Source organism: Styela clava, chromosome 8 (genome assembly GCF_964204865.1).
Source record: "Styela clava chromosome 8, kaStyClav1.hap1.2, whole genome shotgun sequence".
NCBI lineage: Eukaryota > Metazoa > Chordata > Ascidiacea > Stolidobranchia > Styelidae > Styela > Styela clava.
This window is the reverse complement of record NC_135257.1, coordinates 11,264,868-11,409,046: the sequence shown is the minus strand read 5'-3', so window position 1 is coordinate 11,409,046 and position 144,179 is coordinate 11,264,868. Positions and strand designations below refer to the sequence as shown.

The following is a 144,179-nucleotide window of genomic DNA, read 5'->3' as shown; positions in this document are numbered from 1 at the left end:
AAAAATCCTACTATCTGCTATAAATTTCCAGAAAGTACAACTTGATTTAGTATCTATTAAAAATATATTTAAAGTATATTAGAAAATCAAAAATGCATATTCATCGCTTTGCTTTATTATAAATTAAATTGTGATCATTTTAATCTGCGGTTGTGTTGACCGAATAAAAGCAGTACTACTCAGAAAATATCATGACAATCTGTGAACACAAAAATGCGTGGTAAAATGCCCGATTATATTTTGTTTTGATTCGTATTTTTGTGAATTCGACAAATCTGAGCTGTTCGCACAACACTAACGGCAGTACTGTACGTACCAATGTGAAGGCAATAAAGAAAATAATCCTAGGGGGAAATGCCCTGGTATGGTAGCACCCGAAATGTTGCGGTTTTCAATGTATGAAAAAGCGTTTTTAATCGGTCGCAGACCATCATAAAACAAAACTTATGGTGTTCTTCATTTTATTTTTAGTATTTTGTATTGCCGCTTTTCAATTTAGAAAATTTGAAAACCTACCAGAAAAAAAAAATTATTCTTCGTTGTTCGAACTCGCTAGAAACACCACTTAGGAATCTATCGAAGCTTGTGCACTCTCGTTTTTTTTTGTCGGAATTCGCAAGTGAGTTGTGAAATCCAATTGTCTGATAAAGCGCAAGTGACCTTTCGCGTCACCTGTTACCAAATTTTCGAATAGTAAATTGCTATTCTGATAGTCGAATATATGCTCAGCCATACTCAGTAACAAGTAATTATTGACTCGATTAATGTTATGTGACTAAACTTGCTTTTTATGTTTTATGTAAATAGTAACGTGGCTGATAGTTAGGTTTCGCAAAAACGTTTGCGGCCCGCAGTGAATTTCTGGCTTGTTGCGGATTCATTCAAACGCTCCGTGGACTCATTTGAGACCGCAAACTCGGGTTGGGAAACACTGGTCTAGGAACTAACCTATTATGGGCAAACGATTTTGCTTGCTACAGGCTGTTTCCTCAATGGTAAACATTTTAACAATTTTTAATTTTTTTAAATCCATATAGATCTAACATCTTGGATTACACAATCCAATCGAAAACATACGGACAAGTTGTACGTTTTGTTTTCGCTTGTTATACGGAAACCCTCAAAACTGCTACCCCTAGCGTCACTGGCTACGCAAATGATATGCAAGAATATGTTTTTATTAACCGAAACCTTTTCTGACAGACGAAAAAATTCGTATCGTTGAGCCCTATACACCACCACAGTGCTTAATACTTCTTAAATGTGATTTGTATCCTACACTCTCTGATGATACAACTATTGTTTCTATTAATTGCATCATGTAATATCACTTACAACAAATTCGTCATAAGGCAGAGGGTTTGACAGTGACACATCGGCTAAATGAGATTTATTCTTTATATGACCCCGGCTTATTCTATTATCCTCTTACATATCTGAACAGGTATATACCACTCTGTGCGAACATGACGTGTGGCAGGCAATTGGCTTCTCCAGTGGACTAAAGTAAATGACTAACCTTGCGGAAGTCGAAACCAGAAGCCAGATTAAAATAATATTTCTCTTACGATGTAACCTGCAAATATTCGTCATCCCACGTAGGCATGACCTTTTTGCAATGGAAACTAAATATGAAGTTACTTGTACGCAATTACACTCTAAGGACTAAAATGTCGATTTGTTTAAAAATCCGAATATATATATACTAAATTACTATATACATTCTTCATTGTATTGGCGGTGTTCGAACAATATGAATTCATATCGGAGACAATGAGAGAGCGGTGACTGAATCAGTCGTGGTAATTTCATAATTTTCGAAGGTGCCATTTTGATAAGCGACTCATTGTATAATACAACTACGATATCTCGCTTGCTCGGCGCTGTGGCACATGGTGCTAGGCGTTGGGAATACGCTTGCCATCGCACCACTGATTAGTAATTACCCTGCGTTGGTTCACATAACAACTGATCGGTTACGGGAAAATATATAAATCCTATTCTATGCTATCGTAATCTTAATCGCATACCTAAGTGGCACCAATTGTGGTGCCACTTTGGAAAGCATTAAATTTTATAAACATGTTCTTATAGCATTCGGTTCCTAACCATAACACCCTAACATCGTTGGGTTTGGGTTGAATCAGTGGTTCCCGACCTTTTTTTTTTTATGTCGCGGCACAATATTAAGCTATTTAAACATTCGCGGCACACCTATAACACAAAACGGGAACATTTCCTACTCTTGAAGCCATTTAGCTATAAAATAATAAAAAACATAGAAGATCAGATAAGGGAAATTCAATTCTTGTTAATACAACATACCCTGTATTTAAAATAGATGGTTAATAGTTACCGATAATATAACTTTTTTCTTATGATGTACACGAGACCCACCTTCGAAGCACCTCACATTATTGTAAAAGATGCGCGTCCGTACGGGTAATACGTGACGCGAATACGCTTGGGTTTTTCTCGCCCTTCCCCGATCCACGTTACACCTTATTATTATCAAAGGTATTCTCACTTTTGCACAACCTAATACATTTTTGTTACAATTTAATATGTTTCTCTCATTGCAAAAATTATTCAATGGTGTAATTCTCGGCACTAGCGAAACAAATGAAAGAGGCAAACACACCGTATTTCATTACAACAATTATTTATTATCGCTAAAAACACTAAATAGGTTAAGTTGTTATAAACAATTTTCACCGATGGACGATTCTTTTCACGTTATGAATTTCGTGCAAGGCCCGAGCATAATTTGATCGTAGCATTTACTATGTCGAAACGCTTATTCGACTTTTCAAGAACGCAGAAACTATTTGAATAATAACCGTTTCTGTGTTCGAGATATGATAGAATATTTTTAACAAATTGTCGAATATCGGGTATTTTTAATACACATACAACGAACATCTAGAATGCTAGGCATTCAATGTTGGTGAGCTTTTTTCACATTTTTTACAAGGACTACCTCTTACGCAACGTTTGATTTTATATTCATGGGAGAACTATGCGTTCAAATGGGCATTTTCTTAAATAGTGAATAAACACCCTGCAAAGTCATCGCGTGACTCCTGAATGTTATTTTGAGTTTAAATGGTAATTCAATAAATCGGCAATAATGGCAATTGTACTAGTCAAATAATAATTCTTTGGACAAATTTGGAAAAAATTTCGCACAAAAATATGTTACTTTGTTTGACATTTGTTTGTTAGCAAAAGGCGTGGGAGCCGTTCTTGTGGAATTCAAGGGATTGGAAATTGGAACCACTTGAATTAAATATAAAAATGAAATCTCTTCGCGGCACATCAATGTTCCACGGCACCCAGGTTGGGAACCACTGGGTTGAATTAATACTAAAAACTGGCAACTTACCGACTTTTCGATGAATGTGAGGTGAAGTTCGAGTGAGCGCTAAAACTCAACAGAAACAGTCACACACGTTACGGTACTTACATAATTGTGTTCTGAATGGCTAGTTCAGAGTTTTGGCACAGGCTCACTTACTAATAATCTTATCGATTGATTGCTGAGGGGAGTCTATGGATAACCTTCAGCGGTCTTGCACACTGACCCGCACCGAACGATTTACAATCACTGTTAAATTATTATCCTCATTGACTTATGTTTATGGTAGTGTTGACACTTTATTTTTGGGATAATAAATATATCATTCTCTCTCTCTCTTAGTTACAAGTTAATGGCTGTACTTAAGACTATAATCCACCCCAAGACAAAATGTGATTCTGAATTAACGGAGTCGTCCTCGTCGGAATGAGGATCGATTAAGAAATTTTCTGATGCTGACTCAGTCACGCAACGTAATTATACCACGTAATTTCTGCGTCATATCTAGAAGTAGAACTTTCGTCATCCAAATTAATTTCGTTTTATTTTAACTGATACAAGTGCCGTGAACATAAAACATTAGTGCTCTCGTTGATTACTCATTAGTCTTCAATTAATACTACGCGAACTGTAGTTGAATAGTGTGTGACTGGAATTCACGAAACTGAAAGTACGTTATAGCTGTAACTCGACACCTCTGCTCAGTTATTTAAAATTTGCATTGGAGTGATTAAACGGTATGAAAAACACTATTCTGTCCTTGAACACCAACTATCCGATGATGACATTAAGAGTGGTACAGAAGGACAAATTACTAGTAATGAAAAATGTTCGGGATTTCATTTTACATGGTATAGCCACGTTAATTGGATAACAATTCAATAGTTCAGGCCTCAATGACGGATGCAATATTTTGTGTAAACAACAATATATGCATGTTTTTGAACCAATACATGTACTATCGGCGTACCGCCAATGATGGGAGTCAGAAGTTTGATTTTTGTATCGAATTCACCAACAGACAGTTTCCTTCATTACAGAAAATATATGTATGTCAATACTTAAGTTACATCAACATGACACGCTATGCATAAATATAATATAACTTTCGAAACGCCAAATATTACAGCTGTAGTGCGTGTTACCTATATGCTGCGGTCAGCTAACGTTCAAAAACAAAAATTGATGTCAAAAACTTTTGGGTTGAAGAATCCCTCTTCCATACTCAACGAGATCCTGGATACGCCGCTATAAACATACACGAAATGACTGGGTTTAATATATTATTACATATTGAGAAGTAGTGTATCGAGATGGCTTTTTATATTCATAATACCATCAACGATTTTAAACAATACTTCAAAGCAACAAGTTAAACTCATTTATTTTACTTTTTACATCAAAATTTTTATTTATAATTTTTACGGATAAAATAAGCAACTAAAAAAAAAAAATTAAGTGATTATGGCAGTTCCTCTGTTTGATTTATCCCTGGTGGGAACGGAGCTAAGATTACCCGCTCGTAATTTTGCGAGTCGCATTTGACTTGATTCCAGTTGTCGCCATCGAGTTGTCTCTTGTTGTTTTCGTTCTCTAAAAAGCAAAATAAAAATGCGGGAGAATGTACCCAACATGTACCAACTTGATCACTTCAACAATCAAGTTTAAAATTGTGTCAATGTCCAAGTGTATTTATTACCCTGGTGATTTGGATCATATAACCATCCCTACAACTAACTGTGATCTAATTTTCCACACTTACTTCAGTAATTTCCTCGTCCTTGTTGCAGATGAAGGTGTAGGTTTTACTTCTAGTTCCCTTGACAACTTCAATCGTTCGGCTTTTTTGTCCTCAAGCTGTTTCTTCAATTTCTGTAAATTTTCATCACTCTCAAGATCTCTCTTCTGTCTGTCTGCTAATTCGCTTTGTTGTTTTGCCCTGAAGCAAAGGGCATATATATAAACATATTCGGTAATTTTAAATAGTTTGCTATTATTGTCAAAACAACCCAATAGTGGCACAGTTTTCATTATCCATATAGTTGGGAGTTCTACACTGAAGTGCGGTGGAGTTATGGTGGCCAATTCTGCACTTTATGACTACCTGTCGATTGCAATGAAATCTCTCATTCAAATGTATGATAATTTATGTTTATGTGCGGGAAGCCTTGGGACCACGAGTATACCAGAATTAATAATAAAAGTACATGGAGACAAAAAATGAGAACTCGCATGATGAAATGAAGAAGTTTATCAATATTGGCGATTTTATCATACCATACTTTCAAATATCTGGATTTTTTGAATAGCATTATGGTATTTTAGAAAATTAGAGTGGTGCTGAGAAATTGGAGTATATACTTTTTTATTAAGGTACAGTGATATACCAAACTTACTTCATTGCTGCTGCTTTTGTCATCTCTCTTCTATGAACTGAGATGCAAGCAAGATTTTCCATTAATCTGTCATTTTTAGCTTGTTTTTCTTGTATATTTGCATCTCTCCTTTGTTCTTCAACAGCCTTTTTCTCTTCTTTCAACAAACTTAGTCGTTCTCTCAATTCAACAATTGACATCTCGGATAGCAGAGCATGACCGGCAGTTGCAGTTAGATCAACAAGTTTATTTCTGTTTTAAAAATAGATTTTATATCGTTGAAAAAGCAATGTTTTTTCATATCGAAAGATATTTTCTTACATGAGGCGTTTCAAGGAAGTGTATTATATATATGTAAACGTGATTTTGATGGACTTTTTCATCCCTGTAAATTCAAGGAATACAGCCAATGAGACTTATAATTGCAATGCAAATATGGTTTGTTATATATTTTGGGTTCAAACAGGTCAGTCCCATTATTCAACTTAATTTGAGACCTCACCTAGGGTGTAAGAGGTTGGGAAAGGTGCCGTATGTTGAACCACAAGTGTTCCAGCTTTGTTCACAGCAAAAACATAAATTACCTGTTAATTGGAATAGATTCCATTGCACGAATTTCTTGGATGAGTTCGATTTTTCTTCTCATTTCTGCCTCTGCATCTTCTAGTGCTTGCTTCATTAGTTCTCTACTTTGTGCATTTACATCTTGAACTAGAATTGGCAACAGAAAATGAATATCAGAAGTATGTCGAAAGATGGATTTCTACTGCGCATTGATAACTAAATCCACAAGGACACAAAGAAGACAAAACATTCTTCAACAAAAACCGCTCATGTTAGTTTGTAAAAGTTTCAAGAGGACGAATAGGCAAGATCATTTCGGTGATGCCTAACCAATATACATTAGTTACATGCATCACTCCCTGGGCGGCGACCAACGAGGATGGGATTTGAACCCAAGATTTTCAACCTGGGATGCCAACGCTTTAACTGCAATGTCATCACACGCTTGCAACATACACATTTGAAGTGAATGCATTTACCTAATTTTCTTTTATATTCCTTCAATCTTTCTTTCACAATTTTAGTATTTTCATGTCCAGCCATGATTTCTTCAACTAAGCTTCTCATTTGATCTTCTTCTTCCATCCTTAAAGTTAGAAACTCTTGCATCATTTCTGCAGTCTCCATCTTCATTTCTGTCACCTGGAAACAGTATAAAAATTTAATAAATTGAAGAAAAGAATGGAAAATAACAAGATTTGATTCTGACAAATTACTTTAACATACATTCAGTTACCAAAAAATTAAATAGTACATCATACCCATAAATTAAACTCATGACCTCAATTCCATATGGTACTGCATAGAGCTGAAAATTTAACTTAGGTTTTTTTTTCAGAACCATCAGCAAAGTACCTGTGGCTGTGATGCTCTAACACAATAAGGTAAGCAAGCCCAAATCACTTCATCTTAAGGCATCTGTATTGTACACTATATTCCCGGGTGATTGTGGAGAGATATTTTTTCAAACCGATACCGAAATAACAGATACATACATATTCAAGTAGCTTTGTAGTAGTATTTGTTCTATTGTACAAAGAACCATTACCTTTTCTTGATTTTCTTTGGCCTTTCGTTGCCTTGCAATGATTGCTTCTTCTCTGCTTAATTTTCCTTGCATTCTTTTACGTTCCAGATCCGTTTCCTTTTGTTTTCTGTCTTTTTCTAATTTTTTCTGTTGCCAAGATTCAAATTCTGAAGCATCTTTTGCACCATCAAGAAGCTTTTCTAGTCTGTTGAATAGAAAATCCAACACTTATGTCTGGTTTAACACACTTGTTTAATACACGTTCACTTTAATCAGTTGTTGAAAATGATATATTCATTTTAAAAACCTACCTGTTTTAAACTTGTTTTCGGAAAAATTGAAATGGCGAAAATTGAATATTTACCTACTGTTACATCATTTATCTAAAGAAGGCTTCAAACCAAAAGGAGGGAACTTGAAAATACGGTTTTAAGAAAATGAAAAAACATATATATATTTTCTTATTTCACTTCAAACTTTACATTGAAATACTTTGTTGAATATTGCTTCAAACTATTGCCAGATACCAGTTTAAGGAGCGTCTACTTCTTTGTAATAATATAAAATAAATTTTTTTTATTAAATTTTAACATTCGCCCTGTTGTCTCAAAACCCTATACAGTTTTGCTATCATGCACCACAAACATAGAAACCACTGGTGATTTGAACATTTACTGTAGTTTTATTCTATTTTTAAAAGAAAATCTAAAGTATTAGACATACTTGACTAACTCTTCGCCTTCTTTTTTTCTAAACAAAGCTCCTTCTCTTAAAATTGCTGCAGCATTCATTTTGATTGGTCGATTCTGCGTCTAAAAATATAGATATAAAATTTCAGAACAAGTGACAATAATTTGGCCATCAGTAATCAGTAATTTATTTTTCCACCAATACTGAAAATACGCAACATACATATACGAGCAGAATAAGATGAGAGTAATAATATTATGCTACCCACCATGCTCTTTGGAATAGGTTGTGAATGTCGTTTATTGAAATTTAATTTTGCTTCTTCTTCTTCTCTTATCCTGTTCATAACCATCTGGAATAATTGAAGGATACAGTGTTTGTAAACTCATATAATGTGAGATTGATTGGCATGCAACTGGTCCAAATCCTTATATTGGTATCACAGTTTAAAAAGCTTGGTTTTTTATCAACCTCTCACTCTACACATTCCGGTGACGGCTTGTATTCAGGCTTGTTTATTGTGAAGGCAAAAACTTTTTTAGTTAGCAAATATTTTCCATCAATATATCCTCAAATTCCTCCATGCTTTAATATAATCAAGGTCCTAGATCTATTTGAAAATTTTTAGAAATTGTCATGGAAATTGTATGGAAATATTTACATTAGCTCTTGTAGACTTTTCTGCATTAGCACACTTGAATTGATCTGATTCTGTTTCCAATAAAAACTCTTCAGCTTTTTGTCGATTTTCTTCTCGGATTCTTGCAAGATTTTCTATTTCTTTTGGTTGCCTGCAATTTGAAATGCACAATTATACATATGACTCCATGTTGTATTCAGGGCTGGGCTGAAAGCCTTCGTGGGTATGCAGCTGGAGACCAGCTCCGATTTAAAAAAATGAAGTTCCGGAGCTGGAGTCACAGTTTGAATATATTGTGTCTCCGGAGGCGAACCTACTGTGATTTTGAATCAGTTCCCCAGTTCTGACCGTATCTACGGTACATCCTTTTTTGTACTTTTTTTAAAATAAGGAATGGAAGTTGAAAAATTTGATCTCAAATATTATAAAAAAATTTAATCTTTATGTATTAGTATATTAGGTTATAATTTATATTAGATATATGAAAATAACTTTATTACAAAAAATTCAAAAGTGTCATAAATATTCATACAATGTTTACTGGTTGAGTAAACCTTACTGGTGATTAAAATTTTTGGAAAATAATAATAGTACCGGTAATAGTCTTCTAATGACAACAACAATCTTCAACCAAGAAAGCAGTAGCGTTTTTTTTCAATTACAACATACGTAAGCGAGAAAAAGAATTCCAACAACAACATAATAATATAAAATAATGGGTCCATTTTGCATCTAATAAGCTGTGCTAAATTATGGTAAATTGAATCACATTTGAAAATAGATTCTCAATTAACAGATTGGAAAAATATCCTTGTGATTTATTATACTTCGGTGGAAGGTTCATTATTAGTGAGAAGGCTTTCCTATAGGTTTAGCTATAATATGTTTACTGTAATTCCAAGTTTAGTATATTGATAAAACAACTTGGTAATCTTTTGGTATTTAGTAATACCCTATCATTGACAGCATGTTCAGAGTTTTATTCAGAGCAGGAAACAATATCCGAATAAAAAATACACTTTATCCTCTAAATGAGTGGGGCCTGTATTCTCTTGTAACAAATTTGCAATTTGTCACTTTAAATCATCGAATATTACCACAATTAATCTTAAAACCTTGACTTTCGACTTAGCACCTGTAAATTTCAAGGAGCATAAAATGATTCATACTCACAAATCATTGCTATTTTTAGACATAAAACTAGGTCATTTCATAACTTTACAAGATAATTGACCTAAATAACCATGCCAAGAAATTATCCGCACCCAAAATTCCTCCTATCAAAAACGAGACAAACTTGAATTTGATTGGTCAAGAAAAACCTTCTTCTCGGAAAAGTAATAAATAAAGATAGACAAATTATCCTCTAAATTGAGAAACCCCCAATTCCATATAAATAGACTTATAGGAACAAAGAAGTTAGAGAGAGAGGAGTGGTGAACGACAGGAGAAAGGTTAGCTGTTCTGGCTAATCCAGCTGTTATCTTATGGACAATACTATTTAAGACAGTCGGAGTACAATATATACCGAAGTAGTAAATCAATCAACTGACGGAGAAGATAACCAAATAGAAGCTTTTGGCGACACTCTCAATACAAATTACCCGAACCGAATTTGTTATCAAGAAAAATCGTATGTAAAATGGATTACAAAAATATCACTCTAATAATACCTGTAAAGATGCTCTGGTACTGGTTTGTGTCTAGTCAATTTTGGAATTTTATCTGGCATGGGTACACCTCGAGGTTTCGGCTTTGTGATATTAAATGGTTGAGGATTAGTCAATGGAACATCTGTTTTTTTCAGTGGAATTCTGTTTTCAACAACAGCTCTGAGATATTCGACATGTTCATCCAACTGAGGCTTCCACCTTATAGAGAGTGAAAAAGTGAATTTTAAATGATAAATTTTAAATAGCTTGAACACTGGAACGTAGTATGTGTACCAGGTTAGGGTTAGGCCATAATTTTATTCTAATTTTCCTTATTTTAGTTCCATTACGAATTCGGGGACTAGCCAAGTGACTCTCGTAGTATTTGTACCTGAAATTATGGCCAAACCCTAACCTGGTACACATACTACATTCTGGTGTCCGCCATCTTGGTTCACATAATTCAGAATTTATTTTATGGGTAAAACTATGAGTATCAACTAAAATTCAATAAAGCCATTAAGATTTTTTTCAGCATGAGCCTATAACGGATACCGTATATCTTAGCTTTCTCATTATGCAAATCCCTAACTATGTCAAATCTTACAAATTTATAATTGGCACTATGAAAAGCCATATTTCACATAATTGAAGATCGAAATATATATTGAAGCATAAAAAACATACCTTATCAGTGGCAGCATAATTTTTTCTTGAACATATTGACTATCATATTCCTTACACCATTCACTGTATATCCAAGTGTCTAAATTTGCCTCAGAGAGAAAAAATCTCAGAAATCTGGAAAATGAAAAAGAAAATATATAAAACTGCATATGAACAAATGAATATTAAAAAAGAAACATGAAATAAAATATTTTACAATATAGCCGATGTATGTACAGTGTTCTACGCAAATTAAACTTAAATATCTATCTGTAAAAGTTTTTCTCATTGAAGCAATATCTTATGAAGCAAAATCCCTCAAAAGTATGGTGAATAGTGGGCACAGTGTCTAGTTCAGTGTTCTTCAAATTTTTTCGTGACCCCCGGGGACAAAAATGAAAATAAAGTAAAATATAATATTTCCGAAGATATTGGGTAAAATAATAAACTTGACCCAACTTTTAATAAGACTGATGTGCTTGCATATTCTCACACAAAAGGTCGAATCTTGGCTGTATTTCATTTATGGTTGGTCTCAGTACTGGTTCGAAATCTTACAAATTTATCAATATTTTGTTTTAACATAAGTTAGTGCCAAAAAAGATGTTACCGCAACCTCCATTTAGCCCTTTCGCGAACCAACAAGAAATCGGGACCCCGAGTTTGAGGACCCCTGGTCTAGTTGATAGTCTTCAATTGAATTCAGGGCTTGATAATTATAATAAATAAATAAATTCTACTAACAATATTTTTCCCTGGCTGTTGCAATTGTAAAATAAAATTATACCGGTATTTCAATTTTTATCAAAGTATACTTATGAAAACTACTTACTTATACATTTTGTTGACATCTTGTGACTGTATAAATTTCTTCATATGTGACATTCCAAGTTCATCCAACCGAAATAAAATCAGATAACAGAGAACATTGAATAAATTTGTATCTGAAGCCAAACTATTTCTCCCTGGAAATAATTCAATCAGAATTAGAAAAAAAAATATATATATTCAAGTGACATAATCGGTGTTGAAAAACATAATCTTCGAATTATCATGCGATATAAAACAGAAAGTATTTATTTTCAATCTAATATATTATAAAATAAGTGAAACCTAGTGATATCATAGATCAAAGTTAGAAAATATTAGAAAACACAGTGTACAAAAGGAAAGATGTTATCATCCAATCATGAATCAATAGAATTATTCAGAAAAAGTTTTTGATAGATAAGATTTATATGATTTTCTTACCATCAAGAACATGGAAGCCATCAACAACAACCTTAATTACTTTGCGGAATTCAAAACATCCAGAAAGTACTTCAACAATGAAAGTATGGTCATCATCATTCAGTCCCTGGAAAGAAGAAAACCATTTATAACAATGAGCGATAATTTCCCGAATATAAAAGGATAGACAATAATAATGAAGCTGGGAATACTAGGATAAAAAACTCTGATGTTCTGCCCAGATTATTCAGTTTGTGACACTATTTTGTCCAACCATCTTGAAACCAGAGGTATAAAAATGCTCGAATATAAGCATTGATATGGATGAATGATAAGATAAAACTAAGTATATAAGCATTGTTAAATCAATACCATACTTAAATCTTGAATTATCTTACCGGCCTGCGTTTGAGAAAGTCTTTGATGAATTCTTCCACACTCTGATCATCGGGACTAAATATGTTAAGTGCTTCAATACATATTCTTAGTAGTTCTTTGTAAGACAACATCTTTGATTGATAAAATTTTCATAAATATTATAAGATTACCAGTTTCTAGAATTAGAAATCTTCAAAATAATACATTGTCTGATTGAACATACACAGCAACAAATAGCAGTTATGAATTCTCAGCTGTTTCATATATGTAAGTTTTACATGTACAAAATTAATGGATGGAACTGTATTGCTTAATTTTGGAATTACACTCCTACAAATATTTCTACACTATGTAAAGCTTTGTTTTCTCACAATGAAACAGCTGAATAGACACTTTTACTATAAGGATAAAGCTATCCTGATCAAGGCTTACTATAATAATTCAACAACAACAAAGAACAAACTAATCAAACAATCGATTCTTTATGCAAAAAATAACCAAAACATAAAATACTTTTTATAGTGGACATATTCCTGTATTCTGATATTGAGCTATTCTAAACAAATTAATGTTTTTATATTTGTGAAATGGACTATATTTTAATCCGGATTTACATGAGTTTGAGCAGGGTTATATATAAAAAACACTAAACCTGTAAACGCTGAAATGGAACCCAATCTCTGGAATTCCAGGTATATTATTGAGATGAATACAGCAATACCAACTACTTCTACTCAATAGATTTCAGGATGCGATATTCTATCGGCTATATTGTCAATAAACATCTATACACTTATAAACAAGTACGGAAATGTATAATTTATATACATAATGGAATAACACAGGAACTTCCTCTGCTAAATAAGCAGAAGGTATTGATCACCATGGTAACAATTGTCAAACAATATCAACCACTTGGTGGCAATCAATTCATTTTATTTTGTCAAATCTTGTAAATTAGATACGATACCATAACACAATATATAAAAGCAACTTTTAATCTTTTTTTTTAGATCATTTTATTCATTTGTAGTCAATACTCCGAAATGTTATTACTTTTCGAGATCATCGCCTATTTCCAAATCATGGGCGACCGCGCGTAAAATTGTAAACATTCTGTTTTTCAATTTCAGCGGGTAGTCGTCTGCTTTGCACTCCGTCTGTCTGTCGTCTAAAGACTATATAAGCGCCGTAGCCTATATATCAGTAATAATAATGTTAGAAATTGGCAAACAATTGTTATTTCTCAATTCTGTTATGTACAATATTTAACCATATACACTATACAGTAATGCGTAATGTGGTATCATCTTTATAAAAATGTAATGCGTAATGTGGTATCATCTTTATAAAAATGTAATTACTTCGCAGTTGTTAGTTTTAACAGGGTTTATGTCCACCGACGTGCGATAGGGATTTTGGATCTGGGAGCATAAGAATAGACGTGGTAGTGATTTTTTCTTGAGATGAGGCAGCAACGAACAGGACGACAGAAGTTCCAAGATCTTCGCCGTTTGACTTTTCAGGTAAATAGGGCATGGATAGTCAATAGAACTATCAAGTTTATTCAATATACAGATATATGTGATGTATGTTGTTACATCTCTTCATTCATGACTTAAGGTGAAATATTTTAAATTTTTTGAAGCTTATGCCATGAAAATTTGGATCTTTTGTACAGAGCATCCGTCAAAAAACACCAAGGCCACTGCTCAAAATGAAAGAAATAGTAATTATTCTTGTACCTAACGTACTTCTAGTGGGAGTAGCATAACAATTTTTTTATATGTCAATCCTAACACTTATCTGACTACACTGTCCAAAAATTATGTCACTACGACATCACAATCACGTCATAGACCTTGCAAAATATACGTACGATCACCCGAAATGGCATCGCCGCCGACGATAAATAACTAACGTCAACATTCTCTCTCATATTGGGATCATCGTAACGAGAAAACGAGTGAAATAGCTGTTCGATTTTGGGTGCTCGTCTTGGATGACAGTTCATATAGTTTGAAAGGCTCTATTACATCACTGTGACGTCGTAGAGACATAATTTTTGGATGGTGTAGTTGGGTGGGGGTTAGGATTGACACATGAAAAAATTATGCTACGCCCACTAGAAGTACGTTAGGTACGAAACTACATGAGACCCTTATTCAGTTAGGGTTAGGTGAGGGCTAGGAATGCAGATTGTGGTGGAAATTTAAATTCTGAAATCATTCCTGACCTGAACCCTAACTGAATATTTACTAATTTGTTGATTTAAAAAATGGTGAGGGTGATTTTCTCAAATCTCACATTTTTGCATTGGCACTTTAGAAAATTTTCAATCACCTATTTATACAGATATGAATAGTTTAGTTTATGTACATCTGTATTATAGTGAAACTTGTATTGCATTCAGTTCCATTGATAGGAAAGTTTGGACAAAAAGTCATTTTTGCAAGAAGTATATTGGCAGCCTCTCTGTCAGTGTTTATAGGTGGGATTTGATATAAGAAATGTTTTCCTGCTGAACATGATTCATGTAGTATACATTTGCATTCAAGTAATTTCAATTTGCATTTGTAACAATACACTTGCAATTGTAATTATATTTCGACACTTGGATATTTGCATATGCACCCGTATCACATATTACAAGTACTGTATAGTGAAGTGTCTTTGTTTAGAGACTGAAAATATTTGAAAATAAAAATTGAGTCCAAGTTTATATTGATATTACAGACATTTCATATAACCCTAAGTAATTGTGCAATGCATGTAAATTTTATACACTCAAGAGTTCAATTATAATTATATTGTTATGAACTGCTCTTCTAACAATGCTAGGTTTTTCAATGTAATTCTGCAATTTCTCTGAGTAAAAACATGCATTTTTAATTGTGTATGTATGTACCTCTGTTATGCAATTTAGAATCCCTTAGTTACTATTTTAATGATTTCAATAGATATGAATCATAACCGAATTTGTTTATCTTTAATGAATTTTATGTTCTGTATTAAATGCTGTTATTTCACAGGATTGGATAATTCCACATTACAACAACAATAACAACAACAATCAAAACAGCATCAAGATGATGAAAAATCATTCATTGCCTGTCTTCAGTTACACAAAAATGGAGACTTGTCCTCCTTTGTCAACAATCAATTCACAGTTTGCATGGTATGACTTTTAGCTATTATTAATGCAATTATAAATTTTTTTGAATAGGATTAATGATGTGTAGTGGTTTACTTTTCCGGTATTTTCATTGAAATTAAGTATTCTGGCTTAGTTATCAAGTTTTCTTTTACATGAATAAATGCCTTCAAGTGTAAATGAATATATAATAAAAAAAGTAACAAATTTTTATGGAGACTGCTTGCAGTGAGCATGAGCCACCTTTCAAAAACTTAAAGGACTCATTAAGCGCCTAAGAGACTTGACTTGATATTCATCGATAATTTTGATTGAGTCTTTGAAAAATAAGAAAAGTATAATGAAAACAATTTTTGGAATAAATTAAATATTTACGAGGAAGTTGCAGCAATAACTTGAAATAGACCGTATTGGTGCCGAACTAAATGCTGTTAAAACATACTAATTCCTTGTTTAATTTTAAAAATAATGATGCTTTAATGCAAGATAAAAGTTTTAGGTGGATCCATTCAAAACAATATATGAAATGAAGTTGATCTCAATTACCTAGATCAGGAGTTCCCAAACCAGGGTTCGCGACCCCAAATTGGGTCGGAGTGATAAGTAGGTAGGATTGCAAACAGGTCATGGGGTCGCTGAGGTATGGTAGAGCAGGGGTTCTCAAACTTTTGGTGTCGCGGAGCCCTTGAAAAGGTTGACTATTATTCACGGAGCCCCAAAATAAACGTTAAAATTGTTAATTTCCGATTTATATTCCTGAGTAAGTTAAACGTACTTTACTCAATTTAAATACTAAACCCTTTCAATAGGGTTAATACAAGTCATAAATAAATCTAAATTTCAAAGATAAATTGTATATATTAAGGCTGTAAATTAGGGGTCGAATCTTTTCTCCTCTTGGCATTTTTGGAAGACTTAAAAGGCCTCTAATAACGTGCGCGATTGCATTTTGTTACAACTGCCGATTGTTTTCGTCAGCATGGCGTGTTTTTAAACCTCAAACATCTTTACGCCGGTGTTTATTCTCCCTAAATCAAAAATTCCCTTCGGCATATACATGTACTGTTCCACAATGACGACGATAAATGCTTTTTCGTTCTCAAAGGGAATTATGAGTTCAATGGGAAAAACATGTTACCATATTATAATCATCGGTGACGAAATGCTAAAAATAATAGTTAATAAAGAGGTAAATCCGCAATTCAAATTTCTTGATTGAAAAACGGCATTTTAAAATATTAGAACTAAAATTTAAAATGGGAGATAACAATATAAGTTTTGTTTCAGCAGACCCACGCCAGAATAAAAACGCTTTTATAGACATTGTAAATCACAAAATTTGGTGTTATGTTGGGTTTTCTTCGGTTATTCATCGTAGTAACTGCGAAATTGAAACACAGTCAATTAATTATGCGCGCGATGTATCATTTTTCCATTCTGAAACTACCGACGGAGCCGCATGCACCAAAATAAATTTTGCCAGGACCTTGTGATTTTTCAAACGGCGATATCTTGCTTTAAAATAATCTCGAGTGCGAAAGAACAAATCAAATTTAACAAATCCCAAGATCGCAAAAATACGACTCCAATTTATTTATAGTTGGCAGTTTATCACGCAGTTTGGTATTTTACAATAGTATTTTTTCATTTTAGTAATCCTAATAGTAGTCTCGAACGTGAGTAACAATGAGCACAATTAAATTATTACGACAAGACACTTTAAATGCTCGCATCGGTCATGAATTGAATTATTTACGCAACAGAAATCTCGTTATCCGTTTTTTTTTTAATCGCAAAGAATGTTGCGCAAAAATTTCCGATTCCAATTGTGAACCTCCTCCCTCTTAGGAATCCTGGATGCGCTCCTGCTTATAAATAATGTCATTTTAATTCCGCCACTTTGCCATATTTCGAGGCTATATTGTTGTCAGATTTTATCAAAGCTGTTATTGCTTCTAGGAAAAGTTTTGAATTAGCCAAGTCAGTATTTTGAAAAGTAATAGAATAGCTTGCGGAGCCCCTGGTTTTCTCTCGCGGAGCCCTTGGGCTCCGTACGGAGCACTTTGAGAACCTATGTGGTAGAGGATGGATGTACAAAACATCCAAGATTTGACAAACCATGTTAAATTTAGCAATTTGTACCATGGCTTATGTAAAACAGGCCCATGGACATCGCTCTATGGACCTTTCCCCGAGCATCGACTTTCTTGTCTACTTCATGACATTGGCCAATCAGCAAGAAGCAAAAAGTGACGTAACAATGCTGCCTCTTCGCATCCGCTCAGACACTTTTCTTGCTCAGACAGATTTTGAGGCGTGGTCGTAAACATTACCTTGTTTTTCGCGTTTTTGAACTCTATTCGTTAGTTTTCAGTTGTGTTTCGGAAATTTAAATATAAATCAGATAATTCAATGATCACTCTGTCTTCTTAAGGAGTTTTAATTTAATTGCAGTAATAAAAAATTAGTGTAGAAATAACTGTAATCGACTAAATTCTTTAACGGTTCTTTTAAAAAACAGATTGTTGTATGCGATAAGTCATAATGATGGTTTGAAACACATACCCCATTTTACAGGCGCCAACTCGCGAAACCACTCTTAAAATAAGCCTCAAAAACTTTGCAATAGTAAAGTGTAGGAAGAATTTCCCGGGGGTCAAAGGTCGGAGAAAGGTTCTTAACCCTTATGCTATAGCAAATGTAGGTGCTTATTATGATAATATCATATATCACTGTTTGGTTTTAGCTCATTTTACTTAATACCACCACATGACCAAACTCAAAAGTCCAGTGAAAGAAGCTCTAAAGTTTCATGAAAAATATATATATTGAGTTGGGGTCGCCCTGGACACTCGAAAGTTGTCTTTGGGGTCGTCCTGAAAAAAGCTTGGGAACCCCTGACCTAGATCCTGCTTAGCAAAAATAGCAAAATGTAACATTGAATATAAAATATGATGTACTCTATTATTTGTTTTTTAAAGCTTCATGATAGCGTAGCTAAGAGTTATTGCTAAGGGAATTGAATTAATCAGAATTATTTGAGATGATAATTCAAATTATGAATGTAATATTATTTCTGTGTTATTGGTATTTGGATACACTTCCAATAAATCTATATATTTTCAAAGCATGTCATTGTTTGAAAATGATGGATTCATACCTTTTTTAAATAACAAAATTTCTGGTTTAAAATTGTATTAAAATCTATTTCTTATGCCTAGAGTGTTCATGTTCAGTATTTGAACTGAGTGAATTTTTTAAAGCTTTGTGAAACAAAATGCTTTCAATCATTAACTCCTCTACACCCTTATAAGTGTTCTTGAAACGATAGGATGAAATCTTGTTATACAGTGTTTTGAAAGAACTCTTGAGGTGCTTCAAAATGAAGTGTTTCCACTTAAATGTGTCTGTGGACTTTCGCTGGTGATGGTAATATTTGAGTCATATTGAAATATACTTGGTTTTAAATTATATATAACACACTTTTCAAGAGTTTTATGATATCAAAGTAAGGAATATCAAGTTCTGAATATTATTTACAAGCTGGCGCCATAGCAAGACTTAATTACTATGATCAAGTACAGATTTGATACACTTAGAATGTTAGCTTTCTTTGGCTGAGATAATCTGCACAAATCTATTCCAGTATTTCATTTTATAGCGCTTCTAGTTTTCAATTTCACTTTTTTTTATTCGGGCATTTTGAATTTTCAAGAACTCTGTTTATTATTACTATTATTTTTGGCTATCACTGTGAGTTATTCCAGCCAAATATTTTCTTTACTTAGTGCAAATAAGTCTCTTGTTGCCTGCTCAGGCATACATGCTAGTTTCCTATTCAAAACAGTATTTTTACTTTTTATTTTATGGATTGTCGCTCTTTGACTAACTATTCAACGTCGCAATTTAAAATTCTTCTCTTTATAATAACATGCTTTTATATTTCTTTAATCAAATTATTCAGGGCTGGACATGTTTTACCAGACCTTGTGCAAGAACAGAGTGATAGACTTCTTCGGCGACTTGAAAGACCAAAAACTGCCGGAAATCGACTATTAAATCTTGGAAACAGTTAGTAGTCTAACATATTTCCTCATGTAGGATAAGTTTTTATATTTATCTGGGGAGAGAGAGAAATTGATAAGATGGCAAACCTAAGCCTCTCGTCCGGTTACCAGTCCATGTCAGGTATGGGATTTGATTTAGATGCCTGGACTAATGGTGGAAGAAGCCATATCTGACCAGTGGTTGTGTGAACCACCCTACGCCAACAAGCAGTTTAGCAATCTTCTTTATAATTATTCCCCAAACTTGAACTTTTGATCATGTTCAGAGTGAGTCTGAAGAAGCCTGTTTTTCATGTACTTAAGCAACAGGTTCAAATTTACACCTAAAAAAAAGGGAAATTTGATTTTTAGTTGTGAGTCCTGCATGTAGGTAAATGAAGTTTGAATACCATTTGATTTTACAGACCGCATGAAAGGCAGGAAACTATCTCGGCCTTCATCTGCAGTTTCTTACGCTAACTCTGTCAATAATTCTTCTGAGACGACTTCTATTTATCGCATGGGTAAATTTTTTACTCAATTTTAGATTGTTTGGCTATACACTCGAGCATATTTTTTATACGGGTGTAGTTCTGGCTACCTTATCATTGTTCCTAATCTACGTAACCACTGGTGAAGCACTCGAATTTGATTAACATGTGAAAAATTTGCATAATTTATCTAATTGTCTGAGTATAGATTTGTCTTTGTATTTATTATGTAAATGATTTGACTTATTCCTGTTATTATGGTTTCATAGGTGATGCTGCTCGATAACCATTACTATTATTCTGTTTGTACAATGGGTATTTTCGGCATGTGTAAAACTGAACTACTGATACTGATGGTTTTGTAAATTTCCTATAATAGGATTTAATGCATAGATTTGCTATCACAAATAAAGTATAAAACAATTCATTCATTTTTGATGGTAGAGAACAAAATTAGATAATATATGAACTGTGATGTGCGTGTTATTCTTCATGTTAATTCTGTTTTTAGATTATACTATGGGAAATAGCCCTATTGCAAATGCTGAGGTGCCCCATGTCACACAAAATATAGACACTGTAAGGAGAATTTCACAGGAAAATTTGGAAAACGATAAAAGGTTGGAAAAAATTTATCAAACTTAATGTGAATCATTTCTTCTTGCTTGGTCCGTGCTTATATACTTATACTTTTCTGCAAGCAAATGAAGTTCTCAAATTAAGGTGGAGGGCATTAATATGATCATCAAGTAATATAAGGAAAAACGTTTCATTAGCACGCCCTTTCTTAGTCATGGTACTGCCTACTAGATAATGTTTTTCTGTTGAAATACAATCTCATTATTACATAATTTCGGTATCGAATTCACTAATTAATAAGTACGGTAATTTTTCCTATTAGTTTATTTTTAATATTCTTTGTGATGCATTTCGCAGTGTTGGTATAACTCAGTTTATGTATTTTTGTATTTCAGCCCAGAGAGTGAGAGGAGTAGTAGCCCAGACTTTATTGCAAATCTTTATAAAGAATATGAGAAAAAACTTTCGACAGATCTTGGAAATGAAGTTATATCACCTCATGATAATAGGAGTCCCCGAACTAAGGTTGTCACTTGGATATAGAGCAATAAATAAGCAAAACTGACCCATTTTGTCATTTTTGATCAAACTGTGGCCGATTTCATTTAATTCGGTTGATTTAGTCAACTCATTGACTTTATTTAGTTGTTTCAACATTTCACATTATATTCAACAATAGTAAATAGGAAGACTGTATCGATTTATTACTGTACTTCTTTTTATAGACATAAACACACACTTTTTATAATAGAAATTCTTTCGAGCGAGACTGTTAAATTATCCCATGCGAATCAATAGATGTTCAACAAATTTTATACATTGTGTTTTGATTTGTTGTGTGATTATTTCTACCTATTGTTTGAGACAATAGAGTAATAAACAAAGGTGACAAAGACAACAGACGTTTTTGTAAATTCAACAAAATGTATTCATTTCTATTGAGTGTAATTGTTTCCTCTCAACACAAATCTAATTGTCTTTTACCACATTGGTTTTTATTAATCTATTCATGTTGATACCAAAATCATTCATTGTTTTCATTGGGAAATAAAGCTGCTTTCGACCCTTGGTTACTGCTATGAGTAAATGATATTTTTTGTGATTTTATCACAATGTCAAACGATTTCTTATGAACACTTTGAAAAAAATATTCAAGTTCATGATAGGTAATTATTCATTATGTTTGACAAATCCTATGGGCCATCACTGTTTTTCAAATGCTAGCAAAAAAGATTCTAAAAGACACAAAATTTTTTTTTGCTTGGAAAATTGAGAAGGACAAATTGTTCAAGGAATATAGTAAACATTTACTTATTTTTGAAATTACCAGTCAAATTGAAATAATCCATATCCAGAATTCTAGAACAACATTCTACGTAAATTCGATCGAAATTTAATATATCTCCTTAATCATGTCATCACCATGCCTAACTTAACCCTTTTGAACACACTATAAAGTAAAACATGACTGCTTACTACTTTCAATATAATATTTATGGCCGACAATAATTGGCAGCTGCATAGGATTTCATTTTGGTAGAACATCATTGCGGCCTGCTGACATCACATAAAATAACATTCCTATGATCAAAAACTCAGTATTCATTGTACAGTACAGCAAATGATATCCATTGATTGGTTAGTTGTTTTTATACTAAGAAGTGAGAACAGTAAAAAAATGATGTAAATGAGCAATTGATCATATTTTCAAAACTTGATTCATCTATATTTCAAGGTTTATATAGAGTTAATATGGGCTCTCATCAATTCCAATATCATAAATATATATATGCGCATCGTGTTATTCAAGGTGTGCTGAATTGCTTGTTTATGTATAACATAGCTTTGTAATTATACTTGAACTTTCTTGTTACAGTTACTAAGAAGACCCAGTGTGCAATTCAAAGTTGAACAAAAGAAAACACAAACTGAAAAATCATCTGAAGTATATTCTCATAAAGGAAAAGAAAGAATCCACTGTGTCGTAAAGCTTCCCTGTGAAGAAAATACTTCATCAAACTTCCAGAAAAATGATCTAAATAAATCAAAAAGGAATTTTGATTTGCGGTCGAAAAGTGAACCACCAAAATCAGATACATGGTTAGACTTGTCGGAACTTTGTCATCCATCCGATGGTGATGATGGTACAGACAGTGATCATGGTGAAATTGAGCTTCGTCGACCTTCTGTTGCTTCAGAAAGTTTTTCAAGTCTGAAGCTATTAGATTTGATTAACGAATGTGATGGTGCACAAGAAAGAGATAATGCTCTACCATCGAAATGTAAAATCTCAAGACCAAGCACTACAAAGTAATATTTTTGCTATTTGCCTTATCTTAGTTATCGTTGCTGTACAGACCATGGTTACTCTCGTGACAGTGTTCGGAGTCGTTAATAATTGATTCTCTTGGTATTGGGCATATCCAGGACATTTCGACGTAAACTTCTTTTATAATCATTGTTTGATTAATGCTATTATCCATTACTTTTAGACTTAAACACGAACATCGCTGCTCGATAACTAGTAGTGGTTTCTCATATGATTAGGCTGTTTTATCAGCTTTCTTCTCCCCCTGGATAAATATGTAAATTCTATCCTACTTCCAGATTATAATTCATCAGTAGCAACACTTTGAGTTATGAATAAAATTTTAAAGGACAGAATAGTCAGGTTCTTTCACAGGCAATCGTGTTAGTCGTTTTCAATATACATCGGCATTGCGTATCTATTCAAAACTCACTATAATCAAACTTGTTTGGTAGATTGACTAGGCATCATCCTTCTTGTAATACTACAAAAAAATTAAATAATTTTCAGAGCAACAGTTATTGGAGCTTGTCTGCATATTGAAACAGTCTTGTTCATTGTTTAAAATTGTCTATCACCCGGTTATATTTTTCAGACATTCTAAGAAGTCTAGACCAAAAAGCAGACACAAGAAACGAAAAACTTCGAGTCAGGCTGAGGAAAGCACTAAAGAGTATTCAAAAGGTATTGAATGGACCTTTATGCATAAATTTTTCTATTATCACTCATTGAACAGTTTCTCACTTTAATTCATCTCAAACAAGGAAAACCTAACTAGTCTGAATGTATTTTAAATCCAGCAGTGTTTAAAAAATGATAATAACTACATCTACAAGAAGATGGTCTTTAAATTGTTGATCACTGATGGGAATAACAATTCTATTCAACATCGTTTGAGCAATTGAAAGCATCATATGTTGTCAACATATTGTTATCGTGAGGCCTACACTGCTTGGTTTCAAATGATACATAAATAATTTTCACATATCAGGAAACAAAAAATTTGACGTAACGTCTCGCCAAGCTCGAGCATCTGACAAACTAAGAGAAGAAATTGAGACTCAAATGTCCAAACTTGATTTTGATGGCAATACTGCGCGCTCAAACCAAAAGAATGAAGAATTGCTTATTGCATCAACTCCGAATAGTCAAAAAACTTTTTCCAATGATGTTATACCCAAAATAAAATCAAGTTCATGGACAGTAACCAGTCAATACTCTAATTACACATTACATTCCAAAAGTTCAATTCCGCTGAAAAAAATACCTATTCAAATATTATCGGACCCTTTCACAACCAATGTTAAAATTTATCATGGCAAGCAGACTGCTTGTTACAATGGTAAGCCTAATCCTTAGTTTTGTCATCTCCTGACTCCACTGGTATATCAAAGTGCAGCAAGCAGTGCATTCGTGCAATCCTGTATTTTATATAGACAAAACTATTACAGTTGTGTAAAGATGAAAAGGTTTATATTTCGAGAGTATTCGCTCAAAGCAAAGTCATATTTTCTCATTCATTTCTGAGTAGAGTTTTCATGACAACGGTCTATTCACTGTATAAAAGAGCATTTGTTTTAACTACAATCTCACTGTGCTGATATTTTCAAATCATGTTTTTTTTACCTAATTTCAAGTTCTAAACTTTTGTAATTTCTTTATTTACATATGTTTACCCATCATGTGTCTGTCTGTAAATGCATGAATTATTTTGAACTGTGAGCTGCTTACCTTTTCATTTTTATAATAAAAGAATCAATGTCAGAAATGAAAGGGTGTAAAGGTTATTTAAGACCGTTTCAGGCATTATCGTCTTTCAACTCCTTAGTCCCCAACCTTATTTCAAGCTAGACAAATCTTGTGACCGAATGATATACTCTTATTATATGCAGCATGTAGTGCTGTTATGGCCACAAAGTTAAATGACTAATATGAAACAGTCATCATTATATAGCGTTTATTTCAACAAAAATTAATTGAAAGGTTTTTGAAATCGTTCAACCCACACATAGTTATTACTGAGCAAGAAACACTTCAATAAAACTTCCTAGAAAATGAAACCGATAACTTTTAATCTTTTGTTGAAAAAACAGGCGACCTAAGAAGATTTTCACATGCCGTTAGGTTTTGAGATACTGCTTTACAGACCTTACTGAATAAAAAAATGTCAGAGCAAAGAAACATATTTATCCCACAATGATTTTTGAATAAATGGTGTAAACCATCTGTAGCTATTTTGAACATTATCTATTCATGCAACCTAGCTACAAACTGTTTTACTTAAAGTGACCAGCTTAGGAGAAGTATGTTGAAGTTTTGGTTCCTCCGATTTTTGCTATGCAAGCTGCGTTCAATCACACACTTGCGGTATAAACTCACCAGAAGTACAAGCACAAATTATTTTTTGTATTACTTTCCAAAACAATTGGAGCAATTATACACGCATAGGAGCAATTATATATCCCAAGTGCAATACAATAAGAAACGCAACAAATATTAATATATTTATTCATTTATGAAAATATTGATGGCAACAATATTCTGAAGTACCATTACAAACGATTACAAAATGAAACTATTCTGAATACTGATATTACCAATCCCAAGCATAATTTGTATTTGATAGTGAATTACTGCAAGGTAAACGGTAGATAGAAACAGGCTGGTTTGAAAACAATGTTAATTCCAATCAGTTGAGTCTGATGGATATTCTTGTTGGCAGTTGTGTGAAGTATATATTTCACTGTTGACCATGCAATTCATGTACAATGGCATAACTGGCCATTTTCCCTATGTGTAGATATGCTAGCTTGGTCCCCTACTACACACAACAAGAGCTATATAGCAATGAAAAAAAGGTAATAACGAAATGCATCCTGAATATTTCTATCTGAAAATAAGCATTTAAAATACTCATCCTGTACTGTACCATAGTCTAAAAGTTTGGTATATAAGACGAAAAACAATTTTTGTATCATAATAACTAAGCATCAAAAATAATGACCATTGCCTGATCAAAATAATTAAAAAAACTGTTTGCAGGCTGGCCACATCGGGCTCGCATGCCAGAGTTTGGACCACCCTGAATAACATAATACTAGCTTTTTTTATTCATTATTTTGGGGAGGAATAAACCCAAACCAGTAGATAAATCTTAATCTGTCCTTATGAAAGCCTTATAAGCATAAAAACCAACGATTCAGTAGGAATCAGTAATTGGCATCGAATTCCTGCCTTAAGAGCCTTTTCTCTTCTTCAACAAACATTTTGTCTCTGTTAGCCATTCCCATAGTTCTCTTTTTTGCTTCCTTGGATCGGAAAGAGGGTGGCTGTTGTTGATCCATTTTCTGCCGTTTGTTACCGTTATATGCGACCTAATGAATAGTAGTCACATTAAATTTTGATTTTTTCAAACATTATTTTACAAATAGAGAGTAATTTTGTGGGCTATTGGCCTAGTGGTTACATTAGACTTAACTAATATGGCATCGCAGGTTCAGGAAGTTTTGGATCTTTTTAAAAAAAGTGGCTGCCTGTACAGAGCCTCGATCAGAGCAAAATGTATGAATTCAAAGTTGAAATTCATTAGCTCTGCAGTATTCACCTTTTCTGCCTCCAGATCAGTAAAGAGAAATCCTTCTAAATCTTCTCCACCTATATCCTGTGGTTTCACCCTTTTGATATTTCCTGATTTATCCATTGTTTGATACATTTTAGACCACTGAACTGCCTGATCAATGTATTCATGTGGGCGACCTTGAGCTGGACCTATAAAATGTAATTTCAATCAAACATAATGAAATATTACTATTTATTTCATTTATGATACGGGCTTGCTTCAGGTATGTTCATTGAAAGTGAAAAACGAGATGCTTAAGGAGTCAAGAGTTATAACAGTTACCTTTGAAACTCTTGCAAATGCTTTCAATTGGCAATGGCGCAAAGTATAAAAAAGTGAAGAGCATTACATCATTTCCAATTCACTCAAATGTCTTCTAATATTTTAAAGAGGTAAAAGCTTTCATGGTAAGATAAATAAAGTTACATACCATCTGCAACATTAGGAGCAGAAGCTCCAGGTACTTGTTGTGCTAAAGTTGATTGCTTTGTTCCATCTTTGGTCTTCACAGATTTTTCAACTGTAGGAAGTCTGTTTTCCCAAGGCTTGTATTCTTTTTCAGGCTAAGAACGAAAAATATATTATACATTGCATTTGCAAACTGTAACAAATAAACTTACGTCCTGATACAGAGATTTGTTGAAAAATCAAAAATGGCAATATGGTTGACCAAATCCAACTTGTCATTCCATAATGATATGAATGCTTTTATATGTTAATTTATCGTATGAAAATAAAATTCACTTGGTCGCAGCTAGGGATGCCACATTTGGATTTCCGAATCGAATCGATTCGAATCGTTGCCTTTTCGAATCGATTCGAATCGCACTCGGGCGATTCGAAAAACGATAACGTGGCTTTACAAAAAATAACGCCGACTCTCGATTTTATTAACGGCGGTTGTCTTCCAGATATGATTTCACTCGAAAGCAAACAAATAAGCGCTCGTCCGGCTATCTCTCTCGAATGAATTTGCGCTTTATAATGGGATACAGTTCTTTGTTTGATGAAATTAGCATTCATTTCAACGACGAAAGATATACTTTAGAGAGTGATTTGCCTTCTTTTTTTCGGCGAAGTGCTCTCGTTTTGCGTTCGTTTTGCAGTGGGGAACACACACCAGCGAGACATCTGCTAGTGGTCTGCAAAACTCTTTGCTCGTTCGCAAAGTCGAATTCACATATCGCCCGGGCTTCTTTGATGCGTAATTTTACGACAACAATTTTCAACAGGTCTGAACATTGGTTTATTTCTTTATTGTATTTGAGAGTGAGTATTGAGCGATGTCGCAATATGTTTGTCTTGCACGCTATTGGCTGCTGCAATCGACCGACGTCGACCCTTGCTCTTTAGTTAGTATCTTGTATTGCTCTCTGTTGTGCGTGAGCGAGACGAGCTGTGATGGCGCAATCGGCAGTCATCTGCTTTGCCGGTCCTTTAGGATTTAGTTGAGTGTGCGTTTTGTGAGTTATTAGATTTCTGCTATTGTTATTATTTAGTTGGGAATCAATAGGTTAGGATAGGATGGGACTTATTGCGTGTTATATTTACTAACTGTTCTGTATTTAGTTATTTAATCCTGGAATCTATCAATATTTGTTACCGGTAACAGTAAAACTCAGCGTGGGGTAGTCTACAAACTCTGTGTGCCATTTGCGAGTGTTATTGCCGTATTGTTCTGTCGTGTTGTCAAGCGGAATATTACAACAAGTTTTTTCAGTGTTCTTCTGCGGTGTTGGGTTCAACAATTCAGTGGTTCAAGACTGAGTGGGGACTGATTGTTACAAGTTTGCATTGCAAATTGTAGGAGAACCGGGACGTGGTACTTGACAGGGTGCCATGCGCTGCTGTTAAACTCATTGGACTGCAAAATGTGCGGCCAGGCATCGGTAGCTTACTAGTATAACTTAATTATATGACTATTTGCAATGCATTTTTATTATTCAGAATGTCTAATATCAGTAGTAGCTTTAAAAAAATAACACCTAGGCGGCAGGGACAGCGCCCCAATTCCTTAGTCTGGGAACATTTTTCTCGCCCGTCAAAAGAGGAGGGATATTCATATGTGATTTGCAACTTCTGTAAAGAGAAGTTGTCATACTGCGAGTCTACCGGCAATCTTTTGAACCACCTCAGAAGAAGACATGCATTCATCAACACTGATTCAGTGCATACATCAAAGTAAGCCAAACCTTTTTTTTAATTAATTCTTCTACAGCCAGAACGCCATATGGGCTTACGTAACTACAGAATTATAGTTCTTAAACTCGGGTACTTAAAACAGTTTCATTTAGGAAATGAAATAAGCAATGGTTTGCTAAACTAACATACTGGCAGGACTGAAAAGATAAATAGAGAAATCAGTAATTAGAAATAATTTTATACTCGTGTAACTTCAAGCTGATACAAAAGTTAGAATTGTATTAGTTGCGATGTTGACAGTTGTGATGCCCAGCCAGGTCAGGCAAATTTATGTCAGAGGCAATTGTCCACCATATTTCATACTGTCTAATCAATAAAGCAGGTCAAGCCAGCAGAAAATTTTACTAAATGTGTACAAGATTATGTAGCTGCTGTTTATATTTTATACATTTTATTTTCAGTTTAACAGCGAGCCAAGTGACAGAAGGCAGTGGAAGTGGAACAAAACAGAAAAAACTTGAAACCTTTTTTAAATCAAAGTCCATTAGCAGACAAAGACAGAATCATATAGACAAATTAATAGTCAATGTTATAATAGGGGACATGAGGCCGATCAATATCGTAGAGGGGGAGCATTTTAGAAATTTAATATCAAATCTTGAGCCGGGATACGAGATGCCTGGAAGAACTTTTTTTGGAAAACAGATTGAAACTACATATTCGCAGTATAAATGCAAACTCATGTCTATTTTAAAAGAACAAAATGTGATATCTATCACAACAGATGCATGGACAAGCATCCGGATGGAAGCTTATATAACTGTTACAGCACATTTTGTCATGGCAGGAGAACTACAGAACTATGTATTGTCCACTACACAAATAGTTGGGGACCAAACTGGTATAAACTTGAAAAGTTACATCCTATATGTACTGAATGATTTTTCTATCCCCCCTTCCTCCATATTTGCTATAGTAACAGACAATGGGGCGAATGTTGTTTCTGCATGTAAAATTTTACAAACTGAACATGGCTGGCATCACATTCGTTGCGCTGCTCACACCCTCCAGCTGTGTATCAAAGATGCCATCAAAAATACAGAAATAGCAAGGGCACTAGGTAAGTGAGGCTGTATGTGATGCTAAATAAGGGGAAAGCCTGATAAATCTATGGAATGCCTACAAATGGATAGTTTGAAATCATATGCTATTTAAATGAAACACTTTTTGTCAGAATATGTTCACTGGATGTATTTATGTATAAAAATTTAAATTTCAGGTGCTGCGCGGCACTTAGTGCAACACTTTAGAAGGTCAGCAAAATGCATGACAGCGTTGCGACGCCATGCTCAGTCGGCAGACACTGAAATAAAAAACATTGAGATGCCGATAGACGTTTCAACCAGGTGGAACTCCACATTTGCTATGATAGCAAATCTTGTGAAAAACCAGTGGATAATTCGTTCGGTACTGGCTGATCCAACAATTGTCCCACGAGCGACAGCAGTCAGTCTTGAACTAAAGGACAACCACTGGAGCTTGCTGAGAGAAATTTCTATCATATTGAAACCATTCAAGGTAACTAATCAAGCTCAGAATTTTATTTCAAAAGGTTACTAACTCTGTGTTTGCTGCATCATAATGATAGTTTATGAGAACTGAATTATATTGACTAGGATTATTTGTCCTTGGGTTTACAATTCAGTGTTCAAAAATTTGCAATAAAATATCTTATTTTTAGACAGCCTCTGATCACCTTGAAGGAAGTAATTATGTGACGATGTCATCTTTGCTACCAATTGCAAAAGGTTTAGTGGGTCAGTGTGAAGAACTCCTTGTCGATGATCTTCAGCTATCGGCATCAAAGACCTTCTGTTCGACCATTCTCAGTTCGTTACACACTAGATTCTCAGATGTCATGTCAACTTCAGTACAAAGCGAAGGAGTAAGCATTTACCACAAGTCCACCTGGTTGAATCCCTTTCACAAGGGCAAATTTTTCAGCAGACAGATGCGAGTCTCGGTAATTTAATTTTTGAATGTTCTAATTTCAAATTAATCTCACTTCGATTTCTGATGCTGATGAAACATTTTTCATAGGTGCGGATAGCTGTTGAAACTGAAGCAGATACTTCTACGGCTCAGGATGAATCACGTCATGGACCCCTGCCACAAATGGATCATAGTCAAGAGCAAATGGAAACCGTGAATTCATCTAGTGAAATTCATGGACTTTTTGAGAGAGGCCTAGAGAACTCTGGCAGTTCTTCAGACTCGGAAAGTTCAAATATTGTGTCAGAGGAAATAGCTTGGTACTTAAAACGAAAGGTTGATGATAAAGAGTCACCACCTGCACCATTGACCTGGTGGGATAACAATGGAGCCCGTGCCCCTTTGCTCAAGAGAATGGCAGTGAAGTATCTGAGTGTACCCGCAACCTCGGCTGCTTCAGAAAGGGCTTTTTCTTCTGCTGGACTGACTGTTTCACAGTTGAGATCACGACTAACGAGTGCCCATGTTAATGAACTCAATTTTCTCTACTGCAATAAGAAATTGTTGGAGTGAAACAATATCTTCTTCAAATTTTGCCTTTTTCGCGAACTTGACACACAGGTTCTGACAGGGGGGGGGTGATGTTTTGCATGTTATTTTGGAATTTGTTTTCAGATAACAGATTATATTTCATTTTCCACTGGCGTTTTGTTTTTGCTGTAATAGTGTATTGTTTGGGTGCCATGTCAGCATTAGAGGTGACGCAGTTTGGGTAATTTTTTAGCGATGAAAAAAAAAAAAAAAAAACATTTCCGGAACCAGATTCGGAAAGATTCGATTCGAAAATTTTCGATTCGAGATTCGATTCGAAAAAAAATGTATCCGGAAGTGGCAACCCTAGTCGCAGCAACAAATTTATACTGTGTTGAAGATATATTGTGCATGTAGTGTTACGAGTGAGGATGTGATATTTGACTATAAACAAAACATCATGTACTGAACAATTTGAGAAATAATGGAAGATGGTCGTCAACTCATTAGTTCATAATATCTATAAATTAGGCTTACTTACACTAGTAATAATGTAACTTAGATCCTCACTACACAAAATAACGGCAGCAGTAATAGGTCAGAAACTTATATTTAAACATTGTATCAAGTCCTAAGTAAGAGACAATGCCTCTGAACATTCCGTAGACTGGTAAGGTATATTTTTACAAACATATGAAAATGATTTACCAGTTCAGGTGCTTTCTTTGTCAGTTTGTCCCAGTCCACATCCTGGCGAAGTGGGTCTATTGTAAACTCTGGCCGTTTAGCTGATGCAAGTACTGTCATAGGTGGTGGCAATTTTTTGTTGCCTGGTTTGACTGTTTGTTGAGCAGGCTTAGTAACAGGTATGCTAGCATCCTCCTTATCAGAATTATCATCTTCAGAATCGGAATCATCAGAATTAGCAGCAAAAAAAGAAAGTGGATCAGACATAGTTTATAAAGTTAAGTTTTGTGCAATTCAAGAATTCAGCTGAGAGTTTCCCCCCTCGTAACTCTAGCTTCAATGTATTCTATGCGCTTTTCAAGTTTTGTTAATTTTTCATTCAGTGTTGCAAGACGTGAACGACAAGACAGATCGAATCCGTTGAGAAAGTCTGCAATTTTTCTTATGCTGCTTGTTATTACTTCAATATATTCCCGATTTGCCCAATCTTGTTGAATCTCTCTTTGTATAACGCTTCCTCCACCACGATTATCCATTTCTAAGCACAAAAACCATGAATAAAATCTATTATAAGATCTGGAAAACAGAAAAAAACGTGATTGGCAGTTTGAGATTGAAATAAAGATACATAGCATGATAAAGAACAGATACATGAAAAATGATCGATTTTAAACCCATAATTAGGCAAAAAAATTTTAACACATACTTAACACATTACAGATCAAATGAGTGATTTTGCATAAACTGACAGACAGTCGCATTAATATAACAATCACTGGCAATGCAGCAATAGTAGTGAGAGCAGAAACAGAATAGGTTATTCAATGCAAAATAATATCCATCCATTTCACTGATTGATAAACTTCAAAAGAACAATGAAATGAATGACCATAAGAAACAGGTGATACTGTTCGACTATGCAGATTGAATGATACAGAATTACTAATCCATTTTCTATTTAAAATTCATCATGCATTGTACGTTTTATTGGTCCTTCCTTCTTATTCCACCATATCATTTGTTTTCGACTCAATATAGTCAAGAGCCTTCTGTTTTACTTCAGCTACAGATTCATCACTCCCATATTTGGTTTCAAAATCAATGTAACGTTTGAAAAAACTTCTCATATTTTTAGTTGATAAATTTAGAGTTGTAACACGCTCAAACACTTCTCTTGCATCTTCCAACTTGTCCACTTTTATCAACATATCGATATAAACAGACCAAATATCAGCCCGTTTCGGATAATTACTGAGAGCATTTTCGAATAGAACTCTGCCTTGTTCAGTGTCTCCGCATTTATATTCCAATTGGGCATACTTTGAAATAATTTCAAGGTGAACATTCTTTTCAAGACTCTGTAAACATCTTTTGAAAACTTCATTTGCCTTTTCTCTCTTTCCTCTTTGCATAAGATGGCTGATATAAAGTATCCAGGCAGATTTATTGCGCTTGAATTTCCTTACTATTTTTGAGCACAACTCTTCTGCATTATCAAACTTGTTCAACCTTTCAAAGGTAGAAACCATATGAAAATTAACTTTCAGAGGGTCATTATGCTGGGTCGCAGTATCTATCACTTTTGTCAGTGATTCACTGCTACCAAATCTAGTTTCGAGGTTAAGAAGAGCTGCCCATACATTCCACTTTTCTTTTTCTTCGTGAAAATCAATCACTTTTAATGCTCTTTCAGCAACTACTCTTGCCTTTTCAACTTCAGTGGCACGAAGATGAAATGCCATGTAGCTGACCCATAGCATTGAATTCTGGGGACTGGCAAGTACAAGCTTGTCCCAATCCAAGGCTGTCTGTGGAGCATTGTCCTCTAACATTTCCTCCTCTTTTGTTCGCAGATCTGCTTCTTCACGATCTTTTTCTGCTTCAATTTCTCTTTTGCTCTTCTTGTTGACAACTTTTTCATCACTCAATTCCGCATTATCGTCATCATCTGAGGAATCCATAGAATCACTTGTTTCCTTTGCCGATGTAGAATTTATTGACTCCCAACTAAAACCTGGGTCTTCAACACTATCTTCATGCTGTGAAACATTACTTAGGTAACGAGGTGGGGTATCCAATGTTGGTGATTCCTCTTCAAGTCCAGAATCAATGTCATCAGTCTTCTTTCTTTTCTCTTCAGTGCCACCAGTTTCTTCTTTTTGTTTTTTGCGCCTTTTCCTTCCCTCAATTTTGTCAACCAACAGACCAACTTCTTTTCTTTTTTGCTCTTTTGGCTTACCATGTCTTTGTGGAAGACCAAGAGCTTCAGGAATAAGATCTGGCAAACCAGTATCCCCTTCTAACAATGACAAACTAACTTTTCCCTCCATTTTAGACACTTCAATTACTTTACATGTAACAAGAGTCCCTTCTTTCAACACTTCTTCTATCAGACTTGTATCTTTTATGAAATATTTTGAAATCTTTGTCATGTCTACTCTTCCAGTGATGGTCCGGGACAAACTAACGAAAACTCCAGAATTTGAGACGATTTTTACAAAACCACGAAGTATTTGGCCAGAATGTATTTCTTTGGCTTCCGAGATCTCTTTATCCTTTATATTACTTTGGTCATACTCCTGTGCGAGTCTAGATTTCCTCAAAGAAAGGGCAAGTGATTTCCTATCTCCACATGACACAATACTACAGCGAACAACCTGGCTAACTTCGAAGTCTTCAAATGGACGAGTAGCAAACACATCTGCAGATTGTGTGATGTGTACTTTTCCAACACCACCTTTAGGTAATTTGATAATCATGTTACTTGGAAAAATTTTGCAAATCTTTCCATTTGTGATGCAATCTTCATTCAGTTCAGTAACATCTTTCTGAGTTTTTCTATCAATCATAGCACCTTTTCCAGCGAGCGTGACAGTATTGTGCATCAGTTTGTGCACGATACAATGCAATACAACAGGCTTCTTGAATTTGTGAGAAGATTTCAATATTTTCATTGGATTATCAGAAAGCAGTAAGGTAGGTAGAAATCCTTTTATAGCAGGAGTAATTTCAACATGAATTTCATCTTTCGAAGGAACATATTGATGAGAAAAAGCTGTAATACATTGACCTATCTTCAAATCCTCAAATTCAATGCCAACTGGAGAATCGAGTAAACTTAACTCAGGAACACATCTCCTAGCATTTCGATTAGTAATTGCAAGATAACGGTGTGTACGTACATCACGAAATCCTATTACATTACATTTTAATTTGTCCCAAGGGCGGTATTTTGTAATCTTCGAAAAAGCACCATGTTCATGTTTATGTTCTATCTCTGATATGTGCAATCTTCCAGTGACTGGTTGTCCACGGTAACCACCTTCCAATTCAGACTCCGTAAACCTGACAAGAATAGTATTCATTCGTACAGAGCGAATGGTACCTTCAACTTTTTGACCCACTTGGAGGTTTCCAAAATTTATATCACCCTGCAAGGACACATCAGAGCATTCCGATTCTTCTCTTTGGCGTTTTACACCATGAGTAAAATGCTTTTTGTTGTGGGAAGTTTGAGTAGCAGAAACGACATTCGCTTGATTTATTGGTTTACATACTGTAACAGTAATGCTGTCATGTTGCTTCCAAGGCCACAAGTTCTCGAATATGGGATGATTGGGATGGGTTCTATTTAAAAGTAAACCAGCATAGGCGTTCTCCAGATCGAAAACAGTCGACACATCTTCATTCATGTATGCCACTGTTGCCTTCAAGACAGTACCATTATTATGCTTCACTGTACTTCCAAGTAATTTGCTATTAGCTGACAATGTTATACATTTTGATACAGGGTTTACATCAAGTAGAGCTGCATTCACATCTGTTGACTCTTCATTGGTATCTATATCTATCACACAACACTTATAATTTTCAGGGAAAAGTGAACTGCTACACATTGCCACACCATTTTCGCTTGGTTTGGAAGTCAAATGTACCTTCATTTGCTTACCAATTGCCACTGATTTTGGCCATGAAGAAGAACAGCTTCGCATTATATCTGTTAGCTCTTTCAAGTAATCCGCTGTGAGTTGTTCTTGTGGACAATCAGAAACTTTCAAACTGACAATAAACCTTCTTTTTTCCATATCCATTTCAACTATTTTAGCAACCACCGACTGCCCTTCTTGGTAATATCCATCAGATGTAAGGAGGTAGCGATCAGCCATCTTTGATTTTGGACACAAGCCTAAAAGACCACCGTAAACTTGAACAAACACTCCATACTCGGCGATATGATGTACAAAACCAGGTGTTATCAAATCTTCTTTCAGGTCAGAAAATGTAAGCGTTTGATTTGCATTATCTTCAGCGTTCTCTTTCATGCTCTTGAATTTACCTACAAAAGAATTTTTCTTGGTAAAGATGGGCTGTTTCTTTTTACCAATGGGTAAACAATCCTCTAAAACAGTATGTGGAGTGATAATTTCATACCATGAATGTGCCAGTGATGGAAAATCAGACAAATGCATCAAGGGCAGAAATCCTTTGGTCCACAAGTCCCTTTGCTTATCATCATCACATACAACAACTTCGAAGCCACCTTCAATTTTATTCACCACCTCTAGATTCACCAAGCTAATATTAGATACGGATGTATGATCTTCTTTTTTGTCTTTTGGCTTAGGTCTCAGAATAAATGAAAATGATGCACGTTCTGCTTCCAAATCACAACTCAAAAGCCGGCACTTCATAACCTGTCCAACAAAAAATATTTTTTCAGGATCTTCCACCAATTCTGCAGACAATTCAGAGTTGCGCACAATGCCATGTACATTGTTATAAAAATTCACAAAAACCCCATATGGTTTGATAGATGCAATGTAACCATGAGCAATGCAACCAGGCTCTAACTGATCATAACTAACGATAGTAGGAAGTCGTGATTTCAAAAGAGTTCTCTTGTGAGTCAGATGTATTCGTCCAGCAGCTTTATCGACGTACAAAACTTTGCATGATATTACATCACCTTTTGAAAACTTTTTCTCAGGATGGTTTAAAATAATGTCAGCCATGTGGATTTTGGGCACAAAGCCTTTTACTGGAGTAAAGGCATCTGTACCTAATGTTACAACAAGTCCACTGTCGAAAATACCTGAAATAGTACAATCCATGACTGTCCCAGGAGTAATGCTGTCATAGGTTAAAAATTCACGTTCAACCATACTTTTCTTCAAACTCAAAATAACAGCACCATCCAGACTTGAACTATGCAGAACCAGTGCTGGGAAAGAATCACCTTTTCTGATTACTTCTGTAAAATTAGTTATCTTCGCATCACTTACATACTTCATAGGGCAAAAAGCGCGAGTTCCATTTGACTCTCCAATCATTAACATAGCTCCCAATCCATTGATGCACTTTGTAACCTTAGCTGAGCATTTGTGTCCCCGAGGAAAATGATTCATGTTAGTTTCTATCATCTTCAGTCTTGTATCATTGGTGAACAAAAAGTGATTGGTACTCAATGAAACATGTTTTGTAATAGGGTTCACATACAAAATACAGCCTTTGATCCGTTTGTCAATTCTCTCTTTTTCAGGTTGATCCTTTCCTTTAGTCGTTTTGCGTTTTTTCTTCTTCCCAAAATTTTTATCAAAGTCATCCTTTTCTAAGCGTATTTTAGACATATCACAATCAAGAGCACAAACTGAAGCATTAAAATCCAAGAATTTTCCAACTACGCCAGGCTTTAGTTTTTTTGTTGGATGGAACATTCCCACCATTCCAGGTTGCAGCGTATCCAGCGAAACTCCATTATCCAGTTTTAAAAGTGATTTTTCAATTTTTTTCTCATCTAAAGACAAAAGTACAATAGTTCCTTCTCCTCGAATACTTGTAATGACAAAACGAATGACAGCACCAAGTTTCAATTTTCGAGCACCAATTTCCCCAGTCGGTATAAATGCATTAACATCATTTTTTCCAATATCAATAGTATAACCATGGTCTTCTTCTGATTTTACAGCACCAGAAATCATCTGTCCAACAAAAAAACTCATTGTGGAGAGATATTTATTTACAACAGATGGTTGAAGAGTGAGATGTAGTGTCGTAATCCCTGTTGGATTAACTACAGAACAAACAACAATATCCCCAACTTGAAACATATCAGATAAAGGCGTAAGCTGCTCAGAATCTTGCTCAAGATGCTTTCGTATTTGCGAAGTATATATATCAGATATATGATTAGCTTGTACTTGACCAGTATTACAATGAGGTATACCAACAACAAGTTGCAGTTCCTGTATCTCACGAATACACCCCAACAGCAGTGTTCCCTCTTGTACTCTTTTGCAATGCAAAAAATCCACATTTATTTCATCCATCCCTTGTAACAATCCATCCACATCTTTAATACCATGACTTTTGATTATTTCATCTTTTTCTTTTGGTTTTTTCTTTTCTTTTGTAAAATGCCCACCCGTAGATGACTTGCTTCCTTCTGAAAACAGAGAATCAACTGCGGCTTGGCGTTTGGCACCCTTCTTCTTAAAAGTCGATGGTTCACGCTTTGCTTTTCCTCTCGGAAATAATATTTCGTCCATAGTCGAAAAATTAGAGTTACGAATGTAATTTAACTTTTACCAAAATTTCTGCTGTATAAAAAAGATAAACGAATAAACATTAGGAAAGAAAAAAAGGTTTCTGTTTTACCAAAAAAAGTCAATTTTTCTCAAAATTCCAACAATGTGTAATTTGCAAAGATAGAGAAACAACAGTAATAGAAAATAATACATACTCACATCACATAATATCATATTAATGAGTTCTCATGTCTTTTCAAATTAGGGTTTTAAACTACAACTCGTAAGTTGTGATACAAGATATTGCAGGAACAATTGACAAACCAAATTACTCAGCATCTATTCAAAATGACCATGGTATGTTTAGTTTTGATAAACAAAATGCATATAAGATTACTCAAAAAATTTACCATTGTCAGGGAAATGTCATGATTGTTTAAAATATGAAACACGTTATTGTAAAAATAGACCATTTAGATTAATTGAATTCTAATTACCGGTATTGATATTTCAACATCCCCATACACGATAGAGGTTGTGTGCATGGGTATGTTTACCACGAGTCCAATTAGATTCAAACCAAACTTATAATCTGTAACTGTGCGTTGAATATAAATCAGTTCAATTGTTCTAACTGTTTGACCAAACTTTCTCGTTCTTTTATAGCTTTCAATGCACTTTCTTTTTCCTTTTTCATCAAATTTCTTTTTTTCTGTCGAGCAGCAAAAACCTTTCTGTAATGTTCAGTAACTTCAATGTTTGTTATTTCAATATTTTTTCTCAATTCTTGTTTTTTCATATCATCTCTGGAAAGTTTCAAAAGTTGTGAAACAATTGTCCTATTTCTATCACCTATTGCCCTCAATTCTTGTTGACATCGTTTCAGTTCCAAAAGAACTTCATCTTCATCTTTATCATTTTCAGAAAAATGATCAATAAGACCTTGTTCATATAGTTCAGCCTTTATTCGGGCCTCCAGTTTTGTGGTATGGGGAGAACTAGATGCCTTGCCATTTTTGGAAGCAACATTTTGGTCATTGTTCGTAAGAGCTTCAAATGCTTTTCCATCATTGGCAAGACCAGAATCCAGTGGCGCTATTATATTTTCTTGCACGAAAGCAGAAACCAATCGCTGGGTAAGTGACCCATATGGGCATGGTTCTGCATCATTCAAATTTTCTGCTGTTTTTTTCATTATCCTCTGAATAGATGACTCAGTATTACTATTATTTTTTCCAATTCTACCCCCTTCTTTTTCCTCCATTGCCAAATCTTCTTCTGCCCAAACTTGACTGAAATGTTTGCCAAGAGGGGGAATTTCAAAATATTCCTCAGAAATTGGTTTTTCCATTTTCTCTAAAAGCGAAATTGTTTCTTGTGGTATGGGCCCACAGTATGTATCAACCATTTGCCAAAACTTATTAGGAACTTCAGCATTCCTTTGTAAAACGGGTAATTCGTCATTTGTTTCTGTTTCAATGCGAGAGCCTTTTGCCTTCGACCTGCCAGCACCACTTGGTGATGACGTTGAACTATTCAAATGAAATAAGGGTTTTATAGCATGAATATGAGATGATGAGTCTGATGTTTTCATCTTTTTGACTGGACGATCTTCAACTATTCGAGAGCGCTTATGCTCAGTATCTTTGCCTCTGGAAACTTTTTTGTCTTTTTTATTGTCTTGTAGGTCTGACAATATGCCAATCTCCGAGTTCAATTGTCTCATCCTTTGTGATGCAGCGGCAAGTAGTTGTTCCAACTCCATTTGTAAAGAATCTAATTCATCCAATGATACTCCATCATCTTTATGCCGATTAACGATATTTGTGTATCTTGGACAATTTTTAGCATGATCCACAGGCTTCACATCAGGAAATTGTAAGAAACAATCTTTCAAGTCCATTGCAATAATGTTACTGTATTATACAAATGCCAATACTATATCAAAAGTATGGTTTGTTAATTAGAGATAAGGTTAGAACTATTAAATATGCACCATTTTATTTAGGATGCATGATTGCCAATCAATGAATAGTAAAAATTAAGGTTGCAATACACCTTGTTTTACTGGACATGTTCTGATTTTCGCCATTCAATTTATTGTGAAATTGAATGTATGTAGGACACAGTGCTTAAATTCCAAGATGTTCCGACATTTGATTCAATAAAAATAACAATATATGTATCTGAATGAGGGTGTTTGACACTACGGCAGGCAGATCACGTCATGCTTGTCTCAATGATAATTTAAATCAATAGCAACGTGCGTGATATTCTGATAAAATTTATTTCCTTTGATAAATCGAACTATTTTTTTCCGGGGTGTCCAATGATGATGTTTTGAGGATTGCACTTCTTTTTAGTTTATTGTGCGGTGCCGGTGTGCTCTTTTGTGCCGATATGAAGGCCCAGATTGTCTCATAAAAGAGGGGGTTGCATTCACTGTTATAATTGATGTCTCTTAATGTGGGGGCTATTCTTGGAATCAGAGAACTGTGCCGTACTGAACGTGTATGAAATAAAAACAATATCTGAGATTTTCTCAGGTCACTTAAAACGTATGAAATATTGCAGAGTCGATTCACTAACAGTATTTCATTGTGACTGTGAATTTGGATATTTTAGAATTCAACCTTTTTCATATAAAATGTCATTTTTGCAACTTGAAATTGTTAGTCAGTAATTTCTGCGCTTTCCAGAGTACAATTTAGACAAATTAGGAATGTCAAGGCCAGGGATTGATAGAGAGCCCTGGCAGTCTTTATTTTATGTGTCTGTATTGAGTTGTCTACTTATGTTGGTGACATCAACAAAGGGTAGGTAGGCTACATCTCTTTTCTCGGTGACTACATGAATTCAGTAGGGCACATATTTCTGATTCCAAGATATCCCGATATTTGGTTCAATAAAATAAAAACCTTATTTATCTCTGAAACGTGGACGTCTGGCACGATGGCAGATCGTGCCCTGCTTGTCTCGAAAATAATCTAAATCAATCGCGGCCATCACATATTCGAAATTGAGTTTTTTGCTAAGACACTTGAACGTTACGCGCACGCTTAAACGATATAATATTTTTTTTTTATTCTGTAATTCGGTTTATTTTTTTTCCAATGGATCCGATGGTGGCGTCTTTAGATCACACTTTCTTTTAGTTTATTGCGCTGTGAATTTTGCCGATATGGAGGCACAGACTGTCCCGTAAAGGAGGGGTTTGCACTCACTGTCATAAGTGATGTATTTTAATGTGAAATCTATTTTTGGAATTGGAGACCTGTGGAATTGCAAAGACTTTATGTTCTCTAGTGCCAGCCTCCATCTACTTTTTGTATGGGCCTCTTTTGTGACTAATCTCAGAATTCAGGCATGTCTGTCAGTAGACACACATTTCTGCATTTACCTACCGGTACCTGTAACAGTAATATGGCTCTATGACGAGATTTTACATTGGCGTAGTAAGGTGGGGTCTAGGATAGGATTTACATATCTTTATCCATATGGCGAACCACAACCTCTCGTCCGGTTACCATTTCCATGTCAGTTAGGGATTAGTGATTTGTTTTTCGGAAGCATGAACTTGGAGGAAGCCGTAACCGACCAGCAGTTACGTGAACCACCCTACGGCGGCGATAGATAATGATTTATTTCCGATACAAGTACATAATACAGTAAGCATAGCAAACAACAATAGGCATAAAAATATATACGGACGAGGATGGACAAGAATTCAAAGGTCAACCGACCCCTAAGGAGAGATTCTACCAGGACAGGACACTCTAAAGCAGGCATCATAATTACAATAAGAGGATAATAAATTTTTGAGTTTTAAGCCCGTTTAGGAGGCCTCAGAAATCAATTCCCCAAAAGTACAGAAATAAGAACAAAAATTACAAGGAACAAGAAACGGGAACATCACATAATTTCGCAGATCATAATGTTTTTTAATAGGAATAAAAAATGTGAAAAAAAAGAGAAAGAATAAGAAGGGCGTAGGGCCAATTATAATTTCCTCAAATTTAATTTTACTTTATGTTAGACAAGAATCAAATCGTGACAATGAGGCAATTTCTGAATGGGTGAAAAATTTAAAATACCATATTTCCAAAGCTATATAGTACATATAAACACTTCAGACTATTTATAACAGCATCTTCAATAATTTTCACCGAGGCATACGAAAATCCATCTATAAAAATGGTGAATTCCTATCCATTTTGTGAATCTGATAGCATACACGGAGATTTGGACGATATTGCATCATACTGTCATATTATAATCGGCCAAGGCGCCAATAAACGCTGTTTTAATTTGCATATAGGGTGGTGGTGGTATCAATCAAAGAATAAAAATTACAAATGAAAAAAAGAACATCGCATGATTGTGCAGGAGGAGTCCAGCAATCCTCACACACCTAATCATACCTGCGAACCTGCCAACCCACGCAAAGTAATCAGAGGTGTGATGGTGAGCGTATTCCTAACACTTAGCACGATGAGCCACACCGCCGCGCGCGCCTAGGAATAACATATGCGAAAATGGTTAGACCACGCTCACCCCGTACAGTCTGACAGTACGGTACCGGTACCGGTACCTATCACTGTACTGTACAGCTGTACCATGTACCGGGACTGTACACCGTCTGACTGGTACCCCCGTACCCCCGTACGGTACCGGTACCGGTACTAAACAATCATTCGCCAAAATAATTAGTTTCATTGAATTCAATAAATTAATGATACCGGTACGATTCCGTACAGCACAGTCGTGCTGCACCTGGCGAGAGCCTAGTAGTGACATACCGGTACCGGTACTGCTTAAATTACTTAAACTGTCAAAGACAATTACCACAAAACCAGGCTGCCTGCAACTAGCGAACTATCAATCCTTGTTGGGGGTGGGCGGTGTGGAGCATCGTGCGCCCGAGCAGTTCTTACCACTTCATGGCGGTTTCTGCCACGAACGAACCGCGGCGTCTCATGCCATGGTTTTATGGCGCCATGGACCTTTCCCCGAGTATCGACTTTCTTGTTTACTTCGTGACATTGGCCAATCAGCAAGTTGCAAAAAGTGACGTAACAATGCCCCCTTATACTTATATACTTATACTTTTCGCATCCGCCCAGACATTTTTCTTACTCAGACAGATTTTCAAGCGTGGTTGTAAACATTACCTCGTTTTCGCGTTTTTAAACTCTATTCGTGAGTTTTTAGTTGTGTTTCGGAAACTTGAATATAAATCAGATAATTCAATGATCACTCTGTCTTCCCAGGAGTTTTAATTTAATTGCAGTAATAAAAATTAGTGTAGAAATAGCTGTAATAGACTAGCTTGAAATCCTTTACCGGTACTTTAAAAAAACAGATTGTTGTATGCGATGAATTATAATGATGATTAGAAACACATACCCCATTTTACAGGCACCAACTCGCAAAAGCACTCTTAAAATAGCCCCAAAAATTTTGCAATGGTAAAGTATAGGAAGAATTTCCGGGGGTCAGAGGTCGGGGAAAGGTCCATTACCGCTATATTCACAAAGTCATGTACCATATACAAGTTTATCATGGGGAATTATATCTACCTAAACATGAAACCTAATCCCAAATCTAGCACGGGCGATTTATCATTTGTCTGGATCGGTACGTTACGGCTGTACGGTATGGGGCAGGCGCAGAGAGTGTTTCAGTAGACTATATTCTACGAGACTATCCGTATCTCCCATTCTTTCATGAGTGATTGCATGGGTACCGGTACGGTCAGACGGTACCGTACCGGCATCGCACGAGTGTCCAGACAACTACGCAGTTAAGCAGCATTTTCCAATTAAATTACCTTCTACACGTGAAAACAAATTTTCGTATCCAATTCTATATTCTCTTATCATTATTATAAATATATTGCTTGTGGTTGAACTTGTAGTATGGAGAATTTATAGAACATTTTCATGTTGAATTTATTGGATATTGCTCATGAAAATCAGTAGTGAGTTAGAAACCAAGGAAACACATTTGTGCGTGTAGGATTAAGCCTGACAACGTTGGTCCCAAGCAGCATCAAATTTTTCAAAAATAAAAACGCGTCACAACGATGGGCCACGAGGCGGACCATCGTTGTCAACCTTTTTATTTTCTTTTTATTCAATTTTTTTTTTTTAATTTCAATTTTTTTTGTTTTTTTTTTCAATTTTTTTTTTTTAATTTCAATTTTTTTTTATTTCTTTTTTTCAATTATTTTTATGTTTTTTCACATCTATTTTTTTATTTTCGCTTTTTCATTTTATTTTATCATTTTTTTTTTTCAAATTTTACACGTGACAACGATGGGCCACCATACAGTACCGATACGATATGAATCAGTTCGCATCAGACAAATTGACTATAGTCACTTTGGCATCAGATCATGCTGGTCTGCGTGAAGTTTATCATGGAAAACTGATCGAAGCTGAGGATAACGTGAACAGTCGAACGTCAGATGTAACGGATATTTGATGATAGATTCCATAAAAAATACTGTTTACACTTACACAGTATAAGTTCACAAAGCACAGGGATTTTGATGAAAACTAAATTTGGAATGCCAGGACGTGGAATGCTTTTGTTGCATTTCACTTCATTCGTTGTTGTTAACTTTTCACGCTGCTTTTATTATTGTCGTTATCGTCCAATAGGCTATTAGTTGAGTACATTCAGAATCACATCAATTATCACATATTGGTTAAAAATGAGAAATTCGCATCCCCGTCGGAAACAGTCGCCGCGATTACGAGCTCGTTTAAAGAGCGGCCTTCTCAGCGTAAAATGATTTTTCTGTCGCGTAAAATACTTAATCCATTACAACTACAAGAACCTAAAATGTGCTTATATATTAATTTAATTCAGCCCAACATAACTCGCGGTTGCGTCTTCTTCTGTCAAAATAAAAACAGTAGAGGGAAAGTGGGGAAGGTTGGGACACTTTTTTTCTTTTGCATATTTTGAGCCGTTAATTCTGCATATTCTCTTAAGTTTGCGGGACTAATGCATAGAGGGGTAAATGTAGTTTTTATTCAGCAACAAAGAAATTCCCTTGCGACACACATCTTACTACCAAAATGCTTTGAAAAACGTCAAGTGTCCCACTGTACCCCACTTGTGGGGCACAATCGGACAGACCCTGGGGCACAATGGGTCAGTCTGTCAAAATTCAACGAAGTATGCCCTTAAAAATAAGCAATTAATCAGCATAATCGTCTAAAGTACGGGGAGACTTCGAATTTGAAGATTTAATATTTTTAAAATCAATGTTCAACTGAAATAGTTCAGATATTTTGACAAAAAATTTTGCAAAAAAATTTGATTATTTCCTTCCTCGAATCTAAATCTGGAAATATTATTGATTCTCGAATATATTCCATATTGGGCCATGGGTCGAAAGAAACCATTATATTACATAAAATATAACGCATCTCTAGGTCTCTAAGCACTTATTGTATCAAACACTGTCGAATTGTGCCCTGTAGAGCATGTCCCACTGAACCCCGGTCCATTGTTCCTCATAGGAAACAAATACTTTCAGACCATCCCACGGCAAAATTCGGAAGGCACAGCCAATCGCTAACGTTCGGAATATTTTACAGTGGACTGACGCTAAAGAATATCAGACGATGGTTTGTCTCGTTGGAAAGGCTAAACTAAAAAAAAGAAAAAACTGGAACGATGAAATTTTTTTTTCAACCTCCCAAAACCAATTTCACCCCATAGCTTGCGCCGCTCTACCCGTCCGTTGTCCGTTCGCGGGGACGTTGTAACTCACCGAAGGGCGGATTGGAACATCGAGCCGCGGACAGGATTGCGGAATTAGTATCAGTGTGATAGCTGATTTTCCACTGTGCCCCATGTCCCAACGTACCCCACCTTCCCCTACTCCTCTAAAATACCGCGACAACCTGTAGACATAAAAAATATGATATAATCTGCGGTACCTAATCGTATTTAGTTCTGATACATATTTTTGCAATCTTGTGAAATCGTTATCGCCGTAAGAAAATCTCAAAATCTAATATAAAATCCCGTAGAGTACAATTTAATTTCGTACAATGAAAATATATATAAGGTTTATTAGTAAATCAAAAATACATGTAGGCTACATCGCATCGAAATACACGCGGAACAGACGCCGTGATAATTACAGTCGCCATTAAAAGAAAAAAAATTATTAAAAGAGCCGACTTTTTCAACAAATAATGATTTTTCTGTTGTGGAAAGTAATCAATCCATGACCGATACGGGTATATTCAAAATGTCTTGCTTTATTAATTCAATTCTCTTCAATTTTACCTGCGGTTGCGTCAACAAAATTAAAGCTTCGCCACTTCAAAATATCACGGTAACCCGCGGACATAAACATCAAAAAGGTGTGGTAAACTGCCCGATTATATCTTGTTTTGATCCGTATTTTCGCCATTTTGCGAATCCGATAAATCTGAGCTGTAGCCTAACTGCAACACTGACTCCGCTCTAACGCAATGCCGCCACTCCGATTATTTCAAAGACTAACCGTTTGTAAAAATCGGTAAATCTGATATAAAATCTCACAAAGTAAAATTTATGTTAGCGCTGTAACTGCAACACTGACTCCGCTCTAACGTAATGCTGCCAGCCTGCCACTCCGATTATTTTAAAGATAACCGTTTGTAACAATCGGTAAATTTGGTATACAATCTGACGAAGTAAAATAAATGTTAGTGCAATGAAATTTGATTGAATATACTTCAGATTAATCATCTTATATATCATCACAACCCGGAAAAAGTTGCTTTTCCAACCTTGTATAATGTTAACACGAAACTGTTAGACGGCAATTTAATTAAAGTGATGGATAAAAAGATAAATCCAACGCACAATGGTCTGTTTCGATTTTAGTGACCAAAGATAATGTGTGCCGTAGGCACACGAAATTTTGCGATCCCCAATGCATAGAGAAGCATTTTTAATCTGTCCCGAGCCTCCTACAACAAAACTTATATTGTTTACCGTTTCATTTTTAGTATTTTATATTGTCACTTTTCCATCGAAGAAGTTCGTCGAGAAATGCGTGGAGAATTCACTCCTTGGTTGTCTTCAGCATCTCGCCGCTGATGAATGTATAATAACTCTCACCGGATTCACAATTCTGTGCGAATACAAAAATAATGTAATTATCATGGTTATCGTGGCATAAATTTGGGAGAAATTTGTGATTTAGGGAGAGAAACACTAACGTAAAAGCGTTTACGAATTAAATAATAACGTCATGCTGACGGTCCACTTTTATACAAATGAGCCAAAGCCTATGTAATAAATTACACGCGTTGAAAAATATATGTTGCCAGTTTATTCAAAAACGTAGGTTATGCTATTTAATGCGAAATCTTCATTTGTTCACTGGCCATTAACTGTTTCCAATTTTGAGATACGGTCGACAGTGATACACGTAACGTGTTTCTTACATCCAGCCTACTTCGATATATCGTTTTTGTAGTTTTCAATATTGAAAACCCGGATCCACATAAATACGACGATGAAATAAATGCGCCTTTGTTGGCGTTTATCAATTTTTTTGATGTTGAACGCGTATTTTCAAACATATTAATTAAAACCTTGAGACGTGACAGTAACACTTATATATATATTCATGAATGTGAGCCGACGGTCGCATGAGTCTCAACTCGCCGAACAAACAATCGCTCTGCGAAGATACGATGTCGATGCTCGAGACGCACTAGTTGCCTCAGCTAGCCATAACACTAGTCAATTCAATGGCGTTGGTGATATTACAATATGTCAAAAGATTTTTCTGGTTAATTTTACGATGAAACAACATTAAATGCGATTTTTGATTTCACTCCGAATGCGAAGCGGGCCACAGATAATGAAGCTGCGGGCCACAGATAATGAAGCTGCGGGCCACATAAACTTTGATTTATGAGCACGCGACAGAAAACATAAAACGCTATTTGATGCTGTATATTGCCGAAATTTCATGTCTACGGCTCACATTATGATTTATATCCATTGGAAACTATATCATAGTCACTGAAGTTGGAACATGAATAATGGCGAACTACTTTCTCATCCATTCTTAACTGGAAAAACGAGATAGCGATCAGAGACCGCCGACTTATCGATCTAGCGGCGTGTATCCTCTGCTCTGACTCAATAGCGACACCGCTTGTCCCATCACTATTTAATTATTACCGAGCCAAATATACGACATAATTCATCCAAAATCAATAGGCTTCTGGTGGATATGATATGATGAATGTACATGCAAAATTAGGAGCAGATTTAACGTTGCTTTCGTGAGATATCGCGTAACATACGAAAGTGTCTAACCGTAAATATATACGTCTAACAGACAGACAAAAAAAAAGACAAATTCCTATCAACATACTTACCGATCAAGATCGATAAGTAACAAGTTCGATAAGTAATAATGATGTTCACTCCCAAATAAACAATTCACGCCAAAGAAAACAATCAGCGATGCAGACAAAATTGGCCTGCGGTTAATATTATGAATTATTAATCCTCCTATTAATATTATGAATTATTAATCCTTATTATTAATCCTCCGGTTAATATTATGAATTAAAGAGAAGCCTTTTCTTTAACGGAATCCCTTTAAGCGAATTCATGTTTAATTAAAACAAGCGAATTCATCGGCAACGAAATGACATCTGCTAACACCTGCCTACCTACTTTCATGCAATGTATCACGGTGTCAGTTGCTTACTCGCGTAAACAGCAAAGACTTGCACATTTGTTACTCCTTCCATCTAACAGACACGAGGCCGGCTGGAAACCATATTAATTACAGGGTGGATCGTTTGTACAAATCCGGTGCAAAATAATCCCCCCCCCCAATATAAATAGCAATCAACTAATTAGGGTTAGGTGCGCTGGAAATTCAACTTTTCGATTTATCCCTAAACCTAATCTGATAATTATTAATTTGTGATTTTGAACCGCTTTGAAAGTCGCCACCCGCTGTTTTAAAAGATAGGTTAACCTACGTTCCCTCCGAAATATTATGCAGGATACTCCCCTGTTTTAGGAGATAGGTTGACCTACTTTCCTTTCAAACTTTTTTCTCCAAAATATTACACAAGATCACTTTGAAAATCCTCCTGTTTCGTGAGCTAGCGTGACCTAATTTCTCATTTACATTTATATTATACTATTTCAGAGCTTACCCAAAGACAAGTAATTTTTAAATGTCCACATGCCTTGGTTTGCGTGCGAGTTAGTTTAAATCGGGCAGAAAACATCATATATTGGCAAAATGTTTAGTAATGTCATGTACTTTCAGCATTCATAAATAGCACTCTTTGTAATGCTGCTGACCTAGTATCAAATATTCGCATCACAACGCCACTTGCGAGGTTTCCATATATTTCAATAACACTAATAGGAACGATGACATCAAAGAGTTTTCTTTTGCGAAGGTACACTAAATATAACGAGGGTGATTCTTGAGAAAAACATGAATATAAAAAATAAACGAATGATATGATAATGGATCCCAAATAATTTTGAGAGTGTCTCGAAATACCAATCCATTTGATAAATAATTTTTATTCGAACACATGAACGCTGATATCCTGAAAATTAATGTTGAAAGAGAATTACGCATTCTCAGATATCGGACATCCAGTCGCGATATTCAATCATTCATATGCACAAATCTCACATTAATAGTAATTGCTACCCAAGTTTGTAAAGTTTAGAAACCAACAAACAGAAAATAACTAACCTAAAACACAATTAAATTTCAGTCGGCAATAAATTCGTCGCCAAGACGATGCCATACAAAACAAAAAAGATTTGGTCGCGAGAGTTACGTGAGATGACTGCCGTTGTTTTTTAAGCAGAATGTAAAAAAATTTATAATTAATAAACGGGAGTTACGACGCCCTTTACACATCGTGTGTATTAAACTTCCCTGGTATGTACTTTGGTAAGTACTATTATTATTGTACCTATATACCTGTTGGAGTATTTCGGACAATTTCGAATTTAAAATAAATGAAAACCAGACATATAATGAAGACGCAAAAGTAAAATGAACATTTATTGAAAAAGTTATTATTTAAGAAAGACAACATGATCGTACAATCCCGCCAAAACCTCGATGTTCGCAAGTGAGATGATAAATAAATACTTCCCTGTATTCGATCAATTAACTTTAGCGTATCGTTGTTCTGCCAACAAACAGCCGGGTGCAAAATATTTCCGTCCTGTGATATGCTCAAATATTCTCGATATTAATATCATACCCTCGCGTATGTACTTTCTATTAGCTCTTTAGTGATCCCTTCCATCCTTGGCCAAGTCATGTTTCGAATATGTGAACATTTTATTCGACCATACATGGCCGGCGGGATGTTAAACAAGAGAGAGGTAAAATCAATCGCGAATTTCATTATAACGGCTCGTTTACGAATTGTTGCGCCTGTTATCGTCGAAAATGCTTACATTTGCTGTATTTTGAGGCATTTAAGCAGTAATAATTAGGGCATGACATCATCAAAATCGTCAAGTGAGATCTTGAAATTGCAAATACCGTAAATAAAATTGCGAATTATTCGGTAACGAATTCAGCTTTAATGACCGTCGGGGTATTGTTTTGTTGAAAATTATTATTAATTTGAGAGCGCCAAAAACATACAGTCCATACCGATGCGACTGCAATTTATATGGTCGCAATTGGTGTGGCGCGTTTATTAATAGTGTAAAATAAATTAAACGAATATCAATTATAACCAAGCCTGTCAGCGTGTTTATTTTCTGTGGGCAGGAATTGTAAAATACCATCTTGAGACAAATTCACTTCTATTATAAAATCTTAATTTTCAGTTATTATCGTTATACAAATAACGTGTGGCAACTTTTTAATTTATCATCGATCAAAAAACCGCCCCACACTCGTCCAAACGTGTGTCGAGCTTGAACGACAGGAACAGATTCATCGACGACCTTAATTAGGGAAAATATGTATTTTATTGGGAATGCAAAATAAATGTAACAAAACGCATGTTTTGTGATATAACTTTGTATTTTCGGAAACGGGTTGCCGTGAAAGGTAAAATTTGATCTAAATTAATTGCAAAAATGTTTCATTTTAAATGTAACAAAACACATTTTGCGATATATCCTTGTATTTTCGAAAACGGGTTTCCTGAAAAGTAAAATATGATTTAAATTAATCGCAAAAATGTTTTATTTTAAATGTAACAAAACACATTTTTCGAGATACAACTGTATTTTCAGATACCGGGTGTCATGGAGAGTAAAATGTGATCTGAATTCACCGTAAATAATGTTTCATTCCAAATGTATCATAACGCATTTTTAGGCGATATAACTTTGTATTTTCGAAAACGGGGCGTCACGAAAATTATTAATCTAATGTTTTCTATATCGTCTAACTAACGTCTGGAACACATCATTTTCGGGGAGAACTCTAGCTCGCGAAACGTCATTTAATTTAAAATAGAGAATGTTTCACGCATTTCAAAACGAAAAATCACCAGTAAGTGGACAGGGATTCAACCCTCCGGCAGGGATGGCCAATACCGAATAGTTCACTATTTTGAATACATTCGAAATTATTTTTTTCGAATATGAAATTTCGAATACTTCGAAAATAAAAACCACTAATTGAAGCTTATCTAAATTTATGTAGGAATTTCCATACAATAAGCAATGGAATAACTGCTATCTACAAGTTACAACCTAGCTATATTACCAGGAATTTCATATTTGCAGATTATTGTAATATATATTTAGTGGTATCGGTGATGGATTTGAATATTTGCGCTCAACACAAAATCATCATAGTAAAACGCCCATACTTTTAAATACCAACCATTATCCAAATTATTTGTCAAAAAGCGGGATAAAGTAAGAGTTATTTTTCCGACTTGTGACAATTTTTTCGTGAGTACAAAAATACGAATCAAAAATTAATTATATTCGGGAACTTTACCACACATTTCAAGTCCGCAGGTCGCCGTTGTATGTTTGAGTAATAATACTTTTATTAATTTATAAATATGAAAATAGGAATCAAAAACTATTTATAATCGGGTAGTTTACCGCACATTCTAAGTCCACAGATCGCCGTTGTATTTTGTAAATACGGAAATAGGAATCACAAATAAATATTTATCGCGAGTTTGCCACACAATTTATGCCCACAGATTGCCGTGATATTGTGCCGAATATAATTAGTTTTTGATTCTTATTTTCGTACTTCGTACTTTTCGTACTATTATCGTCACAAGTCGGAAAAATAATTTATACTTTATCCCGCATTTTGAGAACTAATTTGGATAATGGTTGCCATTGGTTTGTATTTAAAAGTATGGACTTTTTACTAGGATGATTTTGTGCTGCGCAAAATATTCGAATCCATGACCGATACCACTAATTAAAATGCCTTATCGTGTTAATTTAATTCTATTATCATAACTCAAATGTTGGTAAATCGGGCAGTTTACCACACATTTTAAGGCCACAGATCGCCGTTGCGTTTTAGAATTATAATAGTTTTATTTTTATTATTTTGTAAATACGAATCCGAAATTAATTATAATTGGGCAGTTTACCACATATTTCATGTCCACAAATACCCGTGGTATTTGGTATTAATACCTTCATTACTTCATCAATATGAAAATAGGAATCAATATTTAATAATATCGGTCAGTTTACCACACATTTTATGTCCACAGATAGTCGATACAACCATGAGTTACGTTGAACAGAATTAAATTAATACAGCATGACATTTTTAAATGCTGGTAACCAGTCATGGATTGGATTATTTTGCGCCACAAAAATCATCCTGGTACGATACTTTTAACTATCGTTATCAAAATTATTTGCCAGAAATTATTTTCTAATAAATCGAATTGTTGTTCCAATCCAACTTGTGACAATTTATTGGATATCGTAACAATTACGGCCATAAATACCATATTTCTCGGCTAATAAGTCCACATGGCATATAGGACGATGTCTATTTTTAGCACTCAAAAAAGGGATTTTTCTATATAGGCCTCCAATAACAATAGGACGGGTAGAAAAATTGTGTCCCTGTTGTTCAGCTATGCTAATATGCGCTAATAATTTTATATGTTCAGAACCAGATCATGTTAGTTTGGTAGAATCATACTCAAAGAATTAACTATATTTAACAATTGAGCGGTAAATTTGGGTTGAAAAGCGGCAATCATTTTGGACAACCTATCAACCCGAATGTTGAAATAATTTTGAAATGTGATAAGTACTACACTGTACGTCCACGGGTTATTTCACAGCTGTGTTTTCCTGTCCCTGTCGTGTTCTGCTGAATCGGCAAAACGAAAGGGTCTCAAATCACTTTATCTCGGTGGCCGTGTTTCTCTTTAAAGTAACGATAACCGGCCTGCGATTAAATATCATGATTGGCAGACCCTAAGACCCAAATATAAGGTTACAAATGTGATAAGTACTACACTGTACGTCCACGGGTTATTTCACAGCTGTGTTTTCCTGTCCCTGTCGTGTTCTGCTGAATCGGCAAAACGAAAGGGTCACAAATCACTTTATCTCGGTGGCCGTGTTTCTCTTTAAAGTAACGATAACCGGCCTGCGAATAAATATCATGATTGGCTTACCCTAAGACCCAAATATAAGGTTACACAAATCATGCTTGAGAAGACTCATGCGAATATTAAGCAGGCCACTTAGAAATAAAATAAACACTTTCTCAATTAGACGCCTCCCCCAAAAAAAAAAAAAATTAGGCCGGGAATACGGTAATTGTCAATTTTTCGACGTAATGAAAATGAATTTGTAAATTAAAAGTCTCGTAGACGAATGTCGACAATGTCCACCCACGTAAACGTGCAAATGTGTCGCAACACTATGAGACGTACGGTCGCACAGAGTATAAACAATCAAATTGCCGATTCTATTTCATCGTCATTGCAATACGTGAGACAGCGTAAAAAGTCATTTGAAGATTCCCGTAAAACGAAACACCACGTTTACAGCAAAAAGTGGCTACTATTCGGAATTATTCGAAAATCAGCCGAAAAGGTATTCGAATACTTTGATATTCGAATACATTCGAATATTCGATTCGTTTTGGACAACCCTGCCCTCCGGATTCAGTATTCTATATCCCCGTGTCAGAACTTTCTGAAGAATGGAACAAAGAACCCGTCAAACCGCCGCGGAAGAGCGGGAGTATTTTTGCACTAATAATTAGGGCGTGACAACATCAAAATCGTCAAGAAACTGGTGAATTTGCAAATTCCATAAATAAAATTGTGAATTGCTCGGTAACATTTTAGCTATAATTATCGCCGGGGTATTGTTTTGTTGAAAACACGTTGAAACTTGAGGGAATTAGTTACAATTAGCGCCTGACGTCTATTAGGCACTCGAGCACTCGAAAAAAAAGCACTCGAGCCCAATCTTTTTAGCATTAAGTCGCATACGTAAAATATCCTGTAAAAGAAGTGCTGTTCATAACGTCATCTCGTCTTATGACCACGCAGAAATGCCTTTATAGCCGAATTATTCAATCACTATTTCAAATCAACATTCAGGATTGGCACAATTTCAGATTTGCGAAGTTTATCACCATAGAAATACATGAGAAAGTTATTTATCGTCTTAATAAATATCTGCATCACGGTATGGACAATAATATTACCATTCGCATAAAATTGGGACGGTAAATTTACAAATCTTGATAGGTAATATTAAAGCCAGCGCAAATGTTAATTTGAGTCCTCAATGTCTTCAACAGCTGTTGCCGATGTGAACGAACGGGTAAACCCGAAATCTAAAACTTCGATGTCCGCCGACCCACAAGAATTCATATTTGTAAAAAGGAGAGGGCGGGAATATAGATTACCCAAAACCTGGATATCGCCGCCAAACGATCGGTGACAAGAACAATTAGCGATTACAACGGAATTAACCAGTAAAAAGGCTTTGTTGCCGATTTTTTAATGTTTCCACCACGTTTATTCGGTACTCCTTAAAAATATTCGATTTAAAAAAATATTGAATTTTGCCCACCCCTCCTCGCATATCAATGACGTCCTTTCAACATTGTGATTACAATAAAATGGCACTTAATGGTATTTTGTGAATTTGTTGATTTTGCAAATCTGTGACATGTTGCTAAAAGTTTCGTCTGATTTAAAATAGTGCAGTTTGGTCACAATTCATCCAAAGTGACTATAACAGGTTACTAACACTTTTTATAGCCATTTTGAATTCATCGATATCATTGATAGTCACATGACCACTCTCGTTCAAAGAAACGCCCCGGGAGCGTTTTTTGCGGGAAATTATCATATTATAAACAAGAATTTTGCCGTTAATGCAAAAGCTTTATCTCCTATGTCTGCATCTCATAGGTTAGAATTCCGGTAAATATCGTTATGATATGCAGAATTGAGTTACAAAAGTACCAGTATGTTACTTATTTGTCAACTTAATACTCGAAAATATTTGTTAACTTTGAATTTTTATTCCATTCAAAATCGGAAAAAAGTGCTATTTCTCTTCAAAATCGGAAAAAAGTGCTATTTCGCAGTCCCTAAAAAAAGTTGCAAAAGTGCTTCGCAATTTTCGCAAAAAAGTGCGCTAATAGTGAACACTGATTAGCGGCTTTTTCGATCTCCCGAAAATTTTGAAAGGGGTCGGGAGATATTCTCACATTTTTGTAAGGGTTTTGTTTTTATGAAACTATTAAAAATAAGTTATTTGCAGGGTGATAATGATTACTAACAGCAATGTGAATAAGCTCAATTAGACAGACTTTGTATCATGTCTTGTTTTCTTCTACTCAACTATGATGGAAAATAAAGTGATTTGGCCACTGGTGCAGCTTTGCATTGGTTCTATTAATTTAGTTTGAACGATATTCGAAACTTTTATTCAGTTGTATTCTAGAATAGTTTAGTATTCGGATATGGACATCCCTAATTTGGACCAAAGTGACTACCGTGGTATGGACCAACGACCTGCATCCAACTCGCCTAATGTTAAACTAGTTCATGAACGCCATCTTGTGCCATATTTGGAAAACGCTAAACAATGGAGTCTTATGGGAAATTTTCGTCGCGTTGATGGCCCGAATCGAATAAGTCAGCTGTTATTAGGGCTAGAATGAAGCCGAAGGTGGATTTTTAATTTTAAACTATATGCTATCTAAATATATAACGCAATTAAAAATAAAAAATTATCTAATGCGTTAAATTTAATCACATACACGACGTAGAACCATTTTTGGTCATTTTTTCGAAGATTTTACAGTGATGCGCCAATTTGACGCTGTAAAATGTCTCCGCAACAACCCTACAATGTCATTTGTTCTTCTCGCACAGCTTGGAGCTGAGCATTAGGGCATTATGGAGCTTGAAAAACGATAAATGTTAACCCGAAAATAGAAACGGCCATTGAAGCGAAGTTGAGTATCCGACCTGAGTACCACCCAGAAGTACATTTTGTAACCAAAGTGGGGATCAAATACGCACCGCCCTCATGTGGGCTATTTTGTTTGATACCAGCAAAGTGAATATAATCCCTTGAAGTTCGCATAATAAGACATTCTCTGTAATGCTTTGGGTGGGTGTTTTGTGTCTACTGTTTAGTGTTTGTTTACCAATGTGAATATCTGGAATACCGGTACGGTAGTCGATTTGCTGTTCGCAGCTTTGTTGGGCCTAGTACCGGTACCGTACCAGGGCGGGTTGTGAATTCGGATTAAGATATTGGGGCGTTGCAAAGTGCGGTTGGAAATACCGGTATTGACGTGGTTCAGTCAGTGGTTAGGTCTATCTTGCATTCTGGCTTCAGTTTTGTTTTGGTTCTACAATACTGTCGGGATAAGTATATGAATTACATTTTACACAGTTACACTGTTACATTACACGGTTACATTTTTGAGGCGAATAAACATACATACAAATGATACAATCCTATCCGACTGCACTGTCTGACTGTAGAACACTAGTTTCCTAAATGTCGCCAACCAAGATACGAATCCAAACAAAATACCGTACTGGTACCGGTATGGCGCCAAAATAAATGCTGTTACTGATTGGAACTCGCCATGCAAATATTTGATTTTAACTAAACGCTGTCTGTCAATACTGCAATAATTTAATTTCGCTGCCAGGCTGTTCTGCGCCAGACACACTTCTTTAAAACAACAAAAATTTTACATCACATTTTTATTTAGTGTTATTTAAGCAGTTACTGCATTCACTGTGCTAGACGCCATTTTTTTATCACAGAGTTTTTATTGAATCTGTTTTAGTTTAAATAACGCATTTTCAACCCTCAGATTTGAGCCATGCTCAAACCAGCATACAGTCTTGGTTAATGTATCAGCAATTAAATCACAACTAATGCATTAGTGCTATAATGCCTATGTCCAGATGTCTGTACCGGTATGTCTGTATGTTGATTTCTGGTAGTGCCTGGCTCAAAACTCTGATTGCATGATCTCTTAACAATTTCAATTTATCATATTGATTTGTAGTATAAGATCGTGCATTTTTTGTGAATTTTTTTCTTTTAACTTATTTTTAATTTTTTCCATTTCTACTGTAAATACTCATATGAATGCTTCCTTACACCAATGCACAGATACAGCACTGCAGCATGTACAAATGAGTCACGAGCCTCATTCAGTCATTCAAATATTATAATTGTATTGTCCAAATTTTGTTTTTAATTGCTGTTGCTTAGTGAAGATCTCTTTTCCAAATATCAGAATCTTGTTACATTTTCTTGTCATGACTATAGTCTGATAGTAGTCTTGAATTTGGTAAATTCTTCGGTTTGTTTTGACCAGATAGTTTTCCACGATACAATGCTGATCATACTTTGCTACTACCATACTTGATGCAGTAATGTAAAAAGTTGCAATGTGGACCTTACTTTTTGATGTCTCAAGTTCATGTGATACCAACAGGATTTCCAAAAATATAGAGCTATTATCAATGAGTTTTTGCTTTTTAAGTATGACTGTAATATTTTTCAGGCATATACTTAACATTCAAAATGTAGTAATTTAGTAATACTGAGCATTACATTTCTTTGTTGAAGAAACTTTTTTAAAAAGTGGGATTGTCATAATGAAACCTTCTGGACCATATGGCGATCCTGGATCTTCATTGCCAAGGTAATCTTATCTATCCATATAATGTAGCCTGTGTATTAATAACTGGGTACTTCTTATTTTTCTAATGCAAAGTTTATTTTTTCTTGACAGATAATTTTGATTATGGAATCATAATAATAGAAATATAATATTTAAAAAAATTATAATAATTATAGAGATGTAGTTCTGTCTTTAAAAATTGATTTTTCCATAAACATCAACTTTTCTCTTTATTGTAACATATATTTTAATACCTTAACATTGGAATAATGTATATTCATTATATATAAATAAATTGTGATACAGAAGTTCTGCTTGAAGCAATACATAGACGAAACGAAAAAATTTAGCCATAATTATGTCGGAACGAAAATTCTTTCTCGGATGGATATTTTCATCATTTTATCTCTCATAGATTTTGTAATCATGTAATCTTTTTTGAGCTCTTCATTTGAAAAAAACACAGAAATTGTATGCTTTTTGTCTTGAATAATGCATTGGAAAAATTCAGATTCAGTCATTCACGATTGCTTTGTTTTTATAGATATTCTGGTCAGCATGGAGGAAGTGTGCCGACAACAGGTTCAGTAAGCCATTCTCCGTATTTAACACAACATCAGTCAATACCAACAATGCATCCATCTTTTTCATCTCTGGGTTTACACAATTCCGCTTCTAGTCCTCGTGGTTCCCGTGATTATCATTCTCATCACCATGTACCAGGAGAAGATTTACAACAACATAGAGGCCATTTGGGAGGCACACCAAGTCTTGGAGTATCATCAGGCCATATGCCACAAAGGAGAAGGTATAGTTTGTATGTTCACTGAACAGAATTTTAATTAACGGTAGTCAACATATAAATTTTTGTTTATGACATTTTATTTGCTAAATCTACCAGATGTATATATATATATTGGCTTATCTGTGGAAACAAAAATATCTGAATTTATTTGCTACAAAGTGTACATATGGATGTTCTGTTAATATGTTGTTGTTATTAGACCTCTTTTTCTTATTCTTGTTATTATGAAAAAATCGCTTTCATCATTAACTATTAGACCAATTGCTTTCCAAATTTTCAGTGGGTACAGATTGTATTTTTTGCTGGAAGGTCATCACTTTTCTTTATTTCAACAATTTTTTGTGGTCTCTGTGGAATTCATTTTTTGTGTGCAATGACGTCATCAAAATAAGAAATTACGCACCTTGTGGCAGTAGTCTACCGTGTTAGATTGCACACCATACTACAGTATATCATTTTGGCCTTCGTATCCCTATATTTGACCAATGCTCTCTTGTAATATCCATAATGATATCTTGATATCATTACTACGGCAACCTGTTTTTGTTTAGAACCTCGGGTCAAAGATTGTCATTACTCTGGGATATTGGAGCAGCTGGAAGAGGTGAAAGAGACAGAGCTGAATCGTCTGTTGGATCATTGATGCCACAGTCTTATTCTGGTACAGGATCAGGTAATATCTAGGGCTAGGCAAAATATTCGAATAACAAATAGCGAATCGAATATTAAATTATTCGAATGGCATTTTACTATTCGAATATCGGGTACCACGTGATCTCCGCGGCTTCACTTGGACACAGAACATCTCTGAACTGATCGTGAATTGCGCGAGAATTCACCTACAACGCTCGCTAACAGACAAAAGCGACAAATTAGAAAAAATCGTCCTTGCGTTGTGGTGTTATTTGTTTTCTTCGCGTTCCAGTCGGTCATTTCAATTCCCTATTTTGCAAAAAAAAGTACCGACACCGTTCCCTAAATTTATAAACGTCAAATCAGATGAGGTATTTAAAATAAATATCCCAGATTTTAAACTCCGTATGATTGGCGGCACGTGATCATCCGTTTCATGCATGAACCAAACACAAATTTGTTCAACGGAAATTAAAAGTTGAAATTAGGCTACTTTCGCATGAAACCATAAACGAACAAGCTATGACCAGAAAAGAAAAGACAGGATATAGTTCTTCTGATGTACTTTCAAATAATTCTTTAGTGATCCCTTTCATTCTTGACCAAGTAATGTTTCGAAAATGTAAACATTTCACTCGGGCATGCGGGAACATTTAACTCGGGAAATTAAACCAGCATAAAAAACGCTTTGTAGCCGATTCTTTAATGTCTTTATTAATTTCCAAAGGGAGTATCGACCGAAGTTCTGGACCTCCTGTTTTGTATAAAAAATATTCGTTATTCGACTATTCGGTATTCGTTAAAAATATTCGAATTATTCGATTCGAAAAAAATATTCGATTTTGCCCACCCCTACACATATCCAACAAAAAATTCATTCACTATCAATAGTAGATAGCTCAGCTTCGATTTTGATGGTTCTCTGATGCCAAAGAGAATAAATTTGTTAATAAAATACCATAATGAATTTTTATATTAAAGTCCTGAAAAATATTATTTCTTGTTCCTAAACTACCGGTAATCTGAATAAAATTTTTGTTTGGCAGATTTTCATTTTCTACAAATTTTATCTTTCATTTATATATTATTGAGTGATTTCGAATCGGCGATCAGTAGTTCATTATTTCATCATCTTGAAAATACACACTCACGGAATGTAAAAATAAACTAAATGGTATATGGTATTTCAGGATAAGGCGAGACATGAAAGAAAAATTAATTATTGAGTAGTTAAGATATTGTTTGTTCCAATTGTTAGATTCTACGTGAGGATCATTTGAAACTTTAGATCTTTGTGGAGTGACTGTAAAAAATATTCAAAACAGTTGAGTTTTATAGATAGCGGAGTGGAATATATATGGATGATATAGTAAATTATCAACCGCGTTTCAAACTTTCACAGTCAAAAAAGTTTCAATATTTTAAAGCCATTTATTAAAGGAATGGAAATTTGTGATGTTTTATCATTTATATCAATCGTAAATTTTTGCAAATAGAAAATTTTCAGCAATTATTCGTTGAATAGTTTATTATCAATTTAAATTATTTCCTTGTAGTTTCTGACTTCCTTGAACTGTTTTTTTATCTTGTCGTCCTTGATAAATTGTGATATGATATAAGCAAATATGATATAGATATTCATAGATGGATGGACAGTCATATACAGTAGCTTTAAACAGCTTTAAACTTTATTTTTATGATTTTTTTACAGGTTCTGTTCCTTCCTCTCATGTCATATCAGGGCCTGGTTTATACAGTGGACGGCCCAACATGAGTATGTTGAGCTCTATGGGTGGATTACATTCTAGTCAAAAAGCTTTGATCCCAGGATCTGTACCATCCCAGGTAGATTTTATGTGATCTTGCTCAATTAAATAGCTTCATCATTTTCTTCCCTTTATGTGACGTCATTTTAGCACCTTAGGGGTTCTCAAACTGTGATTTTTCAATGGGGAAAATTATATTACCGGTAGGTGTAATGATATTCTTTCCATAACTTCTTATTTGCCCTAAAATATTGTTTTATCGCCTGATGTTAATAATTTAAAGACATGAATTCAAGAACTCCTTAGGAGGTCATATTTTCATCAAAGTAAAGGCTGTAACTACAACTACAGTAACTAACAACTCTACTTTCGCAGTTCACATGACTAATTTTGTCCAAACATGGCCCGCCGTATCATATATACACAAGCGAATCTTAAATTGTCCTAAAGGTACCAATGAACAGAAAGTTTGGGAAACCCTGATTGGTGTAATAAACAAAAATAAATTGATGCTTGATCTCTACATATTTATTTTATGACACATGTCACATTATGAATCTTAGTATGTTCTAACTGATTCAGCTTTGACAAAGATGGAAAATGTGTTATTTGAACATATCTGAATCATAGATCTAAATGTATCTATGTTCCAGAAATACTTAAGACTTTTCCAATTAAAATCATGTTATCTGTATGCCTAAGTCTACATGCCTGCAAGTCTATGTGTTGTATTTGCCTAGTTTAATAGTTCCCAAACTTTTTGATACATTACTCCCTTCCAATATTGAAACTCTTCACTCAATCTCCGGTATTTATAAAGTTGTTTCTGTATGATTTTCAATATTTAATAATCGATCATTATTTAGTGACAAGTGCAATTTGTACTCTTGCCCCTGCCTGTACAGTCTGATTAGTATATAATGTGTGGATAAATAAATTTTACCGTATTACTTACAGGTAGAAATTATACTACACGCAAATTAAAATTAATTTCATCCTATAATACAATCGAATTCTTTCCCAGTTGGGAAACTCTGGCCTATTTCATTTGACAATCTCATTATTTTGATATTTTTCAGTCTTCTTCTGCTACCCCCCCAAGACATATCACTGCAGGTGGTCCTGGACAATCATCTCGTACAGCATCGTCTTCGATTCATCAACAACATCCTCCATATCTTATTTCTGGAAACCCAGCATCTGTTAAATCGGTATTGTTAAACTCAAAATCATCGTTTTTATTTCATTTCTTGATCAATAGTATATTTTGTACTTAATCAAGTACTGTAAGTGCCTAACTCCTAGTGTGAATAGATACATGTCTCAACATATCTGAACCGAAGAATGCGTAATTTTATGGTTATTTGCTGATTATCAATCAATATGACTATTTTTAGAAATTCAATAAACTCGAGTAGAATAAATTCTGTAAAATGAGTCAAGAATATATCATGTTATTATATTTTCGAAGGAACAACCCATGGCCAGCTATGTCAAAGAAGAATCCAATTTATCGAAATCACCTCTGTCAATCCAGTCTCATAATTATCCACCACAATTAATACATTCACAAACTCATCCTGTTCATCAATCACAACATCCAGGTTTGGATTTTAATTTTTTGTTGGTTGAAATTTTGAAAAAATTACAATGAATCGACCATGCTAATTCTAGTTGTTGGGCCATTTACTATTGACTTTCAAATTTTATTAGTTAAAGATGGTAGTATATCCTAATACTGTATATTTAAACCTTCATTTTTTTAAATTCTCATGGCCCCATGGGGTTCACTCCAAATTTCGTTGGCTGTAGAACTATTTTGCAGATAGAGTATTCAGTAAGCAGCTATAGGTGACGAATGACGATACCACCTATGTGGGCATATATTTGAACAATGTTCCCATTTTTTAATTCATATTTCCTGTAAGATCTCGTCTTGAGGAAAAAAGAATGTAATCAAACAATTTAAATTAGTGAAATTGGAATTTCATGATATATGAAAATGATTGCTTTGTTCATTTATAATGCTTCTTCAAATAGTAGAATGTAAAATGGGATATATTATCGATTAGAATCTATACTGCTAGAATATGAACGAAGATGGGAATAGTATTCTTGCTGATACTTTTACTTGAACTTAGTGTGTTATGTTATGTCATCATTTATCATTATCATTTTATTAGTTTTAGGTCTAAAGACGATTGATTACATAACTTTATTAATGGTATTTTCTTTTTTCATTACAAAAATTTCTTGAACTCCCTGTCTTTTTCTGATGCATAAGACTAAGAGAATTTCTTGTGTTAATTAGTAATTGGGGAAGATAGAATCTCATCATTGAATATGCTTTTTTTAGGTTCGTCAGTTTCTGCAATTAAAGCTGAACCACATACCAAAGAGGTTGAGAATATGCCAGCTAAAGAAACTCTCCTGGCATCTATGGATAAAGTTGATAAAGAAATTCAAAAGGTAATTTATTTTGGGCTTTTAAACTTTGGTGACATTTAGAATATACAACACGACCGATGAAAGTTTATACTACTTGGTTGCAATATGGCTTACATTCAACATTTGATATTAGAAATTTAGATTTGTCATCGGTAGTTTTTAACTGTTGTGAAATGACAACTGTGCAATCATAATGCACAATTACTAATGTAAATGTTTCTCTATATATTTTATACACTATAAAGCAAGAAATTTTTTCACTACATAAATGTGGAATAAACTTTGCTTTGTGAATCGAAAAAAATAATTTCAGTTACAAAATTTCAATATCCTGGTACCGTATTTTATGGACCATGAGGCACACTTGCTTAGATTGGGTTTTTATTCGTACATAAGGCAATAAGACGCAACGGCTTTTAAAGCAATACCGGTGGCGGTACTGGTTTCAAGTCTAGGTAATGAAGAATAATGTACATTTACTGATTCAGGCACACAAGCTAATATGGCACACAATAGATTTTTGAGAATAAAAAGGATTTAAAGTGCGCCTCATGGTTCCTAAAATCTGGTATATCTATTTTCACCGGGCAATTCAAACACTGAATATTAATCTTTTTAGAGGAATTAATTTTTTAACTCATTTTGTATTTGTTGTTGATTGATTCGAATTATATCTCACAATCTTTTTAGAGAAATTAATTTTTTAACTCATGTATTTGTTGTTGATTAATTCAAATTATATCCCACAGGTATGTATTGAAATCAGAGGATTGGAACGCAAGAAACAACAACTGGAAAATACAGCTAAAAAACCTCCACCTGCTGAAAAATCAGCTTCGCCAAAAAAGGTTGAACCAAAACATCGGGACTTGTGGCAAGTTATCTATGCTGAAAACAAGGTAACAATTCGCTAGTGTTATCATTTTATTTTAATTTCTAATTCTGTATTTTAATGGTTACAAAGAGGACCTTTTAATTGTTTTGCCAAACTGTTGTACTTGTTAGAGTCAGGGTTTTGTGAGAAAATTTTGCTTGCAGCTATTTGATCTACTGACTAATCGTTTCATTTAAATGTCTAATTCCTCATTTCATCGGTCTATTGGTCTAAAGTGGAAATATGGGTTTTGTTGTGCCAAATTGTACTCGTTGAGGTCAGGGTTTTTTGATGCAATCGGTTTTGCTTGTACTTTATTTACTGACTTCAAATTTTCAGTACTTAAAGATGGAAGTAGTGGTCGCTAATAGGCTAAATTTTCTTTTGAGTTCCATGGAGCCAAATTTTCACCATAAGTTTAGCTTGTTTGGAGTGCATCACAAATCTGTCATGCTTGTATGCCGATTTGGTACTTGACTAGTAACAGTACTGTGTCCACTTATGTAAGCATTTCTTTCTTGCTTCAAATTGATTTCTTTTCAGAAAAAGGCTGAAGCAGCTCGAGGGATGCTTGACCATTTGTGTAAGCAATATGAAATGCCTCTGTATAATCAACCTTGTGATACTAAAGTATATCAGGATAATCTCAAAAAGTATGATATTTTTTTTTCTGGTTGCGTAATGGTACGTACAGCCCTTATCCCTTTAAAATAAGAAATTTGTATTGTTAATGAGTTTATGTTTATAGAAAGAATCATATAGGCATGGGGTTTGATCTTTATTCTACTGGAAAGTTATTTGGATTGGTTTTCTCTAAGCTAGGAATTTTCAAAATTATTCTAGCAAGCGAATCTGTACTACATTAAATGTAACTAATTTTAAATGTATTTGAATATTTGATTAATTTTGAACATTCCTGTGTGTGGGAGTACTAGTATCTGATGTCGAATCATACCAAATTAAACGAAATGTAAATGTGGCCAATTTGTTTTTTAGTTTATTTAATATCTATCAATGAGTCCAATATCTAATAATTTTTTCTTTCAAATTTAATTGGATACTCCCTATTGCAAATTAATTTTGCAAGCTGGATAAATTATTTTTGAAAATGACGATTTCATTAGGAATATTGTGCAGTACTAATGTTGCGTCCATGAACAAACTCCTATACTGAATAGCTGTTAGTGTAACCATATTTTTATATGTTATCAATTTGACATAAATTGCAAGGAAACAGTTGCGAAAGATTGATGATAAGCCAACAACTTTATATAAATTATTTTTCACTTGCTACAAAATATCTGAGGTTTATAATACTTATTTATAATAAGGGTGGATAATGATATTCTGTCGGCTATTCACTGAATTTGGCATGTCAAGTTATTGTATGAGAATATGATTTGGCTATCACCAGAAATTAGATAATATTTCAATATTTAGAAGGTGATCTTGTTTGGAGCTTTTAGTCTTAAAATTCCTTAGATATGTATTTTGATAGTACGAAACTAAACTCCATTTTTTTTAAAGGAATGAAGAAATGAGACCGAAATTGTTGGCTTATTTCCAACGTCGAAGTCAACTTTCTAATATTCGTGAAAGATATTTGTGTGCAAGATATGATCAGTTGATGTCTGAATGGCAAAAGAAAATTGAAAAAATTGAAAACAACCCCAAGCGAAAGTAAGTAACCTAGGCCAAGCCATAAGTTAAATCATATGTTTATAAAGATTATATATCAATATCATACTGCCACATGCTCATTTCGAAAATCAATATAATATGTACAAAAAGGTTGTGCACCACCAATTTATTTTAACTTTGAACAAGACACTAGGCAAGTATCCACTGAAACAGAGATATTTTTGTAAGGATAAAAATATTTTTGTTGGGTATTGCCAGGGATGGCCAAAAGCGAATACTTCACTATCCCTGTACATTCTGAGCAAATATTTTCGAATATGGAATTTCGAATGCATTCAAATTTGGGTCAAGTTCATGTGGAAAATTACATAAATCACTATCTATTGTCAGGTTGGGCATATCCAAAATGACACAAATATAAAGGTCATTGATTTTTCTGTGTTGTTTTTGCCAGTTGCGATATTGTATGTTTTGATCTGCTTGTCTGACGACTCAAAATTCTAAATTTTTATTAAATTCAAATATTCACTATTATCGGATATGATGAATTTCGATGTTTAGGAATATTCAATTCGTTTTGGACATCCCTGTGTATTGCATATACATATTATTGCACCCTGAGTTTGCCTCTTTGAATCGTTTGAATCTAAATTTAGAGTCAAAGATGCAAAAGTGAGAGAATTTTTTGAGAAACAGTTTCCTGAAATTCGAAAACAGAGAGAGCAGCAGGAAAGATTTTCACGAACTGGTACAAGAGGAGATGCATGTCGAAGTGAAGCAGATTTCAATGAAATTGTCGATGGACTTTCTGAACAGGTCAGTATTATTTCTGGATTTAATGTCCACTTGGGGAAAAAGTGTTAACTCAGTATAAATGTATAATCAATTAATTCCCATAACTATGAACGAGTTACATGTTACATCAGTGGTTGGCAACCCAATCGTGGGTGGCCAAGCATTTTCTAGTGGCCCGCCTTCTAATAAATTTCAATTAGAGGCAGTGATACACAGATAACTTCTATAAATCCAACATTACATATAAACTTTTTGCCAAATAGTTTTTGTTTATATATCAAACGATCATACATTACATTTATTTTCATGCGTATTCGGTTTTTTTAATTGCGCCTTTAAAATTGTGCAAGCTAACGACATGTTCCGCTATGTTCAGTTGTTCAATCTTTGTACAACTACATGTACCGGTACATTCACAGTAGTTTTAATTACAAATTAAATGTCCCTTATCGAGTTCATGACATGGTTAAATTTAAAGTTTCCAACAAAATCTTGGCCGAGGCTAGTTAGGCTGCTGGGCCTCACTTGAAAAACTGAGTTACACCAATAACCTTCATCCTTTGTACAACTGTGAAATGATCCAAATCTGTTAATTGCATTCTACGATTATCTGTAATTAAAATGTGTCACAAAGTTTTAGTTTCTTTATAAGAAATGGTCATATACTGGTACAGCTCATTGATGGATAAATTTCCATCATATACTCCGTTGCATTATACCTTATGAAGTTAAAAAAGTTAGTTACAAAATCTATATGTTACTATCATATATATATTTCAACAATATTATTCTTTGATACAATTTGCAGGAGCATCAAGAACAACACATGAGACAGTTAGCTGTTGTACCTCCAATGCTATTGGATAGAGATGAAAGAAGACTGAAGTTTATAAATAATAATGGACTTGTTTCTGACCCATTAGAAGATTATAAGGTTCAACTAAGATTTATAGAATAAGATTATTATTCTTTCTGATTCAGGAGTCTTACTGTATACTAACACTATATATTTCTGTAACTTTTCTTCTGACCAGAGTCAGACTTTCTCAGACAAATTTAATTTGCAACTATAACAAGATTGCAGGCATACTTGTTAATTATCGACCACCCGTGGGGGTTAAGCATGTTGAAGGATAATAAGCTAAGGATTAGTACTTGATCTTGCAGAAATCCATTCGATAGCCCAAGTTAAGATTTATTATATGCCACAATAATGTTATGAAATTATCATCTATTCTAATTTTCTACATCCAAAATAAATAGGAATTTTTGAATTTATACGTTTCTAATTTGTAAGATAATTTTATTACAGAAACGGCAAGAGTTGGATCATTGGGATGCTCAAGAAAAACAAATTTTCAAGGAGAAATATGTTCAACATCCGAAGAATTTTCATATGATTTCATCTTTTCTGGAAAAGAAGGTATCCAAACGTATTTGATCTCTTCTATGTTGTTACTGAATACATTTACTATTCTCAATATTTCTATTATAGCCTATATCCTAGATTCAATATTTTCTTTTTTGGAAAAAATCACCCGCTGTGAGGGAGAGATCTGGCATCCAGGCCTGTTGTTTTCAACCTTTTTAGTGAAGCAGAATCCTAATTCCAGGAGCCTGCGGAACCCCTGTGCAATACTTGTAAAGCCACAAGGAGAATTGTAGAAACTATAACTTCACTGATCTAGGCAATTCCCATTGGGAACTACGAAAATTCTTGTTCTGCCTTGGATTCGAACTAACTGATAAATTTTATTGATTTTATTTAATCAAGAATGGACACTCTATGTATAAATATTGTCATATCATTATTGTTATATTTTTGCTTTTTTTCGTTTTGTTTTCTATATTCTTTTTAATGAATATTTTCTCTTCAGACTGTAGCGGATTGTGTTTTATTCTATTATCTGTCGAAGAAGAGTGTTGGGTACAAGCAATTGGTTCGTAAAAATAATTTGAAACCAAGGAAAGTAAAGAATGTGCGAAACCAAACACAACAGGTGATAGTTATGTTATCAAACTTTCATGTATGGATTTAGCATATGAATGTCAAAAATGTATAATTGCTGATATTGAGATCATTTTACCTTATTGTCAAAGCGAGTTTGAGAAGTCTGTTTCCATCTAGATCAGAGGTGTGCAACATTTTTTGTCAGTGGGCCATATAACCGACTTCTGATCTGGGCCACACCCAAAAATATGTTTTGTGTACACAACGAATTAAAAACGCTGCGGGAAAGATAAATCAGAGAATGCAGCTATCGCTTAGCCTTACAGTAATATAGGTACCGAGCAAAACGGTGAAAGATTCAACCTAGCGACAAAAGCAAAATAAATATACCGGGTTGTGGTCTGTGGATTGGCCCTTTTACACCCCTGATCTAGATCATATCTATTTCATTCTTGCCGATAATTACTTAGTCCCATTTTTATGTAATTCTAGAAATACCTTATTTTGTTTTAAATTTTTTTATAATTTTTCAAAAAAATATCTTGAATTATAAATGATTCAGTTATGGGTTTCATGGGCAAAAGGATTACTTTTTCAGCAAGCAACAAAATTTCTTATCTATCTTTTCATTTGTAAAAATTTTGTTATAAGAAGACAAAAGGTGGATCCTGCAAATATTATGTGCTTAAATTCATTCTCTATACAGGCCTCAACAACATCACAAGACATAAAAAATGGGGGACAGTCTGGAGACAAATCTGCAATGTAAGTATAGTATTATTTCAACATTGGGAATCTGATTTTCCGTTCGTATAGTTTTAAGAAATTTCTCAATGCTTTTTGATGCATTCGAAAAAGCATTTAATATACTAAGTGCTGATTTTAAATTTTGGGTTAGTTTTCTAATCTATGGAATCTTTATATACTTTGTAATTTTTAGACTATAGTACACTCAGAAATTTTCTCTATCATAATTCTTTTTCAGTGGTGATAAAGATTCAGAACAGAAAAGAGAGTCACCCGAAACCATTGTAAAAACAGAGGAAATTGAAAGAATTGATCGGCCGCCTTCTCCGAGAATCACAAGTTAGTAATAACTGCTATGCCATATTGTTGCAATTTATCCCTATACATCAATTATGAAAAACTGTTAATTCATGCAAGTGAGAATGGATCAACAATTGTTTTGGGAAGCTATACCATTATTTATCATTATAGATAACCTATATTTTTGAAATCATTTTTGTACTATCGATTTGTACACTGTCTCGACTCCGTTTGCATTGTTGGATAGAGAATCCAGTTCAAACTTTCAATTATTCATTTCTCAGCTATGCTGAACCATTTAGTGATCTTGTTGCGAAGCATCTATCAAATATAAAATATTGTGATAAAAATCGGATATTTCTGTTCTTTTTTATTATTTTTTTTGTGAAAAAAACTTATTCAACTATCACTTATTTCTGTCATACAACAGGATCAAGAAACAAAAACATGAATTGGACAGATGAAGATATAGCAGTTGCTAAAGAAGGTAAAGTACTTACCGGTAGTAACAATTTATTATGATAATTTTTTCATTCATCATTTGTTGTCTCCAAGACTCCAACTCTTGAATTTGAAACTTTTACCTGGTAATATTTGACCTAGGTGGGTTTTGGTGTCTGGTTTTGCTTACCAACTCATTGGATTTCACGATTATCTCGGGACAGGTAATGATTGTTTTCGAGACACTTGATCCCAGAAAAATGCAATCATACTAGATCACATGCAAAATTTTTAATGCTTAATTTATAATAAAATTTTTTGCGAGTTGGCACTAGGGTTTACTTATTTCATAATGGTCGCTTTGATGTTACCTTCATTTGGAATTCCTTATAAAAAGTTCAGCTTAGTCTATTGTGGCCGTTTTTGGACTAATTTTTTATTACTGCAACCAAATTAAAAATCCTCTGAAAACAAAAAAATTATCATTGAATTATTTGACCGGTTTTAGTATCAAAACTACAAAGTGATAAATACCTATCAAAATCATGAAGACTATACAAACTTGCTAGCTACTAATATTTACAAACAAAATATTTATAATTCAGTCTGAGTAAAAAAATGTTGGCTGCTAAAATATCAATGATGACATCACCTTTGACATCTTGCTAATTAGCCAAAGTTAGGGAAATAAACAAGAAGATTGATACACAGGGGGAACATCGATAAAATGAAAATAAGACGACTTCACTATCTGGCCCCAAGATCCCAAATGAATCATACTATTACAATTATCCATAGAAAATTGGCTAAATGCAAAGAATATTTTGAAAATACTCTATAGATGTAGTTGTAATGTTTTTCTTCGCTAAGATGTATTTGCTGGCTTTTGTTATATCATATATTATAAAGCTCAAAGCAATATTGAGTGACTATAACTTTACTATAAACAAACAGATTGAAATTGATTGACTGCTTTCTACCTTGTTGAAGATTTATATATATTTTTTCAAAGGTTTTGTGAAGCATGGAAAAGACTTTGCTGCTATTTCACGTCTGTTTGCAAACAAATCTGAACTTCAAGTTAAAAATTTCTATCATAACTATAAAAAGAAACACAATTTGGATCAGCTTATATTAGATGGGAAAAAGAAAAAGGTAAATCAGTTGTATATCTCTTAAATTTTCTAGACTCAAATTGTTCATCCAATGACCTATATTGTCCGTTTTGGCATCCTTACCCCATATATACCCCTCCAATAAGATAATGATAAAGTGCTTTTTCTGATAAGTTGCCTCTGCACATAAAACGGCTATTCCGAATGGAAAAATTTTGCTTTGTATGTATATGTAAATATTGCCTACTAATTTCTACGGTTAGATATTTTAGTAGGAAATACTGGTCTCATTACTATAATGGAATTTCTGGTTATTTAGTTTTATGGTAACAAGATAAAGAGATTAATTTATTTTTTTAAAAAAGTTAATTTAAATGATTAGTTTACATTAAAAAGTTGATTCTATCAACATCTAAACTCGATTAACACTTTAAAATGAACAGCTTTCTTCCTAATTGCCATTGGTGTTTAAGTATGACATATTCCAAAAATTGGAGATATTTATAGTGTATGAAATTTAACCTTGCTCAGATGTATAGCAAAGCCTACATGTTAATTAAGCCTATAACTTTTATATATATGTGAAGTTTATATGAAAATTATAATTTGCATTTTTTTTTTTTTAATATGCTTGGTAGTATCTGATTTTAAAGAAGTCTGACCCTGATCAGATGGAACATTACAGAAAGGCATTTTTTTGTTGGTGTGCAGCGAGGCCCTTGAATCACATGGTCGTCTCTTCTCCTTCTACAGTATCCTTATATTATACTCATGCAGAGCAGTGCAGAGGCATAAAAAAGGATAGGAAGCTAGTCTTGCATATCTGATAATACTTTCTTTTTTAAATGAGTTCAAATTCTGTTGATATTATATTTAGCCAAATGAAGGTTCCAGAAGAACAAGAACACAGAATCAGTCTCAGTCATCAACACCATCAATTGAATCAAAATCTCCATTGTTGGATGAAGATATGGCAGCTGATGACAGTCGACCAAAAAGTGCTGACCCACAAGTTTCAACGACTGAAATAGAATCGAGCAAAAAACGAAAGAAAGAGGATGAAAAACTGGACAAAAAAGAGGAACCAAATCAAGTACAGACAGAAAAGGTTTGATTTCGTTTGTGCTTGTCTGTTCATGCATTTTTGGATAACTGTTGGATAAGGATTTTATGTTTGATGAGGGGGAAAATATGAGTGTTGACGAGGGCCACACTAAATTGCTTGGTGGGCCATGTTGTGACCTGCATGCCGCCTGTTGCACACCCTAACGCTTTAACCACTAGGACATTGCACTGCCCAATGACATATGGCGGGACCAATTATGCTGCTATTATCAAGGGATATGAAATTGGACTTGGCATTGGTTAATTTGGCATTGCGGGCTGGAGTTGAAGTCTGTTTTTTTTGTTGTCTGCATTTGAAAAATTTAGTCTGACTCGACAGTACTGGTTTGGAAAATTGTGACTCTCAGTTTCTGTATGATTACTTAGAAGATCTATTGTAAAAATTTAGATTATTTTAAATTTTGCAAACTGAACAGTCACAGGTAACAATTTATAAAATGAATTCATACTTTATTTTGTCTACAATTTATACTGTAGGTAATTTATTGTTGGCCGTTTGCCAAGTTCTTTGTATCTCATGGTAATTTGTTATAAATGCCATATTTACTAATACATTTGTGATTGTTCATTTTATATTAGCCTGCAAGCAACATTCCCACCATAACAACAACTGAAACTGAAACATCAGGTGAGCCTGTTTCTAGAGTCACAACCCCCGTTTCATTGTCATCGCAGATCAGGACTCGTCGAACTGCTGCTGGTTCTGCAGGCACAGAAGTTACCAGAAGTGAGTAGTTCGTTTTACAAGATTTGTTGCAGTGAATCAAATGGTTATTGATTATTTTAATTTGTTTATTTTTAGGTGAAGCTGCAAAACGATCTCCAGAATCTACTACTGCTGATGAACCGGCTGAGAAGAAAGCCAAAGTGAGTTGAAATAATAATAATTATTGAACTGTAGGCGATTCATGTATATCAGGGTTCTGCAAACTTTTGTCGCTCACGGGCCAAAATTAAACGTTGCAAGTCATTGGCGGGCGCACATATTTTTTTGAAGGTTGAAAACCAACGGATGATACTTTTTATAATAAAAATCAAGCAGTGATACATCTCTTCATTACATTGCATCTCAAAAAATTCCATTTGAATATTTGCACTCAGCATCAACTTTTCTGCGTTTTGTTGCCATTTGTCTAATTATTATTAAATTATAAGCTCATTAAATTGTGAATTTTATACTTTAGTCTACACTTGTCTCACAATAAATTCTGTTACGTAAAGAATATAATCGTCAGAGCAGCTGTTTTGTTACTATTATTCAGTGAAGCGTCGCAGTCCATATTATATATTAATCCGAAGTTTGTCGACTCCTGATATATATATATATATATAACATGATTCAACTTTATGATCGCCACGACTCTAATTAACCTGCCGGGGTCACAAATCTCGTAGTGGATAGATTTCAAAAGAGGATTGCAGGGTGGTTCAAGTTACAACTGGGTAGTTATGACTTCCTACACCATCAAGTCCATACAATGAAACAAATAACTTTGCATCATTTTTTTCTGAATATTGCAACTTTTGTATGATGCATATTATCTAAGTGGTGTTCGGATTGAAATGATAACGTGTTATTTTCATCATTGTTTTTATAAATTACTTTGTAGAAATCAGTCGAAGCAGAAGAAGTGAAAGATGAAAACAAGGAACAAAATGAAGTTGACAAGAAAGAGAGTTTAGAGGTTGAGGGGGCAAAACCAACAGAGAAAGTTGAAAATAAACCGCAGGTATTGTGGGACTAATTGTCACAGTAAGGAGAAACATATTATAAATGAATATTGACATTGAGTTCGTGATAGTCGTGCTAACTATGTTGGTATCGTCCCCTGGTTCAAACTCATGTCCACCATCTCACTAGGAGTGAAATTGAGTGGACAATGCCTAACCAAAGCAATTCCGTTTTTTTCTAATAATGGTAACTGTGTGATGAAAGCATGAATATGTAGAAAATTCACAATTTCACCTCATTTCATCATTAAGTAATATTTGGGAATGGGATAACAATTCTTGTAATCTCAATTCTTAATTTTAATTTTTTTTATTTTAAATTATTTAAAGTTACTAATATATTTTGCTTTTCTGACTCTGAAATATAGATTTGTTTATTTACAGGAAACAATGGATGAAAAGAACATCACTGAATCTAAATCTGCTGGGAAGGAAAAGGAGATGCCTACCGCGGCTAAACCAGGTTAGACTATTTCTCTTTTTTGCATATGCTGTGAAGATTTAGTTCAAATTTGTTTCCAAACCAGTCGCTTCAATGAATTACTTTCATAATAGAATTAAGAACCCACCACCCATAGCATGAAGAATTTGCTTCAATGCCTATTAAATTTAAATGACTGAAGCGAAGCATTAATAACGCAAAATCTGGAGATTTGACAAATATTGGTCCAAAAATTTAGAGTAATTGAACTCAGCGTGAAAAAAATTTCTTTTGGATAATGTTTTTTTCCCCATTGTACTCTTTACTTCTCTATATTTCTCTATTTTGAACTATCCAACCACTTTCTTATGGCAAATACGAATAAATGTCTGAAGATATAATAATTATTTTTTTAGAAAACATACCAGCACCTGCAATAGTTATATCATCAACTCCAGCATCTGCACCTGGTACTATATCATCTACTTCCCCTATCAGCACAATTTCCACTACTAAAACCATCAGAACTACTATAGCAGCAGACACTAAACCAATGTTGGCACCATCAAGTGAAATAAAACCTGTTGGAGTACAAATACAAGCACCAATAAAAACACAGCCCCCGCCTCTACACGTTTTACCGCCTCGCTTATTACCTGGTCGTGAAAATGATGGAGGAGATAGTTCAGCTACTTGCAGTGCAGATGAGGAACCGAACATGCAAGATGTGGTCAGTATAAGATTGCAATTGTTAATGTAATGCTAACTTAATGATTTGTATACATCTGGCTTTTCTGTTTTCCTGATTGGTTGGAAATTATTAGTCAGGTAGCTGGTGCTCAAGACGTTTGTGCATCAACCTTTAAAGTTGAAAGATTTTTTTTTACGAAAATAACCAAGGTCATGAGGTCAGTGGATATGTACATTTAAAAAAGTTTTTGACTTCCACTTCCGACTACAGGTTGTGAAAATTTTTGACTCCTGTTCCGAAATTGAGAAATTTAGTTTGAATGATGAAAAACTTGGCGTATCCCAACAGTTTTTATTATAAGAATGTTAACAATGATTAGTAAACATAATGGTTTTTGAGTTTTTGTTAAAAATTTTGACTTGTTTTATCACCATTGAAAGTCTGAATCCAAAATTTTAATTCCTACTCCCAATATCGAAATTGTAAATGTGGCTGTGGCGCCAGTGAAGAAATGCCAAACTCAGACTGCACAGCCCTGAAAATAACCCTATTAAAATTTTCTTCTTCTGACAGGAGTCTAATAAAGCTGGTGTACGCAAGCATGCCGACTCTCCGTATGCATTTGAAGATGACTCTTCTGCTTCTATTAAATTAGAAACATCAAGAGCTCCAATGGTATTTCATCCAACTCCAATCACTACCGTAACACCAGCCACAACCACAAAGCAAACACCTGTTTTTTTTGCTCCACCAGCAAATAGTAAGACTTTACTTTGACTGAATAATAATTTTCAGTTTGATATTTGGAATAATTTCAGTAATTTTTCCAATTTAGAATCATTGTTCAATTATTTTCAATTCCAACCAAAGATATAATCGATTGTAAGATGTGGTCCATCAATGTATCGACATTTTTTTTCTTTGGATAAATATACAATCTATTATTTACCAACGTGAAAGTGGTTCATCATTTCGTTTACATTTTTGATATCACATAAGTTATATTTGTACTCTTCTCCTTATTAGAAATGTTCAAAGAATTTGAAATTAATGCTATGAAAGTTGTATAGTAAGAATTCATATAATTGAACTTACTGTTTTTTCATTAATATTTCGACGTTTTTGGGGTTATTAATATTTATACGTATTTGACAATGGTATATTCCATGATTTTAATGTAAAATTATTGAATTCAGAATATTAGAAATCTAAATTAATTTTAGGATAAAATTTGAGAAATGCCGGCTATTCCGATACTGTCATCTCTGCTAATTATTTATTACATTTCGCAATATTACAAGTGAAAATGTTTCTTATTTCAGCTGAAAGACCTTCTTCAACTCATCCACCCCTACAGATGGCTTTCGTACCACAAGATCAAAAACGACCCCAGTCATTACCCCCACCTCCAGGCGCTCTTCCAACCACTAATGTACCTATTAGTGCACTGAGCTTCCAACCTACACCAGTCGTCAAACAACAAAAATCGGGTAAAATTACTTACTTTGTGTGGTAATTGCAATTATTTACTGTTGTGGAGTAAGGAGAATTGAATTGTCATATCAAAATATTGATTCTGCATAATTTGGACCAGGGTTGCTGATAGTAATTTGGAATGTGCTTTGTGCAATAATTTTTTTCAGAACTATTAATTTCTATGTAATCTTTGTTAGTGTAAATTTGCGTTAATTTGCATTTGCTGGCTTTTTGCAGTAATTTTAAAATTTGTTTTCGAGCGTTTTCGCACTCCATATCACCGCAGTAGAACCAAGTAAGCTCATGTCACAGCATAAGGTTCTGAAAGATTCATATTTTTGTAATAGTTTGGTTCTAACAGCCAAACCAAAAACTGGCCATGGAGAAATTTCAGTACAACTTTGAAACCAGACCAAAAGATGATCCCATATCCTTAATGGGTGAAAATAAAGAAGTCCATTTCTGAAAAATGTAACATAGGGTACTTTGGTTTTACTGCGGCTAATTACGGTTTATAATTTTAATAAAGAGTTTCTTTGATAATTAATTAATCGATAGGTCAGGAATAGAATTGGACAAGCAATTTTATGTCAGTGAATGTGATGAAAGATGATTCCTAGTTTCAAAATAAGTAGCAGTTTAAGATATGTAGGACTAGATAACAGCTGTGGTCAGTATAGTGTAGCAATATTCTTTGAAGGATAAAATATTGTTTTGTTTGGATTTAGTTAAAATTGCACTATTTATATAGTTATCATTTGTATAGAAAATTATAAAATTGCAAGTGTCAAGCTTATAGAAAAATGAAAAAGTGTCGAACAACTTACAGAAAGAGTGTTTACATCATTATATAAGTGAAGATAAGAATACAGCAGATTTTCTCGATTTTGTTTCAGGATAATGTCATATGAAATTTCAATATTCAGATTTTTAGTAAATGTTTTAGTAAATGGCCTTTTTGTGCACTTTCAAGATTCTAACAAACTATCATAATAAAAGAGTACGGATGTACGAGCTATAGAAATAAACGACAAGTGTGGCAAGAATCTATTCAACTGTTTTGAAGTTATCTATGCCTGAATCTTAACGGTCTTAATACAGTATATTGCTTTTTTTATATATCTTTTTGCAAATTATGTTTTGTGTGAATTAATTACATGCTTGAATGGCACCATATTAATTGTTGTAGGTAATTTACGACCAAATTCTACTCCATCTCTTGTACCATCTTCAATGCCAAGTGTATTAACTTCTAAGGCCTTACCAACTTCTGCCTGGCATTTACCAGCGCCAGGACCTTTTTCAGGTATGATCTGGTTTGCACTTGTTTTCATGTGAAATACATACATTTTTCATGAATCTCACTTCATACATCTATGCTGCCATTTTGAATGAGATTTTGTCAAACTTAGTTTGTTACTATTTTCTAGGGATTTCGGACAAAATTCGTATGTCATAAATCAAAATGACTACCCTGTCAATAGTACCATAATTTTAGATAAACTCTACTATTATTCACAACAAGTTTTATAAAAGTACAATAATATGACTCGCGCTTTTTTTTTATTGAATAACTTTCTTATGCCTTTATCCAAAACAAATTCTAGTTGGGCAAGGTCAAAACAATTTCTTTTACTGTGAGGAAGTTGGGGTAACTTGGGGTGAATGATTATAGAATAATTGCCCGGGTCGAAAATCTGAGATCTTCAGCCACTGAGTCTGTCATACTCAGATAAACATGCTTGCTACCTGATCGTACTCCATCAATTTTTAATAAAGAATTATTTATCACATTGGCAGGAATATTTTAAAATTTGATTTTTGCCTCTCTCATCCAAAACTGTATTTTGAGAATGTACACAACACAAATTAGAGCATAATACGTTAATACAACTGTTTAACATCATATTTAATGCTTTTAAGTGTGTTCAAATTTTTGCATATGAAGTAGACCTATGGATCGCATTGCATAATCATCGGAGCTGTGTTTTTTTAGGGAAAAATAGATTTTCTTTGCAACTGCTTGACAAATCAATTTCAAATTTTTAGTACTGGAAGAAGGAAAAATTGACTAGAAGGCTGTTCTAATTTCTGTGAAGCCTATTTCAAGTTTAGCTTCTTTACATTGTGTCACCATGTGTCATTCCATCACACTCGTCTGTCAACCTTTTTGGCCTACTTTGTCTCACCAGTCCGTATGTGTGAGCGACAAGGGTAATTAATGGCAATAGGGTAATTTGATCCAAATTTCAAAGCATTTTGAGAATGCTCATTTCCCGCTCATGTCCATCAATTTGAGCATTGTTCTCAGGCCATATGTTCAGTTTTAATCTCACTATATTCTCACTCATTAAAATCTTTTGTTACTTTAAAGGCCACATCATTGGAAAAGTACCTGAAGCTTCAGAGTTTCTTTCTGCCTTACGCAATGTTGATGTTTCACAAAGCAAACCACCAATTCCTGCATCAATAAATCAACCAGTTATTGTTCCACAAACTAAACCCATAAAACAAGATGTCTCTCAAACTATTGACCTTACTGTCCCAACTGCAAGAGGATTGCCGACTTCGGAAGGTAAATGTCGTTTAAAATTGTTGTGCACAAGACAAATATTTTTACATTAAACATGAGCCTGTACCAATGCAACATCTGTACCTATTATTCAAAGTTACCTCTCAAGTTAGTTTACTCACAAAAGTGAAAGTGGTCCTCAACCCTTTTTGACATATTCTTCGCTTTGTCCATTTTAAAACTCTCTATTCCCCCCTCACTATTCTTGAAAACTCTGTCAAAAGTCTTCTTGTTGAATTGAAATTGAGTGTGATCGGTGGTTTTTAAGTGGAGTGCAGGCAATTGTCATTTGTGATGCAAGTTGAAATCTTAAGATCTCAGTTGCATAAGAGTTTTGACTCAAGTCCAAAATTGTACAAATCATGACTAATTATTATCAGTTGGAATTATGCAAAGCTTTGCTCCATGCCTTTGCGCAAGTGAGGGCTTTTATGTATAATGCAAGGGTTCTGTAGCAAGAATAAATGACTATTCTTTTTGATTCGAGAGTCTTGCTGCACAATACCACATATGTATTTCTGTTACACTTCTTCTGACCGAGGTCAGACTTCTTCAGACAAAATCATGACTTGCCATAATTGTAGTCATTTTTAGTTGTACAAGAAATTTGACTTAAAAATTGACTCCAGTTAATTCATAATATTATTTACCCTAGCCATTGTAGAGTTTTTTTGAAAACAGATTCAGATTCTGTTTATTTCCTGTCATATATTTTGTAGATTTAAGCAAGAGACTGCCTGTCACTTCTGGTAAAGATCAACACCGTCCGCAACATTATCATCCAGTACCACAAGAGGCTACATCTTTGCAGAAAGATTTTCTAGCACAGAAGATTGAAGTGAAAGTTAAAGAAGGTACGGTAATCATGTAAAACCTTTTATTCATTGTGCAATTTGAATTTGAAAGATCATCAGTGTATCTATGTGAGAGATAACGGGAAGCCCAAGAAGTGTTGAGCTTTGTACCACTAGGCATAATTTTTTCTCTAGTCAATCTAACATCGATCATTTGAGACTATATAATAATTCTATAAAGCACAAATATCCAGGATAATTAGGTAGAGCTGAAAATATAGTTTTAATCTCATTCCTCAAAGCATGGGGTTTCTATGAGTAGATTTAATTTTGTTCTTCCTAATATCATTTCAGCAATTATTAACAACTCTAGTCTACTCTTAAATTGATTATAATTTATTCATATGGTTTTATGACACTTCGAAAGATATTTATTAAAAATTTATAAATTTGGGAACCAGGCATGTCCAAATTGAATCGAATATTCTAATTCCAATATATTCGATATAAAAAATTTTGAGCAGCCAGATAAGCAGATCAGATTGTACGAAGTCTCAACTGATAACAAACAGCACAGAGAAAACAATGACTTTCATATTTATGTCGTTTCAGATGTGATCAACATGAATATATGTAATTTTCCACATGAACGTGCCCCCAATTTAGTAATTTTTTACATGAACGTGCTTCCATTTTAGAATGTACATATATAATTCCATGTTCAAAAATATTTTCCGAATGTATTTGAAATAGTGTTATTTTCGGATTTGGCCATCCCCGATGAGAACACTAACCAGTAGTACCTTTTCTCCTACATTTCTTTATTATTAGTTTACAATTCAAATCAAATAGATGTTTATTACCCTTATGGCTTTGACTGTTGTAAAATAATCTGTCTTAAATTCCTATTTTTTCTTCCTCTATCCCATATGTTAGATCCAGCACCCATCTCAAGGCCACATAAGTACTCACATTCGGATGTTGCTATGATGCGTGATAGAGCCGCAACGATACCAGCAACATCAGCCATTCCTGTTATGTCATTGAGAGCTCCCATGCCAAGGTAAATCTTAAGCTTAACATAGTCTGTGCTTAGGTTTGACTTGCTGCTCGTTATGGATAAGCTTTTTTCAGTTGAAACGATATATCCAGCAAAAGCCATTTTGTGATATTAGATCGTACTCTGAATTGTAAAGTGACTATCTGAATTAAAACTGAAACAAATGTCTTTTTCTTGATAAGTAACAGTTGCTAATTTTCCAGTTTGTTTAAATGTCTTTTTCATACCTTAGCTAAGAAAGCCGTCAATATTACATTGCAGGTTAAAATCTTATTATGCCCCCAAATCTATTATTACCAGTATTTGTTTTCTATTTCGCTCTCGACATTAATATGTTTGTTCCACTTTCAAGCAAGTAGTGTGTGATGCTTCATCTCGTTGTTTACTAAAACGTATGTGTTTTGTTCATTGTATGTATCTATAATCTATTTATTTGCCTTTCACTTTTATTAAATTTGTTTTTTCTTATAGCACAAGCCAGAGCAGAGACATCCGATTGCCCGAACCAATTTTGAAGGTCTGTCTGTTGGTAGCTATTTTTAGTATTTTTTGTCTTTGTTAATTTATTATTAATTTCTAAAAGGACCATCTGACCACTAATACGTTACTACTGGCTAGCTTAATATTATTGAGTTTGCTTTTTGTTAAATATCTCAAACTTTATTTTAGAGAGAACCTAATATGTCTGTCATTGAGACAGGCAAAGCTATGCACGGACTTCACTATCCTAAAGCTGAACCTGGAAAACCAATACAACCATCATTATCACAACAGGTTCCAATATCACTTGCTCGATCATCACTTACCACCAGCTCAATACCTACCAAGTATGTATCTGGCTCAATGACTTCTGGGGTTCCTGTTTTACAAAAACAACCTTTGAAGCAACCGACTCCTACAGCACCAAATATAGAAAGTCGGAAATTAGAAGATTACCCACCAGGTCAGCTGCCTCGTACTGCTGATGCGCATATTTACCAAAGACGCCCTGAACATGGACAAGCTCTCGATGGCAGAGGTCATCCACCTGAATTGATCAGAAAAACTCTGCAAGATTCAAGACCTTCTATTGTAAAGTTAGTCGAAAATCTTCCCAGAAGTATGATAGAACAACAGCTCGCCAACATGGGTAATGATCAAAATCGTGGTATGGTTAGACAAGATGTACAAACTGTAAAACCACCAGGATCCATAACGACAGGATTGCCAGTTAACAGACCCCAGGATGCAAGACACGAAAAGCGAACCGAAATTCGTAAAGACATCATACATGGGCGAGATATATTAGTTCAGGCTGCATATTCACATGCACCTTCCCTACCTGATCCAACACGAGCAAGTGAAACCAGTTTGCGTCACGAAATGGCACGAATGCAAAACTATCCCGCTATCCGTTTTTCTCTTCCTGGAATGCATCCTTCGCTAATTCAAGGGCTCCCTACCAAACCTGTATCAGGGCAGGGTTCTATACTCGATGGTACTCCGGTGAAACGAAAACCAAGTGACGATTCGAATTCAAGTTTGTCTCCTACTTCTAACCCAGCATATCATGGTGCTGTGGTGTCGAGACAATCTCCTACAATCCTTCCTCCTAATATGAAACAAACTGAACGTGTTGGTTCAAGTTCTAACAGATCCGCTAGTGATACAAGGGGACTACATCAAGGATATCTTCCTAGGAAAGAGGGTATGTTGTCTTTTCGGAAAGCTTGTTTTGTTTTTATTAAGAATGTCTCAATTTTGTTGTCATCGCGGGTTTATGTTTAATTCCCATGCTCACCAAGAGTGTGACAAATCAGATAGGCAATGTCGAACCGGCAAGATCCAGTCCTTTCAAAATAGTATTTCCTTGCATATAGTTATATGTCAGTGTAGGCTTGTACCCCTTTAAGTGCTCATTGTTCGGAACCAAAGGAATGAATGAGCTTGGTATTAAAAATATATATTCGAATACATCTGTAATTAGGTATATTCAATATAATTTATTCTTGATTTTGTGAATAATTCTGAATATTATTTCATTCGAAAATTTCTCATCTTGACAAAAGTAAACCTATTTTGACTTCCAATACACTGTAATAAATTAATTTTTTTTAATTATTTTTATAAATTTACAATGATTTATAAAATTTATCGGTTGAACAGAACACATTTTAGAATTCATTCAATATCCCATATTCAAAAATATTAGTTCACGATATGTAGGAATATTGGAAGAATATTTTCATTCACGCATTCATAACATTGTAGTTGAATTACAATTTTGTTTTTTTTGGAATCGCTCTTTTTAAATAGTTATTTTCAAATTTTTTTCACAGACCCGTATCATAGAAGAACTCCAGAAAAACTTTTGAGAGATCCATCTCACAGCTCACGAGTCGCTTCTGTAAGTAATCTTTCATTTTGAAGTCATAGTTGCTAAGTAATATAAATTTGTTAGTTTCAATCACCGAGTACTATTGCATATTACAGCTTCGAGAGAGTTCTTTATTTCAAATGTAAAGGTATTCATCATAAATGAAATTGGAATATACATTGCGATATATCAGTCTCAAATATACATCGATATCGTTTATATGTATCAAAGTTTTACTAAAATATTGCAATCTTCACAAAAACACTTTTATATTAATTGTAGAACTGAACAACACTTATGAGAATATATTTTATCACAAATTAAATGTAACTGATTTCTTTGAGCAGATTTTGATAAAATATTTGGAAAATTTATATTTTATACTTTGTATTTGTACTATTTTTTATGAGTATTCTTAGCGGTGGCATTTTTAACATTTTCAATCACCTAATTTTTTTTGTTTATCCACAGCCGAGCCATAGGCGTACACCGACCGGTCCTCTGGGTCAGCACTTGGCAGTAAAACAAGAATTACAAGGCAGTCCTATGACAATTGAAGAAATGATTCGTAGGAATCCTGCATTTACTACAGCTATACCAGGATTGCTCGATTCTCATCAACTTGCAGCCGCAGCTGCTGCAAGCACCATAGCTGGTATTTGCTATTATGAACTAGCTCACTTTATGTTGCATATGGGTGGAGAATATTTTTTAAAGGACGGCAAAAATTTATTGCAGAACGAACATAATTTTGATTTTAAAATTTTGGATTGGATTTTGATGTGTTGTTAATCTAAAATGCTTCATTATATGTATAAATATCCAGGATATATTTTTAGGGATTTTTATCACGAATATCATGACTTGTAAAGCTATGCTAAAACACCTAGAATACCAGTGACATTAAATTTAGGAAGAGTAGAGGATTTCTAATTGTAATGAGAATCACAAACCTGAAATTTAAATAACATTATATATTTCAGTAAATCCAGATTTATTGCGGACACAATTTCCACTAGGATTTGCACCGAATCCAGATTTCCAAAACCTAATGCAACAATATCAAGCAGCCAGATTACCAGGCTTTCAATCGCCTCTATTTCTTCCTTCCTGGTTTCATACTGCAGCCCCAGGATCTCCTTTAGCTCCACGAAGCCCACAGAGTGACGAATCAGGCAGAGAATCAACCGCTAAGATGTTAAACAATGACTTTGTGACAGCACAGCTAATGCAGGGCAGAAAACCTACTTCTGCATTGGTTACAGCAGGTAATCATTTCTTACGTACCCTTCACACCCTAAACCATTTAGGATATGATAGGATTTTATATTTCTATCTTGAGAGAGAGAGAGGAAATCCGTTAAGATGGCTTATTCATATGGCGTACCACAGTCTCTTGTCCGGTTACAAGTCCATACTGGGTATAAGCGCGTTATTTGTTTAATATCCATTGACTTGGTCATGGAGGATGCTCCAACCGACCAGAGGTTATGTGGAAAACTCTACATTGGCAAGAAGTCCAACAATCCCCTCGCATATTATTATCCCCCATAATCGGAGGTATGATGGCAAGCATATTTCAGCACTTCTAATTTATTTTTTAGTGGACTCTGGACCTGACATGGGCAAACTATGGCCTGTGGGCCAAATCTGGCAGGTTGGGTAATTCAATCTGGCCCGTCTGATGCTGTCGCAACCAAACTAAAACCCAATTTGATGTCTTAGCTAAATATAGCAATAGCTTATTAAGGAATTGTTGAGATTGCGATTAAATTCAGTTTTGCCACGAGGCTCATTGTTTTCAGCTTTTGTTTTTTTTGTAATCAAAAGCATTCTAATATGCTATTGATCACAATACCCATAGTTTTGAATAAGATAATCAGATGAATTGTTATTACCTTCTTAAAACCAAGCTTTTCTCAAACTTTTTTTGACCCAGAACCACTTTTTTTTTCACTTTTATCTCGCCTCGCGGAACACCGAGAAACTAGAAAGTAAAATTGATGGGTGGTTTGCAAAAAATTGAACAGTTTGTGGTAAACTTGACAATTAAAAAATTAGGCCGACGGTGAACGATATTACATGGTTAACGAAAACATCATTCAGGAGAGTTTTTTTATTTTAAATTTTGACATTTTGAGCATTTAACGTTCGAAGTTCGGACGAAAATTAGAAATCTTTTAAATTCTGACACTAATGATAGAAAATCAAAGAAAACAATTTAAAAAAATTGGGTGGACGGTTAACGAAATCAAACGGGTAACGAAAACATTATGTTTGTCCGCCTGTTTGTCACTAGTGGGGAGAGAAATTTACAACCCAGAGTCGCTGAAGCACGACCAAGATTGCCATGGCAACCAATTAAGTCGAAATTTTGATTCTTGTCCCGCGGAACGCTTCGAAGAACCTAGTTGAACAGTAGTGTTCCGCAGAACACATTTTGAGAAAGCTGCTCTAACCTATCAATCTAATTTAATATTGCTTAAATTAATTATGACTCACCAACTTTATTACAGCTTCTTTGTTTCCTAATGCTGCCATAAGTACACCTGGGCTTCAAGGCGTTCCACCCCTAGTTGTTAGTGGTACTGGTGCATATCATCCACTCGCTACTCCATATGCAGGTAGTATTGATTTTTGTCTCCTTGCTTCATCATAATATCATATTGTCAGAGGACTGTTGAAACCTGCATGCAGAGATGTGCAAAACGAAAAAAATTTTAATATAGGCATACATTTGAAATTGGTTATATTTGCTATAGTTTTTTTCTCGATTTTAGGAATAATTTATTTTAAATTTTGGCATGTTGAGCATTTAACGCCCGATGTTCAGACGAAAATTAGAAATCTTTTAAATTCTGACACTAATAATAGAAAATCAAAGACAAAAAATGTTTATCGTAATTCGCAACCAAACTGCAAACTGCATGACCAAGTTTTGATTTATTGAACTGTTGGAGTTAATTTGTTGAATACGACCCAATTTAAGATATAAATGACATTCTATATCCAAAAATATTATTTCAGAATGTATGTGGGATAGTAAATTGTTTTTAAAATTGGAGACCCAAGACCAAGACATTCGCTTTTTTTTTATTTTAGGCTTACAGCAAGCTGGTTTGCATTACATACCAGGCCATCCAGCATTAACTCGTAGCCCATATCCTTCTCAATTTGCTGTACAAGCTGGAAAGAATCTTGCAGAAAGTAGTTTGTCTCCATCACAAAGGCCTCCAAAAGCAGGTAGTCCAGAATTCATCAGACAACGTCATAGATCTGGAGATCCACCAAGAGAATTCGCCAATCATCCAGCAATCAAAGAACGCAACTCACCAGTCAGCCCTATGGGATACCATTCACCCAGAGGAAACTTATCACCCAGAGATAGGTATACCCCACAAGGGTATCAACAACAAAGTCCCTCACATTCTCAACGATCTGCCGGCTCTCATCATCCACATTACCCACATTCTAGTACCCCATCCAGTCAACCTTCTTACCATCACCCTGCGATGTCAAAGTCACCCCACCTTATCCCACCTCATTATCTGGATGCGGAAATGTTTAATAAATTAGCAGAAGCTAATGCAGCGGCGGCGTCACGTCTTGCGGAATCCCGGTCTTCTCCATATTTGGCAAAGCACAACAGATCAGGATCATTTGATGGAAGTATACATAATAGAATTGAGAGATCTCGACCTGATTCTGCGGGACCACACCCAAGATCACTGCCCCAAAGCCCTAACCTAGCCGATTCGATTAAACCACCTCACGAATATCATACTCATGCTGGAAGAGACTCTCAGAGTCCAAAATATCGTGGTGATGTAAAACCACCACCTCAACCAATGTCAATGGCAGGTCATGGACTTGTGAAAGCCCAACCAAAAAAGGTAAAGTGGTACTGGATGATTAACAAATTGCGCTTGTTAGACTCTTAAGTGAACCAACTGATTGACGTTATGCTGAATTGTTGTTGGGGAAAACTTGTTTTTCGTTGCTACTAATTAACCAATTTTAAATTTTCAGTATTGAAAAATGGACGAAGTCAGTATAAGGACATTTCTTCTATTTTTGGTCCTCTGGGACTGATATATCACCTAAAATTTTGTTTTTTACTTCTGATCCATGGAAACACTTTTAATCGCTTATGGGAACACTTTTGTTGACATCATTCTCAACAAAATCTGTGCTCAGCTAGGCATATTTTTTGAGCATTGCTCTATTTTAGTGATAAGCATAGTGGTCATTAGATGTGTTATTTTTAGGATGAAAGATCCATGCATCGAAGCAGTCCTAGACCTTCACAGAAGTCTTCCGCTGAACGCATTGAAATGCGTCAACAGTAAGTGTCCCAGAATCCTAATTCCTATTTTTTCTTCCATCAGAAAAATTAGAATTAAACACTGTTATTCAAAAATTGTTGTTAGTTACGTAAATAGTTACAGTAGTTATGTTTTTTTAATTATGTTTTTAATGGTATATGTATTTTATATGAGTCTTATATGCCACTGATATCTTTGTCACTGCTGCTACAGCTTATACATAAGCAAGTGTGATGAATAGTACGGTCGTTTATAAATGGAGTAATTATTTCATGTTCAAATCCCAATTATTCTATTTCAGACAATCCGGCACTCCAGTTGGGAGTGGTTACCATGGCGAGCCATCTTCTACACCTCAAAAGCAACGTACTCACTCACCTTACCCTACTCAACAACAGCAACAGATCAAGGAAGGACCTGGGCGCTCCCATGCTGAAAGAATTCCTGGGCATGGGCATGCAAGCTCTGAGGTAGTAATAAAAAAAAATTATTATCGGAATAAAGGAAAAGTCATATGAATTCTGCACCAGAATATACTAAGCATGATTCAGGAATAAAATTTGACTCTTTGAAATTTGCATAAAAGATCATCCAATCGTAAATGAGACAGACTTTCCTAATGAATTTTAATATTTTCATTGATACTTTGTACACATTGGCAAAGTTACTAACAAATATATGGGAACACTTATATGACCTTTCGTCTTGGTGTTCATATATTTGAGCATTGCTCTCATGTTTTCAGAATTATAAAAGGAATGTTTCGAAAAATCCTGGTGAAGATTTGAAGAGAAGTGGACGAACAAAAATGAGAGCAGCAACATTTATCGATCATATCATACACAGAGAATTTTCGGACGAAAAAAGTGAAATAAAACAACCATCACCCAGTGAACAACAGCAATCTGTCATAAGCATGAAACAGCAACGAAAAACAGAATCACCGACAGTAAGTCGACAATCAGAAAAGGCTCAAACGCATGTAAAACCCCCCATTTCTGCTTCAGAATCACAACCATCTTCGCAAGGAAGACTGGAGGTACAGTAAACCTTTTTCAAATTATGTTTGTGAATTGTGATTGATATTGAAATCCACTATTGGGTTTCATTTGGTATTTGATTTAATTATACTAACCCAAATAAGTATTAGGTTTGTCACTATTATTAAACTTGCTATACTTTAAAGATCTTTTTGTTTCCCAGTATTAGGCTGGCTTATATATATATATATATATATATGAGTATTTAAAATTTGATTCATTGAATAAATCATAAATTTGTTTTGCATATAACAATGAAACTAAATGATTCCACGAGCCATGGGATTATTTCTCTGGGGCTCGGCTGCATTAAAAGGTTGAAAACCACTGCAGTAACTAACCATAAACTGTAACGAGTTTGTCTGTAGAATAGGAGAAGTATGGACATGCTTGCTCATAATATTCATTTTCTTGACAGCCTGAAAACAAACCTATAGCTCCCTCTATGGGTACAATGGGAAGTTATGCAGTTCATCCATTTGCTTTTGCTCACTATGCTGCAGCACAAGCTATGGCAAATGGAGGTCAACTTGACAAAACAAAGACGACTCAGTCATTACCAATGGCACAAGGCAAGGGACCCACTTTTGCAGAGCATTCGGCTGATGTTATTCATGAATACTACAGGTTTGTACATTTTGTAGCATGACATTTTGAGATGCTCTGCTGAACATATACTATTCCGGCTCATCTGCAATAAAGCCCAAATTGCATGAAAATATATGATTTGAAATAATTTTGAGTTGGGTTGCGCGTGACTAACTCCCTATCATTCCTCTATGCCTTCATGCTAATGGATCTGTATGTTTATGCTGCGAGGATGCTGTAGCTGGAATATACATGACTATTCTATCTATGACAATATAAACTATATCAAGGTAGTCACAATTACAGACATTATTTCAAATCTGTCTTTGGTCAGACGAAACGTTACAGAAATACATTTTAGTCCGGTAGATAGGAACCTTTTTGGCCCAAGTTTGGTTTCAGACATAAAGTTTTTTTCATTTGTGATTATTCATCTTAGGGTCATTGCCCATCATTTCTACATGGGTGTGTAGTTTGCAGCCTTGAACAATTTTTTTTTTACGGCTCGATATTTGTATTAGGGTTTTTCGTCAAACCTGTGCATCATCATGACGCACAACCTGAACCATAACCTGTTACGATACTATGTTCAGGTTGTGCACAAACTACGCAAGCACCAAATTTACTAGGAAATAAAATTAATGACTTTTAGGTGTTTGTTGAGCCCAGCTTTGGGTCGCGACCCATAAACAATATATGGAAATACTGTCGAAACATACGCGTGAAATAAAGAGTGCTATTTCAAAATACCCGTTTTTGTTACAATTAACAATACAAGCCTGCTAATGCAGTCGCCAGTGGTTCAAGTGGATATACACCCGGTGGAGAACAGTCAATTATTTGTTAGCGAGAATTGTTATGCAGCGGGATGATCACGGCGACGCAGTGAAAGATAATGATATCACGAAAACAAGAATGAGAAAATGGCTACATTTTATAGTATATCCCTGGGAAAGAATGTAGTTCATTCTTATGTTCCATGCCAATGCTTTTCAATCTACCAAAGACTCTTTTTAACACTTTTAACACTTTTACTTCTTCTCTTGTATAAAAATACATTGTTATTATATATTCGCATTTCCATCTGTTTGTTCGTGCTCCCAGATAACCGATCAGCGGCCTCCAAGGAGGACAGGTCTCCTTTTAAGAAACCCTGTCATAAACCAAAAGATGCGACCGTGCTTCTCTTGCCTGTTGTCATGCTGTCCCTGGAATTCAGCTATAACAAAAATTTCACAAAAACGGATTTCTTCAATTTTATGATTTTAATTTATTCTCAACAATGAATGATATACGGGTGGTAAAATGCCAAGTTATTCCAACAACATGATCATGTTTTGCAATATACAACCAATATTTTGTATGTAGCTTTGTTTGAAAGAGCCCCAAGAGCTCTAACTACAAATATCAAAAATGTGAGGTCAAAAAAGTCACACTACAACATTGTCAAATGTGCTGTATTTACGATAGATAACAGGTTTACCAAAAAGAATTACATTTCAGCAATATCTACTTGGTGATATGCATCTGTTGATAATTTTATGTGTTTGTTTCGGAAGTTTAATAACAGAATTAATTGTGGTTGTTGGGGATGTTTTAAAAAAAAAGGTTGCATGGAAAAAAGTTTTCACAAAATGTCAAGGTCATGTCATTGACAAAATGTCAATGATAGTAGTAGAGAAGTAGAAAAAATACTCCCATGTTTTTTTTCATTTGATAACCACGCCACAGAACTTCCCTGATAAGTATACGCAGCAATTGCGAGAGGCCGAAAGGCCAAGATGGTATTTCATCGCATTGCAAACCAATATTAGCAATTCTTATATATATTCGCGCATTCCCATCTGAACAGCGTTGAAAAGATTATACCTATCTACACACTTTAAGAACTATGTCAGATGAGCGTCATATTATCGAATATCAGTAAAGGAATAGTGCAATGGGAAAAGACATATAAGGCGGAACTTTCAGTAGTATGCAGTAGAATATATATTTAAAAACATTTCGTCACACCAACTGCAGTCCGAAACTTTTTGTCTCTGGCTGAGCTTAGATACCAATTGGCACTCGTGTAAACTGGTAAGACTGTAATAGGCACGCGATGGAGCAGATACTAAGAGTATCCATCCCCCAGCTGTCATTTGAGTGGGTACTGCTGTTTTTATTGCAGATGTCACTGATCTTTTTGTATTAAAGATTTACTGGCATCACCGATTTAAGGATGTTGGAAACCAACACGCAGAACAGCATACAAATTCTATGGAATGAAATCATACACAAAAGCTCGTCAAAAACCTATAGCTCAATAATCGGGTGGAATTTGATGCATGTGTGCAAGCACGTTGCTACGTACAACCGAAGCACGCAGGAAAATGTGTGTGATGTACTAGTATTCAAAACAGTTGACTCATGCACATCTCGGTTTCGCATACGCATACCTTCTATCTCCACAAGGATATATTAATTTTGCCAAAGTCAATGCAGCACTGAAAGGTTGCGGTTCTTCAAAAAGAAAACATGTTACACATCTTTAGATACCAGTGGATGGTTTTACATGGCCTTGTTCGGAGTGAAAGACTAGGTCAAATATTCCAATCCAATTCAACTAATAAAATTTTTCCCAAGTCCCTAAGCTTAAACTAGGAAAACGAAATGCGCGCGGCAACGCAAAAATAGTTTGAAGAGCGCAATAGAAAGTGGCTAGATGCTGTCGATGGATTATGGTTTGTATTAGTGAAATAAACTACCATTTATTCTACTAAAATTGAATTTCTGACATTGTAAGGAGATTCAATGTTACTATGTATGCAAAACTAAACCATGCAGTTATGAAATAATTGTTTTTAACAAAAAGGCGCTTCTGAAGTATTCGTACCAAGATGGCGCACAACCTGAACATTGTATGTTTACCAGGTCAGGGTTCAGGATGTGCGTCATCTTGGAACGAATACGTTGAATCCACTTAGAAAAAATTGCTCAACATTATATACTCCACACGACCACACCCACCTGGGTATCATTATATATGTCATATTATATCTAAACAATAAAAAAAACTTTATGTCCCAAAACAATGTTAAGGCCCGATTCTGCCGGACTATTTGTGTTGGTGCGCAGCAGGACTCTTAATTGGATAGAATAGTCATGTTTATTCCTGCTACAGCATCCTCGCAACATAGTGGATCTGTATGTGTATGCTGCAAGGATGCTGTAGCAGGAACAAACATGACTATTCCATCCAATTAAAAGAGTATTGCTGCACACTAACGCAAATGTCTTTCTGTAACGTTTTGTCCGACTAAAGTCAGATTTGAAATAATGTCTGTAATTGTGACTACCTTGATATAGTTTATATTGTACATCAGGGTTTCTCAACCACCAATCCATGTCTACTTTACTGCTGGTCCGTCAATATTATCCAATTTTGTATCTTGATTGCAATATGTTCAAAGCTGATCCATTATAATGAAATAGAACATGGAAATTTATTCATTAAACAGGGACATTGATGAAAATCAACGTCCTACCATACCTTTGAGATGCTTAGTTACAACCATTTTTATCATGTATAATATTGAAAAAGAAGCAAATTTTTCTATCTATTTTTTCATACTTTTGAGTTTCTGCAAACTTTGTTTTGTGTGTTGTGACATTTCTGGTTGGTTCTAAAGCTCTGCCGATTCGCAAAATTTGTTTTAATATTTTACCAGTCTGTAAACTAAATTAAAAATTACCTCTGTAGATATCTCATGTTTTTATGGGGAGAAGTCATTCTATTATAAATATTGCTGCAATATATACTATCATAATTCTGGATATGTGAGACGATGTTTTTTTTTTAATTGCTTATAGGACCACAGCTGCAGGTGATAGAAATATGTCACCGGTTCCTAATATAAGAGCAGGAAGTCCTCGTTCATCAAAATCAATTGAAAATATTCCAATGCAGGCATCAAGACCTGTTACACCACCAGATCGACGTCATCCTGTGGGTTTGAATTTTTTTCTTCATTTGTTTCTTCCTAGTAGAGATTATTAATTCAAGAAGAAAATATTATCAGCGTTTCAGGCGGCACAATGGTTAAACTATCTATACTTAACTGTGTTGGCATTGCAAATTAAACATCTCTGTTTCAAATGCCATATCACTCAGGGTGTTATAAATTGAGTAGGAAATGTCGAACGTGAAAGATTCTTGTGTAAATAATAGTTCAAATAATAGTAGTCTTTTACATATTGTTAGATATTAATAGCTGGTTGTGTTGGACCTTGTTTGGAGTGAAATACATTGAAAATTGTCATATGAAAAATTTGTCAATGCATTTTCAAACCATTGGAATCTTTTTATTTTTGGACATAATATAGTAGACTCATTCTTTTTAAAACTGTTTTAAACGCTTTCAAATTTTCAGTAATTAGAAGTCAAATGTCTTCAGAATGATCAATTTTGTATTTTTTCAAATTCTCTCCCGTATCTCTGCATCCTGTAACCCTGAATTTTTTCAATTTTGTGATGATAGATTACACAAAACACATGTTTTTTACCCAACCTTGTGTTCTACGATTTATGTTTATATGCTATCAGAACATTCTTTTCAAAATATTTTACCTTTTCTTATTTTCCCATAAAAAAATAAAAATTGAAATTTTTATATTTATATTCTATCAGTATGATTTTTGTACGTAATGCTATTATTTTATTTTTATTTTTTTTCAGGTTGCTTCTCAAAAACAAGATGTGAAAATAGCTCCTCCATTATCAAGTTATCAGCAACAACAATTTCACACAAGATTACCCATTTCAACGGGTGTTGCAGTGCTCCGTAAGTAAAATTGGTCTTGGTAGACTTCAGAATTTTTTGTTTTTGACTTGCAGAATACCGTAAGTGAAATATAAACTAAGAAATATTGAAGCATGTTTTTCTTCGAAGTATGATTTCCTAGAAAGGAATCGAATATTGGAGTTTATTCAAAATTCATTATATTCGATATAGTAAATCCTGAATTCAGGAATAATTTAGAACATTCTTATTGAAAATTGAGGATTTTGAGTCGTCAGACAACCGGATCTAAATGTTCAATAAATCAACTGGTAACGAACAACACAGAGAAAACAAAGACCCTTCTATTTATATCGTTTTTCACATTAGCTTGCTCCCAATTTAGAATGTATTTGATATTCCATATTCGAAAATATTTTTTCAGAATGTATTCGGAATAGGGAAATATTCGGTTTGGCCATCCATGAGGTTGGCAAAAGTGCTTCACTTGAGAAGTAGTCTTTTCCTATTCTGTGAAATTAGAATCAAAAATCTACTTTGCACATTGCAATATTGCCCAGTCCTGCATAATACAAAATGCACAATTTTAATCAATCAAGACATATGTGTTTTATATTCATAGTTTTGATTCAAATTTTCACAGCTGTAGATCCATCACTCATGGGAGAAGCCCGGCCCGCTATACCTTTACAAAGGATGCCGATAACATCACATATAGATCCACAACCAACAGTAGCAGGTAGTGTAATACAGCAACAGCCAACTCCCAGCTCATCTCTGGAAGAAATTATTAGAAAAGCTCTTCTTACTGATGCCGCACCCACAACAGTCCCAGATTTACAAGTCCAGGATAAAGTAATGAGGTAAGCATTTCTGTTGTAATTGTGGACGATTTCTTGATCCTTTAATATTTGTTATAAAATCATCTGGTTGTCTTCTGATTCAAATGACCCTGATGCATTCTAGCACTGTGGAAAAGTTTTAAAATAAAGAATTTGATACTGACTTATATTTTATTTTCTAGTGTGTTGTTCTTCAAACTTTTTTCATTACGACCCACTTGGCATGTCCAAATTCTTTCGCGATCCTGTCTTTTTCGGAAGCAGTAACCAAGCTGCGGTTACATGAACCACCCTACGGCGGCGAGGAGTCCAGCAATCCTCTCACACATATTAATCTTACATGGGATTCGAACCTGAGAACCCACGAAGCGTTATCAGAAGTGCGGTTGCGAGTGTATTCCCAAAGCTCAGCACAATGCGCCACTCCGCCAAGCTAGTTAATAACTCTTTCTGTTGTTAGTCTTGTTACTACCCCTAAATCCTTCAACGCCTTATTCTATCTTACAATTACAAAACTCAGTCAATTTCCTGTAGCTTGAAATAATTGATCAGTACATAAAAAAGCAGGCCATATCTCCTGTTTTAGTTTGATATGCCTTCTAGAAATAGTGAATCCTTGACTTATTTTTCTTCAGCACATTTAGTCCTGATATGATGGTGCAACATGCCATGTTATCTTCTGCTAGAGTATCATCTACGAATGTCCAACCTCCTTCACAACAGTTACCACAAGCACAGCCACTACCTAAGCCAGAACCAAGAAGAGATGCCTCATCTCAGCCGCAAAGTATGTTTAAATAATGCTCTTAATATATTTGTGGTACATTCAGGTGTTTGCATCTATGATATAAAATTTCAACCTGCCTTTTTGCCATGTAAAGACACAATCTGAGATCAAATGTCAGATATATTTTTTTTTATCATTGGAAGCTTGTTGTTAATATGGTTGGATGCTTGTTTTTCAGATTTAGATATTCGGCAAAAACTTACTGCTTTTATTTTCTAGTAAATTGTATTCTTTATTATATATTTTTATTCAAGTGTTGCTCAATAGTAATTGTATATGGGGGAAGCATCACAGCGTACAAACTTGGCTGCTGCCGCTTTGTTAAAGTAAATCCACGCCACGATTTAAATAACTCGATAAGCAAACAAACGCGCCTCACTTTGAGTTAATTTTGCGACTATAGAGTACTACAAATGCTGCCTAGTATTTGAGCATATCCTCGAGTCGTGAGATTTTACAGAATTAAATTTTTACAAAATATGGATTGCCTGAAAAAAATGTTGGAAACCACTGTGTTATACCATATGTCAGAAAATCTTTTCTATGGCTGATACAGGGATTAATATATATATTACCTATTTCCTTTCCTATACCATTCACGGGCATTTTATTTTGTTACACGATACAATGGCCTCAATCTGTTAAGACTAGCAGTTCGTTAATCTAATAATTATAAGGCCCTAAAAATATTTTAACGTTTTATGAATGGAATTCGATAACCTTTTAATATTTGGATGTTTCTTCAGGTGGATCGGAGAAATACATGAGTGCTCTAATGTTCAGACAAATTCCAGGAGGCTCTCAACCACAGGTATGTCACTTAAAAACATATTGTGGCCCACCTGAAATATTTGTGTAATGAAAATATTGTATTTATAATTTGTATTTATGACTTTATTGTATAATAAATTAAATTTCATATTTTCTATAGAATACGCAGCCGCCAGCAGCACAACCACATGAGAGGCAACAACAGTTCTACCAAAGTGCCGGTGAGTAGCTGCCAATACTTAACTCTGAATTTTTTTTTTCGAGATTATTACCAACACAATATTTTTTCAGGTGGAAGACCCAGTCAACCAACGGCATCGCAATCACCTGCACCGGCTCAAGAGCCAACTCCACAGCAACAAAGATACCAAGCTCCTGCAATACAGTATGAAGCTCTTAGCGACTGAATACAAATATCACCCGAAATGAATAGAGAATCCAGCATTTGTTTTGCTATTTGCTGCAAAGAGACTGTTCACTGATTCAATTCGGAAAGTACAATGTCAAAATGTGTGATCTTTGGGGCACCAATTTAAATATTTCTATTACATATTCTGATGTACATATGATTTATCACTATGATCATCTTTTTGTATCCTGCCTTTTGAGCAACCCCGCTCTGCAATAAGTGTACATAATATAGTATACCTACCATTAATCACCAATAACAAAAATTGGGCTGCTATTTTTTTATTAGTCTTTGGGGTTGTTAAGATGTTTAGGGCATCATTTATATGTACATAGATTTATATCATGATGTTACTGTGTGATTGCAAGCAAGTGTGTAAATATTTTGGAAAGCTCTTTCTTCTGTTTGTCCATGATGATAATGTGTCTTATGTATTATTGTATATCATATGATAAAATATATGGTGGAGCAAGTAAATGGCAGTTTTGTAATTTACTATTGTATTCAAGTCGTTTTCTAAGTCAGGTTTTCTGTGATGATTGTATCAACGTATATCCAACGTCACATACACATTATTCGTAAGAAGAGATAAAGTCATCCACGACCTGAGCTAGGGACTAACAATAATCATACAACACAATTGGCAAAAAATGTACTGTGTTTTTGCTTTGTTACAAAAATAGTTATTGTATATGAATAGTAGTAGTTACAGAAAAATAAAATAAAAACAGATAGCAGGAGGGTGAGGGTTGATTATCGTTTCAGCAAATCACAAAAAATTGTATAAGAATTAATATTTTGAGGACAATTGAGATTGGGTTGTGGATTTACTGGATCATATTTTGTATATTATTTCCTATGCTGATGTTTCATGATTTAAATCATCTTCATCTTGATTTCTCCATACTTTATCTCCAGAAAGAACACTACTCAAATGTTGTGCTTTGTCGCCTGCCATATTATTTCTGCTTCGATCTTCTGCAGTCTTTCTAATATGTTCAGGCACAGACTCCCTTGCTGTTTGCATTCTTTTTCTTGCCCGCAAAAATGCATCTAAAAAGAGTGACAGGAATAGGATGGTGATCTTAGTCTATCACAGCTTTGATTGAAAAAAAAGCTGTGTTGCTTGAATATGTGCAACTAGTGCAAGCAGTTCATTAGAAACCTTGCGACTACGCAGCAGTACAACCTGCTTGATTTTCCCCATATGAACATATCTTATTTTGAGATGATGCCCGAATATACTTGATACAAGTTTTGATGTTAAATTTGTACATAGCAATTAAAGGTATGATCCACGACAGATATCAGATATTTCAAATCAAACAAAATCGGAAAGGATAATAATAAAGGTATTTCCCAGTATAAAAATGTGTTCCTGTGTTGAATTCCATTCGAATTTATAACAATGACAACAAATGAAATGGAATAGTACCCATAACTCCATGAATTGCTTCGTTAGCAGCTTTCCCTTTGGCCAGTTGTATGGCTGTCTGCTGTTTTCTTTTTCGTATATGATCACCAACAGCATCGGGTTTCTTGGTTTCTGGTTGTTGTTGAACAATACAGTTAATACGAATGGTTACAGATCCTGTGGACTCTGTCCTCACTCCATATTTGTTTAAAATTTTACCCTGTAAAATATATATATATATATATATTAAAGTGATCAAATTTTGCTTATTGGGTGGTGACCAATCTGTCTATTGAAAGTGATATTCAGATGAGATACGCTGCTGAATAGAATGCCCACATATGATGAGTAATACAGAGACAATCTTATTCAGCGAGCTAAGATGAGTCATTACATTGTTGAGCCCACCACCTCATTATGGTATACGAAAATGGCTATTTGTCATTTTAAAAACCCTATGTCTGAGTTGATGCTTGTATTTAGCAGGGATGTAGAGGTGGGAAAATTTGCAACACCGGGTTGAAAACAATTTCAACTGAACTGAAAACATTGGCATATGCTAGCCTTCATTAATAAACTGTTAAGAACGTTTTGATAACTTGTTGTTTTCCCAATTATCACCAGTTTAAAATTGTAACTTTCCTGAGTCTTGCCTAGAACAAAGTTATTAAACACCTGATAAATTACATAATTTCTTTTAATATGTTTATCCAGGTTTGAATTATACCATACCAATATAGACCATGAAATAAACTGAATGCATGACTGGAAGAACTATCACTTGCCTCAAAATTGCTTGGCACTGCAATGTAAGTTGCGTCTTCTAATTCAGGCGAACTACCTATAAAAAATCTTCTCAGTTCATTAGTAACTGATTCTTGACCAGCATTTCCGGTTGGACGCCAACAGTGAGCTTTCAAAATGTGTAGACCAGGAGTCGATGGAAGTGCAACATATCCATATCCTTCTGTCCTACGACGACCCCATGTATCGGAGGATATCACTTGAAGAAAGATTTTTGGCCACTCATTGGAAGAATCTATGTAAATATAAATCATGAACACTTTAATTATACATCAAAAGATTTGAATTATAAAAGTACAAACAACACATTTTATTATTTCAATATGCTGAGTTATATGGGACCTACATTAATTCAACAAATCCATAGCAATTAAGGCTCAGATTCAAGCCACTGACTATGACACAACAAAATTTTCACAATTAATATTTGGTGTTTGCAAACTTTTGGTGTTAGTTGAAAATTTTGAGTCTAATTTACTTTATTGCTCTGAGAAATTCAAAATTACGACTCTAACTCAAAAATCAGTATATTACACGAAATGCCATCAGTCCAATAATATCTTTCCCATACAAGAAATACAAACGAAAATTTTGACGGAATGGAAGGCTAGGTAATCATTAAGAAAAATTGAGAGAAAGCTTAAAAAAACTTCACTGTAATTGTGGTAACAACACTTTATAAGAAAAATACAAACCTAAATCTTCCTTTGCATAACTCAAATATGTGTCATAACTGAATGGATGACTGTAATAAGCTGTTTCAATATTTTCTTCAAGTTTTGTTCTACATGTATGAGTGCAGCCAGAGAGCATATCATCTGAAAATCAGAATTATTTTGAAATACTAAATTCTAGACCAGAAAGTTTTATTATGGGTTTAATCAATGAAAAAAATTAAGCAGAAACCAAAAGTCTGTGAATGGTAGAGAACAAAAAATGACATTGTAATACAACCAATATCTGAATGAGATAGAATAGCCTGAAGAAGGATTCAAAATGGATACTAACAAGTGAATGCTGTGGCCCAGTGATTAAAGCGTGAGACTTAAATTTGCTGACATCCCAGGTTGAAATCTTGGGTTCAAATCCCATGTCCACCACCTCATACTAATTGTAATAAATTGGGTAGGTAATGCCGAACTGAAAAGGTTTCGATCCTTCAAGACAATGGTAGTTTTTTACCTAGCATTGGCTGCTTGTGCAGAACCTTGTTTGGAGAGAAAGGCATATAAAACAAAAAATTAGATGAGAAACTAAAAGGACTACACAACAGCAATAATTATTCCTTTTAAAAAAAGTTTATTAATATACTTACATGCTGAGCAGGACCAATTCCTTGGTAAATCCAGAAAATATTCTATGTGCAAATCATCATATTCAAAGGATTGTGCTTTTATTATTTCACCATTCACAACAAGTCTTAGAACTCCAGTTTGTACTTGTTCAAATTCAGAACCGACAAGATCACTCAGATATTTTTGGTGTTTGATATAGAGCTGCAACAAGACAGTTTAGTGTTAGATCACAAGCATTGAAAACAATGACAGATTAATGCACAATAGTTTAACTAAAAAAATATTAGTACCAATCTGCATTATCTCGTGGCTATATTCGACAGAAATACTATGAATGCAGGCTAGTTTAAATGATATTTTATATCTGTGATTGAAGAGAAGAAATGCTATGAGACAAGTTAATCGAATGGTGACCATATCAATATTTAAACGCATGCACATAGTTACGGAAGCAGGAACTAACCCTTGCAGAAGTAATGAATAGGGCTGGGAATTTCGAGTTGAATAATCAATCATTCAAATCGGATCAGTTGAAAATTTCGAATCGCTGTAATCTTGTTTTCTTTTTGTCTCTCGAAGGTCGGGGTGAATCATTTAATTTTATTTACTGAAGCCATATTTTACAATGTAATTCTGACCTTTGACTCCTAGTGAGTTATAAATGAAACATGTTTCTAACTGAGTGTGACAACTTACTGAACTGTGATGGATTTTATGTTTTCAGTAACTTATGTGCACCCATTGCAATTAAAAAGGTACATACAATCCTATATCTTCCAAATATTCGAGATTCGATTAGAAAAAATATTCGTTTCATTTCTGAAATCATCAGGTATTTAAAAATGCTCATCCCTTCTGTAATGGATCACACAGGGGAAATGCAAAATTTAAACCTGAGAGCCCTGGAAGTGTATTGAGCAATGTCATTGCAATAAAGATTTATCCGCGTAAAACAATGTTTAAATTCAGTCTTAAATATCCAGAAACTAAATAGAGGTTGCAGTTCTAGTTCCCGGCAATATCCTATATTTTATACCTGTTTTAACATTCTTGCTTCTTTTTGTATCTCCATGCGACTCATTGTTGTTGATGTGCTATCAATTTTATACAACCATATATCTCTACTCAATCCGGATTCAACTCTGCAATGCAAACACTATAAATGTATCAGATCTAAACTGAAAAATGTTTAAGCAAACAATAAACTAAATAAATATACCAAAAAAATAAATGTAAATTAACCTGTAAGGTAGCTTTGATCTGGTAAAATCCGGGTTAATGCTCAATACACCATTTTCATCATATTCAATCTCACATAAAGTCTTTTCATAAGCAGGATTGCCGAGTCTGAAAATAAGTGAATTACGATAATTAGTTGCGCTCTATATACATTGTTTAGAAACAGCTTGATATCAAAGAATTTCACTCTCTATTCATTTCATTGAAAAGATAGTGCAGGCCATTGTGATCTGTAGTTCGTGCCCCCTTTCCACCACTTCAAGCAGAGGGCAATAAATTGGGTACATTATGATAGTTCAATAGTTACCTATTAATCTTATGTTTTTGTTTACAGTAATCATTACTGTCATGTCATTATTTCATTGCGGGCCTCATTGGTCACCAGTATAAATACTGGCAGTCTGCCTTGATGATATGTTTAGCATGTGCTATGTCGGTTTGAGTTATTTGCTTTAATAATAAACTATTACTGACTTATCACATTATATCGTTAATTGTATTTCATTGAGCCACATTTAGAGCAGAAGAAACAACAGATATAAAACGATTTGGCAGTGTATGAGTCCCAAGTTAACCAAGGAAGTGAATCCCATTTTTTCACGATCAGTGATGGGATTTGGAATGTGTTCTCTTTTGTATCAAACTCGCTAACAACAGATACCATCATTTTAAAAAGAATATGTATGTCACTGCGTAAACTGCAATAAGATGACACACTTTACATTAATCCAATATGTAACCTTTGAAATGTCAAATATAACGCTAGTTGTCAGCTGTGGTGAACTTTCACATCATTTACTATGACCGTCTGAAAACGGATTCGCTAATTATCATGACATCCCAAAAACAGGTTCGGTCACCACTTGTTCCAATCTCATGCCCACTACCAAGGATGTAATTAAATTGGGTGGGCAATATAAAACAAAAGATTCGGGTCCTTCAAAAAAGGGTGGCTCCTTATGTATTAATGACTATGTATACAGAGCCTTGTTTAGAGTGCAGGTGTGAAATACCATAGACATAGAGAATATCACACAACTATTCTATCCTATCCATAATCTACAATGAAAATGGGATCGTTACGATACAAGTGTATTAGTACTTACTGCCCTTCAGGACTGAGGTCAGCCATGATGAGCATCCGATGTGTCGGTGTGGTAATCACATGATTGTTTTGTCGAAATTCATCACTTGGAGTTTTCACCACAATTTTCAAACCTCTTGCACCTTGGCCCCTGTAGAGTTTAAACGTATATTTATTAATATTTCCAATAATGTAAGCAATTTTCATTTTCAACAACCTCTTTGGGCATATTTAGAGCAATGAAATAACTTTCCCAAAATTATGCTCTGTATTTCAATCGCATGGATCACATGCAGATCATTATATTTTATAGTTGGGCAAATGAGAAAAGTACTTCCTAATAAAGATGTACAGAAATATAAAGTTATGTAAGCACTCATTAATTCATAAATTGATACCTATATGATTGATGGTGTATTAGATTTGACAATATTGATATCTTCGATGTCTGGTTTGGTTTTCAATATTGAATTTAGAAAGGATGCTTGTGTAGATCCAATAGCAGGTATAGTAAAATATTAAAATAGTAGAAAAGGATATTCATATTTATCACAAGCGGAGACGAAAGACGATAAGACAACTTATTCATAGGGCGAATCAAGACCTCTTGTCCAGTTACCAGTCGGAAATAGTTAACCAATTGCATCAACTGGATGGTCGGGGAATCCGAAACTCACCAGCTGTTATGTGAATCACCCTACGATAGCGAGGAGTCCGGCAATCCGACATCATCACCCCCAACGGTATTCGAACCTGCCTAGGCAGGGTAATCAGCGGTGCGGCAAACGCTGCCCTCAAACACAATCTCATCGTTGTTTGTAGATTGATATCAGTATTTACAAAAAATGTTTATGAGGTCACACACGAGTCCAGAACACGTGTTTTTTGTCTGTGACATATAAGCGTGGAACCGTGTTTTTCGAATTTATTGATTCTCAATATTGAATTATGTTCGATCACGTTTAAGTCCGAAATACATTTTTGCTGAGAAGCACAGATTAGTCGATGCCCCGTAGTTGAACTGGTGTCATATTCATTGGTACAACATGAAAAAGGCAGTTCTTCGACAAATATGATTAAACGACTAATATAAAATTATATAGGTTCAGGAAGCCGAGTGCAAATATACTTGCATTATATTCTGAAGGTTAATTGGTCAGGTAAAGTAGACGGATTGGATTTGTAAGTACCGTATGTTCTTCCGTCTCCGAAAAAATAATTGTCTAATGATTTTTATATCTTAGGGTCATTAGAGATTATAGGACATGGCACAGTGCAAGGCAATCTAAAACGCGATTGTGCGACGTTGTACTATACTAATTGGGCGGAAGAAAAAAAATACAGAAACTCCGCTGGTGAATAATTTGTATCTCCGAGAAATGATCAAAGTCTGATATCAAATTTATTCAATTACTTGTGCTATTCTAGAGTATCATTTAGTTTTACATCATTGCACTGATTTCGTTAACACAATTTATCGTTATCTTAGGGAACGAGTATGTCTTTATTGCAAAGTTCTTGACTGTTGAAGCAACATTAACAAATAGTTTGATGTAGCTGTTCGTATCAGGTACGGATTGTAGAAAGACCGCTCTTTAAAACACGCGTTTCGATCATTTCCCATGTTTGGCCAAACGTACTAGATGTAACTTTATTCATTTGTCATGAAAAATTAGTAAGAAATACGAGCGGAGCAAACAGTGTGGTCGGAAATGTACCAATTGCGCTTTGCAACAACAACAATACAATCGTTGTTGGCATTATCAAGTGCCGTTTATAGCTTAGTCCTTGTTTCTATTATGAGTTCAACCATTTGTACATAAACGACGCGTGCGGAAGGCCTTAAAAAGAGTCGACTGGACGCAGGGAGATCAATATCCGGTAATTAAAAGAATAATAAGGTTTGCGTTCAGGTCGTCGACAGCAATACTTGCGGATGTGATCGTGCGTTATTGACGCAACGTCGTAGAAAGGTGGGTGTGATCAAAATATGTTTGAAATTATAAATTTGAAAGCGTTATACATTAACAGGCAAATTAGTAGAAACGGGAATTTTGAAATGATCAAATGTATATTATGGTTTTATAATGATAGATCAGTTGACGGTAATTTGAAAACGAGATTTGTTAGATTGAGATTTTAGGTTGTTTGCTAGATTAAAAAACTTGTAAAACATGGCCTTAAATTGTAATGCGTCAATACAATACATTTATTTAACTACGAGACATTCGAAAAATATGACCAAAATGACTTAACACCACGTGTCACACGTTTCCAGTTTATAATCGAAAGAACAGCGAGGTTGCCAAAGAGGATAAATTCAATGATTAATTGATCGGGATATTTCAGTTAAGCCTACTTTAGTACCGAAACATTATTTTTGGGCTCGAGGGTATATTTCCCATCCAGTTTGCTCATAAGTACCGTCGCGGCAGATTATGGCGGGTGGTTTTGATTATGTATGAAATGAGTTCGATTTTTCGAGGAAAAGGTTATATTTTTGCGCTATCGGATGAAATTCATTCTAGGACGTGAGATTATAATTAAAATTCATTTCGCTGCATTAGTAACCCCTATCATAAATGCGTGATCAATTTTATTTACCTAGTCAAATTGTGAAACTTCTCGAATAAATATGGGCGTTGGCGGATATAGCCATTCAGCATGCCTGACGCAACGACGATAAGCACTGCGATTTTACTATTTATATAAAATTAACGATAGGTTACGCGTGATCGGTTTTGCAAAAATAAGTCGCTCCGATATGTTTCCATTTTATCGCTAATCGCCACTCGCGCTTCATAACAGTATTATGTAACTAAACGTTTTATAACCGTTTTGGTAAATATATATTTTGTTATTTTCGACGCGACAAACGCGAAAAAGGGAACTTCTACGAATCATGGCAATCGTGGTTTACGTCACGTATTCGTAATTTTGTAGACAATGCTCTACGATCAGAGATAGGAAAACAAACACGACAGATCGCATTATCGCGAGTACATTGCGTTTTGATGTTGCGTCTAGGCCACAGACGGTGTAAGATTGCTAGTTACATAAAATGCAGAATATATAAGTATAAGATGCGCCGTTGTTGATACCACAGAGCGGGTATGTACTGTGAGCAGTCGTTTAGATTTTAGACTTCAGAAAACTCTATATCACTTCTACAATAGTTATTTTAACGCGGTATTGGATATTATATAACTGTAAAGTTTGAAACACTGCAAAATGTAGTATAACCACTGCGTCATAGATTGACATAGCAATTATACTGATTGATAGCGTGATTAGAAATCGAATGAATGGCATATATTATAAGTATCGCAGTGAACGTTGCTGGTAGAACTCATACGGTATTTGCTTTTTATGGGTTGTTTGATATGTAAACACTGTTTTTGATTTCCAAGATATACAAGGAATATACGAGTTTGCAGATAGATAAGCTCACGGGCACGATTTCACATAAGGTTGTTTGTCTGGTATAAGATCGCGAGCATACACTTTCAAGTTTTATGATCGTATGCAAAGAGGGAAGAAACGCGAGCGACGGTACTGTGTCGTGGCCAAATGTAAGATAACCAGTGTTGGGATAGGATCTGCAGTGGAAGCATTAAATTTTAGGAACCTTCTATGCGACGGAAAATTTTTCCCGATTTTTAATTCTTTCCGCTAATTCGCTGTGCATTCCTACATCTTATTTGGTTGATTTAGGTAAACATTCATTCGGCACATAACAAATATATGTCGCCGAATATGTCTAGTTAAAATCGGGGCATCGAGGTATTCGGGCGTTGTTCAAATATATAAAGAAACTGTGTTCTTCAATATAGGGACGTACAAACTTTGCAAAATAACAGAAACTTGCAGATGGCACAGGTGTTAGAAATAGCGTAATAAATATACCCGTCATATTCAGCGCCTTCACTAAGCTTGTGATTAACGACACTTCAGGCTTGGCGGGATATCCGGGAATTGTTTGAAAGCAGGGTTATTATTGCTAAGCGTGATTGCCAGTCAAATTACTTGCACGCATCCGTGAAAGCAGAGCGCTAGTTTGTTCAGTCTCGTTATTGATGGGAGTTAAATTGAGTGGAGTGACTTCAGCGCATTTATTTACAAAGTGTGTTTTATCTTTACTTTACTATCTTTTACACTAATTTTAGCAATGGCGTACGTAAATCTAAGCAAAGATTTGCCTGACATTGAAAACATATTGGCGTTGAATCCACGGACAAAACATCATGCTACCTTGACAACGACTGTTGCTACAAAGAAAGCGCGTAAGCACTGGAAGAGAAATTCGGACAAATCTTGTTCCACATGTAAACCATTGAAAAACGATTTTGACGATATCAAACATACGACTTTGAGTGAGCGTGGAGCGTTAAAGGAAGCGGCGAGATGCTTGAAATGCGCCGATGCACCATGTCAGAAGAGCTGTCCCACTCAGCTAGATATTAAGTCTTTCATTACTAGCATTGCAAATAAAAATTACTATGGTGCAGCTAAACAGATTTTCTCCGATAATCCTCTCGGACTCACTTGTGGAATGGTATGCCCAACAAGTGATTTATGTGTTGGTGGGTGCAATCTGTATGGTTCGGAAGAAGGTCCTATAAATATTGGCGGGTTACAGCAGTTTGCAACAGAGATATTTCGTGATATGAGAATCCCACAGATACGTGACCCGTCTATTGGGGATGAAATTCAGAAACCAGCTTACAAGCAAAAGATTGCTTTAATTGGTTGTGGACCAGCAAGCATAAGTTGTGCTACATTTCTAGCAAGACTTGGATATTCAGATATCACTATATTCGAAAAAATGGACTACATTGGAGGATTGAGTACATCTGAGATTCCTCAATTTCGACTACCTTATAATGTTGTTTCATTTGAAGTTGATTTGATGAAAGATTTGGGAGTTAAAGTTGAAACTGGAAAAGCTCTTAAAGCAGGTGAAATTACATTAAAATCATTGAAAAAAGACAACTACACAAGTGTCTTTGTTGGTATTGGACTACCCGAACCAAAGAAAATCCCTGTATTCAAAGATCTCACGAGGGATAATGGATATTATAGCTCAAAAGAGTTTCTTCCCTTAGTTGCTCGAGGCTCAAAGCCTGGTATGTGCTCATGTAAAACTCAGCTTCCATCATTTATCGGTGGTGTAGTTATTGTTCTTGGATCAGGGGATACAGCTTTTGATTGTGCCACTTCAGCATTAAGGTGTGGAGCACGCCGGGTATTTGTAGTTTTCCGCAAAGGATTCACAAATATTAGAGCTGTGCCCGAAGAGATGGAGCTGGCTAGAGAAGAAAAATGTGAATTTTTACCTTTCCTGTCTCCATTGAAAGTCTTCCAAGGTGAGAATGGCAAAATTACAGGCATGGAATTCGTGCGCACCACTCAAGATGATGATGGCAATTGGGTAGAAGATTATGAGCAGACAACAAAGTTGAAGGCAAATTATATCTTGTCAGCATTTGGATCTTCTTTGACAGATACCGATGTGCAAGATGCATTGGATCCGATTAAATTCAATTCTTGGGGTTTTCCCGAAGTTGATACCAACACAATGGTTTCAAGTGAGCCATGGGTTTTCTGCGGTGGTGATATTGCAGGCCAAGCACATACAACAGTGGAAGCAGTAAATGATGGAAAAACAGCAGCCTGGTATATGCATAAATATCTTCAGAGTTGCCATGGCCAAAGTGTATCAGAAGTCCCAAGGTTGCCAAATTTCTTTACAGCAATAGATAAAGTTGATGTAAGCATAGAGCTGTGTGGTATGAAATTTCCAAATCCCTTTGGACTAGCAAGTGCACCTCCAACGACAACATCTGCAATGATACGACGTGCATTCGAAGAAGGTTGGGGATTTGCTCTAACAAAAACATTTTCTCTAGAAAAAGATATTGTGACTAATGTGTCACCTCGTATTGTTAGAGGAACAACATCCGGTCAACTTTATGGTCCAGGACAAGGATCGTTTTTGAACATTGAGCTCATTAGTGAAAAAAGTCGTCAGTATTGGTGCCAAAGTATAACTGAACTGAAGAAGGATTTCCCAGAAAAAATATTGATTGCAAGTATCATGTGTGGTTATAACAAAGAAGACTGGACTGAACTAGCTCAAGCAGCAACGGAAGCTGGATCTGATGCCTTAGAGCTGAATCTTTCTTGTCCCCATGGCATGGGAGAACGAGGGATGGGGCTGGCTTGTGGGCAAGATCCTGAACTTGTTAGGAATATATGTAGGTGGGTGAGAGCTGCAAGTAAGCTACCTTTCTTTGCAAAACTTACACCAAATGTTACAAATATCGTTACGATTGCTACTGCTGCAAAGGAGGGAGGTGCTGATGGTGTAACAGCAACAAACACGGTATCTGGACTGATGGGATTACATTCAGATGGAAGTGCTTGGCCCAGAGTAGGAGCTAGTAAGAAAACAACATATGGAGGAATGTCAGGCAATGCAATACGTCCTATTGCCCTCCGTGCTGTTTCAGCAATTGCTCGTGCCCTTCCTGGATTTCCTATTTTAGCAACAGGTGGTATCGATTCTGCAGAGGTTGGCTTGCAATACCTCCAGGCTGGAGCAACTGTTCTTCAAGTGTGCAGTGCAATCCAAAATCAAGATTTCACTTTAATCCAAGATTATGTGAATGGATTGAAAGCGTTGCTATATATGCAATCCTCTGAAGAATATAAGAGTTGGAATGGACAGTCACCAGTCACACCAAGACACCAGCTTGGAAAAAAGGCCTATAATATGTCCAGCATGATCGGAAAAGATCTACCTCACTTTGGTCCATTCAAAAAAGAAAGACAAACAGTTGTTGCGCAATCCAAAGAATCTTTAGATATCAGTAACACATCAGCAACTCCCGCATCCCTAAATATTCCCATGCGAAAAATAGTGTCAGTTAGTGATGTAATCGGTGCAGCTTTACCAATGATTGGAGCATACAATGATTTGAACAACAAAGAACAAGTTGTTGCTGTTATCGACCCTGAAATGTGTATTAATTGTGGAAAATGTTACATGGCTTGCAATGATTCAGGATATCAAGCAATTGTGTTTGATCCAGTCACTCATCTTCCAACGGTAAATGACTCTTGTACAGGATGCACACTTTGTGCAAGTGTATGTCCTATTATCGATTGTATAAAAATGGAGAAACGAGAAACTCCTTACATTCCCAATAGAGGAATCCCAATTACAGTTGGAGTTTTAAGTTAGGTTGAGTCAAGTAAATTGCATCCACAATTTACAACTTTTGTACATTTAAATGTCACTACAAGATCATTGTTCACAATAATTGTACTAGTTGTACACCATTGGCCGTTACATTTCAAAAAGTTATATTTTTGTGTTTACATCAACTACTACTTGTCAATAAAAATTTATCATGAGTTTAATATTTACTAAACAGGGTGTCTGTGTGATCATTAGAATATTGTATCATACTTGAATGAGAAAGATATTTCTTACCTTTAAAAAAAAAGAAAAAAAAAATCTGAAAATGATTGTTTCTATGTTTTACGGCAGGTTGTGAGTACACAGACTTATATTTTTCTAATATAGAAATAGCCATCAGTAATGGAAAATTTATATCATATGTTTTTTGACAGCAGGGAGGCAGAAAAATAAAAACAATGCCCAAATTATATTCAGAATATTCTGAGTAATATAGCATTTCGCATACTTGTAATGAAAAACTGACAGACGCACTAAATTGAAAACACGAATGCAGTATAAAATTGAACCATAAGTGTTTCATAAGCAATTGGAATTTTTAAATTACTTGTTCAGTCATAAATCTCGAAAATCCCAGAGAAAAAAGTGGTAGGATCAGGCTTAAGATACAATGTTGAACAGAACTACCTTCCACAAAGACGACATTTTTAATGCAAACATTCGTTAAATTTTCAGAAGCTCTAAATCTAGTATTACAATATTTTTACCCAAAAAAATACATTTTGTCTGAATCTGCAACTAATAACCATTATAAGTGAAACTAAACTTTTAGCAGGACTCACTTTTTCAATTGTGATGACAATGCATTCCCACCAGGTGCAGCCGCAGGTTTTCGTCTTCTTAATCCTGAAACATTCAGTGACAAATTTGTTGGAACTTCTTTCAGTGAAGTCGTCATTAGTTCAAATTCATCAATTGGTGGAGAAAACGTATCATTTTCGCCATACGTAAAGATCCTCGTATTCCTCCGCCCTCCACTTTTCTAAAAATCATGATATTAAGAATAGAAGAAGAATAAATATCTAAAAATAATTAAGAAATGTAATATAGTAGTAGAATTCATAGTCGAATAACCAGAAAAATTGAAAATATTCAGCACACACAAGGTATATATTGACCACACATCCGCAAATGTTAAATTCAGATATTCTTTTAATTCTACCTAGTAATTTCAATAAATATTTATATTGACTGTTACAAGGCTCTATGGCAGTGGCCTCCGTATGGAGGCTTTCAGCACTGCACTGATGGCACCCCTGTTAAATATTCCAGTGGTATTTGTAATGTTACTTTGATTGGTAGATTTTAATAATTCATATTCAACAAAGTGGAGAAACGAAAGTGAGCAATAATCTTATCAAGCAATGAAACTAGGAAGAGCGGGGAGTTATCCTAGTAAACGCAAAAATAAAATTAGTTTTGTTCCTGGCATGGTGGGCCACGGGCACACGGTTGGAAACCACTGCTCTATAGCCATTACCTTTGGAGGAATTTCACTCTTATCAATGAAATTGTACTATAGTAATATAATGAGGTCATTTACTAGATGCACAAATTCATTTTGATATGTATAACAAGGGGTTGCCACTTGCCATACTACATAGATTGCAAAAACTATTGAAACATGAAATAAGTTATTGTATATGAGCAGGTGAGGAACAACACAACTCGTAATTGATCATTTTTCTATACAGTATATCTATATATCCATATGGAATCTTAATCCATAAGCTGACTAACTTTTCCTCAGCTGATAGTGAACACTAAATTGCCTACTTTTAATTTTTGAACATCATTGTGATACTTGTAATCTTGTACTGTGCCACCAACTGGACTGTTTGAGTAGAATTCATATTCTCTCTGTGAATGAGAATAAACAAATAACAGTTCGACAATAAAATAAGATGGCAGTCTATATAGAAGCAATGTTGTCTAAAATAGGCAGGGTGCTAACCAGAAAAGACACAAATTTTTGAAGGAAATATCTGCAAACTGAAATATGAAAACACAACGAAATGAGGTGAAAAGAGTCATTGCCAGTAAATAGAGACAAACTACAGGGTGTTAAAAAGTTGCACAAAATTAAGGTAGAATTTTTCGTCATGGCAACGATAAAAAGTAACTGTTAAAAAGTCAGTCGTGGTATGTTCAAATGGCATTTCACTGTAATTCAATACTGTTAAAAGGTGTCAGTCGTTAAATGTTTTAAGTAGCATATTTTAACTTCTGGTAATTTTGCGTTACTTTTTTAACACCTGTATATGGACTATCAGTATAACGTCATTGTAATATATAAATGAACCAATTTCGGTGACATTTGTGTGAAAAAAAATCATTACTCACAGCTGAAAAGAACTTCTGTTGCCAACTACAATCTAAATTTTCAGTTTCAAGAATGGTTTGACCAAATTCATTGATGCTTGTGCTAGAAACAGACACAGCAGTGCCACTGTCACCTGCTGCATCTCCTGCTGTTGCAGGACGAGAGGAAAGAAATCCTAGAATTGCTGGACTGACACGTTGGAGATTGATACTGCAAAACAAGTTAAACTTCTTAATTTAGTTATATTGATTTCCCTAAAGCGGGTAGGTATTTTCCATCAGTTACAAAATATATTATAAATAGAAAAAATTGTTGACTAAATTTCTGATAGGTTTCCAATTGTAATAGCAATAAAAGATGAAAATAATGATGATAATCTTACAGGGTATAATATCAATGGATGAATATTCGAAGGTCAAATTTAAATTATTTTTCGATAAGATAATAATTTTTTTTGAAATCCACCATGGTACAAAATAATTACAATACACAAGACGAAAACACTGGATTGAAATACTTAAAAGTTATGAAAACCTCAAATGAGATTGAAAACATGAGACTTAAAGTACTACATAAGCAATGCCACCTTGTGACATGGAATAGGTAAGTGAAAAAACGAGACTATACTCTGTGTTAAGCTCAGGAGCATTGTGATAATACATAAAAATATTTAGAAAATAATCGGAATAAAGTAAATCAATATACATAGAAGACAAAAAACAAACAAGATCTTGGTCATAAGAGACACATTTAGGACTTCGGATTCAATCCAATATTTAGGAATGCATATTTTTCTTAGACAGCTTGTAAATGAGTAGGTAGTAAATGACATAAATAATAAGATCTAAAACTATTGTCGGACATTCTCCAAAAATGATCAACTCGACTCACTAAAAACTGTGAACTAATTACCAATAAACTTTTCCTCATTCAGTATAGCCTAATAAGCATCATATATGTGCACTTGAATATAAATTTCACTGATATGAAGCACAGTTTAATTATAGTGAAAATCCTATTTACAGAGTTAATTGATTGCTTGCTTACCTCAAGGTTTTTTGTAAATGCTATAAATTAAATTATGGCATAGCATAGAACAGCGGCTCCCAAAGGTGGCATTTGCTAAGTGCGCCAGAAAAATTAACAAAATTATGTTAAACAAATATATGATTGAATATTTGAAGAGATATGTTCAGAGAAGAAGCCGCACATCTCTCATTAGATAAATAAGTACAAATGTTATGTTGTTTTGTTGATATTGCCTTTATTCTTTTCACGTTTACAAACTCCGAAAAGCATAAAATACACAATAACGATCACAAAATTATGTTTTATTCAAAGGCAGCAATTTCGTTTTCGTGTAAGTCATGAAATGAGTTTTTTCCCTGACAATTTGGCATAGCAAGAACAAAAATTTTGGAAATCGCTTGCTTAGGAAATAGAGTAAGAGGCTAGTTGGTACTTACAAAATGAACTATTAATCAGATGAAGTATGTGATCTATTATAAGATGAAGTGTAAACCAATCAGTAAATCTTATCGAAACTAAGCTTAACCATGTCTCGCTTTTGTCTAACTAGTGTAGGATTTTTTAATGGTTAAAATGTTGGGATTGTGATAACGCCAAATTTGATACTCTGTCTCTTTAAGGTAATTTCAGTTATAATAATTATCAAAACAATATTGAAAATATATTTAGGATAAATAATTCTGTTTTTACCCTCTGGAGTTGGGTGGAATATAATATAAAATTATCAGATTGGCTCAATCAAGTAAGAACTAGATCTATATTGAAATTACTATTGCATAATTATAGAAGACTGAAATACCGGGTCTCGTGTAGTTTCGTACCTAACGTACTTCTAGTGGGTGTAGCATAACAATTTTTTGATATGTCAATCCTAACCCCCATCTGACTACGCCATCCAAAAATTAAATCACTACGACATCAAAATCACGTCATAGAGCTTGCCAAATATACGCATGATCGACCGAAATGGCATTGGCGCCGACGATAAAGAACTGACTGACGTTATCGGTCTCTCTCCTATTGAAATCGTTGCGACGAGAAAACGAGAGAAATAACTGTTCGATTTCGCAAGTGCAGTTTTAAGTATTCTGTGGCATCTGCAGCTGCCGCAAAACCATGTCGGTATTTCCATACCATGGCCGCTACGGCCAAACTCATGGCAACTGACTTTTTAGCTGCCACAAACCAATGTCGAGCTGCCGTTACCGCGGCAGCAAATTGAAAACCAATGACAGGTAAAATTTTGCTGCCGTAACCGCGGCAGGTGGGCCGTAAAGACAAGGCTGTCTATTATGGTGACAAATATAGGGTAAGTTGGAACGTTTTTCTGATGGATACAGTTTTGATTGATTTGGGGTTAGGGTTAGGGTTTAAGTAGATATAATTCCACATGATCAATTAAAATCTGGTACATTATTTTGTGAATATACCGTTAATACTGATTACTGAATAGCGCTATAAAACCATGGCAAGAGCTGCCGCGGTTCGTTCGTGGCAGGAGCTGCCATGAAGTGGTAAGAACTGCGCCTCCGATTTCGGGTGCTCGTCTTGGATGGCAGTTCGTATAGTTTGAAGGGCTCTATTACGTCACTGTGACGTCGTAATGATGAATAAATGAGTTCAATAAATAAACACTATTAATGATACATTGGTAATAGAATAGCAAGAGGAATTACAAGAAAATAAAGGATGAAATACTGACCTGAGACGAAAATTTTTAATGGGGTCTCCCGAACGATATGTTGCACCACCAGTATCTACTTCATAAGATTTGTCCATGTGTTGTGAGGTTAAATATCAGTTGCACCAAATAATTCAAAATCGAATAACACGAATAACTACGGTATGTCCTGAAAGCTGGTTACAGAAATACTGGTACTGTCCACCTTGCTTTAAACAGTTTTGTCGAATCCCAGGCACGATAAGTGTTTTGATTGACACATCTCTACATAATATATCAAGCGGTCGAGTGGCCCGGGTCAAATAGATTTGGCGAGGTGATCTTTTGGTCGTAAAAAAGTAAAGAAAGGTTTCAATTTTCCCAATTTTTATACGGCGTAAAACATGTTATCAACCGTGGAAAATTATTCCTGCAAAAATAGATAAACTGCCAGTCCACGTGAAAAAGTGGAAATTATATAAAACTCGTTTTTAAGAGCAAAGCTATTTCTATGTTACCAGATGTTTCTATGTCTATAAAATGTCATGTTCTATTAGTATAAATAAGAGGATCTTTTGACGGTACTTGATTCCCTAGCCAAAACGTGTCTTCAGTCTGAGCGGAGTCGCTGCTCTAAACGCACTCAATTTAAATCTGTTTTATTTTCAAGTTATCTCTTGATATGCATTTTTAAAAATTCATTTCCTTTCCTATTAATTGAAAGTGATTTGTATATCACACGTATCTATTCAGTTGTGCGGAACGTTAGTTGTAATGCAAAAACGCAAAAACCGAGTGTTGATTAAAGTACCAGGTATATCAGCAGAGCACTTTTCCGGATTATGAAGAAGGTGCACTCCCACAAAAAATTCGATAGATTCATGATCGCTAGCGTTTCAGTGCCAATTTCAAGAATATCAGGAGCACAAATTGCCACCGTCCTAGACGTTCAAGGCTTCTTGTCAAGTGCAGTTTCAAGTATTTTGTGGCGTCTGAAGCTGCCGAATAACCATGGTGGGATTTCCAAACAATGGCCGGTATGGCCAAACCACGGCTTCTGACTTTTTAGCTGCCACAAACCAATGGCGAGATGCCGGTACCACGGCAGCAAATTGAAAACCAATGGCGGGTAAAATATTGCTTCCGTAATCAAGTCATGTCGGCTGTAATGGCAGGGCTACCCCTGATGGTGACATATATCGGGTAAGTTGGAACATTTTTTTTATGAATACAGTTTTGATGAATTTGGGGTTGGATTTCAGGTTTAGGTAGATATAATTCTGCATGATAAACTATAATCTGGTACATGACTTCGTGAATATACCGATAATACTGATTACTGAATAGCGCCATAAAACCATGGCAAGAAACGCCGCGGTTCGTTCGTGGCAGGAGCTGCCATGAAGTAGTAAGAACTGCGACTCCTGCTTGTAGAGCAGGGGTCGGGAACTTTTTCAGTCAAGAGAGCCATAAAAGGTACATATTTTCACTGCATTTCCGTGCGAGTCATATAGCATTTTTCACTTAATCAGGCCTGAAATTTTTACTCAAAAGTCAACACATAGGCTACAATGCCAATATACATTCAATGTGACTTGTGAATTGTGATGCTGCATGTTGTCTCTGCGGGCTTTGAACGGCTGCTCACATGCAGCACAAGTTGAAATCTACGATACTCATCAGCCATCACCCTTTTTGGTTTAGGCATCTCCTTAGTATTTCAAAAACTAGCTATGCTAGTCCGATTTAAATATGACAAATACTGTAACTAGTATGTACGAACGGACGAAAAGCTTCATTCTATTACTCCTCGGCTCTATCGCTTTGTGATGTCAAAAAATATGTTCCAGAATCTCCTAGTTTTGTCACAATGCCTGTCTGATAATTCTCTTATATAATATGAATTCTTAATAATCCATAGTCGAACACAATATATAATACAGAATAGATCAAATTTAATTCTGCAATGCCATGCTAAAATAAGGTAGATTTCAGTTATTGCGATATTTTCCCGGGCTGAACCGGCCGATTTGAGACACGAAGCAATTGAGAAATCAAATTAGCAAAAATTCCAGTTTGTTTGGGATCCCAATAAATGATTGAAATACAATGAAGGTAATCTGACTCATTTTTCTGGTCTGCATTCGCAAGACACCCCTCAATTTCCGATCTGCTCCTTTAGATATATATATATAAGTGTGTGTGTAACAGCCGATTCTTCAGCTTTTTGGGACCTGTCACATCGACTGAGGTGTGATTTTAACAAACGAAATACTGATATCCCATATGCTAATATTAGGTAGGACGCCGTATAAATATACTATACAGAGACGTTGGTGTCAGAAATGAAACTTATATTTATTTATTCTATATATAACAGAAAATTAGTGATATCACACGATTGCTGATAAAAGTACAATTATCAAATAGGAGACAGTGGAGTATAAGGCAAAATTGCATCAAAACGGTAATCAAAATACAAGGTCATTAAAAATCACGGATTGAGGTTGAATTTCCCATATAGACGTTGTTAAAAATAAAATATTATTCCGAAGACAATTTCTGAATGATTCCTTTCCCGCCGTCGATCATGATATAATCTCCTAAAAACAAAAACAGTATTTTCATCAAAAGCACTTAATTGGGTAATATAATACAGTAAATGCTTTTATTTTTCGTTATTAAGTGTTTTTTCCTGCACTAGTATATATACCCCGGATGTGGTTCAATGCAAAAATTAATTTTTCTAAAAATATATGAATTGCCACATTAATATACATTTTCTACGGCATTACAATTTGAAATAGTCGAATATCACTTTTTATTGTATACTCGATTAGGTAATATTATTATTATTCTACTCAAAAATTACCCATATATACCATTTTAATTGTTTTCTAGAAAAATTGACCCTGTAAAATCATATAACTAGTAAACAGGTTGATTTTAAGAAATTTTGCTAAATAGAAAAGCATTTTTCATATATATACGAGGTGCGGCTAAAAGGAAACGGGACTGACGTCACAGATTGCGCAACATGATTTACCACCGGTAATCAGCACTTTTACAGTGTGGCGTAATATGTGTTCTTTGTTCAACAGCTGTTTTGACACAATATCGCAATTATTTTTGCTTTTTAGGAGCCATAGGTGAATGTGATTAATTGCTTGTTGAAAAAAATTGCTTTGCGAGATCTGATTGAGTTTTTTGGCGATAGGGGGTTCAATTGCAGAATGACGATTGAGCGAAGAATTAACATTAAATTTTGTGTCAAACTCGGAAAAAACGGCGGATGAGACTTTGAAGATGTTGCGTGATGTTTATGGAGATTTTTCCATATCCAGAGTTTTTAAGTGGCACAAGCGATTTGTGGAAGGCAGGGAAGATGTTGAGAATGATCCAAAGTCAGGGAGGCCCTGCACTTCCACAACTGATACCAACATCAAAAAGGTTCGGCAGTTGGTTCGCAGTGACCGTCGCTTAACAATTCGCGTCATTGCCAAAGAAGTTGCGATGGACAAAGAAACGGTCCGCACCATTTTGGTTGACACTTTGGGAATGCGAAAGGTGTGTGCCAAAATGATGCCAAGGCTCTTGAGTTGACTGAGGAGCCGAAAGCTCAACGATTGAATGCATGCCGATTTGACATGCATTTTTCCAAGTTTGACACACAATTTAATGTTAATTCTTTGCTCAATCGTCATTCTGCAATTGAACCCCCTATCGCCAAAAAACTCAATCAGACCTCGCACAGCATTTTTTTCGACAAGCAATTTATCACATTCACTTATGGATCCTGAAAAGCAAAAATAATTGCGATATTGTGTCAAAACAGCCGTTAAACAAAGAACACATGTTACGCCACACTGCAAAAGTGTTGATTACCGATGGTTAATCGTGTTGCGCAATCTGTGACGTCAGTCCCGTTTCATTTTAGTCGCACCTCGTATATATATATTAAATTTGAAAATGGCACTGTTTATGGTATAATTTGAGTATATAAGATGGTACCCGTTTTGAAAAGAATTGTTGCTTTCTTTGCACTGACAACACACGGCAGTCCATATTCTCTGGCGACGACAGCGCCATGTGATATCAAACCTCCGATTTCTGTCACTAATCCTGATATCAATGGAAAATACGGACTCCATCCAACATCTGTTGTCCTCACAATCAGAATATCACCTTGCTGTAGGTAGAAAAAATCACATGTTAACTAAGACTCAAGACCTCTTGGTAGAGTATAAATGGGCTATTATAATTGGGTAGGGTGCTAAACACAAATTGGGATATTCATGGGCGGTAACGAGAAATGCGAATTCAAACGCAAATATTACTACGTACATAAGCAGGAGTATTACCAATACCAGCACATATAATAATTTATGCCTTATGGCATAAATGCGAGCATGCAATTGTTTACATCAAAGACATCTGAGTTTATTATATATAAAATAAAAAACGTATGGAGGAAATTTGGTTAGGATATGTGTGCTTTGACTCATTAAAATGGTTTTCCTAGAACCACACTTTCATGTTTTTTTGGATAACCAGGATATACATGTGTACAAAAATTGATTTCAAGAATTGTTGGTAAAAAGAAATACCATTGCCCACCTTAATTTGATTCGCATGTTCCAAAGATAAAGCCACTCTTGCGGTTCCCTTAACCACACCGTGACTAACAGGAAACCCCGTAAGCTTAAGTCCATTTCTCTCCTCTTCAACTATATCGTTCTCTTGCGAAATAGGAGAAATAGGAATCCTATCGGAAAAGTCATCAAACAGGAGCTCCTGAGCATGACCATGTGCCCTTCGGCGCCTGAGAGCCCTATATTAAAACAACTTCAGTGAAAAACGAAGTTAACGTGCTAATTGTTAATTGCTATTGTTTTCTTTGTATATATATCTATAAAATAATAAAATCGACTAAAAAATAATATCGACTCCAACCTGGTAACTAACTGAGCTGATCTTGTTCTCAACAGTTTCCCAATTTCTCCGTGTGTTAAAAAGAACATCAAGTCACCGTCGGGTAAATATTCCTAAGAGATAATTTAAAAGAATATCTTCAGTTGATCCTTCAAAAACCCTACGTTTTGTTTAAGCGAGCCGGCCTTTTTAACGTTATGTTCACGAATTAGAAACATAAAAAAATGTTTGATTTTAGAAATATTGCCATATGGTCAATTTTATTGGAACAAGATGGGAATGAAAATGTGATATGATAGAAGCAGTTCTATTGCAATCAAGTGAACAATCAATTTTTGTTGTTGATATAATGCCTTACCTCCTTTTCCATCATACTAGAAAGGGTCCAATATGCTTTCTTAAACCTGTCGCAAATATCCACAGCCTTGGATTTCCCCCATTCGCGACCACCAACTGACTTTCTAGCTCTTGGTATAGCCCACTTCAAGAGAAATCTTAACATAGAAGGAAATTTATTATATATATATATATCGTCACGCTAATAACCGAATTGCGTAAGTCATTTTTGGCGGTTTTGTGTTTTTCATAAAATAGGTATTTATGTAATGCTGCGCATCTGTCTGTTTCCTCAGATTTTATTTTAAGAATTCCGAAACCCATAAAAATAGAGATTTTGTATGATATGCAAATTTGTTCAATTGTTTCGTCATAATGAATTATCATTGTTGACTCAGGACTATTTTGACGTCACAGAGGCAAAATAACCTCGGCGAAGGATTTTCAAGTTTTTGCATCTCAGATTCTAGCTTAGCGCTTATAAATTTCAATTTATACTACAGTATAGGAAGGCGTGTACTTGTGATACTCACTGCCTGAGTCCAATTCATCTTGGTTGACTTTTATATAAGGGTACATTGCTGTTTTATTCTTTATATTTAACTTTAGTCTTATTTTGGTGGATGTGCAGAGCGTATTATATTGATGAAATATATATTTTTAAACATAAAAAATAATGTAATTGGAACAGATCAGCAATTTCGGGGATTAGACATCGTAGATACTGAGAATTACATTCGTTTTTGGAATGTTTGGTGTTTAGGGCTGGTGCATCTAGTAAGTTGCAAAATTGCGTATGTCCCCTAGTCATAGATACATTTCTGCCTAAGTCACAGTGCGCCATTATGACGTCACGTAACTGCGTCATACAAATTAACTTAAATCCGACTACGATCAAAAAATTGAACTATGGCAAATTATTGACTCTCAATGGCATAGCAATATCATTAGAAAGTTTTTTACGTTTTTCTCAAAACTGCTGAAAATGACTTACGCAATTCGGTTATTAGCGTGACGATATATAAAAGTATAAAACACTTACATTTAATAGTATGATTTGATTTTATAGAAACCAATACGTTGGGAAATTTGTTAATTGATTTAATGAAATCGTTACCTCACAAATGACGAAACTGGCGTTCTCAGCTTTTTAATTACTTCTTCCGTTGACATGTACTGCTTATCAGGTTCAGTAACATAATTTTTCACAGCCGTCTGGAATAAAAATAGTTTTAGTATCCAAACTAAACTTAAATATTTCTGTATATATTCATTAATGTCAAAACAGAGAAAAACGTGACCGTTTAACAGTATTGTGGAAATTTAAAAAATGGTGCTTTACCATAACACTAGTATCAGAACAAACGACAATTTTTACAATTTGTCAACTCTGCCATTAGAAAGATGAATACAGGTGACAAATTACGAGTTTGGGAAAATTGAGAAAATCTTGACCGACCAAGAATGTCAATAGAAAATGTTGAACGTCCTACCTGTAACGAAATTCCAAGCTTTACGGGATCATCAGCCCAAGATTTTTCTCGAAATTCCGCTTCTCGTATGCATCGATGTCCACAATTTTTCAGAAAGAATCGAAACGACTCTCCTGCTTCACTTTTGGATTTTATTAACCAATCAATAGCATCCTGTCAAAAATCAAGAATTTTTGGTATTTTAATAATGTACAAAAAAATTTCGTTAAGTTTAGAAGTTAGTAATTCTTGTGTTGTTTATGTCATAGTTTTTGAAACAATTGCGTTTTTATCAGTATTGAAACAAAAATACATAGAACATGATGCATTCATTACCTTTGGTGACATGTCGATAAACATGTCCTTTTCACCACTTTCAAAGATATGTTTCGCAGTTTTCCTGAGCAAACATGGAGCATCCGCGGACACAACATTTTCACAAGAAGATAAGATTACTGCGAGATCGGAGAAATGTTCGATTTCCCATTCTGTTAATATATCATATTTGTAATAAAACGATTGCAAAAACAAGATGAACAAATAATGGAAGCTCAGTTGAATAAAAATGAGATAAAAAACTTACATAATCGTGACAAAGAATGATAATACTAGCTAATTTAAATATATTATAACTCACTCAGTTTTCCTCCGGAAAGTACTCTCATGAAAACAGAGCTAGAGACTCCAGATGCTGCTGCATACATCAGATACTTTATCCAACCTTCTACGTAGTATGGTGTCAGGTTTTCTGAAATGACTCTGATGAAAACAAAAATTTATGAAAGGTTTAGGTTTTTTAAGAATTTATAGCGATCGTTTTGTAAATTTACAAGTCAAAAGTATATTACTAAATCCGTGTTAAGTCTCGCGGCAGTCTGCGTGATGTCCCATCATAATGTTATATAGATTTAGTAGCGTAATGGAAAAATGGTTTGTTTGCAATCTTTATTTTAACAAAGTTGCATATTTTTGCGATTGGGATATTGGGCAACTAGAAATACATAAGTAACGTGGGCTAGTTAACGCACAAGAATTGTATAAAGTATAAATTGACATAAAAAATAGTGATATTTTTCATACAAGCGAGTACTACAATCTTTGATAAATGTATATAGAACACAAAAGTTTGCTTTTACTTGTATAGATCCTTGCTGTTTTCCCCCTCCAGTCGTAAATTTTCCACTTCTTCGACTAATTTGACAAATTCTTTTGTTGCGTCATTCATGCTCTAAATACAAATAATGTAAACACTCCGTATTAGGCCCTGCCCCCTCCAAAATTTCCAGCATTTTTTCTTAAATGCAATTTTGCGGCATTTGCAGTAAGACATAAATTCATACACCTTTTCCAACACAATTTTTCTCTATTCCTGAACGATTTACTGAAAACTGGACGTTTTCTGGCTAGCTATCGATAATTCTTTTACGAAATTACCCAAACAAGATAGATGAAAATGCACGCTTAAATGCCTTGGATAACTTTGACAGCGAAGTACGTCTGTAGAGCGATTCCTCAAGATATTGTTAAATATGAGTAGCTATTTTTATCTGTCCCTTTTCGGAGCAAAAGACACGAGTGAGCGTCGTTTTACGTCATTATACTAAAAATTTGCCATCCTCTCAAAAATTCCAACCTGCTACGATCTTGCGCGTACGTCATACCTTTCCAAATCTGATGGCATTCCAAACACGCCCCGGAAGAGAGTGACAGTTGTCGTGATATTTCCCTGAATCTTCTGTGCTTAGTTTTTCACAGACAGAACCGAATAAAACAAGATCAATGGATTCCTTCTGAGATCCAAACACGGTCTTTGAATGTAATCGCGTCATTTCCTTTTATATTAAATAAAAAAAATATGTTAAAATTAAGTTTCATTATCTTGACAATCCCAAACAGAGTTGGCATTTTTTAATATTCATGATATACATATCACATTTTTATCTTCAAAACTCGACATACAATTGTGAAATTGTTACTTAATTTTAATACATATATTAGCTACCACCAGGCAAAATATAATAATATCAGCTTATTACCGTGTAATTCATAAACAAATGTCCAAACGACTGGGACATGTAAACATCATTCCTGTTGAAAAGATTTCGTGGACTTCCCTTGTCAAAGAAATCCTGTAAATTCATAGGATTTTGGTGTTGAAATCATTATAGCAAATTACGCGAAGCTAGGTGTGAATTTTGGAAAAACAATATTATTAATATGTTCGGAAACTAATTCCTGACATAAATCGTATATAATTCTTAGATCACAAAACACGTCGCTAAAACCTGCAAATCTGGAATCTGAATACTGCAAGTACTTTAGAACGAAATGCTGAGAAGGCAGTTTAAAGTATTTGTAAATTTATTCGTTATCAGCATGACCCAACTAACACGAACAATTCATCGTAACATACGAGATTATAATCCGGTATTTTAAGATGATCGGATTTGGTGAATTTGTACATAAGAATTGTTTATACCCGTATTAAGAGGCTCAGAAGTCTTGCATCGTACTTTCACAAATTATATTTTGTATAGTTTTGCATGACCAACATTTTTGATCGATTAAAGCCGTTTCGATTCTTTCTACAATATCGCGCTGACAGTGCATACGGATCCACTAATGATTAACACAATAGCTGTGAGAGAGGGGCAGTAAGTAGTTAAGATCTGTATCTCTAGTGATCACTCATGATCATACCTGGGTTGCATATTCGATTCCCCGGAAAAATACAGAGCCAGTGAGAGGAGTAACGGCTCCCGTCATCATTTCGCTGGAACAATAAATCAAGCATGTCACGATAATAAAAATAGGATATAGAACTATATAGCCATACTATAAGCTTTTACAGGTTATTTAAATAAATATTGTTTTTTGACAAAGTTATGTGACATGCACAAGCTGACAATTAGCATATTTTAATCCATAAACCATTCGAAATGGCGACATAAAGACAATGGGGCTCATGTGTATATGGGTTGAACAAGGTTGTCGGCATCTGGGCCACAATGTTATTTTTGTATTGTTCGCGGGCCACTTTAGTGCTAGGAATAAATAAACAGCACAATATAAAACAAAAATGTACATGGACACATCTTGCAGCATTCTTCAGTTCTAGTTGTTTTGATGAAGAAACAACGCCATAAATGATTTTTGGTTACCTTGTTACCTATACAAGCAAATGTGACGCGGGCCACAGATAATGATACCACATGTGGCCCGTGGGCCTGGGTTTCGGCCCGCTTGAATTAAAGAGTTTACCAAAAATAAACTTTTCGAGCTCACCCAATGTTTGCTGTGGTTAACATGTAATTTTTACTAGAAAATGCGCTGTCAAACTCATGTTGAAGTTCGAATTCTGTTTCAGTTGGATCATTGGTGATAGGTCTGGCTTGCAACAAATTTATCTAAATTCAGTTTAAAGAAATTATCGTACAAGTTCCGTAATCAGTTTATATTCACTGAAAATAAGGAACTTTATTATATGTAGGTTCTTACTTTTCCTTCAGCTGAAATAGCCCATTCAATATCTCTCGGAGAAGCAAAATTTGCTTGAATAATTTTTCCGATATCTACAAGCTGAAAAATTTGTTTGTCAGACAAACTCAGTTTATTTGATTCTTCTGGCGACAACTTCAATGTTTCCACATCGCCGGAATCTATAAATATACACAAAACGCTATAGCTCATATTAAAAAACACATTGCAATTGTTAAATTATAGTTCGATATTCACTGTACTGTCAAATTGACTTATTTTTAAACCAAATCTGTATTACCTTTGACAACCATCTTTTCAGCTTTGCTTCCAACCTTTTTCGATATAATTTCAGGATTGTTATTCGGAGAGTTGAAGACGACAATAGTGTCGGGTTCGGCACTTCCAGACACAACCGTCTATTAAATATTGAGGTATTTCAGTTATATGATAAGAAATATTAAATTAAGAGTATTTCAGTAAATACACAAAAGCACAAAAGATATTTAGTTAAATAGCAATCCATAGCAAATATTACAAAAAGAATATATACATTTATAAGTAGTAACTTTTTGTGTTACTAGTTGTTTTACCTCGCCAAGTCCATAATTTGAGTTGATCAAGATATGAGCAGGATTCCCGGTCACTGGATGTTGAGTGAACAACACTCCGGATATTTGTGGCTTTTCAGCCATTACCTGAATTACGACGCCCATTGTTGATAGAACAAGTTGTCCATGTTGCCTACGATTTGAAAAAAATATAAATGTGATTGAAAAAAAATCATATTCTAACTATTCAAACATCATGTATTTTTTAGACATACAATAGGTGTGTAATTTTGCACTATTGTTTTATGAAAACTTCGGGTGTTGTTCATAATTGCATAATTGTATAAATCCAACAGAATAAATAAAGGATGAATCTTGGTAATTATACCCAAATGGATACAAAAACCGAAGTAAACAAAATGAAGAAATTATATATTCTGTGCGGAATATAAAAAGAAAAACTAAAGTCAATGTTTTGTCGAATAAAAACTCTGAAATAGCAAGAGTTAAGATTGCGAAATCAAAGTCAAACGAGTCCACTGAAGGGTTCTATCCCAAATTAGTTTACGTGGAATTCATCATCTCTGGGCTGTTTTTCTGATCGTTTTGACATAAGGTGTTGAAGATTTGGCTATGATGTTTAAAATATTTAAAATCAATACCGGAAAGTAAAAGTCATTTTCAGTCGATATTTTAAGAAAAGTCAAAACAATAATGTCATTATTACCTCCGGTATTGGAGAGCGCTGTAGGAGTATTGGCATGCCCAGCATTTTTTCAAAGCTTTTAAAACCTGTAAAAATATTGAAACATTAAATATCATACAAAAAAAGTTGATTTCATTATTATTAGCTCACAAGACTCACCTCCTGAAGACCACTGACTCCAAGAAATGTATCTAACTGTCCAGCAGCAGATAGATCTGCAGAATCTTCTCCAACAGCCGAGGAACGAACTGCAACCTGGAACGACAAAGTAAAAGTTCAGATTTGCGCTCCTCTCTGTGAGTTCGAACTTTGTAGTATTTATAGATTTTGCATTTGAATTCTAAAAATTCAGATTTTCTAATTACAAGGGCTTGAAATACCAGCCGTTTGAATATCACAGCGAAGCGTGTGTCTTAAATATTTCCAAATGTGTCGCACAATATTAAAATCAACTTAAATCATGAGGGCAAATATATTTACCGGTACTTTCATATTTTCGTCTAAACCTCTGTAGTAAATTTCAATTGCTTCAGTTAACGATTGATCCATGTCTGATTTTTCAAATAATTCAAGAATTCTGAAACAAATAAAATGTATATCATTACACAGAGAAGTAAACGTTATGATTTTAGATTTATATTAGAACATTATAAGACTTATCACTGCTATAAATTACTTGAATATAAAAACCATGCAAAAAATTACCTCTCACAAAAATCTTTGATCATTTTGTCCGAGTGGGATGATATTTTGTCTAGCTCATTCAGTTGAGCTTGTATGCTTTTGTTTGCCTAAATGTGAATTGGAATACCAAAATTAGTTTAAATATTTAGAGTTCATATATCATTGAACAAACTGAATATCCACCTGGACATGTCTTTTATATGCAGATGTCGTAACGCAAAATCCTCGTGGCACTATAAACTTGAAACAAAAAATAAAAATAAAATGAATAAAATTTAAATACTGAAATAGAATACAGTCGGGATACCTTTTTGATTTCAAAAGCGTCTTATAGATTGATATATTTTACAGGTTAGGCGATAGAAAATTACTGTAACCAGCAAAACAAATATAACGAGGTATTTATTTTTCAGACATATCAGAGGAATCGCAGTGTTCTTTTTTCAGCGCAACGTCATAATTCGAATGTACCCACAACTACAGCCGTGCACTTCTTTATCATTTTGAATTGGCATAAGTAGTCTGAACGACGCCGTTGACCCAGTATAAAGAATGCCTAAAATTGAACTTTCATGAGCTGAAAAATGCGTGTTATGCCCTTCATCACGAAACCCAAATCGAATTATGGTGGTGATAATCCGATTCAAAATTAGATTTATGGGCACAGTTACTTAACACATCATGTAATACCTTTTCGGACTCACAAGACCATTGTGTCAATATTGCAAGTTGGGTTCCTTTTCCTCCAACTAATGAATCCCTGGCGCACAAACTGTCTTCAAACTTCAAAAGAGTTAGATCGTTCAACTTCCGATTATCTTCATCGGAAACGTCATAACGTTTTGCAGTTGACTTAGGGCAATCGGCCATGGAACGTTTATCCCCGTTGTGCCTGTAACGAAACAGTTAAAAAAAATTGTCATTTTTTGCATAAATTAGGAGGTGATTACCAGTTGAAGAAAATCCATACTTCCAAACGCAACTTCCATTATATATCTATTACATATTGGCCTGCGTTGAGCAATGTCTTCTTATCTTATTCTTGTGTGTATATGACTTCATTATATCAAACATAAGATTTATATACCTGTAGTAGAATTCAGCTATACCATGTCCTTTAACTCCATTGACGTGATAGTCTGCAAGCGTTTCATGAACCCTGCCTTCCCATTCGAAACCGCAGTAATATTTTGTTTTTTTCCTTATTTGACATAAGACAGAATATTGACGATTTCCTAGGATAAATATTGCTATTTGATTTTACCGGATAAAATTAACGATTTCCCTAGCAACCAGACTAAATAGGAAAAGCGATTACCTGAGGTAAATACCGTATGGAAACAGCGCGATTCTAGCAAACGCTCCCTACACACTGTTTATTCTCTATTGATTTGATTTAATCTAAATCTTTCAATAATACCATTTTGATCACAGACTATATTTATTAGTTAAACTGTTCTATTCATCACGCCAACAATCATAATTTTTTAGATATTCGGTACATTCGATTCTTAATTAAAGACTTATATACGAGATTTATCTTACCGGAACCATGAAGATAAAAGTATAATTACTAGGTTATAAATGTGCTACTTACCTGCTTTAAATTTGAAAGTAATTTCGCCCAGAATAGAGCCGTCTTCGCCATGTTTCCACAATTCCAGATCAACGTTTGTGACACTTTCCTTGCGAAGATTTGGATGAATGATATATCCCAATGTTAATCTAGAATTATTTGGTTATTTAATTTATGGATATCCAAAAATGAAAGATTGGGTTGTTTTGTGTTCGTTGGAAAGTTTGACTCTAATTACATTATTTAAAATACCGAAATACTACGTCACTTCGAATAAAAAAAAATATTGCGCACTCGAGCCTGTGTTGACCGAAAAGTCCGTGGGCCGCACCGTCTATAAGCCGCTACAAACATACGACCAATACTTTCGCATTTGGAGTTATTTGCCGTTTTCGCAAAGGTTACTATTTGCCCACGCTTTTGGAAATGCCAAAATAGCAATATAACACGTGCATAACGTACCACGATGTCGCGAAGTATTGTTCGCTTATCGCACGATTTTGTCTCGTTTTCATTCTTAATTTTTTATTCGCTGCAAAATTGACTGATCCAACATACGGATATTTATATATTTATTTACACCTACCTCGATATTGTAACGTCCATGCAAATGCAAGTTGCATTGATGCTTGTTCCATCATCCAAATGTATCATAAATATAATATATCTGTGAAAATGCCTCCAGTCTCTCTTACTGAACGAGTGATCGCGCAGACCTCTCAGAAGAACCTCTCTTGGTTCCTCCTCCTCAACTTGGATGAGACCTCTCATTTGTCCCCATTGCTCATAGTGCGTCTGATGAGAATGATATCTGAAATTAAAATTGTTGATAAAATGTTTTGTCTACAAAAATCGTTATCAAGTAAATTTGAAACTTTGCAATTCTTTCCTTTGAAATTCGAATCTTCTTCTATTCATACCTTAAACTAACGTTACAGTTTTACACGTATTGAAATACATGCCTTTGTGGCTCTAAGGGATAATATTTACTCGGCTACTACCATTAATACTACCGGGTAAAATATCCCGTGAATACCGGCAACAATCGCTTACTTTTGAATATTATTGAAGAACTCTCGGCTCCATTCTTCAGATGCAAATGCGTTCGCCATACACGATGCGCTAATGTCGGTGTCAAATTCGATGACTGGTGAATAGGATCTCCATCTGTATTAGAACATTTTGGCTTTTGTATAAAAAACGCTCGTACGAACAATGTCCATAACTCTTTTTAGTCCATAAGTAGGGAAAATAATATTTTTTTTATATATTATTGCATAAACAACGAGTAGCTTTTATTAATTTTGATAGCACATTAAAGTGCTATAGCAGTTAGTATAGCGCTGTACCTAGGAGATTACCAATCTGTGGGTAGAAATTTCAATCTAAAATATCCTTAATGATTTCAAAAATCAATGCAATAACTGAGCAAATCTAATACCACGCATCAGTTTTAAGTTTTACTACGTATTAGGGTTTAAAGCATATTTCTTCATTTTTGTATGATGCTTTCTCCGCCCATTTGGGAGTTTATCAAGCATGGAGGGATTTTGCGAGAAATGATAAAATAACGAACGCATGGAATATTTTTTCGAATTTCAAGTTATTCAAACAATTAAATTTAATAATGTATATCATATAATGATTTAATTAATTATATTTTTATATTACATTGTTTGTGGTATATAATTTGAGATCGACACAAGATCAATCGAAGTTCTATTTCTGTTATAATATATGTTGATTTATTTGAAGTAATATAGTGTCAAGGTCGAACCTGGTAGTCAGGTAAGAGCCTTAATTGTAATCGAGAAATCATTATAGCGGGATCACGTATAGCTGGTATTTCCATCATTATTTACTCAAAGAATATATACATTTTGTCATTAATAAAGTTTCGATACAGCCGCAGTTGAAGGTCAAATAATACGCTTTCTGCGACAATTTAGAAGAAGATTGAACGAAGTCTCACATTAAAGAAAACTTGACGTGAATTAATCTTCCCGATTGATCTGTACTTTCATCTGCATCGTGTTCTTCAGAATTCCGCAATCTGAAATTAGTTTGAATTATTTAAAATGTTTGGGCAATGTTGCTTTTGATGATAGTTTTGTAAGTTTTGTTGAAGAAATCCAAAAATAAACAACAAGTGTTACTTCTTAGAATAATAACATTCTCTAGAAAGGATTTCTGATTTGCTGTACTGTACTACACTCAAAAATTTCATCAATTTAGTTAGGTGTAGGGATGATCAATATAGTAACGCGATCGTCCCAATCGCTATTTGAATGACCCCTGTCGTTGAGCGTATATTGACCTGCCATTAAAATTTAGCGTAAATTTGAAATTTGGTTTTCTAGAAACTTTCCCTTTGATTGTCCGATTACTATTTGGGCTAGTGACACTTTTATATCTATTTAAACAACGATGGAGGAGTTTAAACAGATACCGTGTGATCATTGGTAATTCAAGTGGATTTATGGCTCTAAAAAGCCCTAGTTAATGGTATAAATTGAAATATAATTGTGTGCATAGAGGCACGGCTGTGATTCAGCATATTTCAGATTATATAGAATGAATTAAAACAATTACGATTAAAAAGAAACAAATCAAAATGTGATTATTTGCTTTGTGACACTTTTGCAAAAAATAGATTCGACGTGGCTATGCTTTCAATGACAGTTATACAATGATGATTTAAGTTGTAAGCGACTGAGTCTTTTCAAGCCCAAACCCCACCCAAGCTGAGTAATTCTGGCTCTAACCCGAACAATTATTTTTCTAAGTTCCAAAGTTTAATCTGACGATAAACAATATATTGCATTAATCATTTTCGACGGCTTGACATCGAATGATTGCCATAAAAAAAAATAAAAGAGCGATAGCGACGCATAAATGGACAGAATGTTTTACCGGTAACGTAAAATACATATTATTGCTGTAATCTACAACCCTGTAATCAATAGAACAAAAACTTAGAGAAATTTTAAAAGCGATTGGTTGAAGGAAACAAACCTTAAAAAAAACCTCTTAAAAGCAATAACATAAGCACTACCATAAATAACAATTTAGCGAGACAACATGTTCATTTGTGCCTAATGTTGTTGTGAAATGTATTTAATGAAAGTAGCATTTCGAAAACATATATCTGACCTCATAAAGCCATTGTATTTTATCTTCCATCTTCTCATTGGTTCCAACATCTCGATTGAAATTCCTTGGCCATGATAGGCATAATCATCAGACGAAGCATCACATATAATTCTATCAGGATGACTTGGGTGCTGAAAGAATATATAAACATGGTTACTTAGTTTCATGTTATGATACGGTCCTTGGCTTCAAAAAGAAATTTTACATTCACCCACTTAGGCAAAACCCTATCGGACGCCGTTCACACATTGACTAATGAATATTACATATTTATCGAAGAATGCAGTTGAATCAGTCCATACTGTCCCTTTGAGCATTATTTCTTGCATTGAAATTTTTACATCACATAATGATTTTGTGAATTTGAATGAGTGCTCATCGTATTTGGGGAACGTGTGAAAAAATTCAGTTTATGTCGGAGAAAAGTTGATGTGATTGAACTTTTTGGTGTAAATTAGCTCCAATTAAAATTGAGCACACTCGCCCATGAGAAAATATATTAGAGTAGAGTTGACCACTGACTTAATATAAGCTTCTTTTGAACCCACTGACAATACGATGATGTGAGTAGACAAAGAAAAACTTAACTGATTTCAAGTGAAGATATGTTGAAAATTCTAAACAGGGGAACCAGGATTCCCCATTTCGATCACGCTTGAAATAATTATCCGATGGCAAATACAAAGTATGTTGCTCTTGATGTCAAGTATTATATTAACTTGTCATATATACTGTATTGCCAAAATATCCGCGATGGAAATGTGTATAAGTACCTGTAGTAATCCGACTCCAGGAATGTTGACGAGAAACAAAATTTCAGCGTAGTTCCGATAACGCATCGTAAATCCCATAACAACGGTAACACCATCTACCACAGAGTTTACATTGTCTTCATATGCATTGAAATAAACTGCGTCAATTGCCTAGCAATTGAACCGATACATCGATATTATTATTCTTGTTTTCATAATAAACACATAGGTTGTGATAGCTGTGACCCGACACCGAAACAATTGCTGCACATTGAGTGAAGATTTCGTTCCCAGCTGCTTATTTATATGACATACATTACATTGAATTTGGTGGGAACGGTGACTATTCAGGTAAGGTTTTAAAAAAGACAAATTAGTAATCAATTAGGTGTACATCAGCCCAATACTCAGATTAATAGAATTCAAATTTTTTTCAATTCTCATCATCAATATACTAGTTTTTGCACGTTTTTTGTCCTGATGCATTACATCTGAAGACAATAGAAAACAATAAAAAAAAAACATTTTATGTCAGTATATATTTAGGACTAACATACGTTCAACATTATTTAAATCAGTCGAAACTTAATTACACGTGAGCAAACCATAAAAACATTTACAAAGGGAGAATCCGCAACCGGTTGAGTTCTTTCCATGCGATTTTGTCCCAGATTCTGGTGTATTCCAACTCCAACATCAATTTCCGATGAAGCATTTTTAATCAATTCGTTTTCATCTTCCAGGTATCTCAAATCAGATCCATCATCATATTGAGCGTCTTGTTTTGATATTCTACTCGTTCTCCACCGGTATAACAAATAGAAACAGATCCATTTTATCCAATAAAAGGGACCTGAATGGCAATAATGGAAATAATATTAAAAATAAATACGTTTTTACAACTAATAACAGTTCAGGTATTACTAGTACTGTATAATAAATACTTCATCGGGCAACCAATCTTTTTCGACGTCCTTGCCGCCATTTCCACGGAGAGTTTACAAAGTTTATTCCGTGTTTTTCTTTAAGGTCAGCCTTGAAAATTATCGAGACTTTAGTTTCGAATCATCTGGACATATGCCAAATATAAAATCACCCTTAATCTAAACGAAACCAATTTTTATCATGTACTTCGTTTATTTAATGTCAATAAACATGAATATTTATCCCATAATTACCTGGTTGACTGTATATTCCTAAAACTCTCTCATGTTTGGTACGTAGTACTTTTACGATAATCGCTATTGCTATTATTACTAAAATCTCAGTAATCATTTTTTATATTCTATAGCTTGAGATTTACGATACATCAGCCTGAGAAAATAAAACTGTTGAATATATAAAAAAATGTCGTTCCTTCTCTGTACAGAAGCAACTGGTAAGGAGAAAAATTGGTGTCGATTTTCACTGGCGATAATGTTTCTGTTTTGGCACAAGAAAGTAGTGAATCATTGTTTTTGGTTTTACTAAATGCCTTTGCTCCCACCGTCTGTTTTGCTTATAGGTTTTACCCGAGTTCCTTCCAGTTTAATTAGCAGAGTATGCCACGAAAATTAATTTGTGGCTATGATATCATTCAAATTGACGTCAGGAGCATAATACCCTGATGTTTAGCACAGATAAGCTTCCAAATAAACACACAAAGGGTTAACCAGGCAGATTCTTTACGTGAGAATTTATATCACAACAATACTATGTAAGAGAATTGTTGCATAAAATAAAATTTTCATTGGAGAATTGTATTCAATATCATAATTTCTTGCCATAAAAAAACTATTGCCTGCCGAATATTATTTTATGGAATAACTATTTATTAGTCGCTATCGTCTTTCATACCGAATCTGTAAGAATTAATTTTATCTGCTCAAAAACTTATATATAAAATGTCTGTTGGCAAAGCACGTTTCCATCACACTGTCACTATATACTATCAGTCTCTTGGCAATTACACAACAACCGGCGTCTATGATATGATATTTGCATTACGAAATCTTTGTTTAATTTGATAATATGCAAGATTAAAACCAATATCGTCCATGTACGTTACATAAAGATTTCAGCTTATGACTGTAATACATACTTCTTCTATCGCAGTTCGTATCCCTAGGGCTACGCAACGCATCAAATTCATCAACATGTCGAAAATATTTATGCCAGGATATCGAACTTGATCCAGCAAAAATCTTAACCAAATTTCATTCAGTACTGTCAATGCCTATCTTAGCAATCAATCTACAATAATAGCATGAGAAAAGTTGTTTTCCAAACAACTTGAGAAAATTAATTGATCACTATATCAAACATGATCTAGGGATTATGAAGAAATATTTTAGGTACGTTGGAAACATATACTTGGGCCACGCTTGGATGCTATACTCTAACAGTGATCCATATACGAACGCGTGTACCTCAAGAAATGTGGATGCAACAAACACTAATTTGGATCTTACCTGGCGTAGCAGGATTATCGGGGATATCGGTTCGCTTTCATAAGTCATGTGTGAAAAATTTGTTTACTGAAATGATTATACCACAAAATCGACTTTATATTCGTTTTATTTTCAGTCATGCCAGATCACACTACATTGTAACCGCATACCTACTTGCGTAAAACCCTAATGTCGGGTTTCAGGGAGAAGTAATGTGAGTTTCCTTTTAGTACGTGGGAATTATACATGGTCCTCGCTTTTCATCTGTGCTCGTATGTGATCAAAAATGATCAATCACGTCCAACTTGTAATTTTTATATTGTTTAAAGCAAATGAACCATTCATCTAGAAAGTAAACCAGAGGTCTGGAGCGTGCATATTTGTCAGTGATTCGTAGCAATGGTAACCTGAGCGCAATGGAATGTTTTTATTAGAGAAATATTCATTAGAGAAATATTCCTAGTAGACTTGATTCATGAACGCTGACGAACGCTTTAATTTTCGAAAAGTCGGAATATTTGTCGAATTAAAAATATCAATAATAGGTTTAGTCACAAAATGTAGAAGCCGTGGACTGTTACTACTTTAAAATATTGATTTTTAGCCGTTTTGTTCACGCGACTGTAACGCGTTAAGGAAATATGTTCGTCTAAAGACATCTGACCCCGTTACAGTAATACACTTGTTTCACTGTGCTGCAAGGCACTTGACTTAAATATATTGTTCAGTAACATTTCAGTTAACAATAATCAGTATATACTTTTAGAGGAAAGTTACTAGCAGAACATTATCGAATTTATTACCGAAAATCGGAGACATATTCTGTCGACATAATGCGCTAAATTCCCCCAAATTACTCAGGCTTTAGTTACTACGAAATCTGTCACGTTATGGTCTGTTGGCGCTAATTGCACAATCGGTAACTAAGTTGTGACCTTGATGAAGTTATTCGGTATAAATTCTCAAGGTGCATAACACCTTAGAGTTAGTAAATCGGATAAGCATTGAATAAATCTGAAACAATTCCACTAAAAATCTTCCTTGTCTATTCTGCCATTTTTCTATATTTATGCCAATGAAAAAATCACTCTGGAGATTGTATACCTATCTGGAATCTACACGCACTCAACGGTATAGTAAATCTGAAAATTGGTATGTGAAAAAGTACCTTCGAAAATACCGATGATTTACTTCTCCGACTGCGAAGACCACATACAACCAATAAGTGCCAATTGTCTACAAAATTGAGACGAATATGGGAACGAAACCAATATCCTACGGACACGGTCTCTTGCACTTTTCGCAAATAATGCGCTTATCACTGTTTATTGCATTGCTTTGTGAAATTGTATTGTGGCTGTTAATTAGTGAGTACCAGCATAACGTTACAAGAACAAACAATCTATTTGTTCAAATGGCCTACTGACGCAGCATATTTCGTTACTGATGTTTGAAGTTACCACCCTGTCTTGTCTACTGGATGAAGTTACAGTCACTATTTTTTCAATCCAATTTTAGCTGGATTTTAACCTTAAAAATAAATAAACTTTATGATTAATGTTGTACCAACACAAAATAATTTTTCACTGACTAGACCTATAAAAATTGAAGAAGCGGTAAATATATACAAGTTTATTCCAACCACTTGAGTTCAATAACAGCATCAGACTGAGAGTTTTAAACTACATTTTTGTGTAAATCAAAAATACACGATCAAATGTGAAACGCCTAAAATAAAATGAGAAAAATACAAAGTGATATTTTTCGTATCAAGGTAACCCTACTCTAGGTATCATTGTAACTTTAGTATCTCCAGATGCTCAAGGCAAAATAGACTATATCGGCTGCTGCAATACCCGCTTATAATAGAATAATATAATTCCTTGTCAATCTTGTAAATATGTTAGGCACTTAATATAATGCGATTATAACATGCGTGTTTACATAGAAACACGACTTTCGCCTCTCCAATATAATCAATCTAAATATTATTTCTGCCTTTTTATATAATTGTTGTATGGCGTATTTATATGCGAAACTTATCCGCCATTAAAGCAAGAGCCATATATAACTAACCCGCCGTCTTTACTCTCATATTGCAGTAAGATCACATAGGGAATTATATTATACGGATTCTTGAAAACCTCAGCAAAATAGTTTTATCAGTTTATTATCAAATTAGATATTTAATATAATTTATTGATTAACAACTATGTATCGAAACAATCGATGCAATGCGTCTTGAAATTTTATGACCTTATCATCCGAAGCGCAAAATATTTTCATATAAATCGAAACTGTCCAATCGGAAATCCAAATCACGCACTTTGCATGCAAAATGTACTGACGTGCTTAACGAGGAACAAGACATATAATAGGGCCGATCAAAATGAAATATCGATAAAATTCAGAAGGCAATTTTTTCGAGTTCAATTGAAGTTTTAAATTATTCATTTTCAATGTGACTTGCAAAACTACAAGACAGTAATCATATCCAAAGTTCAAATATTTTTCTACAGACGAAAAGTTTAGAGGATCATGAAACGGAATGATATGTTTGGCAAATATAGATGGCGCGTGTATGCAAGACTGCTTATGATATGTCCGATTCGATGATTCGGGAATGCCAAAAAATTTTGAGAATTAGCGGTAGGATTTGCGTTTGAGTATTTGAATCGATTAGTAGCACAATTACATTTTGCCATTTTCTTTTTTGCAAACATCCCTTTGAAAAGTGGACTAGAGAATATAACAATTTCCGACTTATTTCAATTTTTATCTTATTTTTTTTAAAGTAAACTGATCATACCACACAACGTGCATATTTATGAAATGCCCGAGAATTGTTTCGCTAAAACTTACGTTTTGCTAACAATGGAAATACGTAATCGACATCAAATTCATCTTACTTCACCACAAAATTATTTCAACCTACTAAAATTTAACCTGTGATGTGACTGAATATTTGTCTACGAGAAATAACACTTACAAGTGCAGACACTCGAAAAAAATTACTTCTACCTACAATTAAAGCAGATTTTCTTCGTCATCAAATCTATTTGCGACACAATCACATCGTCTAACCAACATAGCCATTAATTAGTAACTCAAAAACCAAACACTTTAAGATACATTTCATTAAACACTTACTGAACATTTTTCTAATGGAAATTTCCCACTGTTCTCGTGACATTGAATTTTTATGTTTGTACATTATATTTGGTTCGTTCGTATTTTCGTTCAGGAATTTATCTTTTATTATTATTATTATTTTAAACGAAGTTTATCTTAAAATATTTTTTACTTGTATTATACCCCAAAAATGATATAATCACCATTATTTTTGCTGTTACACATTCAATGTATATCGATGTTAAATTTAGGTTTTTATGAGTGTGCATGTTCAAAGTATTGATAGAATTATACAGTACAATATGGATAAAAATCTTTGACGTCTTGACAAACTCAGCCGCATTGTGTTATCAATATTAAATTGTAATTGGTTAATGTAATCATAATTGAATAAAGCCTTAATGAGTATCAGTTAGTTCATCGAATGACCTAATGTGTTTCATCGTCTAACTAACCAAGGGAGAAGGGAATATTTGAAGATTTGTATACTAGGTTTGGAGATACCGAATGAGCAAGCCGTTGAATTGTTGGGTTAAAGCGCCATCTACTTCCTAATATAAATAATAGAATTGAAGCATTCGAGTAGCATAAATATATATGATATACTGTTTATTCTAATGCAGCAGTATTTGGCCATGTATAAATCGTAAAATGGTGTTTAACGAAAAATAATTTTGTCGGTTTTATATTCCCCTTTTGAGATTTTCTGTGATTGGACATAAAACTGCACTCAGAAAATACATCGACTAAACATTTAAATTTTGTTCGAATTTTATGAACTGAACCGCAGAGTAGCTTTCATTAACGTTATACGAAGTCTTTGAGCCCCAAACGACAGTGTAGTAAAAAAATGCAATTCTGCAGGTATGCTATTGATTATTTTATGTCTTTTGGCGTTTCTTTGGCGATGTTGTTTTGACTTTCCCGTTTTTAATTTGAAAAATGTATGGGTGAAGATGGTGAGATTTCGCAAAACTGTGTGCAAAGAAGAAGAAAAATCGACTCGGGTCTAGTCTATAAACCTATAATTACGAACAATTTCGAATTCCAAGCCTCATTCGATCTAGGCTTAAACTTGAAATCTTTCAGTCAACTGATATTGAAGATCAATGTGGTTCTCATTCTTTTGTGATTGATTTAAAGCGTTTTTTTTATCTATCGAATATTATTTCCTGCAAAATCCATGCGTTCTATTGTTTTACTGTTTATGATGATACTGATATTTTGCACGGTGATTTTAAAGATGTCAAATGTTCGTATGTGTTGTATGTAGGCTACGTTCTGTTAATGAAAAAACGGGAACCCGCACGAAAAATAAGAAGGAAAACCGAAGGAAGGTCCACAGGTTGCCAGAGACGAGGTGAAAGCTATATATGTATGTATAATCTGTAAGTGTCATTAGATACCATCGACAGATTTACATACAACAACGAATGTAAAAGAATTCAAGGTAATGTCTGCAAATTTTCCAACTACAACCAAACATATCGATATTTTTATGATGGATGTCAGTGGATACCGCTGACTAATTTACATAAATCAATGAAATTGAAAGTCCAATGTATTGTCCGCAGTCATGATTTGTCTACAACTGTGACCGCATATATATTGATTAAACATTTTTTCCTGAATATTTCCGCGTTACCTTATTAAACAAACGAAAGGTTGTAGAAAAGCTTCGAACTGACATATCAACTCTAAATTTGTTAACCATACAATGTAAAACTTCTCAACGTCTCCACGGTTACGACCATACAGTTTGCTTTTAATAATTAGCCAATTTTGATAACCGGAATAAGCTTTAAAAAACTAGAGAGATGATCAAATATTTGGTTATTACGTAGCGGAATAGAAAAGAAAACAGTGTACAACAGTGTACATCCGGCAACGATACGTAAACCTCGGCTCATTCTATAATCTGAAAGTAAGTTGAGAGGTCGATGAACTTAAGTGCTAGTTAATATAAAAATAGATAAATACGTGAATATTCAAACACAAAAATCTGTAAATACGTTACGAAGTCTAACTGAAGATAAAACAAGAGAGTAATGCTTATATATATGGAGACGAAAGACAAAATGATATATTTTTACATTGCTGCCATTGTTACGTATTAATGAATTATCATTGTTTAACATAAGATCATTGTGAGGTCACAGACGCCAATAGGGATCAGCGAAACATTTTTTCATTTGTGTGCGTACATTTTAGCTGAGCGCTTATAAATATGAATTTACAAACCAGAATCGGGGGTTTTGCAAGCATTGGTTAAAACATGAAAAAGTTTTTTTTTTTTATCAGGATTTAATTTTAACTAAAGATTAGGGTTAAGTCAATCGTATATATATCGTTGTGAATATTTGAACCACTACTGGGAAATGTAAACTCCAATGTCATTCAGATTTACATACTTGGTTATGAGTTAATAATACAGAATCTGTGGCGTTGTCTACAACTGTGACCGCATATATATTGATTTAACATTTTTTCCTGAATATTTCCGCGTTACCTTATTACATACGAAAGGTTGTGGAAAAATTTCGAACTGACATATCAACTCTGAATTTGTTAACCTCACAATGTCAAACTTCTCAACGTCTCCACGTTTACGACCATACAGTTTGATTTTAATAATTAGCCAATTTTGATAACCGGAATAAGCTATAAAAAACTAGAGAGATGATCAAATATTTGGTTATTACGTAGCGGAATAGAAAAGAAAACAGTGTACCACAGTGTACAACCTGCAATGATATGTAAACCTCGGCTCATTCCATAATCTGAAAGTAAGTTGAGAGGTCGAGTAACTTAAGTGCTAGTTAATATAAAAATAGATAAATACGTGAATATTTAAACACAAAAATTCGTTAATACGTTGCGAAGTCTAACTGAAGGTAAAACAAGAGAGTAATGCTCAGATATATGGAGACGAAAGACAAAACGATATATTTTTACAATGCTGCAATTGTTACGTATTAATGAATTATCATTGTTTAACCATTGTGAGGTCACAGACGCCAATAAGAATCGGCGAAGCAATTTTTCAATTGTGTGCGTACATTTTAACAGAGCGCTTATAAATATGAATTTACAAACCAGAAGCGGGGGTTTTGCAAGCATTGGTCAGAACATGAAAAAGTTTTTTTATTAAATCAGGATTTAATTTTAACTAAAGATTAGAGTTAAGTCAATCATATATATATATGTATATATATATCGTTGTGAATATTTGAACCCTTACTGGGAAATGTAAAATCCAATGCCATTCAGATTTACGTACGTGAATATGAGCTAATAATACAGAATCTGTGGCGAGGAAAATAGTTAAATGAATATGCCCACGTCCGCTGCAAACATATTTTAGTGGTAAATACAAAGTGACTTTCAGAATATATTTTTGAATTTAAATGTTCATGATGCATTCACATCTTTATTTAAAGAAATCATAAATTTCAAAACGCATTGAAAACAAGAGAGCTGTGCTCAAATATATGGACACGTCACAAGGTGTCGCTATTTTTTATTCTGACACATAAAAAACGAATCTCTTGAAGTCCACAGAAATTTTTGAAATAAGTAAAAGTAATAGTTTTTAAACAAGAACAACAACATAATATCAAAACGATCGTAATTTCCACTAAAGTGTCCGATAAAGTGTCCAATAAACTTTATTTTATGTTTTATGTTTTTTCGGTCGGTTTTATTGATATTTCAACAAACACTCGCTAGAGGTCGGCGCCCTGACTCGTATCCATTACATATAATTATACCATAGCAACAACAGTATTGAGACATGTGGTCACCTTTTCAAATTGAAATGTTATAAAATTTAGCTTAAAAAAATTAAAAAAACGATATAATCGAATCACAAGATTTCAAACGAATTGTTTTTCATTTTTATTGATGTGTAGAATAAATAAATGCTCAACTCATGATCTTAACACTTAACAACTGCAGGGTCTTACTATTGTAAAGACCACTTATGGCAAATATTGTTGTGTCATATCCCAATCGTGTTCAAATAAACTCCACACTTGGAGGATGTTCAAGTAGGGGAAAACAATGAACAATTGTTCAGAGTAGCGTCGCGTTTTTGCATTTTGCATACTGTATACAACTGTTGACGGAACAAACACTTATTTTTTATTAAATATTTGTTCAAACAAGCGTCGCTGTTTTGAATATTTTTATTCAACTGCTCACGGAACGTATAAATTAGACATTGATTTTTCATTGTACTACTTTTTTTTATACAAATTGCTGCTTTTACGACTTGATCTAACATTGTATCAAGATATTATATTGCTGTGTTTACATTCAGGTGAATATATCTGACATTCTTTTGTTTACGGTACTTATATGTGGTATTATGTGTAGTTCATCAAATCGAGTTCAACTCTCTTAACATATTGAAGAAATATTGAAGGTAAGAATAATATTTTCGTGCAATTTTGTCTGCAGTGAATATTGCCTTCAGATGTAGCTGAAATTTAAAGCTACCGCCATATCTCGATTCACGTCTACACATTTTAGTATTCAACATAAGAAAAATAGTAAATGTTGAAACTGTTAAGAGTTGAAGAAAAATGCATTATATTTTATCATCTTTTAAGCACTTATTTTCAGGATATACTTATTTTCTCCCGCTTATTGAGGTTCAGTGTATAAATTCTTCAGCATGTCTGCTATTGCGAATATCTTCGGGAAAAGCGATAAAATACAATGTAAACTT

General features: G+C 34.6%; 11 protein-coding genes across 14 annotated transcripts in view; 5 read left to right on the top strand and 6 right to left on the bottom strand.

The window, feature by feature from the left end:
• Positions 1-4,724: 4,724 nt before the first annotated feature.
• On the bottom strand, positions 4,725-12,850 carry LOC120345873 (cilia- and flagella-associated protein 99-like). Its single transcript, XM_039415454.2, has 14 exons — positions 12,601-12,850; positions 12,224-12,329; positions 11,805-11,937; positions 10,994-11,107; positions 10,328-10,525; positions 8,676-8,805; positions 8,283-8,366; positions 8,048-8,136; positions 7,346-7,529; positions 6,777-6,939; positions 6,318-6,444; positions 5,755-5,985; positions 5,121-5,297; positions 4,725-4,951 (listed from the first exon to the last, which is right to left on the bottom strand). The coding sequence occupies exons 1-14, from the start codon at positions 12,709-12,711 to the stop codon at positions 4,813-4,815; spliced, it is 1,986 nt and encodes a 661-aa protein (XP_039271388.2). The 5' UTR covers positions 12,712-12,850; the 3' UTR covers positions 4,725-4,812.
• A 1,071-nt stretch (positions 12,851-13,921) lies between these two features.
• On the top strand, positions 13,922-24,931 carry LOC120345990 (uncharacterized). Of its 2 annotated transcripts, none has more exons than XM_078115144.1 (9): positions 13,922-14,106; positions 15,613-15,758; positions 19,699-19,805; positions 20,206-20,304; positions 20,783-20,891; positions 21,246-21,375; positions 22,727-23,160; positions 23,754-23,842; positions 24,144-24,931. In XM_078115144.1, the coding sequence occupies exons 1-9, from the start codon at positions 14,047-14,049 to the stop codon at positions 24,515-24,517; spliced, it is 1,548 nt and encodes a 515-aa protein (XP_077971270.1). In that variant the 5' UTR covers positions 13,922-14,046; the 3' UTR covers positions 24,518-24,931. The 2 variants fall into 2 exon arrangements, with proteins under 2 accessions (XP_077971270.1, XP_077971271.1); XM_078115145.1 differs by having other exon boundaries at positions 13,923-14,106; positions 24,150-24,931.
• A 718-nt stretch (positions 24,932-25,649) lies between these two features.
• On the bottom strand, positions 25,650-32,702 carry LOC120345989 (UPF0690 protein C1orf52 homolog). Its single transcript, XM_039415611.2, has 4 exons — positions 32,151-32,702; positions 27,208-27,340; positions 26,763-26,926; positions 25,650-26,532 (listed from the first exon to the last, which is right to left on the bottom strand). Exons 1-4 carry the CDS (start codon positions 32,394-32,396, stop codon positions 26,368-26,370), a joined length of 708 nt encoding a protein of 235 aa, XP_039271545.2. The 5' UTR covers positions 32,397-32,702; the 3' UTR covers positions 25,650-26,367.
• LOC120331633 (E3 SUMO-protein ligase ZBED1-like) lies at positions 28,766-31,546 on the top strand. Its single transcript, XM_078115146.1, has 4 exons — positions 28,766-28,958; positions 30,199-30,497; positions 30,661-30,942; positions 31,020-31,546. The coding sequence occupies exons 1-4, from the start codon at positions 28,922-28,924 to the stop codon at positions 31,482-31,484; spliced, it is 1,083 nt and encodes a 360-aa protein (XP_077971272.1). The 5' UTR covers positions 28,766-28,921; the 3' UTR covers positions 31,485-31,546.
• A 2-nt stretch (positions 32,703-32,704) lies between the features above and the next one.
• On the bottom strand, positions 32,705-38,726 carry LOC120345987 (protein RRP5 homolog). The gene has a single exon (XM_039415608.2). The coding sequence runs from the start codon at positions 38,672-38,674 to the stop codon at positions 33,131-33,133; it is 5,544 nt and encodes a 1,847-aa protein (XP_039271542.2). The 5' UTR covers positions 38,675-38,726; the 3' UTR covers positions 32,705-33,130.
• A 105-nt stretch (positions 38,727-38,831) lies between these two features.
• On the bottom strand, positions 38,832-41,335 carry LOC120345988 (transcriptional adapter 3-like). The gene has a single exon (XM_039415610.2). The coding sequence runs from the start codon at positions 40,554-40,556 to the stop codon at positions 39,270-39,272; it is 1,287 nt and encodes a 428-aa protein (XP_039271544.1). The 5' UTR covers positions 40,557-41,335; the 3' UTR covers positions 38,832-39,269.
• A 17,377-nt stretch (positions 41,336-58,712) lies between these two features.
• LOC120345827 (uncharacterized) lies at positions 58,713-98,612 on the top strand. Of its 3 annotated transcripts, none has more exons than XM_039415386.2 (48): positions 58,713-58,871; positions 59,395-59,658; positions 60,207-60,316; positions 62,000-62,133; positions 63,134-63,265; positions 63,526-63,658; positions 64,411-64,523; positions 65,252-65,401; positions 65,920-66,029; positions 66,904-67,056; positions 67,674-67,833; positions 68,621-68,746; positions 69,125-69,235; positions 69,690-69,812; positions 70,470-70,528; positions 70,749-70,849; positions 71,241-71,297; positions 72,264-72,406; positions 73,244-73,474; positions 74,071-74,218; positions 74,294-74,358; positions 75,102-75,221; positions 75,607-75,685; positions 76,060-76,373; positions 76,908-77,094; positions 77,657-77,824; positions 79,000-79,116; positions 80,185-80,385; positions 81,102-81,236; positions 82,113-82,239; positions 82,708-82,753; positions 82,906-83,923; positions 84,555-84,622; positions 85,064-85,247; positions 85,576-85,860; positions 87,109-87,216; positions 87,695-88,485; positions 88,861-88,937; positions 89,219-89,387; positions 89,663-89,956; positions 90,376-90,584; positions 94,398-94,533; positions 95,263-95,368; positions 95,970-96,189; positions 96,804-96,955; positions 97,702-97,766; positions 97,887-97,947; positions 98,018-98,612. In XM_039415386.2, exons 1-48 carry the CDS (start codon positions 58,825-58,827, stop codon positions 98,131-98,133), a joined length of 8,223 nt encoding a protein of 2,740 aa, XP_039271320.2. In that variant the 5' UTR covers positions 58,713-58,824; the 3' UTR covers positions 98,134-98,612. The 3 variants fall into 3 exon arrangements, 2 of the variants coding, with proteins under 2 accessions (XP_039271320.2, XP_039271319.2); XM_039415385.2 differs by having other exon boundaries at positions 60,207-60,328; XR_005569921.2 differs by lacking the exons at positions 89,663-89,956; positions 90,376-90,584; positions 94,398-94,533; ... (4 more) ...; positions 97,887-97,947; positions 98,018-98,612 and having other exon boundaries at positions 60,207-60,328; positions 87,695-88,484; positions 88,859-88,937; positions 89,219-89,279.
• A 176-nt stretch (positions 98,613-98,788) lies between these two features.
• On the bottom strand, positions 98,789-116,750 carry LOC120345831 (tectonic-like complex member MKS1). The gene is made up of 12 exons (XM_039415390.2): positions 116,290-116,750; positions 113,579-113,768; positions 113,012-113,095; positions 112,018-112,217; positions 103,994-104,122; positions 102,891-102,995; positions 102,685-102,790; positions 101,669-101,849; positions 101,049-101,171; positions 100,335-100,588; positions 99,571-99,769; positions 98,789-99,188 (listed from the first exon to the last, which is right to left on the bottom strand). The coding sequence occupies exons 1-12, from the start codon at positions 116,364-116,366 to the stop codon at positions 98,992-98,994; spliced, it is 1,845 nt and encodes a 614-aa protein (XP_039271324.2). The 5' UTR covers positions 116,367-116,750; the 3' UTR covers positions 98,789-98,991.
• On the top strand, positions 108,051-111,407 carry LOC120345830 (dihydropyrimidine dehydrogenase [NADP(+)]-like). Its single transcript, XM_078115202.1, has one exon. It carries the CDS (start codon positions 108,140-108,142, stop codon positions 111,215-111,217), a length of 3,078 nt encoding a protein of 1,025 aa, XP_077971328.1. The 5' UTR covers positions 108,051-108,139; the 3' UTR covers positions 111,218-111,407.
• A 1,830-nt stretch (positions 116,751-118,580) lies between the features above and the next one.
• Positions 118,581-135,209, bottom strand: LOC120346655 (rifampicin phosphotransferase-like). The gene is made up of 32 exons (XM_039416438.2): positions 135,065-135,209; positions 134,507-134,739; positions 133,908-134,057; positions 133,135-133,265; positions 131,954-132,034; positions 131,035-131,148; positions 130,568-130,792; positions 130,003-130,130; positions 129,493-129,640; positions 129,096-129,297; positions 128,589-128,645; positions 128,427-128,512; positions 128,202-128,298; positions 127,881-127,976; positions 127,743-127,807; positions 127,058-127,208; positions 126,766-126,883; positions 126,486-126,646; positions 126,273-126,394; positions 125,688-125,760; positions 125,024-125,116; positions 124,649-124,819; positions 124,124-124,215; positions 123,625-123,746; positions 123,324-123,475; positions 123,009-123,161; positions 122,633-122,730; positions 121,538-121,673; positions 121,201-121,292; positions 120,865-121,078; positions 120,259-120,436; positions 118,581-118,850 (listed from the first exon to the last, which is right to left on the bottom strand). The coding sequence occupies exons 1-32, from the start codon at positions 135,159-135,161 to the stop codon at positions 118,792-118,794; spliced, it is 4,095 nt and encodes a 1,364-aa protein (XP_039272372.2). The 5' UTR covers positions 135,162-135,209; the 3' UTR covers positions 118,581-118,791.
• Positions 135,210-143,755: 8,546 nt separating this feature from the next.
• The window catches only part of LOC120345742 (uncharacterized), a 12,061-nt gene continuing 11,637 nt past the window's right edge, over positions 143,756-144,179 (top strand). Inside the window, exons 1-2 of the mRNA XM_039415285.2 lie at positions 143,756-143,873; positions 144,074-144,179. The exon at positions 144,074-144,179 is cut by the window's right edge and continues 24 nt beyond it. Of these exons, the coding sequence (XP_039271219.2) occupies positions 144,126-144,179 (54 nt within the window). The 5' untranslated portion in view covers positions 143,756-143,873; positions 144,074-144,125. The remainder of the gene's footprint in view (positions 143,874-144,073) is intronic.

Bases quoted from the DNA above. Each gene is read 5' to 3' on its own strand.
- LOC120345827 (XM_039415385.2), top strand. From the start codon at position 58,825: ATGAAACCTTCTGGACCATATGGCGATCCTGGATCTTCATTGCCAAG. The intron at 70,529-70,748 runs GTAAGTATAGTA...ATTCTTTTTCAG, and splicing joins TCTGGAGACAAATCTGCAAT to TGGTGATAAAGATTCAGAAC. The intron at 88,938-89,218 runs GTAAGTGTCCCA...ATTCTATTTCAG, and splicing joins CGCATTGAAATGCGTCAACA to ACAATCCGGCACTCCAGTTG.
- LOC120345988 (XM_039415610.2), bottom strand. From the start codon at position 40,556: ATGGACTTGAAAGATTGTTTCTTACAATTTCCTGATGTGAAGCCTGTG.
- LOC120345873 (XM_039415454.2), bottom strand. From the start codon at position 12,711: ATGTTGTCTTACAAAGAACTACTAAGAATATGTATTGAAGCACTTAAC. The intron at 11,108-11,804 runs GTAAGTAGTTTT...TTCATTTTCCAG, and splicing joins GATGTCAACAAAATGTATAA to ATTTCTGAGATTTTTTCTCT. The intron at 6,445-6,776 runs GTAAATGCATTC...TGCCAATTCTAG, and splicing joins GGAATATAAAAGAAAATTAG to TTCAAGATGTAAATGCACAA.
- LOC120331633 (XM_078115146.1), top strand. From the start codon at position 28,922: ATGCATTCATCAACACTGATTCAGTGCATACATCAAA. The intron at 30,498-30,660 runs GTAACTAATCAA...TCTTATTTTTAG, and splicing joins TCATATTGAAACCATTCAAG to ACAGCCTCTGATCACCTTGA. The intron at 30,943-31,019 runs GTAATTTAATTT...CATTTTTCATAG, and splicing joins GCAGACAGATGCGAGTCTCG to GTGCGGATAGCTGTTGAAAC.
- LOC120345987 (XM_039415608.2), bottom strand. From the start codon at position 38,674: ATGGACGAAATATTATTTCCGAGAGGAAAAGCAAAGCGTGAACCATCG.
- LOC120345990 (XM_078115144.1), top strand. From the start codon at position 14,047: ATGAGGCAGCAACGAACAGGACGACAGAAGTTCCAAGATCTTCGCCGT. The intron at 20,305-20,782 runs GTAAATTTTTTA...TTCTGTTTTTAG, and splicing joins GACTTCTATTTATCGCATGG to ATTATACTATGGGAAATAGC. The intron at 23,161-23,753 runs GTAATATTTTTG...TATATTTTTCAG, and splicing joins TCAAGACCAAGCACTACAAA to ACATTCTAAGAAGTCTAGAC.
- LOC120345830 (XM_078115202.1), top strand. From the start codon at position 108,140: ATGGCGTACGTAAATCTAAGCAAAGATTTGCCTGACATTGAAAACATA.
- LOC120345989 (XM_039415611.2), bottom strand. From the start codon at position 32,396: ATGTCTGATCCACTTTCTTTTTTTGCTGCTAATTCTGATGATTCCGAT. The intron at 26,927-27,207 runs GTATGTAACTTT...TACATTTTATAG, and splicing joins TGCTCCTAATGTTGCAGATG to GTCCAGCTCAAGGTCGCCCA. The intron at 26,533-26,762 runs GTGAATACTGCA...ACTATTCATTAG, and splicing joins CTGATCTGGAGGCAGAAAAG to GTCGCATATAACGGTAACAA.
- LOC120345831 (XM_039415390.2), bottom strand. From the start codon at position 116,366: ATGGACAAATCTTATGAAGTAGATACTGGTGGTGCAACATATCGTTCG. The intron at 112,218-113,011 runs GTAGGCAATTTA...CATGATTTTTAG, and splicing joins ATGATGTTCAAAAATTAAAA to AAAAGTGGAGGGCGGAGGAA. The intron at 102,791-102,890 runs GTTAATTTACAT...TTTGCATTGCAG, and splicing joins AGATCAAAGCTACCTTACAG to AGTTGAATCCGGATTGAGTA.
- LOC120346655 (XM_039416438.2), bottom strand. From the start codon at position 135,161: ATGATTACTGAGATTTTAGTAATAATAGCAATAGCGATTATCGTAAAA. The intron at 131,149-131,953 runs GTGAGACTTCGT...GTTCTAATACAG, and splicing joins CACGTCAAGTTTTCTTTAAT to ATGGAGATCCTATTCACCAG. The intron at 124,216-124,648 runs GTATGACGTACG...ATTTGTATTTAG, and splicing joins ATGCCATCAGATTTGGAAAG to AGCATGAATGACGCAACAAA.